At 41.3% G+C, this 121896-nt stretch overlaps 1 protein-coding gene and 1 pseudogene across 9 annotated transcripts; one reads left to right on the plus strand and one right to left on the minus strand.

Moving 5' to 3' along the window:
* Window positions 1–23698: 23698 nt before the first annotated feature.
* Window positions 23699–23833, plus strand: LOC131273585 (small nucleolar RNA SNORA31; annotated as a pseudogene).
* A 29300-nt stretch (window positions 23834–53133) lies between these two features.
* LOC131273453 (thrombospondin type-1 domain-containing protein 1-like) lies at window positions 53134–97805 on the minus strand. 9 transcript variants are annotated; one of them, XR_011645840.1, is made up of 3 exons: window positions 60484–62770; window positions 58191–59289; window positions 53134–53757 (listed from the first exon to the last, which is right to left on the minus strand). XR_011645840.1 is itself a non-coding variant. In XM_058276675.2 (3 exons), the coding sequence occupies exons 2-3, from the start codon at window positions 60563–60565 to the stop codon at window positions 58643–58645; spliced, it is 705 nt and encodes a 234-aa protein (XP_058132658.1). In that variant the 5' UTR covers window positions 60566–60644; window positions 97326–97805; the 3' UTR covers window positions 53134–58642. The 9 variants fall into 9 exon arrangements, 7 of the variants coding, with proteins under 7 accessions (XP_058132658.1, XP_071064383.1, XP_058132660.1 ...); XR_009180675.1 differs by having other exon boundaries at window positions 53134–54549; XM_058276675.2 differs by adding an exon at window positions 97326–97805 and having other exon boundaries at window positions 53134–59289; window positions 60508–60644.
* Window positions 97806–121896: the final 24091 nt, after the last annotated feature.

Genomic DNA, 121896 nt, shown 5'->3' on the forward strand with positions numbered 1-121896 from the left:
AGCTATAGGTTTTTTATTTTTGTACTTTACCATGTTGAGATATCTTCCTTCTTTTCCTATCTTTAGGAGTATATTTATCAAGATAGAGTGCTGCATTTTCTCAAATTTTCTGCACCAATTGAGAGAATCATGTGATTTTTCTTCTCCAGATTATCAATGTGGTTTATTACACTAATTGATTTTCTTGTGTTGAACCACCCTTGCATACCTGGGATAAAACCCACTTAATCATGGTGTATAATTCTTTTAATGTGTTTTTGGGTTCGGTTTGCAAATACTTTATTGAGAATTTTTGCATCTATATTCATTAGAGATATTGGCCTGTAATTTCTTTTCTCATACTATCTTTATTAAGTTTTGGTATTAGGGTGATGTTGGTTTCATAGAATGAGTTTGGTGGTGTCTTTCCTGCTCAGTTTTTTGGAGGAGCTTGAGTAAGATTGGCATTGTATCATCTTTGAATTGTTGGCAGAATTCACTTGTGAGGCCATCTGGTCCTGGGTTTTTCATCTTTGGGAGGTTTTTGTTGACCATTTCAATCTTTTCACTTGTGATTGGTTTGTTGTATGTGGGAAAGAAAGGCATGTTGTTTCCATGGGAGCAAGTTACTTCCTTGACCACTGAGTCATGCTGTCTCCATAGCTATATGTGCAGGTCATAAATCTAGCAAGGTGATGTGTATGGTCAGGTGGATCAAGGACTTGGTAGAACATGACAACAAAATTTATGGGTATGTTTTCTCAACAATATAATAGAACATTGTAATTTTGAACTTTGAATTATAATCATAGCATTTGATCCATGGTGTTACACAAGTTGAGGTAATGTGAATAGTTAGCTAGAATAGTTGCTGGTTCTCACAATTGCTTGGGGTATATAAAGAAGCCCCTGAGATTAATAGACTTGTCTGATGAGCTTGAGGCTTCAATGCTCTCAGATCCCCTGATCCCAATCTCTCTTTGTATTTCATTCCCAATACCCTTCGGGTCCATGACTCCAACATCTGGTGCCCAACGTGGGGCCCAAAGAAGTTAGTGAGTCTTCCAAATCATTATAGGGAACCGTGGAAAAGACCTCTTCAAGGGCCAAGTGAGACATCCAAAGCAGAGTGACTTTAGTCTTCAAGATTAAGTAAGTAACATTTCCGTGAAGTCATCAGGGTAATGGGTAATCAAATGGGACATGTGGAAGCATATTTGCAAGTGTTAAAAACTTTGTTGAAAGCTAGAGGGGTGCCTGTAAAAAGTTGTGAGTGAATAGAATTGTTTGCTTTAATACAAAAGTATTGTGGTTGGTTTCAGCCTCAGGGGCATAATGTTTTAAATTTGAAACAGTGGAAATGTGTAATGAAAGCTTTATGAAGAGCATATCAAAAAAGGGAATTCATTCCATTATCAGTATGGGCCTTATGCCACCAGATAGTGGCAGCCTTAGATCCTTTACAGTCTGAAGAAGGAGAGAAAGATGAAATTACTATATTTTCTAAGCCCAAAAGTAAATTTGAAATAAAAGAAAGCAAATTGGAACAAGAACAGGAACTTGCAGTGAATGGGAACCATCAGGTTTTCCCCCTCATCCTGCTATTAACCCTTTCATCAACAAAAGCTCAGTGAAGTGTCCTAATGAAATACCTTCCATGTATCCAGTACAACCCTCTGCACCTACTGAATTGCCTTCTGTTACTAAGCCTAAATTAGAAATGTTTTCAGATGTTGCTGATGCTTTGCCTTATGTTAAACATGCTTTCCCCATAACATTACATGTGATACCACCAGATACAAATAATCTGCAAGGGGGTTTCGAGTTTCATCCTGAGCCAAAACCTTTTAAAGTATTGAAAGATTTAAAACAGGTAAAAATACTAAATAAAGTCCTTGTTAGTGAAATCAGGCTTGTAAGAAAACTCTCTGATAAAGTGTTAATTAAGATAAGGAAACTATTCTGGCAGCAACTCTGCAAACCCCCTGCTGTCTACATGACAATGTAGCTGTGGGTTAGTGGGGGTTAATAGAATTAAGCCACTGAAAAGAGAGAAAAACATGGCAACATTGGTGTTCTGTTTTATTTCCATCCTAATTTTGATTGGGCTTATTTAACCAAGATAATAAAATTAGTACAAAATTTTTATCAAGGTTTAAAAAGGAATTTTCAGTTTTAAATCAATAGTTTACTCCTGAACTTCAAGTCTCAGTATAGTCTTACAGAGTAATAATCCAAAAATGTGTGTTAGCGGTCTGTCTAAACTGCTAAATAAGAGCTTAACTACATTTATGCTGCTCAAGTTATCTTAATTGATTGCTGATAACTAGCAAAAATGTTTCCAAGTACAAGCTTGCATAATATAGACAACACAGTTTCCAGAAGAAATCTTAAACAGTGAAATCTAAGATGTGATATAACAGAGAACTTAAAAACAGCTATACCAAGAAAATAAGAATTATGAGTTAATTGTAAACTGTATGTTTCTGTTAATGTGTTGTAATTGTTTTGTGCCTGTCTGTTCATTCAATGTCAGTGTATATTTTGATACCTCTGGATGGTAATATAAATTAATAAAAATTCTAAAAAGAGCTCTATTCAAATGGTGAAAAATTAAATAAGTCCTTATATTAATACTTAAGTTTAAATGTTAATAAAATATCTACAATGATAAAAATTGTAAGTCTTGATTAACAAAATTACAATAAGTCTTTTTATAAAAAGTTGTTCTTGCCTAGATTGAAATGAAGTTTATTTTTCTTAACAGAATAAAATGAAGGATGTAAAATTTAAATGAATATTATAGAAGGTTAAAATTTTGTGAAAATGCTGACTGAAATTTAATAAGTTTCTTCTAAAAAGTGTGTTTTGTCCTAAAATAGGATGGCTAATTTTCATAAACTCATGGGACTTAAATGCATATAGCAAGTTTTAGAAGGTATTGTGGTAACTTTAAGTAAGGAAATGTGTTCTGTGAAGGTAAAATTTGTCTTAAAATAATATAATTATAGTCTATATGGTTATAAATAATAAGAAATTTAATGAAGCATTGTTTAAATTTAAGTGTTTAAGTGGCTAATTCCAAAAAGTCACTATTACACAAACCTGAGTTAATAATAATAATAATAATAATAGGTAATTTTATAACAGGAAAACTTGGCAGCAGCCAGCCTCACCTGACACCTTGTTTCTAGGAGACTGTTTTTAATATTGCATGCTACTAAGTATTTGAAGTAAAGAAAAGTTTATTATTTTAACAAGCTTGTTTAGTGTTGATGGTATTATGTTGTAAGAAGTTTGCTTGATAACTTTGTACATAGGCTATATGGACTGTGTTTTTATTATTAAGGAAACAGGAGATGATTTTGTCCTAAGATAAAATGATTGATTATTGGGAAAGAATAGCATGTGGAACAAAACCTAGGTGAATACTAAAGTGTAGAAGGTTTGTAGAAAAGAAATTTTTATGATTAAAGTTAAATAAAATTTGATGGGTCTATATATAAAATTTTAAAAGGTTTAGTATCAAGTAATATATTAATGCAAAGTTAAAATTTTGTTCTTTCTCAAAGTTTCTCAAGTCATTAATCTGTTCTGGTAAAAAAATTTTATCCTCAATAATCAGTATACAAAGAAAGTCTGTTTTATCAAAATAGCTTCTTGTGCTTTAACCTCATCATTTCCTCGGTGTTCCAAGAAGGAAAAGTCTTATCTCTTTTAAAAGAACATAATGTTCAAAACTGCTTTCTCAAAATCAAATCCTGAAAAGTAGCCTTTTATTCCAAATTAATTATAAGAGATTTGTTCTTTTACCTTGAAAGAAAAACTAAAGTAATAGTTAAGTTCATTTAATATGTTATAAGTCAAATAGAAGGTGTTTAAAAGTGTTATAAAATTAACAGGTTTTTTTTTCTTTAACCCTCTATTAAATTTGTATGAGTAAAAGTTTACTATGAATACTTAAGAGGGTATAAATTTACCAATATTTCAGCATAATATTAAACAGAAGTACAATGTGGTTAATTATGGTTTTAATTATTATAAAAGGGCACATGTCACAGAAACAACCTCTTATCATAGATTAAAATAACAACACTGTAGTATGCAGCAGTCCCAAATACTGCTAGTTTGTTGCAAGAAGTTAATGTCCAGCTGTGTTGCTATCATTTTGTTTTAAAACTTACTAAGACTTTCTTTAGTGTCTTCTTAGACAGGTCAAGCCAGCCGGCACTCCTCTATCTGTGGAAAACCCAACAATGGACTTCTACACTGCTTTTCAGGCCTGTGTGCATAGCCCAACCATCTCTCCTGGCATGGTGATAATAATCTGGCTATGTAGAAAAAATCTGTAGCTGAAAACCTACTGATGACGTTAACCAGTAATCCTTTTTTTCATAATTAAAAGAAACATCAGAGACAATAGTATCTTAAAAGCCTAAACTAGGCAAACAATTGGAATAAGCTGCAAAGTCCCTGCTACTCTATCAAATTTTTAAATGTTCAGGTGGGTAAGATAAAACTATACTTTCTGCTGTAACTAATAAAGTACAATGTTTTCTCATGTTAATAGGATTTGTAAATATTGTTAAAATACTAAAAATCTTTCATCCCTCATTTAGCTCAAATATTAAAACCATTGTATGTATTAATTGAGAAAAGTCCTTCACAGAAGTAGGAAAACCTCCAAGAAGCTTCTTTACATAATAATAAAAGGAAAGTAAATTGTGGACATTAACTTAGCCTATGAATTGAATGTGGCGAGCACCAATATTGGCTTTGGGTGGAGTTTGTGGCAAAGGCAAATCCAAACAAGTACCCCTTGGGACTTAATCACAATTCTGGAAGAAGGCCCAAAGTTCAATATAAAAAAGCAACTGTTTGCAGCATAGGAGGTCCTGCTAAAAGTGAAAGATTTAACCCAGTAGTGTTTGGTCACTCTGAAGACTGCCATCCCTATCCAGGGGTGGATTGAAAATACTAAAAGCAAGACAGTAATAATGGACTGTTGTAAATCACCCTCAGATCTATGAAAAAACGTCTGGAATACCTGCTAGTAGTAACAGGTGACTGTCATGTCCCTACCCACCCCACTAGCATCCCTTTTAGGACTGTTGACGCAGATGCCTTTATGAAGATCCAGGGCCCTACCACTAGAACCTGAGAAAAGACAAGGTGGCTCCACTGAAAAGGCAAACATCATGAGTTCCAAACCTTGTGGTGCCTATCCCAGAAGTTCTGGCTGCCTGTTACTTGCCAACAGCTCATAGACATCCCCCATAACTTCCTTCATGCTTACTCCATTGACTGTGACATCATATCCCTTCTGCTTTTGAGAGGAATGAGCCCCCAAATGCACAATTCAAATCCTCTGGGGAGCAATACAACAAAATCCACCTGAACTGTATTCCTTACTTTACTAAAACAAAAAGGGGAAAAGTGGAAATATGGCCAGAGGATAAAATACTTCACTGAGACCTGTGGCAATTGCTGCCATGCATCACATTAACTTTACAAATCCTGGAACTGTGAACTTGCAGCTTGTGTCTGCCTGTGGACTTTGGGCCTCTGTGCCCTCTCCCTATGCTATTGTGGCAGGAACTGTTAACATTACAAAGGAAAATGGATACCGGCCCCTTGGGCTAATGACACTCATAGTCATAACCTACAAAAGAATTTGTGGAAAGATTTTTCTGGGAATAGCACATGCTATAGATGGATTGGGACTAATAGTAAGAATGGTCAATATTTGCATTTAGATCAAACTCATCATTTTCTATCATGTGTAAGAGATCCTCATGTGTTTGTGGTTGGAAAACCAGCTATAACTAAGAATGCTCTATTTTATAAAAGTGGGGCATTGTATAACTGTTTGAGAATATTTTACAGAATGGAGATTTCATTACAATGGCTCGAAGGCAGTGGGGAGTGTGGATCCCAGTGCGACTGAACTGAATTTGGCAATCGTCACCTGAGAGTCAACTGCTGTTCCATATGGCTCAAGAAATCCTGAAGTGCTCAAAGCGATTTGTGGGACTGTTAATAGCTGGCATATTGGAACTGATTGGTGTTATTGCAGCTGCTGCTACAGCTACCATGGCCTTGCATGAGACTGTGCAGACTCAGCAATATGTGCATGATTGGCATAAGAATGCTAGTGACTTATGGCAAAGTCAAGAACATATTGATGAAGAATTAAACAGTAGAGTTAATGATCTAGAATCAGCAGTTTTACATCTTGGAGATCAAGTATATAACTTAAAATTACTTAGAGGATTAAAATGTGATTGGAATGAGAGTAATTTTTCTTTACTCTGCTTGCCTATAATACTTCTATGTTTGACTGGGAAAAGATTAAAAATCATTTGATAGGTCATAAGTGTAATATGTCATTCAAAATAGAAAAATTACAGAAAAAGATATTGGAAATGTCTCATAATCAGATTTATGTAGCCGATGATAAGGATATCTTTAATTATTTGATTTCTCATTTCAATTAGTTTAGTCCAGTAAATTGGTGGAAGTCTCAACATATTTTATCAGCATTAGGAATAGGACTTTGTGTGTTAATCTTGTTGCTCATTGTTGTTGCCTGCCTGGGACGAGGTGTTTGCCGAAGACTGCACCATGTGAATGGTATCGGACAAGCCAATAATTTGGTATTTGCAAGAACCTGGCAATGAGTTCCCTATGGTCACTGCACTTGGCTGGTAGTCAATGATGGGTAAGACTCTCAGATGAGGGCAACCTAAGACAGGCACAGCCATCCTGACTAAAACAAAAAGGGGGAAATGTGGGAAATAAAGGCATGTTATTTCCATGGAAGCAAGTTACTTCCTTGACCACTGAGTCATGCTGTCTCCATAGCTATATGTGCAGGTCATAAATCTAGCAAGGTGATGTGTATGGTCAGGTGGATCAAGGACTTGGTAGAACATGACAACAAGATTTATGGGTATGTTTTCTCAACAATATAATAGAACATTGTAATTTTGAACTTTGAATTATAATCATAGCATTTGATCCATGGTGTTACACAAGTTGAGGTAATGTGAATAGTTAGCTAGAATAGTTGCTGGTTCTCACAATTGCTTGGGGTATATAAAGAAGCCCCTGAGATTAATAGACTTGTCTGATGAGCTTGAGGCTTCAATGCTCTCAGATCCCCTGATCCCAATCTCTCTTTGTATTTCATTCCCAATACCCTTCGGGTCCATGACTCCTACAGTTGTAGTCTTCTATTTCTTCTAGGGTCAATGTAGGTAGTCTGTGTTTCTAGGAATTTTTCCATCTTGTCTACATTGTTTGTTGTTGTTGTTGCCTTTTTTTTTTTTTTTTTTGGCATACAGTTGTCCATAGTATTCTCTGTGATCTCTTTGTTCTGAGTGGTCAGTGGTAATGTCCCACCTTTCATCTGTGATTTTGTTCATTTGCATCTTCCCTCATTTTTTGTTTGTCAGTATAGCTCAGGGTTTGTTGATTTTGTTGATCTTAAAGAATGAGGTTTTTCTTTATCTAAGTTCTTTATCTAACTTTATCCAAGTTCTTTATCTATCCTTTAAACTCATCGCTATATGCCATTCCCTAGTAAGGGACCATGACATTATATTGGGCTTCAAATTTCGGGGAGTTCTGGATCACAGAGTGTTTCAACAATGGCAATGGAGGGATACTGGTATGGGATACCAATGACAGGTGATATATGACTGACAGGGAGCGGTACAGAACATATGTCCAGGGTGCATGGCAATGTTTGGATATACTCATAGTGGCAACAATTAAAAACCACAGTAGGGGGGGTACTGGGTTCCTGGCCAGTGGTGCTCTGTTGTGGTCCCTAGGGGAGCAGCGACAGTCTCCCAGGTACAGTGGTGGGGACCGGGAGGGAGTGAGGGTTCAACAGTGAGCCCCTGATACTAATGACTATGCTTGTGAGCTGATAAACCCAAAATAATAACAAGGCCTAGAGCAACTTTGTGCCTGGGAATTTCCTTCTGTCAGCCTTCATGTTACTCAAATGTGGCCAGTCTCGAAGCCAAACTCAGCATGTAAATGCAATGCCTTCCCCCCAGCGTGGGACATGACACCTGGGGATGAGCCTCCCTGGCAACGAGGGACCACTATCAACTACCAACTGATGATGCAACTGGAAAATGACCTTATACGGAAGGTTCAATGCGGATCAGCAGAATATCCATGTCTACATAAAATACCATGACTTTAAAATGCTGTTTGACCTAAAGTAAGGGGGAAATGGAAAGGAGAAATGAGTTTATATGGCTACGAGTTTCTAAAAAAGAGTCTGGAGGCTGGCAGAAGGTTTGCCCTCATGCACAACTGAGCAGAGTCAGAGAGACAGATAAAGCAGATACAACCCCCAGATATTGGTTCCTTTGAGGGCTAAAGAGACCCATGGGAGTTATGGTCATGGCCGATGGGATTAACTACCAGGGCAGATGGCCCCTCTTTGGAAATGGTGTTTATGTGTGATGAATCTGGACTCAGATGGGATCTCCCTTCATAAGACTTTCATGCTAATGTGCTGGAGGTGCAGTTAATGTTGGGGTTTAAGATATATTTAGGGGATTTGAATCTCTGGACTGACAATGTGATAGCCAGATCCTGAGCCTCAACAGACTCCAGCACCTACAATCTGATTTATTGGACTTACCACACTCAGCTAAGATGGAGGTGAAGAAGGACAACCACCACACCATGGAGCCTAGAGTGATTACAACTGAAAATGGGAGGATTGCATCCAGCATCCAGGTGGAATCTGAGCCTCCTCTTGACATAAAGGTGCAATGGACACAACCAATCCAGTGTCCACATAGAAGAGGTGGCATTGGATTGGGAAAAGTGGACATAATGGACAAAGGGTATGGGGAAAGGCAGGAAGAGATGAGAGGTGGAGGCGTCTTCGGGACATGGAGCTGCCCTGGATGGTGCTTCAGAGGTAATCACCGGACATTGTAAATCCTCACAGGGCCTACATGATGGAATAGAGGAGAGTATGGGCCATGATGTGAACCAATGTATATGAGGTGCAGAGGTGCCCAAAGATGTACTTACCAAATCCAATGGATGTGTCATGATGATGGGAACGAGTGTTGTTGGGGGGGGGGAGAGGGGGGGTGGGGGGGTGGGGTTGAATGGGACCTCACATATATATTTTTAATGTAATATTATTACAAAGTCAATAAAAAATTAAAAAATTAAAAAAAAAAAAAAGAATGAGGTTTTAGTTTTGTTGAATCTATTGTTTTTTTTTGTTTTTTGTTCTCAATTTCATATATTTTTGCTCTGATCTTTACTATTTCTTCCCTATAGCTGGTTTGGAATTAGTTTGCTGTTCTTTTTCTAGTTCCACCAGATGTGCCTTAGAACTTTGATTTTAGCTCTTGTTTTTTAATGTAATTAAGCACTGAGAGCTATAAATTTCCCTCTCAGCATTGCCTTTGTGGAGTCCCATAATTTTATGTGCTCTGTTCTCATTTTCATTCATCTCAGATATTTGCTGAATTCTCTTGCAATTTCTTCTTTGATCCATTCATTATTTAAGAGTGTGTTGTTTAACCTCCATATATTTATGAGTTTTCCCTTTTTATGTCCATTATTGATTTCCAGCTTCATTCCATTATTTTTTTAAAGATTTATTTCTCTCCCCTCCCCCTGCCCCAGTTGTCTGTTCTCTGTGTCTATTTGCTGCATGTTCTTCTTTGTCTGCTTCTGTTGTTAGCAGCACGGGAATCTGTGTTTCTTTTTGTTGTGTCATCTTGTGTCAGCTCTCCATGTGTGCAGTGCCATTCCTGGGCAGGTTGAACTTTCTTTCGTGCTGGGCAGTTCTCCTTACGGGGTGCACTCCTTGTGCATGGGGCTTCCCTATACAGAGGACACCCCTGCGTGGCATGGAACTCCTTGCATGCATCAGCACTGCACATGGGCCAGCTGCACATGAGTCAAGGAGGCTGGGGATTTGAACCACGGACCTCCCATGTGGTAGACGGAGGCCGTAACCACTGGGCCAAGTCTGCTTCCCTCATTCCATTATGATCAGAGAAAGTGTCTGTTTAATTTCAGTCTTTTTAAATTTATTGAGACTTGTCTTGTGACCCAACATATGGTCTATCTTGGAGAAGGCTCCATGAGCACTTGGGAAGATTGTATATCCTGCTGTTTTGGGGTATGTAATGGTTAGCCAAAGCGGTGCTGATAAAAAACACCAGAAATTGGTGGGTTTTTATAAAGGGTATTTATTTGGGTTAGGAGCTTACAGATACTCGGTCATACAGCATAAGTTACTTCCTTCACCAAAGTCTGATTTCATGTGTTGGAGCAAGATGGCTGCTGATGTCTGTGGGGGTTCAGGCTTCCTGGGTTCCTCTCTTCCCAGGGCTTGCTTCTTCCCAGGCTTAGCATTCCTCTCTTCCCAGGGCCCCAACTTAAGGCTTCAGCACTAATCTCCAATGTCAAAACTCCAACATCAAAAACCCCTAACTCTGTCCTTTGCCATGCTCTTTATCTGTGAGTCTCCCTCCCACCAAGGGGTGAGGACTCAGTGCCCTACTGGCAGAAGAGGTTTACCTGATTACTTAATTACTAAATCCAATATAATCTGATATGCCCAGAGGAAAAGATCAATTTACAAACATAATCCAATATATATATATTTAATTCATCAGTAATATCAAATTGCTACAGGGTGCAATGTTCTATAGATGTCTGTTAGGTCTAGTTCATTTACCATATTATTCAACCTCTCTGTTTTTTTACTTATCTCTGTCCAGATGTTTTTTCCAATACTGAGAAAAGGTGTATTGAAGTCTCTAACTATTATTGTAGAGACATTTATTTCTCACTTCACTTTTGCCAGTGTGTGCCTCATGTACCATGCAGCATTTAGGTGCATAAATATTTATTATAGTTATTTTTTCTTGATGAATAGTCCCTTTTATTAGTATATAGTGACCTTATCCATCCCTTATAACAGATTTGCATTTAAAATCTGTTTTGTCTGATATTAGTATCACTACTCCAGGTCTTTTTTGGTTACTATTTTTACTTTCTTTTTCCTACCTTTCAGTTTTAACCTGGTTTTGTCTTTACATCTTAGGTGGGTTTCTTGTAGACAACTTAAAAATGGCTCGTATTTTTTAGTACATTCTATCAGTCTCTGTCTTTTGATTGGGAAATTCAAGCCCTTACCCTTCAATGTTATGAATGTAATGGCCTTACTTACTTCATCCACTTTGTCCTATGACTTTCTGTTGTTATATCATACTGCTGTCTTTCTTTTTACCCCTTAATTTACCATTCCTCATAATCTTCATTTCATTTCTATACTCTTCTCCAAGTCACTCCCCCTTGTTTTTTCCTTTAAGTCTTTTGTAATTCTGGTTTTGGTAATATATTCTATCAGTTTTTGTTTGTCTGTGAAGACTTTGAACTCACTGTCATTTTTGAAGGACAGTTTTGCTGGATACAGACTTCTTGGTTGGCAGTTTTTCTCTTTCAGTACCTTAAATACATCATATCACTTTCTTCTTCATGGTTTCTGATGGGAGGTCAGTACTTAATCTTTTTCTCTTTTTAAGATTTTTTAAAAAATGTATTTCTCTCCCCGCCAGTTGTCTGCTGTCTGTGTCCATTCACTGTGTGTTCTTCTGTGACCACTTCTATCCTTTTCAGTGGCACCGTGAATCTGTGTTTCTTTTTGTTGCATCATCTTGTTGTGTCGGCTCTCCATGTGTGCGGTGCCATTCCTGGGCAGGCTGCACTTTCTTTTGCACTGGGAAACTCTCTTTATGGGGTGCACTCCTTACATGTGGGGCTCCCGTACGTGGGGTACACCCCTGCATGGCAGGACACTCCTTGTGTGCATCAGCACTGTGCGTGGGTAACTCCACACAGGTCAAGGAGGTTTGGGGTTTGAACCGTGGACCTCCCATGTGGTACAAGGATGCTGTAACCACTGGTCCATGTCCACCACCTCATTGTGGCTTCTTTCTCCACCTGCCTTTCACTCTGCTTATAAAGGACTCCAAGAATCCAGATTAAAGCCCAACCTGATTCAGTTGAGCAATACCTTAACCAAAGTAAATCTTGAAGAGATTTATTTCCAATGAGTCCACATGCTCCAGAATGCCCACCAAGACCAAGAACATGTCCAAACTAATTCACTGTGGAGGGCAAGGCTCAGTATCCAAGCACTTTTCAAGCCTCTCCTTGAGTCATTTTTGCTAATGCCCCATTAGCCAAAACAAGTCACTTGACCAAACCTAGAGTTAATATGGGAGCAGACTACATAAAAACAAGAATATAGAGACCACTGAAGAAATAATCTACCCACATTCCACCTTCTGGACAAAATAAGTTAAGTCACTCCTACATGAAAAATACATTTACCTCTTTCCTCCAAGATTCTCAAAGGCACTAATTTCAAAACCTCATAATATACACCAAGGTCATTAGTTGGCATCTTTTTTGGAGTTATGTTTTCTAAGTGGTTGTTGTAGTATATAGGAATGAAATCAAATTGCATATCTTGATCTTGTATACAGAAAATTTTAGCTCTTAATTTTAACCATTTGCCTGCAGATTGCCCTTAAGAAGCAGCACAGTATAGTGGTCAACAGCCTGGAAATAGGATTCTGATAGCCTAAACTTAAATCCAAGCTCTGCCACTTATCAGCTGTGTGATCGTGTACAAGTTCCTCAAACTCTCTATGCCTCAGTTTTGTCATCTGTAAAATGAAGATGATAATAATACCAAGGTCAAATACCAAAAATACCTTGCATATTTTGTGAAGATTAAATTAATTAATATTTCTAAAGCACTCAGGGCAATGGCTCATCTTTTGCAACTACCATTAAAGTGTTCATTAGATTAAATAACTTTTATTTGTTCTTATACTTAATTCTGTTTTTGTTTGCTTGCATTTGAAAGTATAAGCAGTGACAGTGACTATCCTGTATTTGTTCCTTTTTTTAAGATTTATTTTTTTATTTATTTCCCCCCACCTCCCCCACCTCCCAGTTGTCTGCTCTCTGTGTCCATTTGCTGTGTGTTCATCTGTGTCCGCTTCTATTCTTGTCAGCAGCCAGGGAATCTGTGTCTCTTTTTGTTGCATCATCTTGCTGCATCAGCTCTCCGTGTGTGCAGCACCACTCCTGGGTGGGCTGCACTTTCTTTCATGCTGGGCAACTCTCCTTACGGGGTGCACTCCTTGCACATGGGGCTCCCCTACACAGGGGCACCCCTGCATGGCAGGGCACTCCTTGTGCTCACCAGCACTGCATATGGGCCAGCTGCACACGTGTCAAGGAAATCCTGGGTTTGAACCACAGACCTCCCATACGGTAGGTGGATGCTCTATCCGTTGAGTCAAGTCCACTTCCCCTGTATTTGTTCTTGACATTAAAGGGAACAATATGAACATCTGACCACTTAGGAATAAGATTTGCTATAAGTTTTGATAGACACCCTTCATCAAGATAAGGAAGGTCTACTCTAGTTCTGTTTGGCTAGGTATTTTAATCATAAATTGATAATACTAAAACTTTTTATCAAAATTACAGGAACTGAAATTTTAAAATCCATCCATTCCCTGAAAAAATTCAACTTTTTCCTGACACCTTGTTTGTTAATTTGTTCAGTTGGTTGGTTAATAAAGATGGTAGATTCAGTTTGCTTCTATTTATTTAGGGTTTTTGTATGAGTTGAGATATTATATTAACCTAAATTTTCATTTCTCATATGATTTTTTCTGGTTTTAAGATTAAACAGACATCAAAAAATAATTTGAGAAGTGTGTGTGTGTCCCCTCTTCTCTCACTCTTCTCTTCTCCAGAACATTTTGTGTAAGACTGTAAAAAAGTTTTATTCCTGGAATTTATAGTATCAGTTAAATCTGAAAAAAAGTCTAGGTCTTATGGGTCTTTTATGAATAATTTTTAACTACTGATTTAGTTTCCTTCATGGTTATAGGTCTATTCAGGTTTTCTATTTTATCTTGAGTCAATTTAGCAAGAAATATTTTTCTAGAAAATTATGTTTCATCTATACTCTGAAATTTATTAACTAAAGTTGTCAGTATTCTCTTATTTTTATCTGTTGTTCTTTCATTCTTAATATTGCCATTTGTGTTCTCTCTCGCTCTCTCCCTCCCTGCCCCACCCTTTCTCTCTCTCTCTCTTTCTCTCTCTCTCTCTCTCACACACACACACACACACACACACACACACACACAGAGTAACAGCAGCATTCTAGTTCATGGATTTTTTTAAAGAACTAAATTTTGGTTTTGTTGATCTTCAGCATAAAATAAACAAAATATCTTTGTTTATTCTTTCATTAATTTCTGCTCTAGTTATTATTATTTGCTTTCTTCAGGTTTGTTCTGTTCTTTTCCTAACTTCTTAATTATTTTTTGCTCTTTTTTCTTTCTAATGTAAGTATCTAAGGATATAAATTCAAATTTCCCTCTAAGTACCATTTTACCTACATTCTTTGAGTTAGATGTAGAGTATTTTTGTTAACATTCAATCCTAATTTTAAATTATATTTATTTCTGAATCTATAGATGATATATTACAATTTTACATTTTAAAAAAATATAAATTAATAGGATACTATTATTGACACTTTGCTCTTTCTCTCTTGGAGTTGTTCCATATCTGTAAAAAGAAATAATTTTTTTCATTCTTTTTGATGACTGCCTTTTATTAACCATTTCTCTATTGATAGATATTAGGGTTTGTTTTCCATTTTTGCTGTAACAAATAAGGCTGAAATTTAAAACTATTTATATATGTAATTTCATGTATGTTCACTTACAAATATATTTGTAAGAGATAGCCCTAAATGTGAAATTGTTGGATCAATTTATTCAATTCTATGCTTACCTGTAATATTGATTGGTTTTGCCTATAAATATAAACTATCTTCCATAAAGTTTTCATTGATTTTTACTCCCTCTGGCAATGCAAGAAAGTGCCTACTTCCCCATATTCTTGCCCAGCTCTGCGTATTATGAAACATTTTTATATTTGAAAATACCATAAGAATAATATATTTGTAGGATTAGTTTCTATTTTTCTTATCATGACTAAGGTTGAGCACTTTTTCACTAATAAATCACTTTTTCCCCCTTTCAATAAACCATCTGTATATATTTTTGCCCATATAGTGGGTTACTGGTCTTTTTCTTATTGATCTCAAAGAGATTTTTTTATATCAGTGATATCAGCCCTCTAAATGCATTATGAATTGAAAATAGTTTCCCAATTTTTTGTTTGGTTTTTGACTTATGTTGGATTTTAAGTTTTTATCACTTAATTGATCAGTCTTGTGCTTTATGTTTTGGGGTTTTTTTTAGTTAAAACTTATGAACACACCTTCTCATATCTTTTACTAATTTTATCATTTTATTTTAAAAATTTAAATCTTTGTCCATCTGGAATATATGTTGGTACATGGTATAAAGTGGAGTTAAACTAATTTTTGTTCCAAACGGCTACCCAGTTATCCTAACACCATTTATTAAATAATCCATCTACCTGTCACTAATTTGACTCTGTCTTATTGTAAACTCCCATATGTATTAGAGACTATTTACAGACATCCTATTCTTTTTCACTGATTAGTCCTTTTAATCATGTGTCAATATCACACTGGAGGTTTGGGTTTTTTTGACGGGGCAGGTTGAGTGAGGAAGGCTGGTGTTGACTTTTGAGGAGATGGGGTATAACATTTTGGTTGAGGTATAACAAACATCCAGAAAAGTGCCCAAATCATAAGCATAAAGCTTGGCGAACATTTACAGTGTGAACATACCATATTACTGTACTCAGATCAAGAAGCAAAGCATTTCCAGAATCCTCCCAGTCACTACCCTACTGAGGGTAACTGAATCCTAAATTAATCCTGACTTGGAGCATGATAATTAGCTGGACCAGTTTTTTAATTTATTAGCTGAATTACACAGTATCTACCCTTGAATCTGGTTCTTTCATTCAACATTATGTTAGTGATATTCAACCATGTTGTAGTTGTAATTCATGCAATCTAATTGCTATAGAGTATTCCATTGCATAAATATAGTACAATCATCCCTTCTACTGTCAGTGGGCATTTGGGGAACTTCCTGGTTTTTGCTATTACACATAGTGCTCATATGAACATTCTTTTGTACATCATCTGATGAGCATATGTTTGTATTTCTGTTTAATATGTAGCTAGGGTTGGAATTACTGGGTCACAGGTTATGCATATGTTCATCCTAAGTAGCCAAATGGTTTTCCAAAGTGATTGTACCAGTGTATGAAAGTTTCATTGCTCTGCTTCGCTGCCTACCCTTGGTATTTGTAGCAGGAGCTGTTGATGCCCAGCCATTTTCCCTCAAGCCTTTCCATATCATTGCACACCAGCATTTTTAACACTTAACCTGAGGGCCCCCAAGGAATCCCATGCTCCCACTCCTAAGAGGGAAGAAGTGTAGGGGATTAACAAGCCCTGAGCAGAGTCCAGTCAGTGATGGGTGAGAAGTGGTTTATCCATACCCTGAATCTCTTGCCCTCCAGACAGGATAATTAAGCACATGTTCTACACTCGCTCTTGGAGACCCAGTGGAATGAAGCTTCAGTTGGATGACAGTGACAAACAGCTTGATCATTCATCCTGTGTCTGCTGCCTTTCTTGTCTCCCTTGTCCACTCCCCTACTGGTGTTTTAAATTCTTGTCTCAAGATATGCTTTCTATGGAAATCCAAAGTAAGAAAGTCTGTTCTTTTTCATTTTGGTAATGGTGGGGAGTGATTTGGGGAGAAATATGTCTAAAAACACCCCTAAGAGGAGTCACAATGAAAATAGGGTTTCAGAAACATTGACTTAGATATAGAAACCATCTCAAATTTATTTTTGTGTATGTTATAAGGTAGGGTTCCAGTTTCACCTTTTGTGTATGTTTATCTAGTTGTAGCAACACCGCCTGTGGAAGGCTTTTCTTTCCTGCTTGAATTGCCTTTATTGTATAGACAGTATAGGCCTGGCTCTTTTTTGTTCCACTGGCTCCTTTGTCTAGTGTTAAGCAAATCCCACACTATCTTGGTTATTCTTACTCCATAGTAAGCTTTAAGTCCATAGCATAATCCTCCAACCTTTTTCTTCTTTTTTGAGATTGGCTTGGCTATTCTTGGTCGTCTGCATTTCCATGTTATTGCTAGAGTCAGACTTTTGATTTCTGCCATGACTTTTACTGTTATGGGTTGAATTGTGCCTCCCCCACCCCCCCTGAAAAAAAAGACATGTTTACGCCCTAAACCCTGGTCATATGAATGTGACCTTATTTGGAGATGAGTCTTTGAACAAAGATGTTATTAGCTATGATGAGGAGAAACTGGATTAGGATGGGCCCAAATCCAAGATGGCAGTTGTCTGTGAGCCCGTGAACACCATGTGGGCACAGGGGAAACAGACAAGGGCAAAGGGGACTGTCATGTGAAGATGGAGACAAGAAAGAAGCCTGCAAGGAACAGCGGGGATGGCCAGCAAACTCTAGAACCAGGAAGAGGCCAGGAAGGACTCCAGGGGGCGTGGCCCCACCAGCACCTTGACTTCAGGCTTCTGGCCTCTGGGCTGCAAGGCAATACATTTCTCTTGTTCTAAGCCACTGAATAGTGGTGATTTGCTCTAGCAGCCCTGGGAAACTCAGGCAGACAGGAGGGAAAGAGATCAGAACACGGGCCTGTCATTTAAAATGTATAGGACAAAGTAAGGAATTTTAAATGTATCTAGGGAAGCATCTTGGCCCAGTGGTTAGGGCATCTGCCTACCACATGGGAGGTCCGTGGTTCAAACCCCCGGCCTCCTTGACCCACGTGGAGCTGGTCCATGAGCAGTGCTGATGTGCGCAAGGAGTGCGCATGTCCCTGGTGTAGGAGAGCCCCACACGCAAGAAGTGCACCCTGTAAGGAGAGTCACCCAACACATAAAATGTGCAGCCTGCCCAGGAGTGGTGCAACACATATGAAGAACTGACTCAGCAAGATGACGCAACAAAAACGAGACATGGATTCTGGGTGCCACTGACAAGAATACAAGCAGACACAGAAGAACGGACAGTGAATGGACACAGAGAGCAGACAACTGGGGGGGGGAGGAGGAAGGGGAAAGAAATAAAAAATAAATCTAAAAAAATAAAAATAAATAAACAAACAAATGTGTCCTAAGTGCAGTGGGTATCACAAGGAAATATTATTTACCTTGAAGCATACCTTGAAAATTGAGAACCACTCAATAATATTAAATTGAATTGCTGGGATTATTTGCACAGTTTATGAAAATGTTATTCCATAAAATACCTAAATAATATTTGGTGTTAATGAAGATCATTGGCCCTTTGATTAAGAAATGGTGAAAAGCAAGCTAACTATAAATGTTTTCCTTACATCCATATTGTTTTTCAGTGGCAAGACACTGCCCAGAAATTCAGAAATAGATCATTTTGGCAGGGAAAAACTTGCTGAACTCTGGAAAATAGGAGTACTATAAGTAGATACAATCAAAAAGAGTTTGGAACCTAGAGAAGAGAAATTAATTTTCTATAAATATGTTTTCCCAATTGTGCTTCTTATATATTCATACACAGGTCTCTTGATTGCTGTACTATCAATTTGCTTCACTAGATGGAGTTATGAGACATAATATTTACAAATGATTTCCAAAAGGAAAAAATAATCTTTGATATTTTAAGAAAATGATTTATTTGTACAAAAACAAAATAAAATGACTATGCTTGTAAGATGTCATCTTAAAAGAGATGATATTCCATGTAAGAAATTGTAGTCTCCTGGGAGAAATGTTTTCTAGCGATTAATAATGAGTAATTTACTAGTTAATATTTCTATCAATGAACAGCATGCATGGGTTCTTTCACTTACTCTCTCTTTTGTTCATTTCTCATTCATTTACATGTGCCCAACACTGTTAGGCATTAGGGATATAAAAATAAGGAAGACAATGTTGCTTTAATTTGTTCCTGGATATTTTACTCTTCTGATGGCATTGTGATTGTATATTGTCTTAATTTCCTCTTAAGGTTGTCCATTATACTCTGTAGAAACACAAGCACAAACAAAAAATAAGGAAGACACACTCCCAGTCACCGAGGAGCTCACAGCCTCAGTCAAGTAGGGGAGAAAAATATATAAACTAACAATTTGAATACATTTTGGCAGAACTGCGGAATGCTAAATGTAAGGTTCAGTGGTGGCACCAAGAAAGAAATGACTAGCTTTTATTGCATAGGAGGGATGGTTGGGATGAGTTTTAGAGATAAGTACTTCAGAGACAATGAAGAATGGGGAGAAGAGGGTAGCAATAGTCAGAAAAAACCTGGTGATGGCCTGAATCAAATTAGTACCTGCAGGGATAGACAGGAGGAGATACGATGCATATGATGTGGAGGAGGTAGAATAGGCTGACTGAATGGCTAAAGACGTGGGGGGACAAGGAGGAGGGAGACATTTCTTAGGTAGTTTGAAACATGTCCAGTTGAGATCAGGGTAAACATCCCACATGAATCTACTCATATATTAAATTGTAAACTGCTTCCCCACCCTTTCCCTTCTCTTGGGATCTCACCCCATTCTCTGTTTTCTCTGGCAGGTGAACTTGTTCTCTCTGCCAAATGAGTCCGTCTCAGTCTAGATTTGTGCTGACATGTATTACATTTCCTGTGAAAGTAAGGAACTATTACGTCATCTCTCCTTCTTGCTCTCGCTCTTGCTCACTTACACACACACATACATGCCATGGACAAGTCCATAGAGACAAATATAGTGTCATTTGTAAAAAATAACAAAACAAAAATATATGGAATGGATATTAATGCTGCAGAAAAACAACCTTGCACTCATAATTCATTGCAGAGAACTATGCAGTGATTACCATTAGGTGTTCTTGAATCCTGGAATGGGGTGTGGGTCTTACTGCAGGTATTTAAATCATTTTACATAGCCCCCTACTTGTAGTAGTTTTCATAAATTCCTGCCAGCAAATAGTAGTAGAGCTGACTAGATAATTTTCTAAGTTGCTTTTTAATTCTATTATTTTATGCCAAAGCTTAGAAATCTAGAATTTTTGTTTTGTTTTCAGACTTCCCTTTTTTATTGTTCTTTTTTATTTTATTTTTTCTCCCTTTATTTTTTAAAATGTTGCATTAAAAAATTTAAGAGGTCCCCATATACCCACCACCCCCCTCACCCCACTCCTCCCACATCAACAACCTCTTTCATCATCAAGAGACATTCATTGCATTTGGCAAATACATTTTGGAGCACTGCTGCACCACATGGATAATGGTTTACATTGTAGTTTACACTCTCTCCCAGTCCACCCAGTGGGCCATGGCAGGACATACAATATCCAGCATCTGTCCCTGCAGTACCACCCAGGGCAACTCCAAGTCCTGAAAATGCCCCCACATCATATCTCTTCTTCCCTCTCCCTACCCTCAGCAGCTACTGTGGCCACTTTCTCCACATCAGTCCTACAATTTCTTCCATTACTAATCACAATAGTTCTATAGTAGAATATCAGTAAGTGCACTCTAGTCCATACTCTATTCCTCCATTCTGTGGACCCTGGGATGGTTATTTCCACTCCACCTCTATATCGAGAGGGGGCTTAGATTCCACATGGATGCTGGATGCAATTCTCCTGCTTGCACTTGTAGGCACTCTTGGCTCCCTGGTGTGGTGGATGACCTTCTTCACCTCCCTGTTAGCTGGCCAGGGTAAGTCCAATAAACCAGAGGGTAGTAGTTGCAAGTCTGCTGAGGCTCAGAGCCTGGCTGTCACATGGACAGTCCACAATTTCAGATCTCCTGAGTATACACCAACCACAGGTCCAGTAAAAGCGACAGAAGAGGTATGTGTAGAAAGGTCATTTCTGAGTCCAACTCCATCACACTCAGGAACACAAACTCCAAAGTAGGGCCAACTGACATGGCACTGAACTCCAGAGCCATCTGCCAAGACCATAGAACCTGTGGGTCTCTGTAGCTCTCAGGAGAACCAGTACCTGGGGTTGTATCTATGTTGACTGTCTCTGGGACCCTGCTTAGGCATGAGTAAGTGCAACCCCTCTGATGACCTCCCGACTCTTTTTTGGAGACTCATAGCCATATAAACTCATTTTTCCTTTCCATTTCCCCCTTTTATTCAAGGTCAAAAAGCAGTTTTTAACACCTGATATTACATGTAGGCTGAGGTATTCTGCTGGTCTGAGTTGAACCTTGTACTCAAGGTCTCTTTCTAGTTACATCATCAGCTGGTGTTTGTAGGAATTCCGTGGCACCAGAGAGGCTTATCCCCAGGAGTCATGCCTCACACTGGGGGGAAGGTAATGCATTTACATGACTTAGAGACTGGCCACATTTGAGCAACATGGAGGCTCTTAAGAGGTAACTCTTAGGCACCCTGCAGCTCTAGGCCTAGTCCATATTTCAGACTCACAGGCTCATAAGCATAGTCATCAGTATCAAGGGCTCATAATGTATAACATAAGATAACTAAAATTTAGAAAATTGTATCATCTAAAATATAAACCATAATGTAAACCCAAATGGAACCATGTTTGAAAGCTATGTTTCAATATCTGTACATCAGCTGCAGTAAATATAATATGAACATACAAAAAGATCATTGCTGGGGAAGGGACAAAGTGTTTGATGTTGGATATGTGGGAGTACCCTATATTGAATATGTGAATAACTGTGATCTAAAACTTTTGTGAAGACAAACTTAATAATTAGAAAAAAAAGAAAGGATGTAGACACTGAGGAAGAAATGAAAGAAACTGTCTTGCCACTGTACATACAGTGCAACACCAATTGCTGTGAAGTGCAAAATGTCAAAAACAAAGCTTTTTCATTTTTTCATTTTTTGATATGCCAATTTATTTTTTCTTTATTTAATTTGTCTAAATTAGTATGTATTCTATATCTAACCTTTAAACCCATCACTATATCCCATTTTACTATTAATGGAACTTGGTAATATATTAGGCTTCATTTTTGAAGAAGTTTTGGGCCACAGAGAGGTTCAACTATGGTGGGGGCAGAACACTGGTGTGGAGTGTTATTGATGGGGGGGGCACATGGTTGGGAGGGAGTTTTCCAGGGCACATATATAGGGTAATAAAAATGTTTGGATATTTTCATAGTAGTTACAGTTAAAAACAACTGAGGGAGTGCTGAGTTCCTAGCCAGGGGAGCTCTGTCACAGTCCCCAGTGGAACAGCAACAATTCCCCAAGTGCAACGGCAAAGACCAATAAAGAAGGATGTTCCAGATTTCCTTTGATTTCTATTGTGAACTCACTTCTGTTTTCATTTAACATTCACATGTTTCTTTTTATCCATCCCTAATACAAGGAGTGTAATAAAACATACTCTGTAGGTGTTTGAGACCACATATATCAGCCTAGAGAGCTGCCAGAGGCAGGACGAGAGGGAGATATAAAGGGAGGAGAAGCTAAAATCACAAAGCATACCTTCACCAGAGGCAGAATTGATCAAGTGCCAGATAAAACTAAACTTCAAAAGTCCTGACTCAGAGCAGATGTGGCTCAAGCAGTTGAGTGCCCACGTCCCACATGGAAGGCCCCGGGTTCAGTTCCTGGACCTCCTGCAGACAATGAGCAAAAAAGAACAAATGAGCAAATAGATGAGGGAGCCAACTCAGGGGAGCTGAAGTGGCTCAATGGCTGAGTGCCAGCCTTCCACATATGAGGTTCCAGGTTCCAGGTTCAATCCCTGGTCCTGCTACCTCAAGGGAGAAAAAAAAAACAAAAAAGAAGTCCTGACTTACCTCTGACATCTCTGTGCTCTTTGATTTCCATAGTGGCAAAGCAAAATGTTGGGTCTGTATATTTGAATCTCATGCAGGAATTCTTCCAACTTCCTTATCCATATCTTCATCTATATCCACATAATTTCTTTCTGTATCAATACCTATCAATATTCAAATCCACTTCTATATCTTCTCACTTTGCTGTTCTCTCATGCCCAGACCTGTTTCAAACCAGCAGGACAAATCAAGTGGACAGAGGAGAAATGGGGGTGACTGCAAGGCAATTTTTGATGACTACAACAAAGTCAATAAGTGTAAACTCTATTTATTCTTACAGCACATTTCTGAGAAAATTTTAAAGAGTTCAAGTCCAAATTCTTTAAAATGCAACAGGAGCAGGTGGAAGGAGCAAAAGAGTTTTCTATCTAAGGGTCCTTAGTTCATAGGACTCCTCAGAGAAGTGGTTTATTATAGGGCTGGGGCAAGAAAAATCTAAATGAAACATCTTGTGGTGCCAGAAAATAAGAATGTCCTGAAAACAAACAAACAACAGCAAAAAGTCCCACCATAATGATAGGACTATGTCAAAAGGATACAGAAGCCAAGTTGAAGGAGTTCACAATGGTGAAAGTTGGAACAATTTAGCCACAAAATAAATAATCAAAGATTGGATTGTCATCCATAAATCTAAATAAATACTCATGAGTCCATACTTATCAATATAAATAGATGATGATAAATAAATAAAGTAGGGGAGAAGGGACAGCTCTTTCTTAGAGATTACCCAATCAATAAGTGTAGAAAGGAATGAGGGAAATACAAAATCACTATTAGGCAAACACCACTGTTGCAAGCAAGATTCACAGATAAATGCATCTCTTACAGCCCTGGAGCAGTTCATATCTGCTGCTAAAAGGTTTCTACTACAGATGCAAGAAAAAGAAGGTCCTCATGCTTTCTGTCTGTCTGGTTGTGGCAGCTAAGATTGAATGGGGGAATCCAGGAAATTCTAAAAAATGGGGAAGGGAAAATAATCTTTGCAACTCAGAAATAAACTTAAAAACAGAAAAAAAAAATCCACAGGTAGATACTAAAATCCATGGGTGAAAGTTTAAGTGAAAATATGACATTAACATAGAATAAATGTATCTCCTCCAAGAAACGTCATCAATTACAAAGGGAAAAATAGTACCTTTATAGTGGAGAAACCTGACAGATGCCATGTTAACCAAATGATCAAGGTCAACATAACCAAAAATAAGACATTCAACATCATGTATTCTTAACATGCTGCACTGAGACTAGCACTCACCTCTGTGATGTGCTTGCCAAAAATGTACAATCTCAATCAAATCATGAGAAAGCATCATGCAAACCCAAACTGAGGGCCATTCTACAAAATATCTCACTAGTACTCCTTCCAAAATGATAAGGTCATGAAAGACAAAGACTGAAGAACTCTACCAGATTGGAGGAGACCAAGAGAACACAATAACTAAATGGCAATGGGATTCCAGATTGGATACTGGAACAAAAAAAGGACACTGTGGGGGGGAGGGAGGGGAGAGAGAGGGGGAGGGGGGGCTAATGAACTTCAAACAAGGACTGTAGTTTAATAGTATTGATAGTACCAATGTTAATTTTCTGGCCTTGTCCTCAAATTATGGTTATGGAATTGTTAATAGTAGAGGAAGTTGGGTGAAGGGTATACATATACTCTCAGAACAATTTTTACAACTTTCCTATAAGTCTAAAATTATTTAAAATAACAAATTTACTTTTTAAGACCTTGGTTCACGTCTCAGCTCTGGCATTTATTAGCTCTATCACTTTCTGGGCCTCAGTTTCCTTACTAAACATCCTTTCTAGGTGGAATAATCCCTCAGCCTATCGTGGAGAACTATGGATTTGCTTTCTTACTCATAGTGTGTGGCTTCCTTTACTTCAGCCAGTCAAATAACCATAGATCAACAGCCGTTGAAAGGAAGAATCTCAGAAAATAACCACAAAATGATTTTTACAGGTAATTCACCTGCAATTCTACTTTCCAATTTAAGGCAGAAGACAGAGGATTGGAGAATTATTCCTAGCTTGTTGGGGGTCAGAAACTGCTTTACAGATATTAGGCCAAGAGGAAACTTATTGTCCCAAAGGTTTTTCTAAAGAAAGAGCATTTTTAGACCAGAAGAAAACATACAAAAATGCAGTACTATCTGTTAAAGAGTAGTGAAAATATAAGGGGTCATTTTTTCTCAAAGTTTCCTCAATGTTAACATTGTATTTTTAGAATTAAAACTACATGTACCAAAAAAAATTGTATTTATAATGGATAAACATGTTCTTGTAGAACTCACCCCCTCTCTAATCCTAGTAACTAAGGAGAATGTCTACAGAATGCTTTGGCGGTGAAAAGCGAATCTGTCTGGCAGGGTTCGTTTCCCTTGATAGTCTACCACACACCCACATATGCATTTCTCTTGACCCCTAAGGACATCCCATGCTCTCTCCTCCCATCAGTATCTGCCCCCCTGTTCTCGTTCTTCTATGGGCCCTTCATCCCTGCAGCAAATGGGCAAATAGGTCAAACCTTAATCTGAGCTCAAGAATATCTGAGCAAAGAGGGATCTCCTTTCAAATTCAGCAACGTTTTCTGTAGTTGTTGACAATCAGAGGGCCTTGTCCCCCTCACCATTCCACCTTCTTCTCTCATAGGAAGTTATAGGAAGTTGAGGTCTTTTTTTCCCCCTCAAGTTTACTGGCAATTTTCTGTAATCAGACCTCTTTAGAGGGAGCAGATGTGGCTCAAGGTTTGAGCTTCCCACATGGAAGGGCCAGGTTCAGTTCCAATGCCCCATGAAAAAACAAAACAAAAAAACCAACCCAGTGAAGCTGATGTGGCTCAGTGGTCGAGCACTGGCTTCCCACATACAAGGTCCCAGTTTCAATCCCTGGTCTCCAGTGCCTAAAAAAATAAGAAAGAAATCTCTGTAGAATACAAATTACCCAGGACACTTTCTAGGATCCCATCACCAAATGGTTCACTTTTAAAAGAACTAGCAAGATCTTTTCATAGTCCTTATCCTTATGGAGTGTTCACAAACATGTTTCCCAAGGACAGCACATGCTTTCAACATTGCTCAGCATCATTCCACCAGTAGGCAAATTATGTGTTGGTAGTAGTGATGTTAAATCGGTACTTGTCAGGTTACATGGTCCCCTTCAGTTGGCTGGAGCTCGTCTCAGTTGTTTAATGGTAGCCACCTACTCAAAAGTAGTTCCTTTACCACAAGTCCTAGGTTCTACCAGAAATGCCTTTAATCTCTGCCTGGAATTAGTTCCAGATATCTGAAGTTTATCCCTTTCAGCACCAAAACCAAAATGTCATTTGAACTATTCTCTATGAACTTTTTATGTAAGATATTCTTCTGCACATTTAAAATAGGTTCGTTGCATAAAAGTTAATAGTCCTAGGTGAACTCTATTATAAGAAATGTCTCTAAGACAAGGAAATATCATTATTTGATTTTGTCTAAATTCTTCTAGCCCATAGTCCTTTGAATTCTTAGGTCAAATGTTTAGGGGTTTTTTTCCTACTTTTTAAAAATTGAAGCATATACATGAACATACATAAACAATAGTGTAAAGCAAAAGTTGTGAACTTACAAAATAAACATGCTTAACATCCTACAGAGGTTCCATACATCACCCCACCACCACCACCTCGCATGGTTGTGAAACATTTAAAAATTATGCAAAAGTATCATCAAAATTTTACTACTAAGTATAGTCCTTATCTTACATTTGGTCTATTTTCCCCCAAACCCACCATATTATTATTTTAAAATATTTTTATTACAGAGATTATGAACTTAAAAAACAATCATGCACACGTGTAGAATTTCCAAACAACACCCCTTTAGCAACACACCACACTGTGGTGGAATATTTGTTATAGATTATGAGACTATTACCACTCACCAGGGTTCATAGAGTACATTTGGCACACTTTTTCCATACCCCCCATTATCAACACAGTACATCTTTGGCATTGATGCAAGAATATTATGGTATTGCTGTTAACCACAGTCCATAGGTCACTCCAGTTATATTCTCCCCATGTTTCTCCACATTGCCACCACCCTGCAATAGTGATGTACATCTGCTTTAGCTCCCAGAAGGACATTCTTGCATCTGTACCATCATTCACAATTCTTATCCACCTCTGGTTTCACTATTTTATTCAGTCCCTAGATTATTCTGTAGCTTTCTTTCAAATAACATTTACATCCCTAGACTACCCTTTTCAGCCACAATCCCATTTAAAAATCAACTACTACTCCCTATATTGTGTTACCATTCAACTCTATCCATTTCCACCCTTTTACAATCAAGTTAATTAAAACTTGTGTAAATATTAAGCACTAGTAGTCCTTCTTAGCCTTCCTCTTATCTCCTAATAACCTATACTCTAGGTTTTAACTCCATGAGTTTATTCTTCATATTTAGTTCATATTAATGAGACTATGTAATATTTGTTCTTTTGTGTCTGGCCTATTTCACTTAGCATAGTACCTTCAAGATCCATCCATGTTATCATGTGTCCCAATTTCATTTCTTCTTATTGCAGCATAGTATTCCATTGTATGTATTTACCCCATTCTGTTTATTCATTCATTGGCCAATGGCACTTGGGTTGTTTCCATCTTTTGGCAATTGTGAATAACGCTGCTGTGAACATCGGTGTGCAGATGTCTGCTTGTGTCACAGTTTTCAGTTCTTCTGGATACATTCCTAGTAGAGGAATTGCTGGATCATATGGCAGTTCTATATTTAGCTTCCTAAGAAACTGCCAAACTATCTTCCCTAGAGCTACACTATTTTAAAATCCTACCAACAGTGAAGAAGCTTTATGGTTTTTGCTTCTATATTTAGGACTTTGATGCATTTTAAGTTAATTTTTGTATAAGGTGTGAGATAGGTGTCCTCTTTCTCTCTTTTGTCTATGCATATCCAGTTCTTCCAGCACCATTTGTTGAATAGGCTATTCTGCCCCAGCTGGGTGGGTTTAATAGGCTTGTCAAAAATGACTTGATCATAGATGTGAGAGTCTGTTTCTGAACCATTAATTCAGTTCCATTGGTCTATGTGTCTATCTTTATGCCAATACCATGCTGTTTTTCAACCACTTTACCTAGGTAATATGATTTAAAGTCTGGAAGTGAGAGTCTTCCAACATCACTTTTCCTTTTTAAGATGTTTCTAGCTATTTGGGGCCCTTTTCTCTTCCAAATAAATTTGATAATTGTGTTTTCCTTTTGCTTAAGAGATGTTGGTGGAATTTTTATTAGGATTGCACTGAATCTGTACATCAGTTTGAGTAGAATTGACATCTTAATGATATTTAGTCTTCCAATCCATGAGCATGGAATGTTCCAATTATTTAGGTCCTTTAAAATTTCCTTTAACAATGCATTGTAATTTTCTGAATACAAGTGCTTTACATCCTTGGTTAAGTTTATGCCTAAATATTCTATTCTTTTAGTTGCTATTGAAAATGGAATTTTTTCCCTGGCTTCCCCCTCAGATTGCATTTGTATTGAAACACCACTGATTTTTGTGTATTGATCTTGTATCCTGACACTCTTCTGAAATCCTTTATTAGCTCTAGCAGCTTTCTTGTAGATTTTTCAGGACTTTCTAGATATAGGACCATATCACCTGTGAATAGCAAAAGTTTTACTTCTTCCTTTCCAATTTGTATGCCTTTTATTTATTTTTCTTGCCTGATTGCTCTAACTAGAACCTCAAGCACTATATTGAACAACAGTGGTGATAGTGAGCATCCCTTTCTTGTTCCTGATCTCAGTGGGAAAGCTTTCAGTCTTTCACCACTGAGAACAATGTTAGTTGTGGGTTTTTCATAGATGGCATTTATCATGTTGAGAAAGTTTCCTTCAATTCCTATATTCTGAAGTATTCTCATCAAGAAATGATGCTGTATTTTGTCAAATTCCTTGTCTGCATCAATCAATAGGATCATATGATTTTTCTTTGATTTATATATGTGGTAGAGTACACTGATTGATTTTCTTGTGTTAAACCACACTTGCATTCCTGGTATAAAACCCATTTGATCATGATTAATAATTCTTTTAATGTTTGGTTGGATTAGATTAGCAAGTATTTTGTTGAGGATTTTTGCATCCATAGTCATTAAATAAATAGATCTGTAATTTTCTTTTTTCATCATACCTTTAGCTGGCTTTGGTATTAGAATGATAGTGGCTTCATAGAATGAGTTTGGTCGTGTTCCTTTTTGTTCAGTTTTTTTGGGAGAGCTTGAGTAGGATTGGTATTAAATCTTCTTTGAATGCTTGGTGGAATTCACATGTGAAACCATCCAGTCCTGGGCTTTTCATTTAGGGGAGTTGTTTGATTTGTTGTGATTGGTTTGTTGAGGTCTTCTATTCTTCTAGTGTCAGTGTAGGTTGTTTGTAAGTTCCTAGGAGTTTTTCCACTTCATCTACATTGTCTAGTTTTTGGATACAGTTTTTCATTGTATCCTCTTATGCTCTCTTTTATTTCAGTAGGGTCCGTAGTAATGTGCCCACTTTCATTTCTTATTTCAGTTATTTGCATCTTCTCTTCTTTTTCTTTGTCAGTCTTGCTAAGGGTTTGTTGATTTTGTTAATCTTCTGAAGGAACCAACTTCTGGTTTTGTTAATTCTTTCTGTTGTTTTTTTGTTTGTTTTAAATTTCATTTATTTCTGCTCTGATCTTTGTTATTTCATTCCTTCTACTTGCTTTAGGGTTAGTTTGCTGTTCTTTTTCTAGTTCCTCCAACTGTGTAGTTAGGTCATTGGTTTTAGCACTTTCTTCTTTTTTAATATAAGCCTTAAGGGCTATAAATTTCCTTCTCAGCACTGCCTTCACTGCATCCCTTAGGGTTTCATATGTTGCTTTCTCATTTTATTTGTCTCAAGATATTTGTTGATTTCTCAAAATTTCTTCTTTGACCCACTGATTATTTAAGAGTATGTTGTTTAATTTCCATATATTAGTGAATTTTTCCTATTACTGCCTCTTGTTGATTTCCAACTTTATTCCATTAGGATCACAGAAAGTGCTTTGTATAATTTTGAAGTTGTTGAATTTATTAAGATCAGCTTCGGGCCCCAACATACAGTCTATCCTGGAGAAAGATTCATGAGCACTTGAAAATAATGTATATCCTGCTGTTCTGTATATGTCTATTAGGCTTAGTCCTTTTATCATATTATTCAAGCCATCTGTTTCTTTATTGATCTTCTACCAAGATGATCCATCCAATGCTCAGAGTTGTGTATGAAGTCTCCAACTATTATTGTAGAGATATCTATTTCTCTGTTCAGTTTTGCCAGAGTTTGCCTCATGTATCTTGTGGCATTCTGGTTAAGTGCATATACATTTATGATTGTTATTTCTTCCTGATGAATTGCCCCTTTTATTAATATGTAATGTCTTTCCTTATCTCTGATAGCAGTTTTTCTTTTAAAGTCTACTTTGTCTGATATAAGTATAGCCACTCAGCTTTTTTGTTGTTGTTGATGTTGTTACTGCATGTGTGGAATATATTTTTCCGACATTTCACTTTCAATCTATTGGTATCCTTGGGTCTAAGGTGAATCTCTTGCAGACAGCATACAGATGGTTCATGTTTTCTTATCCATTCTGCAAGTCTGTGTCTTTTGAATGGGGAGTTTAATCCATTAACATTCAATGTTATTACTTTAAAGGCAGTTCTTATTTCTTATTTCACATATTTTGACCTTTGGGTTTTGTCATATTTTATTTTCACCACTCTTTTGACACTTTCAGTTGCTTTGATGGATATAATCTTCATTTCTAAACTCTCTTCCAAGACCCTCTCTCCTGTCTTTTCTTTTCAGGCTGTAGCACTTCCTTTAGTATTTCATGCAAAGCCAGTCTCTTTGTTATAAATCCTCTCAGTTTCTGTTTATCTGTGAATATTCAGATAAACTCACCCTCTTTTTTGAAAGATATTCTTGCCAGATATGAGTTTCTTATCTGGCAGTTTTTCTCTTGCAGTATCTTAAATACATCATACTTCTGCCTTATTGCCTCCCTGGTTTCTGATGAGAAATTAGCACTTAATCTTATTCAGTATCCCTTATATGTTATGCATTGCTTTTTCTTGCTGCTTTCAAAATTCTCTATCTTTGGCATTTGACATTCTGATTAGTATGTGTCTCAGATTTGGTCTATTCAGATTTATTCAGATGGGAGTACATTGTGCTTCTTGGACATGGATATCAATGTCCTTTAATAGGGTTGGGAAGTTCTCTACCATTATTTCAAATTCCTTCTGCCCCTTTTCCTTTCTCTTCTCCTTCTGGGACACCCATAACATGTATGTTTGCATGTCACTAACTGTGATTTAGTTCCCTGAGACCCTGTTCAATTTTTTCCAATCTTTTCTTAATTTGTTCTTTTGAATATTCACTTTTGGAGACCATGTCTTCAAGCTTTCTTCTGCCTCCTCAAATCTGCTGTTATATGACAGCTTGAAATTATTTTGTGAACCTCCAAAAAGAGAAATTCTGTTTGTAAACTGATGTTTGTCTGGGTATTATTTTCTTTGATTGAATTAGATTCAGCTGAGATTTCTTTGATTAAATTATATTAAGATTAGGGCATGACTCAGGGTTGAGTCCCCACCTGCTTGGTGGGCTATATAAATGGACATTCTCTCAAGAAAACATAGATAAAAGGCACAGGAAGAAAGAGATCTCATAGATACAGCAGAGGAGACAACTTTGAATCTGTATCCCCAGGAAGAGAGATGAACCATTTGCCTGATAGTTTGCAGCTGAGGAGAACAGAGCAGTTGCACTCAGGAAGCACAGAAAGAAACAAACCCTCTGCTAGCCTGTGCTGAGATTAGAAGAAGCTAGGCCCAGAAGCCTTGAGAGGAAGCAGGAAGGAGAAACTAGGCCCACTATCTTACTTCAACACATGGCAACTGACTTCAATACCTGGCAACTGACTTCAACACATGATCTCCTATAGTACTGTGAGTTGGACTCTGTAGGGTCTTGTAACTCTAAGCTTTTACCCCAAATAAATAACCTTTATAAAACCCAACAGATTTATGGTACTTTGCACCAGCACCTCCTTGGCTGACACATACATATGCCTCCAGGGTATTTTAAAATTTCTTTTATCACACCTTTCATTCCCATAAGATCTGCTGTTTTTCTATGTATGCTTTCAAATTTTTCTTTGTGTTCATCCAATGTCTTCTTAATATCCTTAATCTCTTTAGCCATTTCATTGAATTTATTAAGGAGATTTGTTCAAACATCTATGATTAGTTGTCTCTACTCTTTTATGTCATCTGGAGACTTATCTTTCTCCTTTAACTGGGCCATTTCTTCCTGTTTCTTGGTATGGATTGTAATTTTTTGTTGGTGTCTTGGCATCTGCTTATTAGATGTACTTATTCTGGGTGTAGTTTCTCACTTCAGTTTAGGGCTTCTTGCCTTTTCTCCCTTGCTGGTTGTATAGTAGGAGCCAAGGATGTAGTAGGTGTTGTAAGCTCTGAAACCTCAAGCTGCCCACATTGTCCCAGAAATGGATGAAACTTCTCCCAACTTTCTCCTCTGCCAGGGGTAGCAACAGAGCCACAGGCTTGTGTAATAATCCAAGTTGTGCAGGCCTAAACTGTCTGTAGTTGCCCAGAAAGACTGATGAAGCTTCACTCCCCTTCATACCCTGCCTGGGTTGGGGATGGAGCTGCAGGCGTGGGCAGCTATCTATGCCATTTGGGTCCAAAATGGCCATAGGTGCCTAGGTAGATTGACATAGCACTGCCTCCCCCTCTCTGCCAGGAGTGGGGATGGACCATCTGGAGTAACCAACAATCTAATCCATGTGGGCTGAATACATCCTGGTGGGTGAGGACATACTGTCCCTTCTGCCCTTCAGTGGGTGGGAACGGAACCACCAATGCCCAACACTTTAGTCCATGTAGGGTGAAATTGCCTGCCATTGCCCAGAGAGGCTGAGGAAACACCAGTCCCTTCATCCTATGGTGAAGGGAGCAGAGGTTGAGATGGAATCAAAAGTGCTCAACGAGCCAGTTCATGTGGGCTGAAAGCACCTGCAGTTGCCCAGAGAGGCTGAGGAAACACAGCTGCTCTCCTATCCTATTATTAAGGAGATTTGTTCAAACAACTATGATTAGTTTTCTCTACTCTTTTATGTCATCTGGAGACTTATCTTGCTCCTTTAAGTGGGCCATTTCTTCCTGTTTCTTCCTGGTGCAGGATGGATCCCCAGTTGTCCAACTAATCAGTCTGTGCCAGCCAAAAATGCCTGCAGTTACCCAGAGAAGCTGGTACAGTCCCCCCAGCTTCTTCCCTGCCAGAGGTAGGGCTGGACCTAGGCTAGGGCTGCAATCTGATCTGGGTAGGATCATTCCTTAACTTTACTGCAATTGTTAGTCAGCCCTTCTTCCCCTCATGCCTGGGACACAGTTAAAATGGCAGCTACTGCCTCTTTCCAACTTGGACAGGTTCAAACTTTAGCTGTTCTTAGGATTATACTTTAACCAGTCAAGTTTACTAATCAATAACTGAAGTCAGTGACCAACTGTCTCTTTCTTTCCCTTTTATGGGAAATTGAGCTTCTAACTCCAGCCACAGCATGGAGTACTCTACTCATGAATCTTCTCTGCAGATGGGCAGTCTCCTTCTTCCATACTATCAAGGATATTGCAGGATGCTCTTCTGGTCTCATGGGGCCCCAAAACAGGTGTTTCAGCTAGCTCTGGGTGATTACTGTCTACCATGTAGGATGAGATGACTCTAGGAGCTCCTTACTCTGCTGTCATCTTGCCCCTCCTCCAGTTTTTTCTTTTCTTCCTCACTGTCAAAGTGTCAGCATACTCACTATCACCAATGTGCCCGACTACATACTTTTCAGCTGCTTTTAATATGATGTAGGTTCAGGAAAACTATGTAGGATCATAAAATGATGTAAAATAAGAGTATACAGGGTGGGAGTAAGGCCTGATAACCTCTCACATTATTTAATATACATGAGCTTTGAGCATGATCCAGAAGATGTGAATAATTGAATGAATCATTGGACTTAATTCTTGAAAGAGTTTCCTTTGAACAGCCAAGTTACAAAAACAGAGGATTATATTGTTCTTTAATTGAGGTATTTAATTGCACAGATCTTCAGCATACAACTTAGTTAATTTTGACAAATGTATACACCTGTGTAATCATTATCAAGACACAGGGCATCTTCATCACCTCTGAAAGTTCCACCGTGCCCCTGTCCAGCCAGTGCCTCTCCCTGTATACACCCCATAGCAACCATTTCCTGGTTTCTGTTGTTATGAATTGTATGCCTGCCCTTGAGCTTCACAAAAAGAAATCATACAGTATGGATTCTTCCGTGTCTGGCTTCTTTTGTTTGATATAATGTTTTTGAGATCCAAGTTATTGCATATAGTAATGATTAGTACTTTCTTCCCATTTTCCTTCCTTCTTTCCTCATGCTCCTCACACACACACACCTCCTTCCTTCCTTACTCTTTCTTTCTTTTGGAAAATTTCTCCCTAGAGCTCTCTCTGGCCCTGTTCTCCAACTCAATCAAGACCTTATGCACAGTTATCCCAGTACTTACCTTCTCCCTCTTTTGGGAATTCCTTTTGTTTCTCAATTTTGGCTTTTCTGATTCCTGACTTTTTTGTAATCTTCTATTTTGGTTTACTCCTTCATTTTCATTTTTAAAAATATATCCATTAGCTTCTTAAGAAAGAGAAGTAATATAGAAAGCAAAATTTTTGAGACCTTTGTGTCTGAAAATATCTTGATTAATAGTTTAATTTGGTATTGAATACTTCATTGAAAAACATTTGCTCCTACATTTTAAAAGGGCTGTTTTCTTATCTTACTGACTTTAGAGCTGCAGTGGGGAATCTGACTCTGAGTCTAAATCTGCTCCAACACATATTTTTAGCCAACTTCCTTGTTTTGAGCCCTTATCCCTCATCCTCACTCTTCATGGTGGAATTGCTCAGCCTTCCTGGTATTCTCTGAAACAAATCAGTTTCTTCTAATTGGCATTCATTTCTCAGGCCCTTAGGTTCAGCCTTCTTTACTTTGCTAAGTCAATTCCCATTCCTTCACCCAGGGCATGAGATCTGAATGGCACTGCCTGTAAACAGCAATATGATACTGATGTGATATAGTACCATATCAGTGTGGGCTGATGAGTACCAATTGAATATCTGCCCTGCCTCCATCCAACTTCTATAACCCAAAGCTTTGATGACATCTCTTATTTATTATTGTCTCTCCCATTTTTTTTGTTTTTAGGTGTGAACATTTTTCTTCAATGCCATTTTGGAGGGTTTTCAAGCCTAAGTAGAAATAAACACATTTTGTTCAAAAGCTATGCTTAGCACTGACATAAAGATAGACATATAGTCCAACGGAATAGAACTGAGAGTTCAGAAATAAATCCATTCATTTATGGTCAGCTGATTTTGACAGAAATGCCAATTAGAGTAATTGGGAGAAAGAATGGTCTTTTCAACAAACGGTGCTGGGAAAACTGGATATCCACTTGCAAAATAATGAAGTTAAACACCTCCTCATACCATATGCAAAAATTAATTCTAAATAGATCAAGGACCTAAACATAAGAGCTAAAAACCATAATACTCCTAGAAGAAAATATAGGGGAAAACTTCTTAACCTTGGATTTGGTAGTGATTTCTTGGATATGACACCAAAGCACAAGCAAAAAAGAGAATTTTTTAATGAACTTCATCAAAATTCAAAATTTTTCTACATCAAGGGACATCAAGAAAGTGAAAAGACTGTCTGCAGAATGGAAGAAAAAAATTGCTAACCATACATCTGAGAGGGGTTTAATATCCAGAATATATATAGACCTGCTACAACTCAACAACAAAAAGACAACCCAACTTAAAAATGGGCAAAGGACTTGAATAGATATTTATACAAAGAAAATATGCAAACACCAATAGATATGTGAAAAGATATTCAGTGTCACTAGTCATCAGGGAAATACAAATTACAAGCACACTGAGATACCACCTCATACCCTCTAGTATGGCTATAATTTAAAAACAGAAAATAATAAGCATTGGCACAGATGTAGAGAAATAGGAATCCTTATACATTGTTAGTGGCACTGTAAAATGATGTAGCCACTGTGGAAATCATTATGGGGGTTCCTCAGAAAGTTGAAAATAGAATTACCATATGGCCCAGCAATTCTACTTCTTGGTATATATACAAAAGAACTAAGGGCAGAGACTCAAATGGACATTTGTATACCAATGTCTATAGCAGCATTATTTACAATAGCCAAAAGGTGGAAATGTCCATCCTCAGATGAATGGATAGAATGTGGTATATACATACAATGGAATATTATAGAGCCATAAAAAGGAATGAAGTTTTGATGCATGCTACAACATGGATGAATCTTGGACACAACATGTTGAGTGAAATAAGCCAGACACAAAAGGACAATATTGTATGATCTAGCTTATATGCAATACCCAGAAGAAGCAAATTTCATAGAGAGAGAGAGTAGATTATAGGTTACCATGCATTGAGGGTGGGGGGAAGGGTAAGAGGTAGGGGAATTATTGACTAATGGGTACAGAGTCTCTGTTTGAGGTGATGAAAATTTGGTGATGGTAGCACAATATTGTAAATGTAATTATTGTTACTGAATTGTGCTCTTGAAAGCTGTTAAAATGGGAAATTTTGAGTTGTGTGTTACTACAAGAAAAGTTTTTTTTTTAAAGCTGTGCATAACAAAACATCTACAAGATGCTCTTTATCTGTCATCCATCACATTTAATCCTTACTCTGACTTCATATGAAAGTATTATTGGCCCCATTTAACATAAGTAAACTGAGACACTGTTGAGATACTTGCTCAGATACTATGAAGCAAAGTTCAAATTAGTTGATCTGGTTCCAAATTCCATGTTTTTACCTCCCAAAGAGCAAGCAACCTTCAAAGTCCAGGAGTGTAATTTCTGTAACCCTGTCTTCATGATAATTTGTTTCCCAAACCTGCCAAGAAGCAAGTGCTCTTTAAAATGGCCCAGCTGTCCACGTGTATCAGAATCTCTTGGCAGTGATTGTTTAAAACGTGGTTTCTTGGGCGCCACGCTAGCTCTAACTGAACGGCCATCTCAAGGGGGCTGGGATGGGGCTCTGCGTTTTAAGCCAATTCCCCGATGATTATGGTTCCAGACATTCTGAGAAGCACTGCTCTAGCTAATGTATGCCTCTTCAGAGCAGTAACAACCAGCCTTACTAACCTGCGTCGTTTCTGCTGTTTGCAGGTAAGTGGGCCTCGATGAGTTCCAGTTCTTATATATTAATATTAGAAAAGAGCACTCAGGTCATTGTGGGGAAATACTGAGAACTAAATATTCAGAGTAACAACCTTCCCAGTAGAGAATATCTAAAAATGCTGGGTAAACTACCAAAAGCACATTTTTTTAGGGCTAGACTAACTGAGCAGCATAAAGTAAGGTGATTAATGAGAAGGACTAGAAAACAAATCAGTGTTTGCTGTGAACACCCCAGCCAGAGCTGGTGAAGTCACACTAGACCCCGCATTTAGGCAGGTTATAGTGGTGACCTAGGGAAGGCGGCTGGCCTGGCAGACCACATGGCTGGCAGACCTTGGCCATGAGACCCTGCTGGAACCCTCCTGAGAAGAAGGCTGCCAGAAAGACCCTGGGACAGATCCTGGACCTGAGAACCTCGTTTGGAAAGAGAGGGAAAGCCCCGTATATCCTCAGAAGGCCTCACCATTGGTCCACTGAGAAAGGGCAGGTGGGGCAACCAATCAGAGCAGCAGACAGACTTCGAGGTGCCCTGGCCTGGGGCCATGCCCACACCAGCCTCCCCGCAGGATGCCCGCCAGTCGTCCACGCTTCAGACTGTCAGCATTTCTCATTTTCTTATTTCTTAATAAGTGCTTTACTCCCTTGCCTACCCTATGGCATATCCTTAAATTCTTTAACATGACATAAGCCAAGAGCCTAGAAGCCCAGGACCCAGAGCCATCTGGTGACATGAAGTCAGGCCTGAAAATGTTCGTTCACCCACTACATTATTTATGTCACTTGTGCGCTTGTCACAAAGGGAATATTGTGAGTAAATGTGCTGTGAGCCCCTTGGACAGGTGGCATCCCTTCGGCCACTGTTCTGTGGAAGATATTCTGGGAACCCCCTTGCAGTGCCACACCTCAGAGAGGCCATTAATACACAGTGGTTATGAGCGGGAGCCCTGGAGAAATTGCCTGGGCTACATAAATCTTTTTTTTTCCAGGCACATTTATCTCATTCAATCCTAAAACAAACTCAGTTGTTTCTCCACTGTTCAGAAAGATACAAAAATGAACACAGATTGGTTAAATGACAGGGAGTCCAAGTTCTCCTTGTTAATGAAGAAAATGAAGAAAACAGTGGTTAATCATATCTGTAAGCCATAAAACTAAATCTGCAGAGTGGATGTAGCTGAAGTGGTTGGACACCTCCTTCCCATGTACGAGGTCCTGGGTTAGATCCCTGGTACCTCCTAAAAACAAAACTAACAAATGAAAATCCAGCTCTCATTGGGCAGTGGAAGTAGCCCATTGGTTGAGCACCTGCTTTCCATTGAGACAGGCTAGTAAGAGAGGGAATCAGCAGATGGATTGGAGCCTGGCAGGAAGGCCACGTGGACATCAGGACCTCCAAGAGGGCTGCTGGAAGAACTTGCGAGAACCCCCATTCAGAACGAGATTTCCTCTGGAAGCCAGGAGAAGCCCCAGATATTCTCCAGGGTCCTTATCATTGGACCCTCCCTGGGACCGAAGGGTGGGTAATCAATCAAAACAGCAAACACTTGAGACTCCTCCCCTGCGCTTAGCAAAGGGGTGGAATAATTAATGGTTTAAAAAGTGAGTGCAGGGAAGCAGACTTGGCCCAGTGGATAGGGCATTCACCTACCACATGGGAGGTCCACAGTTCAAACCCCGGGCCTCCTTGACCCATGTGGAGCTGGCCCATGCTCAGTGCTGATGCACACAAGGAGTGCCCTGCCATGCAGGGGTGTCCCCCACATAGGGGAGCCCCACATGCAAGGAGTGTGCCCACTAAGGACAGCTGCCCAGTGCCAAAGAAAGTGCAGCCTGCCCAGGAGTGGTGCCGCACACACAGAGAGTTGACACAAGATGATGCAACAAAAAAAGAAACAGATTCCAGTGCCACTGACAACAACAGAAGCAGACAAAGAAGAACATGCAGCAAATAGGCACAGAGAACAGACAACTGAGGAAGGGGGGGAGGAGAGAGAAAGAAAGAAAGAAATCTTAAAAAAAAAAGAAACCCACCGTTAAAAAAAAAAAAAAAGCGAGCGCAAAGACCGAACCAGCCCGTTCTTGGTTTCTACCCCCTCCTCTTGCCTTCGTTCCCCCTGCCTGGAACACTATGCAAGTAAAACCTGGGCACTTGTAATCTGTGATGGGGAATTGTAGTCTGTAAATCAGCCCTCTTTATCTCTTTTCAGCCCCTTCCTCTCTACCTGGGACCCCGATCTGTTATTGTTTCCCATTTGTCTTCTCTTCATTCCTTAATAAATTACTGACTTAACTAACCTGGCTTGCTCTTGAAATTCATTTCTTGTGGCTTAGCCAAGAACCTAGAAAAAATCCAGCAACACCATGTAAAGGTCCTGGGTTTATTCCCCAGTACCTCCTAAAACGAAACTTAAATCTCATATTCTTTTGGGGTTTTTTGGCCTTTCATATTGATATAGTGCCTTCATTGCCTTTGTGGGCTATAATTTGGGCTCAGCCGTTCACTCACTGTGACATTGGACAAACAATTTAACCTCTCTGGGTCTCAGTGAGGTTACCTACAGAGTTGGTGTAAAGAGTAAATGATTTAATACACGTAAAGTACATGTAATAGTGCCTCACCCCAGCAAGCTCTCCATAAATGTTAGCTGTGATTCCTCAGACTGGAACTCGGATGCCAACCAGACCCATCTCATTTGGGATAGCCTTTTTTTTCTGAGGTACCAGGCCCGGGGATTGAAACAGGGACCTGGTATATGGGAAGCTGGCACTCATCCACTGAGCCACATTGGCTCCCTGGGTTGGTTTTGTCATATGTTTACTCGTTGTTTGCTTTTTTGTTTTTAGGAGGCACCAGGGATTGAGCCCAGGCCCTCCCACATTGAGCAGGTGCTCAACAGCTTGAGCCACGTCCACTCCCCAGGGATAGTCTTTCAATGCCCACATCACATCCCTGGAGCTCTAAGGAGGAAAAACGCAAGCAGTGGCCCTGGTTTCTGGTACAAATGTTGGCAACACATTACCTTAATATCATAATATACTTTATGTATAAATAATACATGGCCTTGCATCTGCTTTGGCATAGATGTTCAATCCACATGTTGATGGCAGGACCAGCTAGATCGAGTCCCCACTTGCTATCCTCTGAGCAGGGTCTGGTCTCCTGTGTTGATCCTTTGCCTCCACCTCCACACATCCAAGTCCATCCCAGACTCACAATCATTCCTTAGGCATGTCGTGACTATTTCTTGCCAACTTTACTTTTCAAAAAATACTTTCAGACATACTGCTTTGCCAAACCTGTAGAACTTCTTCATAAAATCCAAAAACAGCTGTTGGTTTTTATAGCCACTGCACCCTCTCGAACCCTAGAAAATACTCAAATTCCCTGAAAGTGAATTGTACTTAAAACTTGTTTTTAAATGAGAGAAGTGTCCTCCTTTTTCACTTCAATTGGTTTTAATGGGATGGGTCATGAAATTTAAAGCAGGAGAGAGGACTTTGGATAGGTTGTCCTAGTACCTTAAACGTGTCCTACATAGTGCTCATGAATTACTCACGATGTCACAACTAGAAAGGAGCACCTCAAAGTGAAAAGTGGTAGTGCAAATATGGGGCTTCTTTTTTCCTTCTTCTAAAGCTTCCTTTAGTCTTAAACCACATTTTAAATTTATGGAAAATAAGTTAAAATTACTCATTAATGACAATCCTCTTTTTATTCAAATGATTTTCAGCAATCCTTATTTATGAATATCACCTGATGAATATTCTAAATCAATTTGCTTTTAAAAAGTTAGGTCAAACAAAAACATTCTTGTCCTAATGTTATTTTTACAACTGCAAGCAAGGCACCTTTCTGCTTCCTTTTTTATATATTAGGAAGGACTTTTACCTGTAATTTCCTAGATTTGACATTGAAATCATTTTTATGGAATACCAAAATCAAAAGTTTAATTTCAGGTATGATGTTGCCTGTTGCTGGTTGAGAACCCAGTACAAAAGCATCAGCAAAGTGCCTTGTGTGTCCTTGCAGATGACTGGCAACAGCCAAAGTCCAGCCTCCAGAAAACATTGCTTGGCTTTGATTTGCTTGAACAAGAAGTTCCGACTGAAAAACATACACTGTGGGATTTGTGCTGGGAGGAGGAGAACATCTGGACCTAGAAGTGGTGCAGTGGAAACAGATGGCCAGCTCCCTTGGAGCACAGCTGTGGCTCCTCCATGGCTGAGAGCTGTGCACCCCATGGTTTTGCACCTCATTTTCCTACTAAACAAAGACTGTCTCCATCTGATTATCTTGAAAAGATATTTTATACTCCTACAACTTTCCAAAGGAATTATACATACCACAGAATGCCAAAGGAATAATGTCTACTGTTAATAAAAATTTCTATAAGCAAGATACAATTGTCTCTTTTTATCACCTTTATTTTCTTTAGAGTAACTTTATTTTTTTAAAATATTTTAACCAGTTCTACATATAATTCAGGGGCACTGATTACATTTACAGTGTTGCATTACCTTCACCACCTTCCATTATCAAAATGTTTCATCACTACAAACTCTACCCATTAAGCAGTAACTCCCCATTCTCCTTCCCCCAGCCCCTAATCTACTTTTTTTGTCTCTATTTGTATATTCTAGATACTTCCTATAAGTGGACTCACACAATATTTGTCCTTTTGTCTGCTTTATTTAATGAAAACATTAAAGCATAATGTCAATGTCCATCCACGTTGTGGCATGTATCAACACTTGGTTCATTTTTAAGGCTGAGTAGTAGACCATCGTGTGTATGTACCACATTCTGTTTATCCGTTCACCTCTTGATGGACCCTTGGTTGTTCCCCCCTTGTGGCTACTGTGAATAACGCTGCTATGAACACTGGCCTACATGTATCTATTTGAGTCCCTCTTTCCAAATTCTTTTGGGTGTGTAGCTAAGAGAGGAATTGCTGGTACAACTGTCTTTTCAACAGAAATGTTATTGGATTTTGAGTTCAGATTAGTTTTTAATTTACTCAAATAAAAGAGAAAAAGCTACAAAATGCTTTATTGTCTGTCCTATGTGAACTGTGGAGCTGGACTGCTGGGTTAAAATCCTAGCTTCCATGCCCTGAGTGAGTGCTCCTGGGTGAGAAAGTTATTTAACTTCTTTGTGCCTCACTGTCTTCATCTGTAAAATGAGACTATTTTGGGAACCCACCCTATTGAGTTGATGTGAGAATTAATGAGTTGGGTGAATAAACCCTAAAACCAATGTCTGGCACATAGTAGGCACTCAATAAATATTAGCTACTGTTATTTTAACATAAACTTCCAATGGGCTTTTTCATGTTGATCATCACACAGATCATGAAATTATTATCCTTCCTTTCAGTAGCCACAATGAAAGGAAATCATGTGTTGCCTTGTAGTGCAGTGGAAGTGACGTGGTTTTGGAATCTAAAGGTGTGTGAGTACTCCATCTGCTGCCACGGCTTGTGTGTAACCTTGAACAGGCCTTCCTCTCTCAGCCTCCTGTGGCCATGCAAATCAAACGAGTTTTCCATCTACTAGCACTTAGGCTGGCAATTAGAAGGCACACAATAAAGGCATTGGGGGAAGCAGACTTGGCCCAGTGGTTAGGGCATCTGTCTACCACATGGGAGGTCCATGGTTCAAACTCCAGGCCTCCTTGACCTGTGTGGAGCTGGCCCATGTGCAGTGCTGATGCATGCAAGGAGTGCCCTACCATACAGGGGTGTCCCCCACATAGGGAAGCCCCACACACAAGGAGTGCACCCCATAAGGAGAGCCTCCCAGTGCAAAAGAAAGTGCAGCCTGCCCAGGAATGGTGCTGCACACACGGAGAGCTGACACAACAAGATGATGCAATGAAAAGAAACACAGATTCCAGTGCCGGTGACAACAGAAGTGGACAAAGAGGAACATGCAGCAAATGGACACAGAGAACAGAAAACCAGGGCATGCAGGGGGGAGAGGGGAAAGAAATTTAAAAAATAAAGGCATTGGGAAAAAGTGCCTTTCATAAATCATAGCAGGAAACAAAGTTCTTAAGACAACAAAATACAGGAACAATGCCCATCAGTTTGAACTTTTGGTTAAACCAATTTTGGAGACTATTTTGTCTAATTTGAGAACAGTGTGACACCCAAAGGCCTCTGGTTTCTGCTCTCTCTAAAGCAGTTTGAGGCACTTCAGGAGGCACTCAGGCTACAGAAATGCGTGAGACAAGAGGGAGTATTAGAACCTGTGAAAACTGGACTGTACAGGTTTCATCAAAAAAGGATTCAAGCTGGAAAATGTTTCAATCATTGGCCTGCCCAAAGCTCACCTGCAGGCCAAAGTGAGCCCTCAGGCAAGCGGCCCACACTGGTTTTTGAACTGGTGCCCCTGAGTGAGGTTCCTATCACCTGGCATGGGGTCTCCTCTGCTGTGTTCTGCAGCTGTCCGCTCATCTGCCCTTGCTAAATCCCCAGTGTTTACTCGGGTTTGGCCTTCCTCTCCTCTACCATCTACAAAGATGCTAGGCCGCTAGCAGTAAGGCACTACTAAGGAACGCGGCCAGCTGCTCTGAGGACCTCAGGAAGCCACAGCCCACAGAACACCGGGAGGCACTCAACAGGTATTTGTAGAGAGCCTATTCTGAGCACAAGGAAGCGTCTCAGGGCAGGCGTTTCCACTTTTCATCCCTATGTAACCCGAGGGACTTGGCTTTAACAAATCAGGTCATCAGCTTCCTTCCTATTCCCTTGGATAAACTAGTGCCTTCCATTTACAAAAATGTTTTTTCCTTGCTCGTTCTAAGTAAGATCACAGCAAATCTGCTTTGAATGGTGCCATTTCTAAACTTGCCATGAAGTGGCCCTGAGCTGTGTCGAGTCAGCCCAGCCAGGCTATAGGAATTGCCAGGTTCTCTGCACAGCCACTCGCTGGGGTTTGAAAGGATGTCTGCCCACGCTAAGGGTCGACAATGGGGGGTACAAGGGCTATGGATTTTCCCCTTTTGGAGTCATGAAAACGTTCTAAAATTGACTGAGGTGATGCCAGCACAACTCTGTGGTGAAACCAAGAGCCTCTGAGCAAACACGATGGATGGAATATACAAAGCATGGGACTACAAATACAGAGGATCCTGTGGTGGCTGATGGTCTGTAGTTAACAGGACAAATACGAGAACGTTCTCTCATGAACTATAACAAATGCATGGTGCTCATAATAGGGTGCTTTATGGAAAAATACACCAAATATAAGCTATGGACTACAGTTAGCAGTAATATCTGATTATATTCATTGATAATTTGTAATAAAGGTTCCACCGCAATGCAAGGTGTTGGTAGTGGAGTGATGTATGGGAATCCTGTATGTCATGCATGATTGTTTTGTAAGCTCACAATTTTCTTAAAAAAACAAAAAGGCTATCTGCCCTCGTTTACTTTCTAAAATGATCACCTGTGACTCTAGTGGACATAAAATGGGTGCAGAGAATTTTACTGCACTGCAAAAACAAACTATAGAGTACTGATTTGTTTATGGTAAAACTAAACTAATTGTAACTTTAGTTCCACTTCCAGTTTTGTCGTTGTTCCATCTTAGAATGCCGGTTGCTCCTCTTGTCATCTTACAGTTGAGGAAACTGGAGCCTGGGGTTCACCCCCTGGACAAGTCCACTCAGAGGCCATCCCAGGCCTGCCCCAGCCTCCTTCATGCAGTGAACAGGGATCCCCAAACGCTGGGCCACCCAGAAAGTGTTTTAGGAGCTCCTAAAATACAGTCACCTTGTTAAATATGAGATGTTCGTGAAGAACAATACTTTTCTTAGTAAAGTTCATAAATCTGAGTGAGAACTCTGTGCCCAGCACTACTCTAACCTCCCAGGGCACAGAAGTGATTTGAAGGTGGTTCATTCCCTCCTGGGGTTCAGGATCTCCTGAGAGAGACAAAAGTGAAAACAATTACTGCAAAGCAATCGGTGCCATAAGGGACGTCACTAATCATGGGAGGGGACACAGAAGAGCCTCCTCTTCTCTGCTGCCCTATCAGGGAGCCTGAGGAGCTCACCAGATGGACAATGCATGGAAGGGCAAGGGGCATTGGGAACAGCATATGTGAAGTCAAAGAGGTGGGAAAGTGCGTGGCTTGTTTAAGGAACTGAAAGCAGTGCACACAGCATGGGGGATATCTTTGTAAGGGTAGAAAATAGGCTGGATCTTGAAGGGCCTGTGTACCATGCTAGGAAGTCTGATAATTTCTGTGGACAGAGAGAATCAAAAAAGAGTTTCACAGTCAGATAGGCATTTTTGCAAGAATGCTCTGGTGGATTAGGGAAGAGCAAGAGAGAAGCAGAGGACTATTAGGAAGCTAATGAAACCATTTGGGCCATTAATGATCAGGCAGTGCCACAGGGATAGAGCAAGTGATAGAAACTGGAGACTTACTGAATGCAAAGATAATGGGAAAAGAATTTCAAAGTGCCTCCTATGTTCCTGACCTGGGGGACTGGTTGTGTGGAGTGGCTTCACACCTCAATATAGAGCAGTTTGGAGAGAGAAGAGGGTCCAGATTAGAAGACCCATTTTTGAAATACATATTTGAGAATTTTCATCTGAGCTTGGATAAACTTGCCTGGAAGTGTATGTGGCATGACTAGGGAAATGTAGTGACAAGACCAACATGGCCAATACTTGAGAGGCAAGATGAAGTGATGCAGCCAAAGGGAAGCAGAAGCAGACTACAAACAGGAGAGGACGCCAGGAGAGAGCTTGTCACAGAAGCCCGGGAAACAAGTGCCAAATGCCACTGAGAGGCCAAGTGGACCATGATCTGAAAAGGAATCATTTATAGACTCAAGTAGGTGAGTGTATATTAAGCACCTGCTAGGTGCTTAGAGTGTTCAAGGCAGTGAGGATAAATTAGTGAACAAATAGGAAAAAAGAAATCCCTACCCTCTAGGCTTACAATCTGGTGGGGGACACAAATAAATAGTAAAATTACAAAATATTGGATAAGCACTATGGAGAAAAATATAACCGGAAAGGACAACACCAAGTTGGGATAGGGAAAGATGTGGATATGACTGAAAATAGAGTTATCCAAAAAGACTTTAAGTGAGCAAATGCAAAGGCCTTGAAATGAGAGCAAATTTTACTGGGATCAGTTTCAGTCTAGCAAGGGTGAAAGCTAGATTGTAATGAATTGAAGAGTAAGTGTGGGGGGGGGGGATGGAAGAAGAAGAAAAGAGTGATGAAAGTGAAGGAAATGGAACACAGAGAGCAAATAACTCCCCCAAGCAACATGATTCAAAAGGGCAGGGATGAGATCCATAGCCCTGGTTGAAGAGACAGGGAGAAAGTAACAAAAGAGGTATGGGAGCAGGCAGGTTTGTAGGTTGAAGGCCAGGAAGTGAGGTTGCCAAGCTGACGACTCCGGGGGCACCTTCAGTTGCGGGCCTGCTCCTCCCTGGAGTTGTGAAATGAGGTGTCCAAACCCACTCCCTCCATTAACTCCAGTCTTGTTATGAAATAGGAAGAAAGAATATCTATTCAAAGTACAAGGCTATCTGATCATCAATTGCAATGAATGTATCACACTGATGAAAGAAGTTGTTGATGTAGGAGGAGTAGAGGGGGTAGGAAGTGGGGCATATGGGAACCTCCTATATATTTTTTTTAAGATTTATTTTTTAATTTATTTCTCTCCCTTTCCCCCCCTCCCAGTTGTCTGCTCTCTGTGTCCATTCACTGTGTGTTCTTCTGTATCTGCTTCTATTCTTGTCAGCAGCACAGGAATCTGTGTTTCTTTTTGTTGCATCATCTTGCTGTGTCAGCTCTCCGTGCATGCAGCACCATTCCTGGGGAGGCTGCACTTTCTTTCATGCTGGGAGGCTCTCCTTACAGAGGGCATAGGGGCCAGCTCCACATGGGTCAAGGAGGCCCGGGGTTTGAACCGCAGACCTCCCATGTGGTAGGCAGACGCTCTAACTGTTGAGCCAAGTCTGCTTCCCTCCTATATTTTTTTAATGTAGCATTTTGTGTGATTGATGTGTCTTTTAAAAATAAATAAAAAACATATTTTTTAAAAAGTACAAGAATGTCATCAGGCGGGGGTAAGGGTTGGGGTTGACTGGTTGGGACAAAAACAATAAACAAGGGAGTTCTGGGAAGATGGCATAGGAATAGGCAGGCACAGCTAAAATCTCTCACAAAAACAATGGAGAAAGAGCCAAAAGTTGCCTGAGCAACCTGCCTTGGGAATCATCAGAAATCCCAGGAGGGTGAAGGACAGAGAGACAAAGAACTCAAACAACAAACGTGAGTTACAAAACCCTGGCAGCAGCTGGGAAGGCTCCCCTCCTCCACCACAAAGATATTAAGTTTGGTAAAACCCAAGGCTCACTGCAGCTGACTGAGAGGAGAACAGCCATATTCCTTCCTGCCAGCTGTTACAAGGGAAAAGGGAGGGGAAGGCAGGGGGCTTCTCTTTCATGAATTTGGCCAACAGAACCCACTTTGAATCACTTTGAATCAAAGCAGAAAATACAAGAAAACAGAGATACACCTCTGTGAAAAGGTGCATTGAGGAGCGCCATCTGCTGACTGGTCTGGAAATTTCATGGACAAAAATTGACACTGGGTCTCTCTGTACCCTAACCCCTGTTAGAAAATCTGTGCCCCATTCATCAGCCCCTGGCCCAGTTTTGATAACTTAAGCTGGGAAGTATTAAAGACTTAGAATACCAAATATCAAGAGCTGTGAAAAAAAAATAGGCAAGTGAAATTCGCCATCAGAGTAAAATCACCAACAATATTCACATGCTTAGACATCAGCAAACAATTACAAGCCATACTAGGAAACAGGAAGAGATCACCCAGCCAAAGGAACAAACCAAATATTCTGAAGAGATATATGATTTAAGACAATGAATCAATGATTATCACACAACTCTTCTAAATATGTGCAAAGAGTTGAAAGAAATATAACTAAAGAGATAAAGGATATTAAGAAGACACTGGGGAAGAAGTGGCTCAAACAATTGGGCACCTGCCTACCACATGGGAAGTCTTGGATTTGGTTCCTGATGCCTCCAAAAGAAGAAGAAGCAAACTGGCATGGTGATTTGCCACAACAAGATGATGCCGCGAGATGATGCAACTAAGAGACACAGCTAGGAAACACAATAAGAGTCACAACAAGCAGGGAGCAGAGGTGGCTCAAGTGATTGGGTGTCTCCCTCTCACATGGGAAGTCCCAGGTTCAGTTCCCAATACCTCCTAAAAAGAAGATGAACGGAGAGCAGATAGCGAGCATAAACAACGGAGAGGGGGTGAATAATAAATCTTAATTTAAAAAAGAAGATACTGGGTGAGCATAAAGAATACTCTGAAAGCCTACAAAGAAAAGTAACAGACCTTACGAAAATGAAAGACACAAAGACTGATATTAAAAATACAATAGAGGCATGTAAGAGCAGATTTGAGGGAAGTGGCTGTGGCTCAAGCAATTGAGCCCCCTTTTACCATATGGAGGACCCAGGTTCAACCCCCAGGACCTCCTAGTGAAAAAAGAAAACAAAAACTTCCCAGATGTGCATGGAGAGGTGCAGGTCCCTGCATGGCATGCCCTGATGCAGCAAAGCAATGCACCAAAAAGACAATGACACCACCAGATGGAGGGGTAAAAAAGAGCAGACTTGAATTGCATAAAGACAGAATTAATGGTTTCAAAGACAATATCTGAACTAGAATGGACAAGAAAACAGAAAAAGAAGAGAATGGAAAAAATGGAACAGGGTCTCTGGGAACTGAGTGACAACATGAAATGTACGAACATGCACATTATCAGTGTCCCAGTAGGAGAAGAGAATGGGAAAGGAGTAGAAAGAATATCTGAGGAAATAATGACTGAAAACATCCCAACCCCTATGAAAGATATAAATAGCAATATCCAAGAAGGACAATGCACCCCAAACAGAATAAACCCAAAGAGACCTACTCGGAGACATCTACTTTACAGAATGACAAATGTCAGAGATAAAGAGAGGATTCAGGAACCAGAAAGAACAAAGCAAAGCATCACATACAAGGAAACTGCAATAAGATGAAGTACTGGGAAGCGGACTTGGCCCAATGGCTAGGGCAGCCACCTACCACATGGGAGGCCTGTGGTTCAAACCCCAGGCCTCCTTGACCCATGTGCAGCTGGCCCACATGCAGTGCTATTGTGCACAAGGAGTGCCCTGCCATACAGGGGTGTCCCCTGAGTTGGGGAGCCCAAATGCACAAGGATTGTACCCCATAAAAAGAGCTGCCCAGTGCAAAAGAAAGTGCAGCCTTCCCAGGAATGGCACCACACACATGGAGAGCTGACACAACAAGATGATGCAACAAAAGAAACACAGATTCCTGGTGCCACTGATAAAGATAGAAGTGGTCATAGAAGAACACACAGCAAATGGACACAGGCAGCAGACAAGTGGGGGGGGGAGAAATAAATTTTTTTTAAATCTTTAAAAAAAAAAAAAGATTAAGTACTGACCTCCCATCAGAAACCATGGAGGAGAGAATAAAGTGATATGACATATTTAAAGTACTGAAAGAGAAAAACTGCCAACCAAGAAGTCTGTATCCAGCAAAACTGTCCTACAAAAATGACAGTGAGTTCAAAGTCTTCACAGACAAACAAAAACTGATAGAATATATTACCAAAACCAGAATTACAAAAGACTTAAAGGAAAAAACAATGGGGAGTGACTTGGAGAAGAGTATAGAAATGAAATGAAGATTATGAGGAATGGTAAATTAAGGGGTAAAAAGAAAGACAGTAGTATGATATAACAACAGAAAGTCATAGGACAATGCAGATGAAGTAAGTAATGCCTTTACATTCATAACATTGAAGGGTAAGGGCTTGAATTTCCCAATCAAAAGTCATGGACTGATAGAATGGACTAAAAAGTATGAGCCATCTTTTAAGCTGTCCACAAGAAACCCACCTCAGATGTAAAGACAAAACCAGGTTAAAAGTGAAAGGTAGGAAAAAGATAGTAAAAATAGTAACCAAAAAAGAGCTGAAGTAGTGATACTAATATCAGACAAAATACATTTTAAATGCAAATCTGTTATAAGGGATGGATAAGGTCACTATATACTAATAAAAGGGACTATTCATCAAGAAAAAATAACTATAATAAATATTTATGCCCCTAACCTAAGTGTCGCAAGGTACATGAGGCACACACTGGCAAAAGTGAAGTGAGAAATAGATATCTCTACAATAATAGTTAGAGACTTCAATACACCTTTTCTCAGTATTGGAAAAAACATCTGGACAGAGATAAGTAAAAAAACAGAAAGGTTGAATAATATGATAAATGAACTAGACCTAACAGACATGTATAGAACATTGCACCCTGTAGCAGTTTGATATTACTGATGAATTAAAAAAATATATATTGGATCATGTTTGTAAATTGATCTTTTCCTCTGGGCATATCAGATTATATTGGATTTAGTAATTAAGTAAATTTAGTAAGTAAGTAATCAGGTAAACCTCTTCTGCCAGTAGGGCACTGAGTCCTCACCCCTTGGTGGGTGGGAGACTCACAGATAAAGAGCACAACAAAGGACAGAGTTAGGGGTTTTTGATGTTGGAGTTTTGACGTTGGAGTTTAGTGCTGAAACCTTAAGTTGGAAACCTGGGAAGAGAGGGATGCTAAGCCTGGGAAGAAGCAAGCCCTGGGAAGAGAGGAACTCAGGAAGCCTGAACCCCCACAGACATCAGCAGCCATCTTGCTCCAACACGTGAAAACAGACTTTGGTGAAGGAAGTAACTTATGCTGTATGACCTGGTATCTGTAATCTCCTAACCCAAGTAAATACCCTTTATAAAAAACAACCAATTTCTGGTGTTTTTTATCAGCACCGCTTTGGCTAACCATTACATACCCCAAAACAGCAGGATATACAATCTTCCCAAGTGCTCATGGAGCCGTCTCCAAGATAGACCATATGTTGCATTACAAGATGAGTCTCAATAAATTTAAAAAGACTGAAATTAAACAAACACTTTCTCTGATCATAATGGAATGAGGGAAGCAGACTTGGCCCAGTGTTTACAGCGTCCATCTACCACATGGGAGGTCCGTGGTTCAAATCCCCGGCCTCCTTGACTCATGTGCAGCTGGCCCATGTGCAGTGCTGATGTGCACAAGGAGTGCCATGCCACACAGGGGTGTCCTCCACATAGGGGAGCCCCACGCACAAGGAGTACACCCTGTAAGGAGAGCCACCCAGCATGAAAGAAAGTTCAGCCTGCCTAGGAGTGGCACCGCACACATGAAGAGCTGACACAACAAAAAGAAACACAGATTCCCATGCTGCTAACAACAGAAGCAGACAAAGAAGAACATGCAGCAAATAGACACAGAGGACAGATAACTGGGGTCGGGGGAGGGGAGAGAAATAAATAAATCTTTAAAAAAATAATGGAATGATGCTGGAAATCAATAATGGACATATAAAGGAAAAACTCATAAATATATGGAGAATAAACAACACACTCTTAAATAATGAATGGATCTAAGAAGAAATTGCAAGACAAATCAGCAAATATCTTGAGATGAATTAAAATGAGAACACAGCACACAAAATTATGGGATTCCACAAAGGCAATGCTGAGAGGAAAAATTATAGCTCTTGGTGCTTACTTACATTAAAAAAGAAGAGCTAAAATCAAAGTTCTAAGTGCACATCTGGTGGAACTAGAAAAAGAACAGCAAACTAATTCCAAACCAGCTAAAGGGAAGAAATAGTAAAGATCAGAGCAAAAATAAATGAAATTGAGAACAAAAAACAAAACACAAACAAAAACAATAGATTCAACAAAACTAAACCTCATTCTTTAAGAAGATCAACAAAATTGACAAGCCCTTAGCTAGACTGACAAAGAAAAAATGAGAGAAGATGCAAATGAACAAAATCACAGATGAAAGGTGGGACATTACCACTGACCACTCAGAACAAAGAGAACACAGAGAATACTATGGACAACTGTATGCCAAAAAAAAAAAAAAAACAAAGCAAAGACAATGTAGACAAGATGGACAAATTCCTAGAAACACAGACTACCTACATTGACCCTAGAAGAAATAGAAGACTACAACTGTCGGAGTCATGGACCCGAAGGGTATTGGGAATGAAATACAAAGAGAGATTGGGATAAGGGGATCTGAGAGCATTGAAGCCTCAAGCTCATCAGACAAGTCTATTAATCTCAGGGGCTTCTTTATATACCCCAAGCAATTGTGAGAACCAGCAACTATTCTAGCTAACTATTCCCATTACCTCAACCTGTGTAACACAATGGATCAAATGCTATGATTATAATTCAAAGTTCAAAATTACAATGTTCCATTATACTGTTGAGAAAACATACCCATAAATCTTGTTGCCCAGGTTGTCCCATTCTACCAAGTCCTCATTTCACCTGAGCATTCACATCACCTTGCTAGATTTATGACCTGCACATATAGCTATGGAGACAGCATGACTCAGTGGTCAAGGAAGTAACTTGCTTCCATGGAAACAACATGCCTTTGTTTCCCACATGTCCCCCTTTTTGTTTTAGTCAGGGTGACTGTGCCTGTCTTAGATTGCCCTTGTCTGAGAGTACCCATCATTGACTACCAGCCAAGTGCAGTGACCATAGGGAACTCATTGCCAGGTTCGTGCAAATACCAAATTATTGGCTTGTCCCGTACCATTCACATGGTGCAGTCTTCGGGAAACACCTTGTCCCAGGCAGGCAACAACAATGAGCAACAAGATTAACACACAAAGTCCTATTCCTAATGCTGATAAAAAATGTTGAGACTTCCACCAATTTACTAGATTAAATTTATTGAAATGAGAAATCAAATAATTAAAGATATCCTTATCATCAGCTACATATATCTGATTATGAGACATTTTCAATATCTTTTTCTGTAATTTTTCTATTTTGAATGACATATTACGCTTATGACCTATCAAATGATTTTTAATCTTTTCCCAGTCAAACATAGAATTATTATAGGCAAGCAGAGTAAAGAAAAATTACTCTCATTCCAATCACATTTTAATCCTCTAAGTAATTTTAAGTTATATACTTGATCTCCAAGATGTAAAACTGCTGATTCTAGATCATTAACTCTACTGTTTAATTCTTCATCAATATGTTCTTGACTTTGCCATAAGTCACTAGCATTCTTATGCCAATCATGCACATATTGCTGAGTCTGCACAGTCTCATGCAAGGCCATGGTAGCTGTAGCAGCAGCTGCAATAACACCAATCAGTTCCAATATGCCAGCTATTAACAGTCCCACAAATCGCTTTGAGCACTTCAGGATTTCTTGAGCCATATGGAACAGCAGTTGACTCTCAGGTGACGATTGCCAAATTCAGTTCAGTCGCACTGGGATCCACACTCCCCACTGCCTTCGAGCCTTGTAATGAAATCTCCATTCTGTAAAATATTCTCAAACAGTTATACAATGCCCCACTTTTATAAAATAGAGCATTCTTAGTTATAGCTTGTTTTCCAACCACAAACACATGAGGATCTCTTACACACGATAGAAAATGATGAGTTTGATCTAAATGCAAATATTGACCATTCTTACTATTAGTCCCAATCCATCTATAGCATGTGCTATTCCCAGAAAAATCTTTCCACAAATTCTTTTGTAGGTTATGACTATGAGTGTCATTAGCCCAAGGGGCCGGTATCCATTTTCCTTTGTAATGTTAACAGTTCCTGCCACAATAGCATAGGGAGAGGGCACAGAGGCCCAAAGTCCACAGGCAGACACAAGCTGCAAGTTCACAGTTCCAGGATTTGTAAAGTTAATGTGATGCATGGCAGCAATTGCCACAGGTCTCAGTGAAGTATTTTATCCTCTGACCATATTTCCACCTTTCCCCTTTTTGTTTTAGTAAAGTAAGGAATACAGTTCAGGTGGATTTTGTTGTATTGCTCCCCAGAGGATTTGAATTGTGCATTTGGGGGCTCATTCCTCTCAAAAGCAGAAGGGATATGATGTCACAGTCAATGGAGTAAGCATGAAGGAAGTTATGGGGGATGTCTATGAGCTGTTGGCAAGTAACAGGCAGCCAGAACTTCTGGGATAGGCACCACAAGGTTTGGAACTCATGATGTTTGCCTTTTCAGTGGAGCCACCTTGTCTTTTCTCAGGTTCTAGTGGTAGGGCCCTGGATCTTCATAAAGGCATCTGCGTCAACAGTCCTAAAAGGGATGCTAGTGGGGTGGGTAGGGACATGACAGTCACCTGTTACTACTAGCAGGTATTCCAGACGTTTTTTCATAGATCTGAGGATGATTTACAACAGTCCATTATTACTGTCTTGCTTTTAGTATTTGCAATCCACCCCTGGATAGGGATAGCAGTTTTCAGAGTGAACAGACACTATTGGGTTAAATCTTTCACTTTTCACAGGACCTCCTATGCTGCACACAATTGCTTTTTTATATTGTACTTTTGGCCTTCTTCCAGAACTGTGTTTAAGACCCAAGGGGTTCTTGTTTAGACTTGCCTTTGCCACAAACTCCACCCAAAGCCAATATTGGTGCTTGCCACATCCAATTCATAGGCTAAGTTAATGTCCACAATTTACTTTCCTTTTATTATTATTTAAAGCAGCTTGCTGGAGGTTTTCCTAATTCTGTGAAGGACTTTTCTCAATTAATACAAACAATGGTTTTAATATTTGAGCTAAATGAGGGATGAAAGATTTTTAGTATTTTAATAATATTACAAATTCTATTAACATGAGAAAACATTGTACTTTATTAGTTACAGCAGAAAGTATAGTTTTATCTTACCCAACTAAACAACATTTAAAAATTTGATAGAGCAGCAGGGACTTTGCAGCTTCTTCCAATTGTTTGCCTAGTTTAGGCTTTTAAGATACTATTGTCTCTGATGTTTTTTTAATTCTGAAAAAAAAGGATTCCTGATTAACGTCATCAGTAGGGTTTCAGCTACAGATTTTTTTTCTACACAGCCAGATTATTATCACCATGCCAGGAGAGATGGTTGGGCTATGTACACAGGCCTGAAAAGCACTGCAAAAGACCATTGTTGGGTTTTCCACAGATAGGAGAGTGCAGGCTGGTTTGACCTGTCTAAGAAGACACTAAAGAAAGTCTTAGCAAGTTTTAAAACAAAATGATAGCAACACAGCTGGACATTAACTTCTTGCAACAAACTAGCAGTATTTGGGACTGCTGCATACTACAGTGTTGTTATTTTAATCTATGATAAGAGGTTGTTTCTGTGACACATGCCCTTTTATAATAATTAAAACCATAATTAACCACATTGTACTTCTGTTTAATATTATGCTGAAATATTGGTAAATTTATATGCTGAAATATTGGTAAATTTATACCCTTTTACTCATACAACTTTAATAGAGGGTTAAAAAAAACCTGTTAATTTTATAACACTTTTAAACACCTTCTATTCGACTTATAACATGTTAAATCAACTTACCTATTACTTTAATTTTTCTTTCAAGGTAAAAGAACAAATCTCTTATAATTAGTTTGGAATAAAAGGCTACTTTTTGGGATTTGATTTTGAGAAAGCAGGTTTGAACATTATGTTCTTTTAAAAGAGATAAGACTTTTCCTTCTTGGAACACTGAGGAAATGATGAGGTTAAAGCACAAGAAGCTATTTTGATAAAACAGACTTTCTTTGTATACTGATTATTGAGGATAAAAATTTTTTACCAAAACAGATTAATGACTTGAGAAACTTTGAGAAAGAAGAAAATTTTGAATTTGCTTTAGTATATTACTTGATACTAAATCTTTTAAAATTTTATAGATAGACCCATCAAATTTTATTTAACTTTAATCATAAAAATTTCTTTTCTACGAACTTCTACACTTTAGTATTCACCTAGGTTTTATTCCACACTCTACTCTTTCCCAATAATCAATCATTTTATTGTAGGACAAAATCATCTCCTGTTTCCTTAATAATAAAAACACATTCCATATAGCCCACGTACAAAGCTATCAAGCAAACTTCTTACAACATAATACCATCAACACTAAACAAGCTTGTTAAAATAATAAATTTTTCTTTATTTCAAATACTTAATAGCATGCAATATTGAAACAGTCTCCTAGAAACAAGTTGTCAGGGGAGGCTGGCTGCTGCCAAGTTTTCCTGTTGTAAAATTACATTTTATTATTACTAATATTATTATTATTAACTCAGGTTTGTTTAATAATGACTTTTTGGAATTAGCCATTTAAACACTTAAATTTAAACAATGCTTTGCTAAATTTCTTATAATTATTTATAACCATATAGAGTATAATTATATTATTTTAAGACAAATTTTACCTTCACAGAACACATTTCCTTACTTAAAGTTACCACAATACCTTCTAAAACTTTCTATATGCCTTTAGGTCCCATGAATTTATGAAAATTAGCCATCCTATTTTAGGACAAAACACACTTTTTAGAAGAAACTTATTAAATTTCAGTCAGCATTTTCACAAACTTTGAACCTTCTTTAATATTCATTTAAGTTTTACATCCTTCATTTTATCCTGTGAAGAAAAATCAACTATTCATTTCAATCTAGGCAAGAACAACTTTTTATAAAAAGGCTTATAGTAATTTTGTTAATCAAGACTTACAAGTTTTATCATTGTGGAGATTTTATTAACACTTATTAACATTTAAACTTAAGTATTAATATAAGTGCTTATTTAATTTTTGGCCATTTGAATAGAACTCTTTTTAGAATTTTTATTAATATATATTACCATCTGGATGTATTAAAATATACACTGACATTGAATGAACAGACAGACACAAAACAATTACAACACATTAACAGAAACATACAGTTTACAATTAACCCATAATTCTTATTTTCTTCATATAGCTGTTTTTAAGTTCTCCTTTAAATCACATCTTAGACTGTACTTTTTAAAATTTCTTCTGGAATCCATGCTGCCTGTAACATGCAAGCTGGTACTTGGAAACATTGTTATTAGTTTAGTTATGGTTAAACATTGTTCAAAGTATGGGGTGGGACAGCTAGCCTGAACCTTTGGAAGGGTCTATTGCTCCTCCCGTTTCAAAGCGCTTGGGGGAATGACTGTTATTCCGTTAGTAATGTTGTGTACCTACATGTTCAGCTTCATTATAATAGAGAGCTTTCCAGGTAATATAATCTCCGGGGGTTAAAATAGCAAGGGCTAGGTTTTTCCAATCAATAGGTGTATTGTGAGCATGAGAAATGCTGTTTAATAACAAGTGAGCACAGGGGCTATTAAGACTATATTCTTGAACGGCTTTATGAAGGTGAGTCATGGTTTTATGATCCCAAGGATCCTAAAAGGAAGGGGAATCTCATTGTGGTAATTTACTGGAAAGAAGTGAGGAGGAGTGAATGGGTGGTGATTAAGGACAATTGCAGTAAGTGAAGCTGAAAGAGGAGGTGTAGGAGGCGCAGCAATGAAAGAGTTAGTAAGCGGAGCTGAAAAGGGAGGTGTAGTAGGCATGGCAGTGAGAGAGTTAGACTCCGGCAGTTTTAGACAGTGTCTGGCAGGGTGCCTGTAAGGCAGCCGTGAATAGCTAAAAGAGTGGGTATGAGACTAAGAGGGAAGGTTTTGCTTTCGTGGGCCTTAGCAGATTTGACTCACCTGAGCAATTTAGCCCAAGTGGCAGGATACCATATTGCAGCAGTGGAAAGCCATGGGTTAAAATGGACAACAAGGTCCCAATACTGACAGCGCTCTTTTTCAGTGATTTTAACGTGGCAGCTAGCTAATAGGGCATATAACGCCCGTGCTTGTGGTGCTTTCTCACATGAGGCTAGATTGCCCATACTGAGCTTCACTTACCGATAGGAAGAGGATCGATGTGGATCCCGCTGAAGGCTGGTGAATGGGGAGGGGGGGCAAAAAGGTTGGGCTCCAGTTGTTGTCGATCCCCTCCCGGTTGGGGCAGGCTGCCTGTCCGCGAGGTAAGTGACGACGGAGCCCCGGAATCACACAGCTGGGTTGAATACACAGTAACCACTCCGGAGACGCAGGCTTGTGGCGCAGGTCTGGTTTACTGGGGAAGTGATACAGCTTATATAGGAGGGGTAAGGGCTTAGGGTGACGTGGCAATTACAGAGAGGCTAGGGGACTGGGGTAATTTGAAGCGGCTGTTGATTGGAGGAGGCAGGTTTGAAGCTGGCGCCCGTGGGTTTTTCTGGCGGGAAGGTGGTGAGGAAGGAGGGCGGTGCCGTTTGCCATAGCCATTAGCATGCTCAGTGGCCATTTTTGCTAGATGTTACTTGCTGGCAAGCTCACCAACACCCGCGGCGGTAATGACCGAGCTGCGCCCAGGAGCCACAGCACCGCAGTGACCGAGGCTGCCGGGCCCACCGGGGCGCAGCGACCTCCACCCACTGGCTCTGAGCGAGCGCTGTCCTCTGGCTGCACCTCGTCTCCAGCGGCCGGCCCTGCCGAGCGCTCGCCCCAGGAAGGCTGCTGCGGACGGTGACGTCCACCTCGACCCGGGCCTGTCCCCGGGGAACGGGCACAGCAGCTGTGGCATAAAAAGCCCCACCCGCAAGGCGCCTCCCGCGGCCTGGGACGTCCGGCTCAGGTCCACGTGAAAGACGGGCCACTCCACCTGGAGAAAGGCGCTTTTCTCCCCCTGGGGCGTGGGGGGGGGGGCGGCTGGCCGTGGTGTCTGGGGACATGGTGAACCAGTAGTCCTCGGCCTCCTTGAAGTGGAAGCACTCAAACTCAAGCGTCCCCTGCGCCTGGATGGCCAGGAGGTGCTTGGTGGCGACAGTCCGGTTGGTGCTGGCCTCCACCAGCAGGACGGAGACATTCCACAGTGTCCTGTTTGCCCCGTCGACGTACTGGAAGGCCACGGACACCGAGCTGTTGCTGAGCGCGACATGGCCTGGCTCTCCCAGGAGGAGGTACTCGGCGTCTCCGAGAACTGAAACGAGATGGTCAGACCTGGTGTTGAGAAACGAGGAGTGGAACAGTGCCATCGGATAACACTGACGAAGACAGCGTTTCAGACACGAGAGAAGGTGGAGCTGAGCCAAGGTGGGCGTAAAATGGTGGTGAGGGTGGGCCTGGGAGCTGGACCCTGCACTGTCCCCATCTTAAAGGGGCTCTGTTCCTCCATCTTCACCTCTAGCGCTCATGTTTAAAATAATTCATTGTAAACACTTGGGGTTCAAAAGAATCAGAATAACAACTGATACTTCTCAAGACAAAAATCCCACCCCTCACATTTCTCATTTTAATCAGGTTCCAGTCCTTAGGGCTTTGAGAAAAATGGACATACAGGGAAGTGAGAGAAAGCTTGATTCAAGTGACACAATGCACACTTCTCTAGATCACTTAAAAGGTGAGGTGTGACATTTACTTCAAAGCTTTTATTGTCTGACACTCAAGACAAATACTTGGGAAATTTTACACGCAAAGGAACCAGTGCCCCTTGGTTCGTACAGAGCGGCAATTTGTAGACAGGTAAGCAATGTTGGCACTTCATTCTAACAGGCCAGCCGAGGGCTGGAGTGGGCTCTCAGAGACTGACCGGCTCTAAAATAAATAGTTTTGTTCTTGGAAGTTTTAGCCTCGCAAGTATCAGTCCACTGGGATAAATCATATCTTTTTAAAAAGATACCCACCAGAACAGCTGAAGTGAAAAGTGGAAAGAACACAACACACACAAGAATGCTTGTTTCTGCTTTGAACCCTATCCAAAGACACAGCCAAAGAGACAGAATTTGGCACTGTAGTCATTGGCCAGCCCACGGCTGATGTAAGAAACAGCTCTGGATTTAAAGCACTGCAGTGGGAGTGAGGCATTTTATCTTACTTTTTAAAAAGAGCTACAACATTTAAAATGATATCTGAATCACTCATGCTGAACCCCTGAAGCTCCTTAAGAGCACCCGCAGTCGCCAGGAGCATGGCTCTATTTTGTTGTTGTTCTTAAGCAGGCACCGGGGATTGAAGCTGGAACCTGGCAGACACAGGCAGGCGCTCCACACTGAGCTGCACCTGCTCCCAGGCCACAGGTGAAACGGCACTGCCCACAGACCCGCCCCTGCCGCCTTCGTGAAGGGTCGTCAGCATGGGTACATGTAGAAGGCTCACGCTTACGTTCCTTCCGTACCTGCATTAGGTGCGCCACACTCACCGTAGTCACAGAGGACCACCAAGAGGAAGCTTGAAAAGTCTTTCAACGTCTGTTTCATTCTGATCAGCGAAATCCCAGGTCTTTGGTCTCCTCATGTCCTTTCTCACAACCAAATCACGAATGTTTTTCAGGAACACCTGAAATTAGGAACCTCAGGTAACAACGGCTCTGTCCCATGGGAGTCACAGACTAGGAATCATGACAGGACAAAACCGTTTGAAGGAGGTCAGCTTCCTAGGGTATACCAACAGGAAAATGGGAAAGAAACAAACTCTCCCCGGGGAAATAACCTGCAGCCACGGACGACCCCGCACTGCATTACAGCTCACCTGGTAAGGTCACCCGGTGTACTCAGCACCCAAAGACGACCTGTGCACAACACCACGTCTCTTACCTTTCATGCACATCCTTAAGTGTAGAGTTTGCTATTTGTGTCACGTCTGGATAATATATTTTCACATTGTTTATCTGATGAATTTACAAAATTCGGCCAAACATCCGGGTGGCGCTGTGCTGGGTAGACCAGCCCTCCCTGCCCTGCTTCTACAACTGAGTTTTCAAACATTCTCTTGCAAAACCGATGTGCTGCCCGGACTGCGCCATCGCGCGTGTCTAGGCGCCGCATTCAACCCACCCAGCCATTTAAAGGAAAGGCCCGCAGAGCACTGCACCGCGGGGTGAACCAGGGGCCCTGCTGCCCCTTCTCTCCAGGGCCAGCTGAAGAGAAAACACATCAGTCACGACCGTCCCCCAGTACCTGCTGCTGCTGACGGCTGAGGAGGTGGGCTCCAGGCAGCAGTCTTCCCGGGCCCCTTGGCGGGCAGGAGAGGCTGGGGCGGGCGGTTCAGTTACTGTGAGCAGAGGCTCCTGCTCTGTATTACACACTCGTAGACTAGACAAGACGCAAGGACATTTAAGGGGCAGTTTCCTCACACTCAAGTCGTGTAGACTTGGGGCTACCAAACAGTTTACTTAATGTTTACATTCCCCGACTGTCCCCCACTGTCCAAAAGTTATATAGTTTAATACGCAAGTAGAGTGTTTTCCAAATAAATGTATGCCACATCCTCTCAGATAACAGAAAGGAGGAAAGGAAGGCTGACTGAAATAATCCAAAATTCAATGAAAAGGAAACTGGTGCGTTCCCATCAGCTTTCTTTCAGTACGAGTTGATTGAACAAAGGAAATACTGCACTTCCTCAAAGGGAAGCAGAGATTTGAAGTGTAATTATGCTGATCATTAGCATGGCTTTCACCCCACCCCCAACAACAACAAAAAATTCCATTTGCTGGAAGGGGCTGTGGATCTGAGGGAACCCTTCACGGGGCCACAGAGAGGGAAAGCTCTTCAAAGGCGGCTGGTGAGAACTTGGCACAAGGGGCTCTTACCTCTCGGGCACGGGTGGGGCTTTAGGGCTGTTAAAATGCTTCTTTACAGCCACTGATACTCGGCCACCAAAATAGGGAGACACAAGAGGCCCCCTAGATCCCAAAGGGTGGGCTTGCTTTTCCCCACTTACTTGCTCCCTCATGATAGCCACTTTTCAAAGAAGTCCCTAATCACAACTGATTGCGTGATCATCACACATTTTTCTTTCTCATGAAAATGAACGCAGAATTGTGTGATGATCTGTATTTAGGATATTTTATATGCTAAATGGAAATGTAATTATAAAATAAACCAGGATGCCACCTATAAATTATAATATGGATTTTATTAACGTTTTCAGGCTTTCAAAGTTAAATGCGGACGTTTTACTAGTTTAACCCTGAATTGTAAGAAGTTAGAGCATCCCCCAGAACGGGATAGAATGCTGGGTAAATAACATTAGTTTGTTTTTTTTTAAGAAGAGGTCATACCTCTTCGATTTTTTTTTAACCTTGCTTACTTATTTGCTTCCCAAACGTTGTGCCCAATACCACAACGGGCCGTTTATGCTTGGCTTGAGAATCATTTTTAAGAAAACAAGAGCTTAGGTATACTTTGTGCACATTTTAAAATACTCATATATAGCATTCATATACATAAAAACATTTATAAAAAAATTCTAAACGCCATCAGTTGGGGGGCGGGGAGTTGGGAAAATTCTTGACGGCCAAGGGCATCGCGCCAAGCTCGTAACCCTAATTTTGACGGAAACCAGCTAAAATAGATGCTTCTGCAACCCCCGGAGTGTCTTCACAGACGCAGAAAAAGAAGAACGTTTGCGGTCATGTCCGTGGGATCAACAGCTAGTCAGGAATAAACGGGAAATCCTAACCCACGCACCGCTGCTCGTGGGCGCACACGCCGGCATTTGGAGGCGGCCGCTGGCGCGCAGGCGAGGCCGGGAGAGCGCGGCGCCCGGCACCTGGGCAGGCCGCAGTCAAGTTCAGGCTTGGAGCGGGCCCGCCCGCGTCGTCAGCGAGAGCAACGCAAACAGGGGCCGTTCCCAAATGCCTACACGCTGCTCGCACACACCCCCCAAAAAGGAGGTTAGTCTTAGAAAGAAGCAAACCCCCGAAACGCAGAGCAATCCCAGACGCGACTTGTCCAGGGTCCCAGGATCCTGCCCGCGCCCGGCTCGGGACGGCCGGGTCCCCCCAGCCCCGCGCGCGGGAGGCGGCGCCGAGCAGGTCGGCCCTCGGCGGAGGAGAGCCCCGCAACTCGTCCAGGGCGCCCGGGGCGCCGCCGGGGCGCGCTCACGGCTCGGTGCCTCGGGCTGCGGGGCCCACAGCGCCGCCGAGCCCCGCCCGCGCCCGCCGCGGGCTTCTCCTTACGTCGGTGTGCCGGGCGCGGGCGCCGCGCGCGGAGGGCGAGTCTGGGGGGCGGGCAGGCCCAGCATCCCGCGGCGCCCGACGGCGCCCCGCGCCCCGCCTCGCGCCCCGCCCCCCAGCTGGCCCGGCCCACCCCGACGGCGCGGGGAGGGCGGCACGGAGGGCGGGGGCGCCCGGGGCGAGGTCCGCCGCCTGCCCCCCACCCCGGGAGCGCATCCTCTGCTCCCGCCCGCAGCGCGCCCGGCGCTGGACAGGAAGCCCGGCGGGGAGCGGGAGCGGCCGTCCAGGGCCCAGCTGGGAGGGGGCGCAGCCCCGGCAAGCGCGTGCTGCCCCCACCCCAACACACCCCCCTGCCAGGCTGGTGCCGGGCGTTCCCGAGGCCTCGTATGCAATCACTTGTCACCATGTCATTCTTCTTACAGGGCGATCACAAAATTAAGTCTTTGAAATGGCATAATCTCTAGGCTTTCCCCAAAAAACTTGTTTTCCCAAATGTCATTTAAAAGTTTCAAAGCAAAACAGGTAAAGTTCATCCACATTTTTCCTCCCCTGGAACCGGGATATTTAATTTAAATTAAAAATAACTAGACATTTTTAGAACTCTAGTCTGCAAGTGTTAAGGTTGTCTTTTTAAAAGAATACAAGAGGATAGAGGTCCATCTTGTTTAACAGCTGCACGCACTTGTTTTTGGGTACGCTAATGTGTGATAAAATTTGTTTTCTTTTCCACAAAATATAACATTAAACAGACAAAACTATTTTGCTGTGCTGGAAATCAAAGCGCAGTGGGGCGCCTGGGGAGATGTGATTGGAAGAAGCCCAGTGGAACTTTCTAGAGTGACAGATATGTTGTATTGGCTGGAGTGTGAGTTACATGGGTTTACACAGTAGTCAAAATTCATCCTGCTATGATCTGCGCATCTTACTGTATATTTTGTCTCCGTTTTTAAAACTTAAAACATGTCTCCCCCTCATTTTGCATTTGCTGTGCTGGTCTTCCTTCAGAAGGCAGGGAGGACCAAGCCCCAAACCTCCCGCGTGGTAGGCAGGAACCAATCACTCGAGCCACTTCCACTTCCTGTCACTTCATCTTTTTAAACACCAGCACCAGTATTCACTTATATGATAGCAGAGATGCCAGGTTTTCTATCTCGTCAAATGACCCACACCAGTAGTTCTAATTCCATCCAAAGTTTCAAACAAAAGCTTTAAGATTATCATCCAATTTTCCAGAACTTAATTAGGAAAACTGTGTTTTTAGTTTTATAATCTTGAAATTATCTAGTCCAATATGCCATTCATCGAGGGAATTCTTCTTCAAACCCTTGCCCAAGTCCTGGGCATTTTCAGTTTTGCCAGCAAAAACTCAGTGCAAAGAGCAGGCTTCAGAGTTAGGGAAATCTGACTTTAAACTCCAGCCTTGCCTTTGTAACCTTGTGCAAGTTATTTAAATCCCTCCCTCCCTCCACTGAAAAAGGCAAAGAATAATTACATTGAAGTCTGTGGTAAATAAGTGACAACCTATGGAAAGCAGCTTGCTCACCAAGAACCATGTACACGCTCTTCCTGTGGAGAGCCACTCTGGGAAGAAGGACCTATGGCTAGTACAAGTGGCTGCTGCATCGATACGCTTGGTCATTTTTTAAATAGCTGCTTGAGATGCTTGATTGTTCTTGTCTAAATTAGAATCCTTGCCAAACCCTATTATTGTCTTTTCTGAGCAGTTACAATATAGTTTAACCTTCTCTAAAAGAAGGCAAATGAACGGTGAAGGGGGAAAAGGTTTTAAAAGAACAGTGAGTGGTCGTGCCAGCACTGAACTAGCACTAAGATGGCTGTGAAGAAGCCTTCACTCTTTCCGGGCATCTGGTCCAGTGATCTTGTGTGAACGGAGTAAACTTTACACACTCTCTCTCTCAAGAACTCTCTTCACACCAATGGGGAAACCTATTTCCCCAGGTAATATTGTGAGATAAAAGCTGTAACTGATGCATGATGATTAGGACACAAGGAAGAACACAAATGACTTAGTTTTCACACTGCAACACAACACTATCTACAGGTGCATAACCTGACTTTTCTGGGGCTTCCCACATCATGGATATGTTCCAAACCATGGAATTTGAATAAGACAGAGAAGATCTGAGAGTAGACCTCAGACAAGTCTAGGTGAGAAGCATTTTGGGAAAAGGCGAAAGCACACAAACACAGATTTGCCTGGTCAACACAGTATCACCATCTCAAAATCACACAATTCAGTTAATACTTAATAGAAATCTACCATGTACAGTCAATGACCTAGGCCAGTGAGAATTCAAAAGATGTGCTGTATGACGGTCCTTGAACTTACAGGAATCCAATTTTTCTATTTTCTGTATCAAGACAATTAGAGAACAAGACAAAATTGTTCATTCATAGGTATTTGAGTCTTTTTGTTGCTACTGTAAATGGAATTTTCCCTGATTTCCTCCTCAGATGGTTCAGTACTCAAGGGCAAGTACATTACTGATTTTTGCATGCTGATGTTGTATCCCACCACTTTGCTAAACACATTTCTTAGCTCAAGTAGGTTTGTCGTGGGTACTTCACAATTTTCTAAATACAGGATTCATGTCATCCTCCATTCGTATTTGGATTTTTTTCTCTCATCTAATTGTCCTAGCTAGAACTTCTAGTACCAAACTGAATAACAATGGTGACAGTGGGCATCCTTGTCTCGTTCCCAATCTTAGAGGGAAGGCTTTCAACCTTTTCCCATTGAGTATGATGTTGGGTCTGGGTTTTTTGTGTGTGCTTTTTATTATAATGAGGAATTTTTCTTCTCTTCCTATCCTTTGAAGTGTTTTTATCAAAAAAGGACGTTGGATTTTGTCAAATGCCTTTTCTGCATCAGTTAACATGATTGTGTGCTTTTTTCCCTCCAATTTGTTAATGTGGTGTATTACACTGATTGATTTTCTTATGTTGAACCAGCTTTCATACCAGGAATAAATCCTACTTGGTTGTGACTTGTAAATCTTTTGATATGCTGCTGGATTTTCTTTGCATGTATTTTGTTGTGAATCTTTGCATCTATGTTCCTTAGAGATTGGTCTGTAATTTTCTGTTCTTGTAGTAAGTTTATCTGGCTTCCTTATTAGGGTGATGTTGGCTTTGTAAAATGTGTTAGGTAATTTTCCCTCCTCTTCAATTTTTTGGAAGAGTTTAAATGGGATTATTGTTAATGCTATTTGAAGTACTTGGTAGAATTCACCTGTGAAGTCATCTGGTCCTGGACATTTCTTTGCTGGAAGATTTTTGATGACAGATTCAATCTCCTTAAATGTGATTAGTTTGTTAAGTTCTTGTATTTCTTGTAGCGTCAGTGTAGGTTGCATGTGCATTTCTAAGAATGTGTCCATTTCATCTCTGTTGTCTAAAGAGTTTCTCATAATATCCTCTTATGATCCTTTTTACTTCTGTGGGGTCAGTTGTAAATTTCCTCTTTCATTTCTGATTGTACTTATTTGCATCTTCTTCCTTTTTTCCTTTTTAATGTAGCTAAGGGTTTGTCAATTTTATTGATCTCAAAGAACCAGCTTTTGGTTTTGTTGTTCTCTATTGTCTTTTGTTCTCAATTTCATTTATTGCTGCTCTAGTCTTTATTATTTCTTTCCTTCTGCTTGCTTTGGGAATGGTTGTTGCTTTTTTTCTAGTTTCTCCAGTTGTTCAGTTACTCTTTGATTTTAGCTCTTTCTTCTTTTCTAATATAGGCATTTAGGGTTGTAAATTTCCATCTTGGAACTACCTTCACTGTATCTCTTAAGTTTCGATGAGTGTGTTTGTGTTTTCATTCATCTCAATGTATTTACTAATTTCCCTTACAATTTCTTCTTTCACCCACTGATTATTTAGGAGTGTGTTCACCCTCCACACGTTTGTAAATTTACCTCTTTCGCATCTATTCCTGATTTCCAGTTTTATTCCATTATGATCTGAGAAGGTGCTATGTATAATTTCAATTTTTTATATTTATGGAGACCTGTATTGTGACCTAAAATGTGTTCTATACTGGAGAAAGATCCAAGAACACTTGAGAATAATGTATGACCCCTGAGTGTGGGTACATTGTTCTGTATGTCTGTTCTGTCTAACTTCTTTATCATATTGTTCAAGTCCTCTGTTTCCTTGTTGATCTTCTGTCTAGTTCTAGCTAATGATGTGACTGGTGTGTTGAAGTCTCCAACTCCTATTGTAGAAATGTCTGTTTTTCCCTTCACTTTTGCCAGAGTTTGCCTCATACATTTTGGGATTCCAAAATATATGCACAGTATTTATGACTGTTATTTCTTCCTGGTGATTATCCCTTTTATTAATATATATATAATGTTCTTCTGTACCTCTCATAAATTTTTGCATTTAAAGTCCATTTTGTCTGATCTTAGCATTGCTACACTTTCTTTTTTATTATTATTATTATTATTTTTGTGGAGTATCTTTTTCCAACATTTCACTGACAGTTGGTTTGTATCCCTGGTTTAAGATGAGTCTCTTTTTTTTTTTTTTTTTTTTAAAAGATTTATTATTTATTTATTTAATTCCCCTCCCCTCCCCCGGTTGTCTGTTCTCTGTGTCTTTTTGCTGCGTCTTGTTTCTTTTGTCCGCATCTGTTGAGGTCAGCGGCACGGGAAGTGTGGGCGGCGCCATTCCTGGGCAGGCTGCTCTCTCTTTTCACGCTGGGCGGCTCTCCTCACGGGCGCACTCCTTGCGCATGGGGCTCCCCCACGCGGGGGACACCCCTGCGTGGTACTGCACTCCCCGCGCGCATCAGCACTGCGCATGGGCCAGCTCCACACGGGTCAAGGAGGCCCGGGGCTTGAACCGCGGACCTCCCATGTGGTAGACGGACGCCCTAACCACTGGGCCAAAGTCCGTTTCCCTAAGATGAGTCTCTTGTAGTCACCATATGGATGGCTAAGTTTCTTTTACCCATTCTGTCAGCTTATATCTTTTCATTGGGAGTTTATCCATTCATATTCAACCATATTATTGTAAATGCATTATTTGTTTCTACTATTTTATTCTTTGGTTTTCATATGTCATATCTTATTTTTGTCTTTTTATTCTTTTGGTTAACCTTTCTGCTATTCTTTCTTCTATACTCTCCTTCAAGCATCCCTCTCCTTTCTTTTTCTTTCAGTTTGTAAGGCTTAATTTACTATTTCCTGCAAAGGTAGATTCTTCTTTATGAATTCTCTTAGTTTCTGTGTGTGAATATTTTAAACTCCCCTTCATATCTGAAGGACAATTTTACTGGATGAAGAATTCCCCAGCTGGTTCTATTTCTCTTTCAGTGTCCTAATTGTATCATTCCATTGCCTCCTTGCCTCCAAGGTTTCTGATGAGAAATCCATGGTAAGCCTTGCTGGGCAGACATCGTATGTGATGGTTTCCTTCCCCCTTCCTGCTCTGAGAATTTTCTTTATCTCTGACATTTGACATTCTGGGTAGTATGTGCCTTGCAGTAGTTCTATTCACATTTATTTTGATTGGGGTGTGCTTTGCTTCTTGAATATGTATGTTCATTTGTTTCGTGACCATTGGAAAATTTTTAGCTATTATGTCCTCACATATACTTTCTGCCCCCCTTTCCTTGTATTTTCCTTCTGGAACTCCCATACAGATATGTTGTGTTTCATGCTATCAGGGAACTCCCTGAGCCCCTGCTCAATTATTTTCCATTCTTTTCTCTCTTCTTTTTCAGCACTTCTGTCACCTATATCATATATTCTTTCTTTTTTCATTTCAAGTCTGCAGTTATATGCCTCTAATATGCTGTATTTTTAAATTTTACCTATCTTGTCTTTCATTCTCATGAGTTCTGTTACTTTTCTTTTAAAATTTTCAAATTCTTCTTCATGCCAGCTCAGTGTCTTCTTGATGTCCTTAATCTCTCTAGCCATATTGTCTTTCAACTCATTAATTTGATTTAGGAAATTTGGGTACATCTCATTGTTTACTTTTCTCAAATCTTGAATCTCTCCTGGTGCTTTGATATGTTCCTTTTCTTGGAGCCATTTCTTCCATTGTATTAGTATGGCTTGTAGTGTTTTGATGATGTCTAGGCATCTGATTAGGATGGTGAGATTACTCAGATGCTCTCTTTTCCTCTATCGTTTATAGGGAGTTAGCAGAGGGAGGCAGGGTGTTATGGTTCTATCTGTTCTGTGTCTTTAGGGTTGTCCCTGTTAGTTGCTCAGATCTGGGCACTGGACCCATTAATGCAGACTAGCTCCCCAGGTCCTTGAGTGGCGGAGGATGTAAAGAACAGAAAAAGCCTCTCAATTCTTTACTTTTACTTTTCTCATCTGCAAATCCTTGGTCCATCAGAAGATGGTGCTCTGTAATGGTCCTCTCAGGCCAGTGTGTGACTGGAGTGTGTTTTCTGCAACATGGGCCAGATCAGTTTGATAGATAATTCTGCTTGCAGCTAAGTAGCTAGTAATCCAAACATTCTCAGAGGCAGTTCTACAACTTTTGCAATTTATAGCCCTAATTGCCTATATTAAAAAAGTGGAAAGAGGTAAAAATGAAATACTTGATTGAACACCTCAGGAAACTAGAAAAAGCACAGCAAACCATTCCCAAATCAAGAGGTAGAAAATAAATAATACAGATGAAATATAAATAAATGAAATGAAGAACAACAATAACAAAAAACAATGTAGGAAATCAACAAAACCAAGAGCTGATGCATTGAGAAGATCAATAATATTGATGAACCCCTAGGTAGACTAACGAAGAAGAAAAGAGAATATGCAATAAATAAAAAATCAAAGGGAATGTTATGACTGACTCCACGAAATAAAAAGCATCATAAGACAATATGAGAAACTATATGCCAACACTCTAGACAACCTCGATGAAATGGACAACTTTCTAGAAATGCACAAACTACTTACATTGATGTTACAAGATATGCAAGACATAAACCAATCATATTTAAAGAGACTCAATCAATCATCAACAATCTCCCAGCAAAGAAATTCCAAACAAAAGTGCCTTCAAAGAGAGAGTCTACCAAACATTTCAAAAAAAATTAACACCAATCCTTGTTTCAATGTTTAGAAAAAATTGAAAATAAGGAAAAATTACCCAACATATTTTATGAAGTCAACATAATGTAATACCAAAGCCAGGTAAAGATACTACACTAAAAGAAAATTAGAGAACAATATATCTAATGGACAGAGATGCAAAAATTCTCAGCAAAATACTTCCAAATAGAATCCAGAATGATATCAAATTATTTATATATCATGACCAGATAAGATTTATTCTTGGTATGCAAAGGTAGTTCAAAAAAAGAAAATTAATTAACAAAATACTCCACATTAACAAATTGAAGGAAGGAACCACATGATCATCTCAATCAGTGAGAAAACATTAGGCAAAATCTAGCCTCCTTTCTTGATAAAAACATTTCAAAGGTAGATATAGAAGAAAAATTCCTCAATATAATAAAAAGTGTATATGAAAAACCCACAACCAACATTATACTCAATAGGAAAGGTGAAAGTTTTCCCTCTAAGACTAGGGACAAGAGACGGAGGCCCACTGAAACCACTGTTATTCTACATTGTTTTAGAAGTTCTAGCTAGGGTCATTAGAGAGGAAAAAAGGTAATCCAAACAGAAAAGAAGAGGCAATATTCTCACTATTTGCAGATGACATGAACCTATACTTGGAAAATTCTGAAATGTCTGTGACAAAGCTACTTTAGCTAATAAACAAGTTCAGCAACGTGGCAGGATAGAAGACCAACACACAAAAATCAGAATGTTTCTACACTAGTATTGTACAATCTGAGGAAGAAATCAGGGGGGAAATTCCATTTACCATAGCAACAAAAAGACTCAAATACCTAGGAATCAAATACCAAAGACATACAGGACTTAAATGCAGAAATTTACAAAACAATGTTAAATGGAATCAATGAAGACCAAAACAAATGGAAAGACATTCCACATTCACGGATTAGAAGACAAAATATGAGGGTGTCAATTTGACCCACACTGATTTGTAGATTCAGTGTAATACCAATCAAATTCAAACAGCCTACTTTAACAAAATACACAAGGCAATTACCAAGTTCATTTGGAAGGGAAAGTGCACCTGAAAAGACAAAAGCATTCTAAAAAACAAGAATGATGTGAGAGCAATTTTACTGCCAGACCTTGAAACATAATCCAAAGCTATAGTTGTTGAAACAACATTGTACTGGCAAAAAGACAGACTCATCAATCAGTGGAATAGAATTGACAGTCCCAAAACAAGCCCTCACCTCAATCACAAACTGGTTTTCTGAAAACCTACCAAATGCATGTTAACAGGAGAAAAACAGTCTCTTCAACAAACGGTGCTGGGAGAACTGGATATATATAACCAAAAGAATGAAAGAGAATTCATATCTCACTCCCTGTATAAGAATCAATTCAAAATGGATCAAAGACCTAAATGCAAAAGCCAGGACCAAAAAACTATTAGAAGGAAATTTAGAGAAATGACCTTGTGATAGGTGGTAGTTTCTTGGATGTTACACCCAAAGTGTGAGAAAAAGAAAAAATAGATAAATGGGACCTCCTCAAAATTAAACACTCTTGCACATTAAAGGACTTTGTCAAAAGGATGAAAATGTAGCCTAATCAACGGGAGAAAATATATGGCAATCACATACCTGACAAGGGCTAAATATCTGTGATATATAAAGAAATGCTACAGCTCAAAAGAAATAGGCATAAGACTTGAATAGACATTTGCCCAAAGAAATATAAATGGCAAAAAAAACATGAAAATATGTCCAGCTTCACTAGTGATTAGGGAAATGTAAGTCACAGCTACAATCAGATATCATTCCACACCTATTAGAATGGACACTAGTAAAAATACAGAGAACTACAAGGGTTGTGGAAGATGTGGAGAGATAGGAACACTTATTCATAGTTGGTGGCATTAAAGAATGGTATAGCCACTCTGGAGGATTGTTTGGCACTTCCTAAAGAAGTTGAATAGCCCAATGGTACCACTACTGGTTATATACCTAGAAAAACTGAGAGCATTGTTAGGAACAGACATCAGCACACTGATGGTCATTGTGGAATTATTCATGTTTGCCAAAGTTGAAACCATCTGGGTTCCATCAACTGAGGAATGGATAAACAAACTGTGGTCTATTATTATGGTGGAATACTTTGCACCTTTAAGAAGAAATGAAGTCATAAAATATATGAAAACATGAATGAACCTGGAGGATATTATGTTGAATGAAGCAAGCCAGGCACAAAATGAGAAATTCTGTATGATTGTTCTTCTGTGATCTAAATATATTGTGCAATCCCATAGAGTTAAATCACTTGAATATGGGTCAACAGAAAATATGTTAATCTTTGCAAATGAGGAGAAAAGGTAAAAGCCCAAAATCATGTTAATAACTAACTCTGCTATTAGGTGGGTATGAAATTGCTTTAGATGGAATGTCTAACATCATGTATATTACTAAAAGGAAACTAAATCTGTAACACAGGACTGTATAGCACAAGAAATGCACACGTGAACTACAACAATGGGTTAAATTGCATATATAAGAACATCTTTCTTTGAAAGTGAACAAATGTATGTTAGTACTATGAGATGTTAGTATCAGACCAAAAGAAAAAAAAAAACACATGTGAAGTGAAAGAAATCAGATACAAAGTACCACATATTGTATGATTTCATTTATATAAAATGTAGATATAGATCAATTTATAAAGATAAAATTAGAGTAGTGATTATGTAGAGTAGGGGAAGGACTGAAGGGTGGTATGGAATTTTTCTTTTGGAGTAATGTAATTGTCCCAAAATTTTTGGGGTCATGAATGCACAACATTGTGATTATATTAACAGCCACTGATTATACTTTAGGTAGACATTATGGTATGTGAATAAATAAATAATTGTGCAATAAGAGCCAGAAATAACAGCAATGTACAGCAGGGGAATTCACAGAGAGATTGAGAAGTGAAGACTTTTTTTTTTGTTTATTATTATTATTGAAATAATTTAAATGAAAATGCTCTAATAATGACTGAAGCGATACATGCATAACTAGTTGATTTTACCAAATGTCATTGCTAGTACATTCTGGATAAACTGCTTTATTAATATGGATCAATAAAAATGACATGATTTAAAAACATAAAAGAGATAAAAATCTTGATTAGATTTACCTTGATTGGTATCCAAGTTAATCAGGATGCATTCTTTGGATTCTATGACTGAAGAGATTGTCACATGCACAGAAGGAGAATTCAGCATTGAAACTGTTTTATTCTAGCAAAAGAAGCTGGGGTCTCAAGTATTAGTGACAGTATCAATAATGAAGACTTGAAATCTTTGATTTATCCAATCTATTTTGGTTCTTTTGAATACTAGGGTAATTTTCACCAGGGTTTCTTTTATTTTTTAGATGAGTTCTTATCAAAATAAAACTGCTTAATCCAACTACAGTTACCTTGGGTAGTCTTCTGAGGACAGGCTAGGTAGCTGTGAGCATATTGCTCCTCATTTGAATGCATAGGTAGAGAAGCGGACTTGGTGCAGTGGATAGGGCATCCGTCTACCACATGGGAGATCTGTGGTTCAAACCCTGGGCCTCCACGACCTGTGTGGAGCTGGCCTACGTAGAGTGCTGATACGTGCAAGGAGTGCCGTGCCAGTCAGGGGTGCTCCCCTCGTAGGGGAGCCACATGCACAAGGAGTGTACCCTGTAAGGGGAGCCGCCCAGTGCGAAAGAAAGTGCAGCCTGCCCAGGAATGGCACCACACACACGGAGAGCTGACACAACAAGATGACACAACAAAAATAGGCACAGATTCCCATGTCACTGACAACAACAGAAGTGGACAAAAGAACATGCAGCGAATGAACACAGAGAACAGACAAATGGGGTGGGAGGAAGGGGAGAGAAATAAATTAACAAATAATAATATATAAAATAAAATGCACAGGTAATAGTCACAGGGAATCTTGTCTCATCTTAGCATGGGGGTTTGATTTTTCTGTGATCCGATCAGTAAGGGAGGCAGACTATACACAACACCTACAGACAGACAGGAACATTAGAGTTTTAATTAAGTCTAGGGGGAGCAAATGTAAGGGCTATCATTAGTGGAGTTCATTGAAAGGATATCTGAGGAATTCTCATTTCAATTAAGACTGAAAGAAAATGAGTATGGGGGAGGCAGTGTTTGTGGAATGGGGTGGAAATTAATGTAAAAAAGTGATTAGTTTAGACAGAATAGCACTGTTTAGTTGTCTTTTGTAGGTTTGAGAAGGCTTGCAAAGTATCAGTCTCTATGCCTGGTGGAGACCTTAACCAAGAGTAAAGGAGGTGTAGTATTTCTATTTCAGAGGAGAGCTTATGCTCTGAGAAGTATTCCATATTAAGTCCATGTAATTAACCAAGTAGCAATGACAGCTCAGAAAAGGATTCCAATGTTTGGTCACTTTCATCTTAGGAAGAGCAATGGAAGAAATGAAAAGTAAGTGAATAAATTTGGGAAGATGTAAGGATAGTTTATAAAAAAGGAGAAGAGAGGGTGCTAGGATTTAGTCAAACTGTTGTTTGATTTGTTCTTTGCAGTGACCAATGTAGTTTGAAAACAGTCAGAAGAATAGCATTTCAGAGAGAGCAAGGAAAAAGAAGTTCCAAAACCAGGTCATGGTTTAATTCTTCCGTGGTTCCAAGTAAGGATTTATTTACGGAGAGATCCATGTTGACGTTAGCCAGCTCTCCTTTGAGGAAGCATTGTTGGTCTCTGTGAGTCAAAGGGTGGGTGGGGTGAGGAATTGGTAACTGTGCTGGTAGTTTGATTGTGAAGGCAAGGACAGGAGATCAGGAAATTGGGGAGAAATAGGTTAGGAGGAAGTTTTTGTTTAACAATGGAATAGATGGAATGAGCTTAAATGGTGAGACGGATTGTGAGAAGAGGGAGCAGTTTCTGATTTAGGAGATTCAATTTAAAATCAATTCTATAGTCAGCAAAAAATCAGGAGAGGAAGAGTTCACCAGAGACTTTGGTCTCAGCCACAGGTAACAAGACTTCTCAATTTAATAGAAGAGAAGGTGTAGCCAATGTGAATGGTTGCAAGGAATATTTGAAGATGTTATGCTATGGAAGGGAAATCTGAAAATTGATGATCCATCTACTTCTTAAGAGGATATTCTATACATTAAAAGTGAGGTGTTCTGTTAGAATAAGTGTGATCGAAAGCTATGGAGGAGATTTCATGTATTTATAGAGATCAGAGCAGTAATATAATTGTCAAGACATTTGAGGTGCCAGATATATTTGATAGTCACTAGGAGTAGTGACTTTGGGTTTATACCAGGAACAATATCCTAATCTCATGAGGTGTCAGAGGCAATCATGGAGAAATGCAGGTATTTAGGTCTTGATCACTAGCGGTAGCAGTTAGTATGAGGGACATAAGAAATTAAATGTTGGACTTGTAATGCTGAAATGTGTAACTGGATTAACCTAGACATTCAAGACAGAGGTCAGAGACTGATGTTTGGCAAGAGGCATGAAGGCATGAGGAGATTCCTGTGAACAAGCCCAAAGGGAGGTGGTTGTGACCACAGGGTGTGGCCTCTGACACATGATGGGAGATGGGACAGTCCAGGTAAAGCCTGGGTGTGGTGAATAATGTACCAGGAATTTAAGCTTGGCACACAGGCAAAGCGGCATTCAAATCCCAGCTGTGTGATCTTCTAGGCATGTAATTTGGTCATGTTATTAAAGTTTGCTGAACTTCTAATCATAACCTTTGTGAAACTGTTTGAAAAAATAATCTACAGGATTATTGTGACAATAAAATAAGGAAATCTATGTAAATCTTTCCTTTTTCTAGACTTAAGGTAAAAGTGGGTGCTTACTTTGTTTATGACACATTACCATTTTTGTTCTTTGAATACACTTAATTATTAATGAAGTTTAAGGGCCAAATGTATAGTTTATAAATGATTAATGCTTTTACACTTGTGTATATTTATATACAAATTGAAGGACATTGCAGCAATATCGATAAATACAGGACTGGATTTCAGTAAGCCTTTTCTTAAAAGAGCAGATGGGCAACCAGCTACACCCTTACACTCATCCATCCTACATTTTCTGAACATTTGCCCTACAAAGATTGTCTCTTGGCACAACATTATAATCTATGTATTCCTGCTAATTTCTAATGAATGGTATTTTCAGGGCTAGACTTGGAGAATGGGTGACATTGATCTCTCCAAATGAATACATTCTTAAACTTATTAACTCCTTCATGAAATAGATTTTAATTTGCATGAATGATATCCAAATGTACAGGTAAAATATCTAAAAGTCAGGCTTGAGGGAGTGATAATTCTTAAAATCCCAAGTGGGATGACCAAAATGATTTAGGGCAAGTGTATACAAAAGAGCAGAAACTGCACAGATCATGAAGTGGGTGGATTCCAGAGGACTGGGAGGGACACGGGTGAAATAATGAAGCCCCAGTGTATGCAACAACACTGATGAATCTTGAGGACATCATGTTGAATGAAATAAGTCAGATGCAAAAGGACAAATCTCTCATGGCCTCACTAATACAAACTAATAAGTAAACTCATGGAGGTAAGATCTAGAGCATAAGTTACCAGGAGATACAATGAGGACAGATAATAGGGAACTGATGCTTAATGTGTGCAGACATTTTAATGAGGTTGACTGTAAAAGTTTTAAAATTGATACATGTGATGGTAGCAAATTATTGTGAGTGCAGTTAACAGTGTTCATATATGGCAGTGATTGTGGCAGAAAGGGGAAGCTTATGGTTGTATATGTCATTAGAAGGAAACTAGAGAATGAAATTGGTACTATATAACATAATGAATCCTGTTGTGGATGATGAATGTAGTTAATAATACAAATATAAGTGCTCTTTCATGAAGTATAATAAATGTATGCTACTTGTGTAAGGTGCTAATAATAGGGTGTTATATGGGAAAATACTAATAATGCAAATTCTTGCACAGTAAACAGTAATACTGTAATATATTCAACAACTGTAACAAATGTACATTAACAATGCTAAAGAGCATTAATAGTGGGAATAAAGAATATGGTAGCTTTCTTTTTGGAGTAATGAAATTATTCTAAATTCATTGTGGTGATGAATGCAAAACTATGTGATTGCGCTGAGAGCCATGGATTGTACATTATGGATGGAGTGTGTGGAGCTCAAAGAATAAAATTTAAAAAAGAAAAAATCTAGCATGAATGTCACTCAATTCCTGGTTTAGGTGTTAATAATTTGGAAGATTTTCTTGAATATTCAAATCCAACACTGGTGTCTACACTGGGATCACAAAAATTTATTTTTCTAACATCAAAGTATGATCTACTCATTCTTTATAACATATTTTTACTGATATCTACTCTCCCAGTCATTGACTCATGTGAAGTAGAAATCATGTATGTCAGTGTCATCTTTTTTAAATTTCAAAATTCTTTTTCTTTATTAAATTGTCTTTTTTAAAAAAAAGATACATAGATTGCAAAAAATGTTACATAAAAAAATAAGAGGTATCATCTTTTATACCAGTTTTGGCAAAAAGAGTAGTTCAAGAATAGTATTGGCTGAATTATAGATACTTTCCTTCAGGCATTTTGTAATATTTAAGAAAGGAGATATCTTTGAGGTAGTACTTCAAGAGATATAAAGAAGTCAGTGTTGGCATAAAGACAGGCAGATTGACAAATGGAACTGAATAAAAATCTCAGAAATAGACCCTCACAGTTATGGTCAAGTGATTTTTTGACAAGGCTGTCAAGTCCTCCCAGGTGGATCAGAACATTCTATTCAACAAATGGTAATGGGAAAATGATAGACATATACAAAAGAAAGAAAGATGACCCCTATCTCACAAATTATACAAAAATTAACTCAAAAGGTATCAAGGGCCTAACTATAAAGCCAATAAACATAAGAATCCTAGAAGATGTTGTAGAGAAACATCTTCAAGATCTTGTGGAGGATGGTGGTTTCTTAATCATTACACATAAAGCACAATCAATGAAGAAAAATATAGATAAATGGGATCTCTCAAAATTAAACACCTCTGTACCTCAAAGGACTTTGTGAAAAGGGTGAAAAGGCAGGCAAGTCAATGGGAGAAAATATTTGGCAACCACATATCAAATAAGGATTTAATATCCATGATATATACAGATAATATAGCTAAACAATAAAAAGATTAACTATCAAATTTTAAAAATGGGCAAAAGAGTTGAAAAGACAATTGTCCAAAGAGGAAATAGAAATAGAGAAAAAACTCATGAAATATTGCTCAACATCAGTAGCGATTAGGAAAATTCAAATAAAAACTACAATGATAGGGAAATGTGGGAAAATGTATTAGATTAGGCAGGCAAGACTCAATTTTCTCACAGAAACAATGGAGAAAGAGCCAAAAGCTATCTGAGGGAACGGCTTTGGGGTCAGCAAACCAGTACGGTGTTACACAAGTCCCAGGAGGGTAAGGGAAAGAGAGAGGAAGAACCCAAAACAACAAATGTCAGTTACCAAATCCCTGCAGTGTCTGGGCTGGGTCCCCTCCCAACCCCAAATATATTAAGCTGGGGTAAAACCCCTGGCTCACTGCAGCTGACTGAGATCGGAATGGATTTCTTCCTCCCTTTCAGCTATTTCAAGGCAAAATGGAGGGGGAGATGGGGAGACTTTTCATGAGTAAATTTGGCCAGCAGATCCCAATAAGAATCTCAACTCTGGATGACCAAAACACAGGAAAGCGAAGGTTGAAACGTCTCCATGGAAATGTGTGCTCTTGAGCACCATCTGATGATACATCTGAAAATTGTATGGAAAAAACGTTTCTGGTTCTCTCTGTAGCCTATGTATCCTAGCCCCTGGGAGAAAATCTATACCCCATTGGTGAGTTCCTGGTCTGATTTTGACAACCTAAGCTGGGTAATTTTTAAAAAATGGTAGAACACAAATGGAGTTTCCCACTACCACAAATTAGGCAGGAGATTTTCCCATACTCAGAGAAGTCACATATCCAGAATGCAATGGATAGGCCTCACCCTGGGAAAAATCAGCTTCATGTTCTTTCTACCTCTTCTGCTACGTAAGTATGGGGTAATTTTAAGAACTTAGAATAAGCTGAAACAAATACCAGAGAAGACCTGTGGGAAAAAAAAGGAAGAGAGAATTTGGCCATCAGAGTAAATTCACCAACATATTCAGATGGCTAGACATCAGCAAATAATCACAAGCCATACTAGGAAACAGGAAGAGGTGGCCTAAAGAAATAAACCAAATGACCTGATAATCACACAACTCTCCTAAATCAATTCAAAGAATTTAAAGAAAATATGACTAAAGAAATAAAGGATATTAACAAGATACTGCATGAGTATAAAGAACAATTTGAAAGTCTGCAAAGAAAAGTAACAGACCTAATGGGAATGAAGGACATGATGGATGAGATTAAAAATACATTAGTGATACATATAAGCAGATTTTAATTGCTCTAAGACAGAATTAGGGATTTGAAAAGCACAATATCTGAATTGGAAAAGTCAGGAAAACAGAAAGACAAGAGAATGGAAAAAATGAATCCAGGACTCTGAAAATTGAATGGAAATGGCAAATGTTTATACACACTATCAGTGCTCCAGAAGGAGAAGAGACTAGAAATGGGAGAGAAAGAATATTTGAGGAAATAATGATTGAAAACTTCCCTACCCTTATGAAAGACATAAATATCAATATCCAAGAAGGACAATGCACCCCAAACAGATTAAATTCAAACAGACATATGCTGAGACCCACTACACAGAATGACAAATATCAGAGATAGAGGATTCTGAAAGCATCAAGAGAAAAGCAAAGCAACACATACAAAGGATACTTGATAAGATTAACTGCTGCATCCTCATCAGAAACCATGGAGGAGAGAAGAATTCTATATCTGGCAAAACTGTACTTCAAAAATGAGGGTGAGTTCAATGTTTTCACAGACAAATAAAAATTGATGAAATATGTTACCAAAAGACCAGAATTATAAGAGATACTAGAGGCAGTGCTGCAGCCTGCAAGGAAGAAACAAGGATGAGATTTGGAGAAGAGTAAAGAAATGAAGATTACTAAGAAGGGAAAATTAAAGGGTAAAAAGATAGACAATAGAATGATATGATGAGAGAAATGAAGGACAAAATAGATGAAGTAAGTAATGTCTTTATATTAATGACATTAAATGTTAATGACTTAAACTCCCCAATCCAAAGACTTAGACTGATAGAATGAATAAAAAGTATGAGCCATCGATATGTTTTCTGCAAAAGACCAACTTCAGATATAAGGTCACAACCAGGATAAATGTAATAAGTTGGAAAAAGATCATGCAAATAGTAACCAAAACAGACTGGAGTAGTGATATTAGTATTGGACAAACAGATTTCAAGTCAAAACTGATAAAAAAGGATGAAGAAGGCCATTATATATTTTAAAAGAAGCAATTCACCTAGAAGAAATAGCTATAATAAATATTTATGCACCTAACCTGAGTGACCAAAGATACATGAGGAACATGCTGGTAAAACTGCAGGGAGGAACAGGTTCCTCTATAATAATAGTTGGAGACTTCAATACACCCCACTCAGTATTGGATAGAACATCAGGACAGAGGATAAAGAAAGAGAACAAGAATAATATGACAAATGAACTAGACCTAACAAACATCTATGAAGCACTGCATCCCCGAACAGCACAGTGTACTTTACTTTTGAAGAGATAAGATTATTTGTTGGGTCACAGGACAAGTCTCAATTAATTTACAAAGTTTGAAGTTGTGCAAAACACTTTCTCTGATAATAACAGAGTGAAACAAAATCAATAATGGATGGAAAAAGGGAAATTCATAATTATATGGAGATTAAACAACACAGTTTTAAAAAATAAGTTGGTCAAAGAAGAAATTGGAGGAGTATTCAGCAAATATATTGAGGTGAATGAAATAAGAACACAACATATCAAAAGTTATGGGACACTGCAAAAGCAGTGTTAGATTAAAAAAGAAGAAAGATCTAAAACTGAAGTTCTAACTACACACCTGAAGGAAACTGAAAAAGAAAGTAAACTTAGGCCAAACCAACCCAAAGGAAAAAATAGTAAAGATCAGAGCAGTAATAAATGAAATCGAGAACAAAAAAACAATACAGAGAAATAACAAAACCAAAAGTTGTTTTTTTTTAGAAGATCAACAAATGCGGTCACCCCTCGGGCTGAAGCGTGGTTTGCTGGCCTGGCGGGGGAGCGGCCGCGGTAGGCCAAGCCGCTGCCCCCATAATAGGGTGGCTGGTCGGACTCACCGCCACCCCTGAAGGGAGCTCGGCATGGGCGCAGAGTGCCCTCGGGTCTCCCCTTCTCGGCAGCCATGCTTCCGCGGCCACCCCTCCTCCCGGATGGCGCCACACGATGCCTTCTTTCTCCCTGCGCAGGCGCAGGGCAGAAAATTCCAGTCTGCCCTTTTCCCTTCCCCCGACAGCAGCAACAGCCAGGCGTGGGCGGAAAAATCCAGCCCGCCCTTTTCCCTTCCCCCGACAGCAGCAACAGCCAGGCGTGGGCGGGAAACTCAAGTCTGCCCTCCACCCCAGCAACAGCAGCCACCAATCCCTAAACCCTGCCCCTTCCCCCAGCAACAGCGACAGCCAATCTCTAACCACCACCCCTCCCCCGTCCAGTACCGCCCACTGACCTTTCGCCGGCAACCAATCAGAACAGGGCGTGGCTTCGACCAATCAGCCTTCCCCAGCCCCTATAAAACTGTTGCCTCTCCCTCAGTAAAGTGGACTTGCGTGTTTACCTTGTCTCCGCGGTAGTTCTTCTGCCGTGCGCCCTCCAGTCCTGAGAGCCCCCGACAAGGGCCTGGCCTCCCTTGTCCCCAGTTCGTCGCCTGCTTCTCCGGGCGACCCCTTCGTCGCCTGCTTCTCCGGGCGACCCCTTCGTCGCCGGCTTCTCCGGGCGACCCCTTCGTCGCCGGCTTCTCCGGGCGACCCCTTCGTCGCCGGCTTCGCCGGGCGACCCCGTCAGCCGAACCGCGCAACCCCTTGTGAGACCGATCCCTCGTCTGTTGCCGGACCGACCCCTTGTCCCAAGCGGGACCGACCCCTCGTCCAGAGCTGGACCAACCCCTCGTCCGCAGCCAGACCCCACCTCTACCGACCGAGCAAGCCGCCGCAGTTGGCGCCCAACGTGGGGCAAAGCAACCCCACCACAGCACAACGTGGGGCAAGGCAACTCCACCACAGCCTCACTCCATAACCTGGCGCCCCCCCCTCCTCTCTTCTCACCTTGGGACTTCTCTCGTGCAACATTGCTGCTACCTGAGCCTTGGCTACCTCATACGATCCACGGCGGTCTGGGAGAATCGCTGGATGGCTTTCTCCTTCCATGTCGGGGGCTTATACCGACCCGCTATGATTAAGAGGAGCCTTGGATTTCTCGGGAGCACGCGCTTGCACGTCTGAAGTAACCCTACCATAGCCCTACGCTCTCCTCTCTTCTCACCCCTATCTTTTCGCTCTGCATTGCTGCTCCTGAACCTTGGTGACCTCATACGATCCACGGCGGTCTGGGAGAATCGCTGGATGGCTTTCTCCTTCCATGTCGGGGGCTTATACCGACCCGCTATGATTAAGAGGCGCCAATAAAACTCTCAGGAGCGCGTGCCTGAGCACCTCCACCCCTGCCTTCACCTCTGCCTCCTCCCCTCTGTGCTTGCTCCCCTTTGCCTTGCTCCACTGCTCGTCGTCCCGCCCTCCCCTCGTCGGGGCCTTCTCTTGGCCCGCGACCACCGTCGGAGCCCCACCGGCTCCGACCCCTCGTCTCACCGCGCACCTCGGCTCCCATTGCCGCGCTCTCAAGGTAAGGGCCCCTTTTCTTATCGGCTCCAAAAGGCCATTAGCAATGGGTAACATCCTATCTGCTAAGCAAGCCCCGCAAGTTCGGGCTCTCACCGGTCTCCTAGACACTCACCGGTGTAAGATCTCTTTCAAACAGCTTCAAGTATATTGGGACCTTTTTCTCCCCTTTAATCCGTGGCTTACCACGTGTCGGCTCTGGGACCTGGACACCTATACTCGCCTTATAGATAGGGTCACTTTTGCTGTGGAGCAGGAAGGTAAAAGATTCCCTCCTGGCTTATTACAGGCAACATGAAGTCCACAAGAAATCTTGAAGGGTATAATCTATGATATGCTATATAAAAAAAGATTTAAAAGCAGCTATACCAAGAAAGTAAGAATTATGAGTCAACTGTAAATAAATTATATATTTCTGTTAATGTGTTGTAATTGTTCTGTGTTTGTCTGTCTGTTCGTTCAATGTCAACGTATATTGTGATACCTCCGGATGGTAAATATAAATTACTAGAAATCTTTAAAAGAGCTCTATTCAAATGGCCAAAAATTAAATAAGCGCTTATATTAATACTTAAGTTTATTATATTAATACATAAGTTTAAATGTTAATAAGATATCTACAGTTAAAAAAAATTGTAAGTCTTAATTAACAAAATTAACTGTACGTCTTCATAAAAAGTTGTTCTTGCCTAGATTAAAATGAATAACTTATTTTTCTTCACAGGATAATATAAAGAATGTAAAACTTATATGAATATTAAAAAGGTTAAAAGTTTGTAAAAATGCTAACGGAAATGTAATAAGTTTTGCAAAAAGACGTATTTTGTCCTAAAGTAAGATGGCTAATTTTTCATAAACTCTTGAAACTTAATTTGCATGCGGCAAGTGTAAAAGGTATTGTGATAACTTTACATAAGGGAATGTGTTCTGTAAAGATAAAATTTATCTTCAATAGTTTACATTAAGGTATTAAATGGCTAATTCCAAAAGGTCATTCTTAAATATATATATATAAAACTAAATTGATGATAATAATAATAAAAGGTAATTTTATAACAGGAAAGATTAACAGCAACCAAGCTCCCCTGCCAACTTGCTTTTAGGAAACGGTTTCTAATATTGCATGCTACTAAGTATTTAAAGAAAAGTTATTCTTAAGGAAACAGAGGATGATTTTGTCTTTGCAGCCATTGTCTACTTAGCAACACCCCTCGCTATCGGCCTAGCCACTGTTGCGCCGGACGATTGAAACCTTAAACAAAGACTCCTCCTCACTGTCATCTTCCTATCTATCGTTACTATATTTACTGCCCTCATTCTCCTTCGTCTATAAAGCAGTCTCCTACAAACCACAAAGCTTCTGTCTTAAACATACCATTCTCAACCCTATCCTCTAAATGATCTTCTCACTTCCCCCACAGCCTTTAATACTCTATTTCTTTCTCATAACCTTTGCTTTCTTGATAATATTTTCCGCCATCTGTCTAGCCACTACCACCCCAGAAGATTGTAACCACGGCCACCCATGCCGCCATCGCTTTCAAGCAGCTCCAGCCCCGCGAAACGGCCCGCAACCTGCTTTCCCCAGCCTGCGGCCTGCTTTCTAGCATCTAATAACGTTTCTGCTTTTAACAGCTCCCCATACTTTTGCGGAGCTTCCTCCTGTCTCGACCTCACTCCTCTTCTCAGCCATCCAAAGCATCCTTTCTCATCCCCCGCCCCCCTCCTTTTTTCGCTTGAACCCCTACTGCGTTGCAGATTGGGCCGTCCCATGTCGGCCCGCCCCATTAACATCGGCCTCTCTCGCACCCGTGAAGACTTTGGCCTTCTTATTGTCCTCGCCTACGTCTCCACCACTCCCGACGCTGCCGCCACCACCGTCGCTGGTGCCCTGACGCGACTTGTCCTCACCGCTGCGATCCTCCAGACCATCACACAGTCTACCTCTACCGCTCTTGGCCGCCAAGAAGAGATCAACTACCTGTAACGCACTGTCATCCTGGACTTTTAACAAGCAGATGGACCTTATAGCCACTGAGATCAACAAGAATTGGACATTGGCCACCCTTGCTTGCAACGGCAAGATACTGCCCCCCAAATTGTACATTTATCCCCGGCATACTCACCTCCCTCTTCAGCCCCGCTTCCCTCATTGCTTACTGCCTCTTGGGCCTCAGCTACTTGTTGCTGCTGCCATCCTGGTCCTTATTTGAAAAGAAGGGGGAAATGCGGTCACCCCTCGGGCTGAAGCGTGGTTTGCTGGCCTGGCGGGGGAGCGGCCGCGGTAGGCCAAGCCGCTGCCCCCATAATAGGGTGGCTGGTCGGACTCACCGCCACCCCTGAAGGGAGCTCGGCATGGGCGCAGAGTGCCCTCGGGTCTCCCCTTCTCGGCAGCCATGCTTCCGCGGCCACCCCTCCTCCCGGATGGCGCCACACGATGCCTTCTTTCTCCCTGCGCAGGCGCAGGGCAGAAAATTCCAGTCTGCCCTTTTCCCTTCCCCCGACAGCAGCAACAGCCAGGCGTGGGCGGAAAAATCCAGCCCGCCCTTTTCCCTTCCCCCGACAGCAGCAACAGCCAGGCGTGGGCGGGAAACTCAAGTCTGCCCTCCACCCCAGCAACAGCAGCCACCAATCCCTAAACCCTGCCCCTTCCCCCAGCAACAGCGACAGCCAATCTCTAACCACCACCCCTCCCCCGTCCAGTACCGCCCACTGACCTTTCGCCGGCAACCAATCAGAACAGGGCGTGGCTTCGACCAATCAGCCTTCCCCAGCCCCTATAAAACTGTTGCCTCTCCCTCAGTAAAGTGGACTTGCGTGTTTACCTTGTCTCCACGGTAGTTCTTCTGCCGTGCGCCCTCCAGTCCTGAGAGCCCCCGACAAGGGCCTGGCCTCCCTTGTCCCCAGTTCGTCGCCTGCTTCTCCGGGCGACCCCTTCGTCGCCTGCTTCTCCGGGCGACCCCTTCGTCGCCGGCTTCTCCGGGCGACCCCTTCGTCGCCGGCTTCTCCGGGCGACCCCTTCGTCGCCGGCTTCGCCGGGCGACCCCGTCAGCCGAACCGCGCAACCCCTTGTGAGACCGATCCCTCGTCTGCTGCCGGACCGACCCCTCGTCCCAAGCGGGACCGACCCCTCGTCCAGAGCTGGACCAACCCCTCGTCCGCAGCCAGACCCCACCTCTACCGACCGAGCAAGCCGCCGCAAACCAACTCAACAAATCCTTAGCTAGAATGACAAAGAAATAAGAGAGAAGACACAAATAAATATAATCAGAAATGAGAGAGTGGACATTACTACTGATCCTGCAGAAATAAGAGAGATCATAAGAGGATACTATGAACAACTGTATATGAAAAAAACAGACAATGTTAAGGAGATGGATAATTTCTTAGAAACACACGAATTACCTACACTGACCCTGGAAGAAGTAGAAAAGCACAACATATTGTAAGAGATTGAAAGTCATTAAAATCCTCCAAAGGATGAAAAGCCCAGGACCAGATGCTTTCGCAGGTGAAATCTACCACTCATTCAAAGATGGTCTAATACCAATCTTGCTCAAGCTCTCCCCAAACACTTGAGAAGGGAAGAACACCAGCAGACTCACTCCATGAAACCCACATCACCCTAACAGCAAAACTAGATAAAGATACTAAAAAATTTTTAAATTCCAGACCAATTTCTCTAATGCATAGAAATGCAAAAATCCTCAACAAAATACTTGCAAACAGAGTCCAAAAAGTACATTCAAAGAATTATGACCCTCAATCAAGTGGTTTTTATCCCAGGTGTGGAGGGTGGTTCAACAGAATAAAATCAATTGGTGTAATAAGCCATATTGATAAGTTGAGGAAGAAAAATCACATGATCTTCTTGATTGATGCAGAAAAGGTATTTCATAAAGTACAGTACATTTTCCTGATAAAAACACTCCAAAGATAGGAAGAAGGAAACTTTCTCAATATGGTAATGTGTATATATGAAAAACCTGCAGCTACCATTGAATTCAATGGGAAGGACAAAGCTTCCCCACTGAGGTCTAGAACAAGACTACGAGGCCTACTGTCACCACTGTTATTCAATATGTGCTACAAAAAAAAAAAACACAAACTAAACAATTAAAAAATGGGCAAGTGCCTTGAAAAGATCACTGTCTGAAGAAGAAATACAAATGGCAAAGAAACACATGAATAAATGTTCAACATCACTAGGAATTAGGGAAATGCAAATTAAAACTTAAATGAGGTATCAGTTCACACTTATTAGATTGGCCATCATAAAAAGTAAAAAAACTGTAAACGTTGGAGAAGATGTGGAGAGACAGTGATGCTTTTTCACTGTTGGTGTGAATGTAGAATGGTACAGCCCCTGCAGAGGACTGTTTGGCAGTTCCTAAGGAAGAGAATACTTGCCACGTGACCTGACAACATCATTGCCAGCTGTATACCAGAAGAACTGAGGGCAGAGACACAGACACCTGCACACCAGTGTTCACATTGGGATTATTCATGAAAGCCAGAAGTAGGAAACAACCCATGTGTCCATCAACTGATGAATGGATAAACAATTGTGGCTTGTGCACATGAAGGAATGTTACGCAGCTGTGAGAAGAAATGAAGTGGTGAAGCATATGACAACATGGATGAATGTGGAGGATATGATTTTGAGTAAAGCATGCCAGCCATAAAAGGAAAAATACTGTATGATTATGCTAATATGAACTAAATATATTATGTAAACTCAAGGAATTAATAATTGGAAAACAGGTCACAAGAAAATAGAATGAAGATAGAGAATGGAAAGCTGAGGGTTAATCTCTGCAGAATTGGTATAAAGGTTATTCATAGACCTTAGGAAATAAATAGAAACAGTGAGAGCACATCTTAGTGTTTGTAACTAGCAGAGCTATTCTATGGCTTTGACAGTGGTTGAAAAGGGTAAGTCCAAGGTCATGTACATTACGAGAAGGAAAGCTAAAAACTGTAATCTGGGACTGTGTAAGATAGTAAAACCTCACATAAAACACAAATATGGGTGATACTGCTTATATAAAACTGTTTTTACAAAATATAAATAAAAATAACTTAGAACAAATGAAAAAGAATAGGAGCTACATATGGCAGGGGAAGCATAGAGAGACTGAGAGATGCTGAGATTCTTTGTTTTCTTTTTATTATTATTATTACTATTATTAGAATAATGAAACTGCTCTAAAAAGGACTGAAGTGATGAATGCACAACTATGTGTTTCTACCAAGTACCACTGATGAAAACTTTGGCTTGATTTATGCTTTAGTAATATGTATCAATAAAATTGATTTTTTAAATAAACAACAATGAGATATCATTTCACACCTATTAGAATGGATACTATTAAAAAGTCAGAAATCTCTAAGTGTTGGAGAAGATGTGGAGAGACAGGAACCTTATTCACTGTTGGTGGAGTGTAGAATGGTACTACAACTGTGGGGGACTGCCTTGTCTGTTCCCAAGAAAGTTGAACATAGACTTGCCTTGTGACCTGGCAATACCATTACTAGCTATGTACCCAGAAGAACTGAGAGCAGTGACACAGAGACATCCACCTGCTGATGTTTTTAGTGGCTTTATTCATGATTGCCAAAAGTTGGAAACAATCTAAGTGTCAATCAACTGATGAATGGACAAACTGTGGTATATATACACGATGGAATATTTTACAGCAGTAAGAAAAAATGAAGTCATGAAGCATATGACAACGTGGATAAACCTATAAGACATTACATTTTTTTAAAGATTTTTTAAATTTATTTCTCTCCTCCCCCCAGTTGTCTGTTCTCTGTGTATAAGACATTACTTTGAGTGAAGCAAGCCAGACACAAAAGGACAAATAGTGTATGATTGTGCTATTAAGAACTAAATATAAGGTCCTCAAGATTCATCTATGTTATCCCATGTGTTAGTACTGTATTCCTTCTTATAAATGAGTGATATTCATTGTATGAATATTCAAGAATTTGTTTATCCATTCATCTGTTGATGGGTATTTGTGTTGATTCCAGCTTTTGGTGATAGTGAGCAATGCTGCTATGTACATTGGTGTGCATTTATCTGTTCATGTCCTTGCTTTCAATTTTTCTGGGTATATACCCACTGTGGAATTGCTGGATCATAGTCCAGATCTATAGTTAGTTTTTCAAGCAAATGCCAAACTGTCCTCCACAATCACTGCACCATTCTACATTCCCGCCAGCAGTGCCCCAGGTTTCCCATTCTTCCCCACCTACTTACCACTGGTAGTCTCCTGCTTTCTAATAGCTTCCAGTCTAACGGGTGTAAGATGATATCTCATTGCAGTTTTGATTTGCATTTTCCTAATAGCTAGTGCTGTTAAGCATCTTTTCATGTGCTTTTCAGCCATTTCTATTTCTTCTTTGGAGAAGTGTCTATACAAATCACTTGCCCATTTATTAAATGGGTTGTCTTTTTATTTTCAAGGTGTAGGATTTCTTTACATATGCTTGATATTAGACTCCTTTCAGATATATGGTTACCAAATATTTTCTCCCATTGGGGAGGCTGCCTGTGTTGATTGAAGCAAGCCAGGTATTGAAGGACCTCACTGATAAGAAATAAGCAAATTGAGCAACTCACAGAGCTAGAGTTTGTAAGATAGGTTTACCAGAAATAGAAAGGGAGAAGGTTGTTAGCCAATGCCCATAAGGGTAAAACCTATAAGATGGAAATGTGTACTTGTGCAGTGAAGGGATGTGACAGGTGTGGAGTGATACTAATGTGTTGGATGGTGCAGGTTTGATGGAGGTAGGGTAGGGTGAGTGTGTTGAATGGTCCATGGAACTGGGGAGAGGGTTGGGGGAGGGAGCAGGTGAACACTGGGGATCTGTGGGTACCTAGTTGAAACTACCATGCTGGGAAAGCTCTTTTGGTGATATGGCAAGGAAGGGTTACTGGTTTAGGGTCCTCGATGGGGAGGCATTTGTGCCAGGGTGTGCGGCTGGGGCGGCTTGCACCCCGATGCTGATGGGGGGGGTTTGGATGGGTCAGACTAGACCGCAGTGGCATCTGATGCTATGGCAGACAGCATCAGAGGGGCTCTCAGGCGTGGAGGACGCACGGCGAGGGGAGGAAGAATGCCGCGGAGACCAGGTCTGTGCGCAAGTCCAGTTTATTGCGGAAGGGGACATAGCTTTATAGGGTTAGGGACTGTGTGGAGGGATTTGATAGGTGTGGGTGGGTACTGCTTCCTGATAGGTGATTGTAAGCGGTTGCTAGGCAGAGGGCTGGCTGAGAGGTTTGGAATAGGGGAGGGGAAAGGGGGAGTGAGAGCTGGCCGGATGTTGGGCTAGGCGGGAGATAAAAAGGGGGAGGGCAGCGCCGGCCAGCCTTTAGCAGCAAAGGCCTATTCAGGCGTGGTCACCCTATCTAGGCCCAGTGGGCAGAGGCGGTATCACTTCTTGCCGCACCGTTTGCTACTGTGGCAAGCCGGGTGCCCTTCCTCCCACATTTCCCCCTTTGTTTTTATTAAGCTCCTCCAAAAAGCTTGATTTGAGGAGGGAGGGGGACTGTGCCTGTCTTAGGTCGGGATTGCGCCCAGCTGGGCAATGCCCGTGCCACACAGGTGGCCAGTCTTACCCGTCATGGGGAAGCGCGGCAGCAAAAGGCCATGTCCCTGCCTTAGGTTGACTGGCAGGCCGATCCCGTTGCCTGTCATTGGCTAACCAGTCCAGCGCCTCGATGGAATGTTGGCGGCCTTAGATAAACAGGGCGGGGCAGGGGAAAGGGTAAGGGTAAGAAGTTAGGATGGGCGGTGAGAAGGGGTAGGGGCAGGGGAGCTGGGGCTCGGGTGCGTTGAGAGGCGGCTGGCCATTTGGGGAGGATGGCAATTAATGGAGACTCTTGGTGCGTCTTCGTCGGTGGTGCAGATTCGCTGGTACCAGACCTGGATGGGCTTACTAAGGACAGAGTTAACTTGATTTTTGACAAGCCGGACAATTCGCCTGATGATCCAGGGTCCTAGGGCTAATAGGAGGACAAGGGTGAGGAGCAGGCCTAGAAAGGGGAGAAAGTAAGAAAGGATTTCATTGGGCAGCCCCCAAGAGAAAGACCATCCGGCTTCACGTTCCTGCTTTCTCTTGCGGAGGCCCTCCCTAACTTGTGCGAGGTTATCTCGAATGAGGCCAGAGTGGTTAGCATAGAAGCAGCATTTTTCTCCTAACGCTGCGCAGAGCCCCCCTCTTTTAGGAGGAGGAGGTCTAGGCCCCTGTGGTTTTGGAGAACGACCTCGGACAGGGAGTTGAGAGATGTTTCAAGGTGGGCCATGGAAGTCTCAAGGCGGGCGATGTCTGCATCGACAGCTTGCCTAAGGGTTGAAAAGGAATTATCTTGGAGGCTGAGAGCTGCAGCTCCAGTGGCTGCGCCGGCAAGACCTAGAAGGGTGGCAATTGTGATGGCGGTGAAGACTTCCTGTTTCTGCTCATGCTGCGGGGAGCTGAAGTGCTGCCAGGAGTCAAAGAATTGGTTATCAGTATAAAAGAGAACGTGGGGGGGGGGGCAATGAGTATGAGCACACAGGTGTCGCTGGTGGAGTTAAGGGTTTGAACATTGAGACATGGAGTGAGGCTGGAGGAAGAACATAGCCATTTGGTATTATTAGGGGGAATTAGGAACTTAGCGGCTGCATTAGGGGTGTGAGTTAGGCTGCAGAGGGACTGCATGGAGGGGAGAACTTTGCCGCCGATTTTTATTATACAGAGTCCAGTCTGGGAAACTGATCGGAGGGTGAGTCCTCTCTTTGTTTGGTTCCAATTGCAAGAGGTACCAGTGGAGTCTGGGGAGGCGCGATAGGCGCTGTTGGTAGCTATGGCTTCATAGAAGGGAGCTGTGGTGGAGAAGCAGAGCCAGCAACGTTGTGTAAAGTTTGGCTGGGATAAGTTTAAAGAGATAAATGATGCATTGAGGAGGGCTACAAGAGGGTTGGGGGTGGCAGGGTTTGGCGGTGGGGAGGATACCTAGTGATGGAAGGATTTAAGGTGGTAGCGGGAGGAGAAGGAGAAACAGAGGGAGGAGGGGGAGGCTGTGTGTGGGGAGGATTGAGAACTTGATTTGGGCCCACGGCGGCGGATTGCGTGCAGATTGAATTTTTCTTTATAATGAAAAAGGCACCATAATTATAGTTGCTCATGTAAAGTCGGGCTCCCCAGGTGCGGCCCTGTAGCCAGCCTGCATTTTTAGGGTTTTTGACAGTGAGCGTAATGCTGCTCCAGTAGGGCTTAATGCTGCTCCTGTGACTTTTATCCTTAAAAGAAAGGGAGAGGTAGGGGTCCCTATTGGGAGCTCCCGACCATTCGTGGGCCATGGTTTTGCACCCCCAGGAGGGGCAGTAATAGTGCGCTGGGTCATAGCAGCCTCTGGCCGTGGAAGGACAAATATAGAAGCCTGAGACTTCATGATTATAGGGGCCATCAAGGCCTGTAAGTGAGCTGTATCAACACCGGTGAGTCTTGTGTGTAACGTTTACGAGGGAACTGATGACAGGAAGGTTGGCGAGATTACATATGTGCACTGTGAAGGAGGGAGCACCCGCAGTAATGTTATTAGCGAGGAGCTTTTCCTGCTGCCAAAGAGAGAGTGTCCAGTTAAAGGGCCAATGGCTTATACTAGCCTGGTCCGTAGTGGAGGGGAGCAGAACTAACATGAAAAGCAGAAGAGAGTGTAGATTTTTAGGTTTTTTGTTTGAAGCTAAGGCGCGGACAGCAAGCTGTACTAGCTGTCCAAGGAGGAGGGTGTCATGAGCTAGATCTGCGGCCATATTTAGCCTCTCCATCCGATGGGCGAGTGCTCTCATCATCTGTCGTTGGAACCTGCTGCTGGCCGGTGGCGGGTTTGACGTTTTTTTTCGGGGATCCAGAGCGGCTGGGAGGCATTTTCTGGAAAGACACAAGCAAACCCTCTGCCTTGGGTGAGAAGGGGACTGGGTCCTTGCCAATTGTTTGTTTCTGGGTCCTTCCAAAACACCATCGGGGCAACTGTTGGTGCGTAGGAGGGGCCCCAATGCTTATGGAGGGGGGAAAGACCGTTTTTATCAAAGGAGAGGAGGTTTATGTGAATGAGGCAGGCAGTGATAATGTCGCGTGGTTGACTATGTGGGCGTAGATCCTTCTCTTATTGAATTTGCACTTTGAGCTGGCGGTGGATGCATTCTACTATAGCCTGCCCCTGGGGGTTGTATGGAATGCCGAAGTGGTGAGTAATGTTGTAGAGCTGGAGAAATGCAGCGAATGAGGAGCTGCGATACCTAGGCCTATTATTGGTTTTAACATCCCAAGGAACCCCCATGAATAAGATGGCTTGCCGCAATGCTTTAATGCAATGCTTGGCTGTTTCTCCCGGTAAGGGGACAGCGTAGCAAAGGTGAGAAAAGGTGTCGACTGTGACATGGACATACTTGAGGCGCCCAAATGATGGCACATGGGTGACATCTATTTGCCATTGGGAGTTTGGCTTGAGGCCGCGGGGGTTGACCCCTTGTGGCTGCAACGGTCCAAGCGGCAAGAAGGGGGTACATGTTTTACAGGTGCACACCAAATGCTTGCAAGTTTCCTTGGGGAGGCCCGGCAAAAGACGTTGAAGTGAGGCCACTGAAAAGTGGAACTTAGAATGGAGAAGTTTGGCTTGATTGACTAAGTCTCCGACAGTGGCTATTGTATGGGTGAAGACAGCTTGGTCGGCAGCAGAGTTACCCGCGGCTAGAGGCCCGGGCAGCTTTGAATGGCTGCAAATATGAGAAATGTACCATGGCTATGTGCGGAGCTCGAGCTCTTGCTGCAAGGCATGGAGTGCTTGATCAATGGGCGTGTCACGTGGAAAGAAAACAGCGTGGGCAATAACTGAACAAACTTGCAGGGCGTACTATCAGTGAAGATGTTGACAGGCTCATTGCCGTGGTGTTGGAAGGCAGTGAGGATGGCTAGTAGCTCGCCCACCTGAACCAATCCGGGATGGGTTTGGCAGTAAATGGTTGGCAAGTCACGGCTGGGAGAGTAGGCAATATAAGCAAACTTGGTCTTAGAGGCATCCGTGAAGACAGTAGTGGAGTTGGAGAGAGGCTTGGAGCCAGGGAAAGGGTGGTATAGTGGGGAGAGGGGGTGCCTTGTGAGGCCCTGGAGCAACTTGTGTGGGGGGGTAATGGCAGTCAAAGGTCCCGTGGAAGATTTCTAGAAGAATTTGAGCATGGGGGTTTTCGGAGAAAAGGGCAGTGGTGTGCTTGTCAGTAAGGCATACATATTCAGAATCAGAGACAATATTCAAGGGCTTTTAAAACATTTGTAAAACTTTAATGATGGCTCAAAGCTCTGTGCATTGAGCAGATGAATAAGGAGTTGGCTAAACCTGTTCTTTTTGGAAAGTAACACATGCTGGTTTTTTTTTACGCTGCTTTTTCATTACTATTACTATCAGTAAATACTGTACAAGATGGTTGGGCTATGCACATAGCCTTGAAAAGCACTGCAAAGTTTATTGTTGGGTTCTTTACAGATAAAGGAATGCAGTTGGCTTGATTTGTGTAAGACACTAAAGAGAGTCTCAGCAAGTTTTAAAACAAAGTGATAGCAATACAGCTGGACTTTAACTTTTTGTAACAAACTAGCAGTATTTGGGATTGCTGCATACTAGTGTTGTTACTTTAATTTATGGTAAGGGGTTGTTTTTGTGACATATACTCTTTTATAATAATTAAAACTATAATTAACCATATTGTACTTTTCTTTAATATTATGCTGAAATATTGGTAACTTTATACACTTTTAAGCATTCATAGAAACTTTTTATCCATAGGACTTTAATTAATAGAGGGTTTAAGGGAAGAAAAAGTTGTTAATTTTATAACACTGTAAAACACCTTTATTTAGCTTATAACATATTAAATGAACTTAATTATTACTTTAATTTTTCTTTCAAGGTAAAAGAACAAATCTCTTATAATTAGTTTGGAACAAAAGGCCACTGTTCAGGATTAGGTCTTGAGAAAGCAGTTTTGAACGTTATGTTCCTTTAAGAGATAAAGCTTTCTTTCTTGGAACACGGAGGAAACGATAAGCACAAGAAACATAAGACAGACTCTCTTTGTATACTGACTGAGGATAAGAACTTTTACTAAAACAGATTAATGGTGAGAGGCCTTGAGAAAGAACAAAAATTTTCAACTTTGCATCAGCATACTACCCGACACCAAAGCTTGTAAAATTTTATAGATAGACCCATTAAATTTTATTTAACTTTAAATGTAAAAATTCTTTGTCCATTAATCTTCTGCAGTTTTAGCATTCACTCAGGTTTCGTCCTATACTCTACTTTTTCCAATAGTCAATTATTTTATTTCAGGACAAAATTATTTTCTGTTTCCTTAATAATAAAAACACATTTCATATAGCCTACATCAAAGTTATCAAGCAAACCTCTTATAACAATACTGTGAACATTAAACAAGCTTGTTAAAATAATGAACTTTTCTTTAAATACTTAGTAGCATGCAATATTAGAAACAGTTTTCTAGAAGCAAGTTGGCAGGGGAGGCTGGTTGCTGCCAATCTTTCCTGTTATAAAATTACCTTTTATTATTATCATCATCAATTCAGTTTTATATATATTTAAGAATGACCTTTTGGAATTAGCCATTTAATACTTTAATGTAAACAATGCTTTATTAAACCTTTTATTTATAACCATATAGACTATTGAAGACAAATTTTATGTTTATAGAACACATTCCCTTACTTAAAGTTATCACAATACCTTTTACAGCTTGCCATTTGCAAATTAAGTTTCAAGAGTTCATGAAAAATTAGCTATTTTACTTTAGGACAAAATACGCCTTTTTGCAAAACTTATTACATTTCAGTTAGCATTTTCACAAACTTTTAACCTTTTTTAATATTCATTTAAGCTTTACATTCTTTATATTATCCTGTGAAGAAAAATAAGTTATTCATTTTAATCTGGGCAAGAACAACCTTTTATGAAGACGTACAGTTAATCTTGTCAATTAAGACTTACGATTTCTATTATTGTAGATATTTTATTAACATTTAAGCTCATGTATTGATATAATAAACTTAAGTATTAATATAAGTGCTTATTTAATTTTTGGCCATTTGGATAGAGCTCTTTTATAAATTTTTATTAATTTATATTTACCATCCGGAGGTATTAAAATATACACTGACATTGAACGAACAGACAAACACAGAACAATCACAACACAGTAACAGAAACATACAGTTTACAATTAATTCATAATTCTTAGTTTCTTAGTATAGCTGCTTTTAAATCCTCTGTTATATAGCACATTTTAGATTGTACCTTTCAAGATTTTCTCTGGAATCCATGCTGCCTGCAACATGAAAGCCTGTGCTCGGAAACATTCCTATCAGTTATCAGCAATCAGCTAAAATAACTTGAGCAGCAGTTAGGCAGACCATTAGCACACATTTTTGGATAATTACTGTAAGACTATAGTAGACTTGAAGTTCTGGAGATAATTATTGATTTAAAACTGAAAATTTCTTTTTAAACCTTGATAAAATTTTTGTACTAATTTTAATATCTTGGTTAAAGAAGTCCAATTAGAATTAGCATGGAAATAAAACAGAACACCAATGTTGCCATGTTTTTCTCTCATACCAGTGGATTAATTATTATTAGCCTTTACTAGCCCAGAGCTACATTGTCATGTAGATAGTAGGGAGCTTGAGGAGTTGTGAAAAGGGGTGGGCGTTTGCTGGAACAGAGTTGATTGCCTTATAAGCTTGTGTGGATTTTCGGGCTTGTGGCTGGCCTTGTTGATAGGCGGGGCTAATTTCAGATAGGTATCAGGGTCCGAGAGATTGGCAGTGGAAACCTAGGGGTTGAAGGGGACCAGTAGATCCCAGCAAGCCTGGAGTTGCCTGCCCAAAACTTCACATTGGTGGCAGGCTAGTAGGCCAGCAAGTGCTCTGACTTGCGGCGCTTGGTGGGAAGATAGACGCCCGCCCATTTTTCTGCCGGGGGCCGATAACGGGGGTCCTTACCTTGAGAACGCGGCGAAGGGGTGGGAGCGAGGTCCCACGGGGGTGAGGCAGCGGTCACATCGGACCGGCCCCGGTCCCTGTTCAGGGGCCAGTTGCGGCTGAGGCGGCTTGCACCCCGATGCTGACGGGGGGGTTTGGAGGGGTCAGACTAGACCGCAGTGGCATCTGATGCTATGGCAGACAGCATCAGAGGGGCTCTCAGGCATGGAGGATGCACGGCGAGGGGAGGAAGAATGCCGCGGAGACCAGGTCTGTGCGCAAGTCCGGTTTATTGCGGAAGGGGACATAGCTTTATAGGGTTAGGGACTGCGTGGAGGGATTTGATAGGTGCAGGCGGGTACTGCTTCCTGATAGGTGATTGTAAGCGGTTGCTAGGCAGAGGGCTGGCTGAGAGGTTTGGAATAGGGGAGGGGAAAGGGGGAGTGAGAGCTGGCCGGATGTTGGGCTAGGCGGGAGATAAAAAGGGGGAGGGCAGCGCTGGCCAGCCTTTAGCAGCAAAGGCCTAGTCAGGCATGGTCACCTTATCTAGGCCCAGTGGGCAGAGGCGGTATCACTTCTTGCCACACCGTTTGCTACTGTGGCAAGCCGGGCGCCGTTCCTCCCACAAGGGTGCACCTGGGGCAGGCTTCTAGGTAGTGTATGAGTGATCATTTTGCCATAGTGTTTTGTATCAGTGGGTGGAAACTCACATAAAGAGCAGGAAGGAGTTGGACTCTCATCCTGGGGCGGCCCATTATGTTCTCAAATAGAGGGACAGGAGTCTCCCAAGAGCATGGGCAATATCTAATAGGGAAGGACAGACAGTGTGTCAAGCCCTCAGTGTTGCTGCAAACAACTATGAATCTTGTCCTTCAAGGAGTGAAGCCTCATGGTTGCTGTGTGCCACAGGGGAGGTGGAGGCAGGAATAGAATAGATGAAACAGGCGATATTTTGGGGGCAATAGAAGTTTTCTAAATGATCTTGCAATGATGGATACAGGCTATGTTAAACTTCATCAAAATGTATAAAAGTGTACACTCAAAAATGTAAACCATAACGTAAACTATTGACCATGGTTAGTAGCTATGTACATCACTTGTGAGAAATGTATCATCCATATATAAAAAGGTTATTTATATGGGAAGGGGGAAAATGGGCAGGACGTTGGGTAAATGGGATCCCCTGTATTTTTTGTGTGACCTTACTGTGACCTGACAAAATGAAAAAAAGCAAGACACCATGGGAACAAATGGAAGAAAATGTCAGTGTACATGTAGGACAACAGATCTCACAGTGATGAAAGGCAAAATATGTCAAAAATTTTTTTCTTAAGTATTTTTTATTTTATAAATCCCCAAATTCACTATGTTTTTAATTTTAAAACATTTTCTGAATTTTATTATGTTTAAAACTATCATTATTATTTCATTTTCTTATTAATTGTATTTGGCTACTTTATTGGGTTCATTTTGGAGAAGTTTTGGATCACAGAAGGGTTACAACTGTGGCAGGGGAGGATCAGTGGGGCAGGGTGTCAGTGATGGGGATACATGGGAGGAGGTTCACTGGACATAAATATAAGGCATATAAATGTGTTCAAAGTTCATGGGGCATGGCCATAGTGGCTGGAGATTCACACAATAACCAAACGAATATCAAATGCCCATCCTGGGGATCTCTGCTGCATTCTCCACTGGAGCCCCAAATACAGGGGCAATGACTAGTGGAGGAGAATAGTCCATTGATGGGCCATTGATACTGATGACTATGATTATGAACCTTTGCTCTTGAAATTGAAACTTGGTATAATATTGCAGGATGCCCAAGAGTTACCTACTGGAAGCCTCCCTGTTGCTCAAATGAGGCCTCTTCTAAGACAAAACTCAGCATATAAATGCAATAAATTCCCCCAAGGAAATGACTCCCAGGGATGAGACTCCCTGGCACCAAGGGATTGCTACCAAGTACCAACAATGCAACTGGAGAAAATAAAGGCCTTGACCAAATGGGGGAAAAGGTGGAGACAAATGAGTTTACATGGTTCAGAGACTTCAAAGTAAGTTGGGAGGGAATTCCAGAGGTAACCTTTATGCACATCTCAGCATGATCACATAGACTGTCAAAGTAGATACTATCCCAAATAGTGGGGCTCCTGAGGGCTCTGGAGACATCCAGACACTACAGTCAGGGCAGATAGCTCAGGAGTTTGGTCCCTTGCCAGTGGGCCCTACTTTGGGATTTATGCTCTCCAGTGTGACAGAGTCAGACTCCCTTGTGGTTTCCCTACACATGGCTCCTCTGTCCTTCTGTTTGAACTTATAATTTGTACTGAAGTTGGTAGGTATACCTCTAAGAGACATAAATCTCTGGGCTGTCCTTGTGCCAGCCTAGCCCTGAGTCTTAAAGGAGTTGTGACACCTCCTCTCCAGTTCATTGGACTGACCCAGGACAAGTAACAAGGAGGAGATGAAGGAGAACCAATATACCAAGGAATCAAGAGTGCCTACAACTGCTAGCAAGAGAGTTCCATGCACTGGCTGTATGGGATTGAAGCATCCCCCTCAAATAAAGGTGGAGTGGGCATCACCATCCCAGAATCCTCAGGATTGGGGAATGTACTATGGACTACAGTACACTTACTAGTATTCTACTCTAGACCTTTTGTAATTCTAGCAATGGAGGAAATAGTGATGTGCAGGCAGTGGCCACTGGAGCTTCTGAGGGTAGGGAGAGGGAGAAAGAGGTGTAATATGAGGGCATCTTCAAGACTTGGGAATCAGCCTGAATGACATTACAGCAACAGACACAGGTCAATATATATACTGCCCTAAGTTACAGAATTGAGCACGAGAAAGTGTAAACTGCAATTCAAACTATAAACCATAATGAGTGGCAATGCTACAAAATGTGTTTCCAATGCAATGAATGTACCCCGCTAATCAAAGATGTTGCTAATGTGAGAAAATGTGGGAGGTGTGGGGAGCAGGGCATATGAGAATCCCCTATATGTTCTCTGTAACATTTATGTAGTCTAAGTATCTTTTAAAAAGTAAAAAAAAAAAAAAAAAAAAGAAAGAAAAGAACTGGATAAATTTTCTAAAATCTTGGAGTTAACAATTAGTCTATAGGTCACCAGAAAATAGAAAGAGGGTAGAGGAAATAAAAGTTAAGGATTAAACTGTGCAGAATTGGTATAAAGGTTGTAAATCTTTAGAAGTGAATAGAAATTGTGAAAGCACATTGTAGGGTTTATAAGTAGCAGAGCTATTATATAGGTATCACACTGGTTGAAAGGATAAGTCCAAGGTCATGTATATTACTAGAAGGAAAGCTAAAAAATGTAACATGGGACTGTACAACATAGTGAAACCTTATGTGAAATATGAAAATGGGGGATATTGCATATTTTAAACTAACACAATATAAATACAAATAATTAGAGAGACGTAAACAGAATAGCAGCTACGTGTGTTCAGGGAAGCATAGAGATTGGGAGGTGTTTTTTGTTTGTTTATTTTTTGGGTTATTATCGGAGTAATGAAAATGCTCTTTAATGATTGAAGTGATAAATGGACAACTATGTGATTACCCTGACTACCACTGATAATAAACTTTGAATGGATTTATGCTTCATTATTACCAATAAAATTGATTTGTTAAAGAAAGCTAATCTTAACCAATCATTTAATCAAAAGACATCTCAGTTGAATTGTAGAAAATCAAAAGGTATCACACCCAGAGGAATAGATTAGTTTACAAACACAATCTTGCCCTTTTGGGGATTGATAAATACACTTAAATAGCCACATACTGACTGTAGCAGTTTGATATGGTTATGAATTCCAAAAGTAGATATTGGATTATGTTTGTAGTCTGGTCTGAACAAGGGCATGATTAAGTTATGATTAGAGATTTTATTGGGCCATGTCATTAGGGCACTGGGTCCCCACTGCCTGGTGGGTGGGGCCTCACAGATAAAAGGCATGGCAAAGGACAGAGTTGAGGGCTTCTGAAGTTGGAGTGTTGATGTTGGAGTTTGATGCTGAAGCCTTAAGCTGGAGCCCTGGGACGTAAGGTCACAGAGGAAACAGAAGCAAGCCCCAGGAAGAGAGGAACCCTGAGCCCAGGAAGAAGCAAGACCCTGGAAGGGAGGAACCCAGGAAACCTGAATCTTCACAGCTGTCAGCAGCCATCTTGCGCCAACATGTGAAAACAGACTGGTGAGGGATGTAGCTTATGCTTTATGGCCTAGAATCTGTAAGTTCCTACCCCAAATAAATACCTAAATACCCTGAATAGAAACCAAGCAATTTCTGGTATTTTGCATCAGCACCACCTTGGCTGAAAACTCACTGACTTAAGAATTTCTTTCCCATAACTATCAAGGTCATTATAATATGGTGAATGAGACTGTTCATGAATTCCAGGGAAGAAGAGGTTAAACAGCTGTTTTAGTATCTAGCTGTGCGGGCAAGTCAGCGACATCCTCGGGGGCCATTTCTCAGCCTTGCCTCCCCCCCTCACCTTGGTGTGCAGAGGCTTCATGTCTCCATTCTAGAACCCTGGGAGGCGTAGGTCTAATGGAACAGCCTGAGCACACCTTGTGACCCAAACACAGAACAGAGGCCCCAGCTGCTTCTCAGGGTGGGAACTGCACAGAGGTTGTGTGGTACCTGCTTCATCCTCAGGGGAAGGCCCGCTCCCCACTGGACGTCCTGCCTCTCCAAAGCAAAGCTGTGTGTGGGGAGCTGCCGTCCCACAGCCTGACCTGAGCCGTGGACCTCCTCGGGGGACCGGCAAGGAGGGCGTCTCTTCCCGGGCCCTTTGGGTGCTCTGTGCTGAAGAAGTCATAAAGCGGTCAGTGCTGGAAAAAAATAAGAGTCAGTGTTAAACCAGGCAATGCTGGGCAGTTACTTGGGTGCAGATTTAGCTTAATGAGTCAGTATCAAAGCCGACGCACTCACAGCCATCAGGCTGACTGAGCCAAACCATTTCAGAGATCACTGAGCAAAGACTGCTGAGGACTGGACAGTGAGAGGGAAAGGCTGACCACAAAGGTGCAAATCTGTGAGTACTGAAAGGTTTCTTTTCTCAAGTCAAATAGCTCTCCTAACAGAACTTAACAAACACCAATCACAGGGAGTTCTCATCAAGAGGGCATTTGCTCTAGAGAAGTGCATATATTGTATTTTTTTTTTCCATGCTCTTTCATGGGCCATTACATTTATTTTGAGCATTCCTTTTTACGTTTTATCAAAATTATTTTCATGCTTTAAATCTAAATCATGAAAACACTTCATGGAGCATCTATCTTAAAGGATGGCATCTATTCTTTTGAGAATTATCTTCTAAATATTTTAATGACATTCAGATTTTTGAAGATTGAAATTTATCAATTAACTATTAGCAATTCCTTAATTTATCTTGTTAGGCTATTGCTCTTAATTGCTCTTATTAGGATTTTTCTTTCTGGTAATAATGAACTTGCAAAACTTTGGCACTCTTTATAAAATTTAAATATTTTCAGCAATTCTCCTCAGTCTTTCCAGGATTGTGCCATTATCTGTGTTTCATGAAATTTTATTTTTCATAAAATTTAAAGTAATACATCCTGATCAATTTTTATATGGACTTTTCTATTATATCGAATACTGAATCTTCCTATTTCTCACACTGGGGACAAGAATTTTCACATCCAGGACTTAGAAAGAACTTCTTGACCTGAAGACATAATAGTAATAAAACGAAATCAACAGTTTGCCAAGCTTAGTTCAAAGCCCTCTCTAAGCATCAACTTGGTTTATCCTTCAAAACCTGCATGAGGTTAACGGGGGAGGGGTGGTGTGGGCGAGAGGGGAAGGTCTGTGGGAGCCGATCCCGTCGCGGTCGCAGCCCCCGTGGTCGGGGCACTGGGAGACGCCTGGGGCCCAGCTGGAGCCCGGGACCCACGGAGCCCGCAGCCTGGCCGTGGGACCAGGCTCAAGCGCCCAGGCCGACTCCAGGGCCCCGCCCACTGCGCCTGGGGCCGGGTGCGGGGGAGCCCGAAGCGAGCCCAGCTGAGCTGAGCCGAGGCGAGCGCAGCCGAGCAGGGTCCTGCCGAATCCAGCTGAGCCGAGCCCCTTGCAGGTGAGCCCTGCCGAGTCGCTACCAGTGTGGCCGAGACCAGTAGGGCAGAGCCCCGCCCAGGAGAGCCTACCCCAGCCCAACCGAGCAAAGCCAAACCCGGACTCGCCGAGCCGAGGCCATCCGAGCCGAGCCGAACCCGTCTGAGCCGAACCCTACTGAGCCCAGCCTAGCCCAGCCCCTGCCCAGCCCAACCGATCCAGCCGGGACGAGCCTAGTCGAATCCTAGCACCGCCGAGTCCAGCCCACTGAGCGCAGCCGAGCCCAGCCCCGCCGAGCCGAGACCAGCTCAATCGAGCCAGACGAACCCAACCGTGCCCAGCACACCCGAGCCCAGCCGAGTCCAAACGAGCCTTGACCAGCCGAACCCTGCCCAGTGCAGCCGAACTCAGTCCTGCCGAGTCCAGCCAAGCATGAGCCCACCAGCCGAGCCCAGCCGAGCCCAGCCCGCTGAGCCCAGCTGAGCCCAGCCTGGGTGAGCCCAGCGCTGCCGAGCCGAGACCAGCTCAGTCGAGCCAGACGAGCCCAACGGAATCCAGCACACACGAGCCCGGCTGAGTCCAAAGGAGCCGTGGCCAGCCGGCCCAGCCCAACTGAGCCAAGTCGAGCCGAGCCCAACCGAGCCAGGTGCAGCTCAGTGGATCCGAGCCCAGCCCAACCGAACCCTGCTGAGTGCAGCCAAGCTGAGTCCTGCCAAATCCAGCCCAGCCGAGTCCAGTGGAGATGAGCCCAGCGGAGAAGATACCAACAGGGCCAAGACCAATAGGGCAGAGCGCATCAGAGCCAGCCCAGCCCAGCCCAGCCGAGCAGAGCCCATGCCAGCCCAGCCCAGCCCAGCCCGAAGAGCCTGGCCCACCCAAGCCGAGCCAGAGCCCAGCCAAGACTCGCCAAGCTGAGGCCAGCCGAGCTGAGCCGAGCTCGACTGAGCCGAACCCAACTGAGCCGAGCCGAGCCCAGCGGGGCGCGCTGCGGTCACCCCTCGGGCTGAAGTGTGGTTTGCTGGCCTGGCGAGGGGCGGCGGCCACGGTAGGCCTATTCCAAACTGCTGCCCCCATAATAGGGTGGTTGGTCGGGCCCACCGCCACCCCTGAAGGAAGCTCGGCATGGGCGCAGAGTGCCCTCGGGTCTCCCCTTCTCAGCAGCCATGCTTCCGCGGCCGCCCCTCCTCCCGGATGGCGCCACACGATGCCTTGTGGGGCGGCACCCTTCTTCTTTCTCCCTGCGCAGGCGCAGGGTGGAAAAATCAAGTCTGCCCTTTTCCCTCCCCCCGACAGCAGCAACAGCCAGGCATGGGCGGAAAAATCCAGTCTGCCCTTTCCCCCCCCCCCCCCCCACAGCAGCAACAGCCAGGCATGGGCGGGAAACTCCAGTCTGCCCTCTACCCCAGCAACAGCAGCCACCAATCACTAAACCCTGCCACTTCCCCCAGCAACAGCGACAGCCAATCCCTAATCACCACCCCTCCCCCATCCAGTACCGCCCACTGACCTTTCTCCGGCAACCAATCAGAACAGGGCATGGCTTTGACCAATCAGCCTTCCCCAGCCCCTATAAAACTGTTGCCTCTCCCTCAGAAAAGGGACCTGTGTGTTTACCTCGTCTCCGCGGTAGTTCTTCTGCTGTGCGCCCTCCAGTCCTGAGAGCCCCCGACAAGGGCCTGGCCTCCCTTGTCCCCAGTTCGTTGCCTGCTTCTCCAGGCGACCCCTTCGTCGCCAGCTTTGCCGGGCGACCCCGTCAGCCGAACCGCGCAACCCCTGTGAGACCGACCCCTGGTCTGCTGCCGGACCGACTGCTCGTCCCAAGTGGGACCGACCCCTCGTCCTAAGCTGGACCGACCCCTCGTCTGCAGCCAGACCCCACCTCTACCGATGGAGCAAACTGTCGCAGCGCGCATGCCGAGCTTGGACTTCCTGCCAAAGAAAGGAACCCTGGAAAATTCACAACTAAGAGAAAATTACAAACTACACTCAAGCTACAGACTTTAGAGGAATAAAAGGTTGGTAAAAGAATATCATGAACAATAGTACAACAAACTAGATAACTTAGGTAGAACAGACAACTTCCTACAAGCATACAAAGTACCAAAACGGACTGAAGAATAAATAGAAAGTAAGATCAGAGCTCTAACAAGAGATGGAACAATCATCAAAAATTTCCCCACCCATGCTTCACGGACAACTACGGGACATTGTAGATCCCCCCAGGGCCCACTGGATGGAATGTGGGAGAGTGTGGGCTATGATGTGGACCATTGACTATGGGGTGCAGCGATGCCCAGAGATGTACTTACCAGGTGCAATGGATGTGTCATGATGATGGGAGAGAGTGTTGCTGTGGGGGGAGTGGGGGGTGGGGGTGAATGGGACTTCATATGTTTTGAATGTAATATATTTTTAAAAATGAATAGAAAATTAAAAAAAAAAATTTCCCCACCCAGAAGAGTCCAGGACCAGATGGCTTCCTTGGTCAATTTTACTAAAAATATACAGAATAACTAACACTAATAGTTTTCAAACTCTTCCAAATATAAAAAGAGGCGAGAAATTTCCTAGCTTGTTGCATGAGGCATTAGCATTCTGATATTGAAGATTCCGCAGGACCCTACAGGCCAGGAGTCACTTGAACTCCTCTGAAAACTCCTGAAGCTGCCGCACAGCACCCCCCGCGGCTTGTCTGCAGGGTCGTGAGCGGGAGGAGCAGGAGTCTCCCAGGAACTCAGCAGCGTCCGCGCAGGAAGATCAAGCACTGAGCAGCACCTTGGGCTCCTCAGCTCGGCCCACAAGCGGCTGGGGGTACAGGGGCAGAGCTGGCTAAGTCGGGGGTCGCGGGGCTGCCAGGGCTGGGGGCGCTCGGCCCTGCTGCCCAGGATGTTCTGCCGCCCCCCGGGACCACCAGGCAGGACCTGCAGAGGAGCTCGGCGGCGCAGGCGCAGTAGAGCAAGGTGCCGGAGCCGCGGGTGGACTGCGAGAGAGGGGCCTCCTGCGGGACCCGGGTTACTGGAGACCCTGGTGCCCGTGAAAGAGACGTCGAGGAGTGAGCTGAACCCCAAGGTGAGCCTCCCGGGGAGCGGCGCAGACAGGTGCAGGTGAGCTCCACCTGCAGCCTCCCTGCACACCTGGCCGCGCTCCTGCTGGCGCCAGCAGCAGCCACAGGGCTAGCCCTTCCCGGCCTGGCTGGGGCAGCCGCTGTGGGACTAAGCGGACCCACCTTGCCAGGAAAGCACAAAGAAAACTGATGAACCCAGATGAGAAGATGAAGATGATCCAGCTGTCACAGAGCAACTCTGAAATATGGAGTGGATCCTGCCCCTGTTGTAGGAACAACCCAGAACTTGGTCACTTCTCTAAGAAATCTCTACATTTCTTTCCGTGAACTCTGCAAAATCAACTGAATGCTATATCTTCGGCACACTGAACTTGGTCTCCTAATTTTAACTGTATGAAAACATTTGTGTACACTTGTTGGCTCAAGAACTAAAACAATGTGATTATTTTACAGTATTCCTTTGAAAAAAAAACAAAAATGGACTTCATTGAAATGTTTTGGACTTTAAACTAGAGGTCACTTTGTGGCCATATGAATAAACTTTTTTAGCTGTGGAACTTTTTGTAGGTTTATTTGTTTTCACGTGGACATCTTATTTCATTTTTTGAGAAAAACTATACTGTTTCTGTGTTTTCGGGAAACAAGAAGGGCGAAACATGGTAGTATAATGCGAACCTACACATTTCAAAATCTTGAATTCTTACAGAACACATCTTAGGATTCCTTCTCTGTGAAACATAATTCAGCAAGAGGAAACATGAATAAGTTGGGGTTGCACAATTTAAACAAAGTTTGATAGTGGTTACGGGGAAAAGTACAGCAGCAATCTCTCCTGTAATTTTTATTTGTGTCAATGTTATTGTAGCCCTATTGGATTAGTATCGTGAACATCTTACTTCTGTTAAGATCTGTTTAAATACAGTTGATTTCTAGCAGGGATATTTTACTGCAAAATATAGTGTTTTAGAAAACTGACAGCTGCCTTTCAAGCAATATTGGAAATGTGTCTTTATTTATAGTCAAACATTAATTCCATACAATTTGGCACCAAAATATTTTTTAGATAGTTAAGTGTGTGTTTAGAAGTTAGAAACTTTAAATACTGTTCTTAGGTTCCATTTGGACTTTTCTTGGATACACAGTAGTAAAAGTTGTACACTCAGAACTTGAGTGGGGCTTTATGATTTTGCATGTACTAGAACCAGTTAGTTTTATCTTTGTGGTGGAATTTTTGTTAGTTGAAACTTACCTCATGTATAAGTCAGTTAAATAAAGTAGTAGGTAATTGAAATGTCAATAGAATCAAGTGAAATATAAAATTTTAAACTCATTCATTTGAGTTTCAAACTTAGCATATTACACTTAGAAAAGGTAACTTACTTTTAAGTACAATCTGCAATAAAAAAGGAAAAAGCTGAAGATATATATTTAGACTGGCATAGAATTTTGATTTTAATTAGCCCTGTTCTGATTTTTTACTTATACATGTTTTGCAGACATTTTCACTTACTTTGTAATTGAGACCAGAAACACTTGAAGATCTGGTCCTGCAGAGAAAGTGGGAAACTTACTCCCAGATCACAAATACTTGCCTCTGAGTAAATGTGCTTCCTTGAGACTAGCCATAGATGGGCCATGTTTCACTCAACCTTTCCTCTACAGGATAACAGCAGATTTACTTTGTTTTTAAACCATTTCCCTTTTGTTTATAACTTAGAAATTGTGAGAAGCTGTATTTAATTTTTAAAATGTGGAAAGATAAATCAGATTTAACATAAATGTGTTAGTTCTCTAGGAAGAAAAGTGCAGTCCAAAATAGCAAAAGTGGGACCTGGTAAAACACGTAGTCTTTATTTTTAAAAACACGTACTTGGTCTTTTGTCTATGTCTCTTTTATGCCACTACAGTAAATGTGTCGATGTAAATGCAAAACTTTGTCTTGATTAAATTGTAGACATACTACTGAAGCCTTTACAACATAACTCAATAATAAGAAAGTAACTAACCACTACACAAACCTCATGCTAATTTCCTGAGGGACACGAGTTTCAATATGTCAGACTGAGCCAAGTTGCCTGCCCAAGGACTGCCTCATGAGTGCCAGAGAATGTGATGGAAGGTGTTGCTCATGGGAGCTTGCTGTAGTGCTGGTGTCCCATGCGCAGTTTTTCTTCCTTGTAGAATCACCCAGATTCCTCATGTAAGGAAAATGGGTGGAAACAGCATGCTGACAGTGAGTGATCCTCTCTGCAAGCACATAGTGTTCATTTTACCTTCTTTCCCACCCTCTCTCTCCCTCCCCCTTCCCTCACTGCCCCAGCTGCCCTCCATGGCAAAGACGTTTAAGCCAGGGAGCCTCCCAGATGACTTTTCCATCCAGACGCCAGTCTTCCTCTGACTCCCACAGTGGGCACAGGAAGGGTTTCATACTTTGGCAAGAGTAGAGAGTTCATATTCCTCTTTTGGAGCTTCAGAAAGCCCGCAAGATTAGTAGCCAAGCTCTTACACGTGCCAGAGCTGCTTGCTGGATTCCTAACAGCTCAACTTTCTAGAAGTGCACTTTGAAGGAAGTAGAGTTTCCCCAAATCACAGCTACAGCACCCTTGGGCAAATGCAGTTTCTGTTTTCAGCTTCTTAAATCTGAATTTCCAAAGGTTTCTTGCCTCTATAATGTATACACATTCCGGGTAAACACTATCACATATTGCTCTCAAGAGGGTAAAAAGACTGCGAATGTTGACATGACCTGGTAAATCTTAAGCTCTATTAACTTGTCAAGTTAACTGCCAGGTGGCTTTCACTGTGTTTAAAAATAGCCTGCATTCCAAACAAAACAAAACTATAAAGCTATTGTGATTACAACAGTGTGGTCATGGTGAAACGATAGACAGGTAGATAATTGAAACAGAATAGAGAGAAAAAAGGTATATCCTGCACATATATATAGTGAACAGTCAACTAATCTATGACAAAAGAACAAAGGCTATTAAAGATGTAAGGACAGTTTCCAAGAAATGGTGCTGGAAAAACTGGACTACCAAATGCAAAAAGAATATGGACATATACTATGTAAATTTCTCTAAAACAAACTCAAAATGCATCATTAATCAAAGAATGCAAAAATATGCAATTTTTTAAAGTAATTATAGGTGGCATTGGGTTTAGCAATGACTTTTTATGCAGAATCCTAAAAGCATTATATATTGAAAGAAAAAAATGTTAGGTTGGACTTCATTAAAAAATTTAAAACCTGTATTCTGCAAAAGACACTATTGAGAAAATGAAAAGATAAACTACAGAGTGGGGGGAAGCATATGCAATCCACATGTCTCATAAAGTATTTATATCCAAAATATACAAGGAACACTTAAAACTCAACAATAAAGAAACAACCCAATTAAAATGGACAAAAGATCTGCACAAACACCTGACCAAAAAAGATATACAAATGGCATAGAAGCATATGAAAGGATTTGCATTATCTTTAGGATGTGGGTATTTAGGGAAACACAAAATTTTAAAAGTTAGATGCCACTACACAACTGTTTGCATGGTTAGAAACCCAAAAGCTGACAGCTGCAAGTGCTGGTGAGGATGTGGAGCAAGAGTAATTCCCACTCATTGCTCGTGATAAAACAAAACAGAGCAGTCATGTTCAAAGAGATTCTGCCAGTTTTGTAAAAAGCTAAGCATAGGCTTACCACACAATCCAGCACTAATATGGCTAAGTATTGATACAAATTACTTGAAAATGTACATCCACACAAAAACCTGCACAAACTGTTTATAGCAGAGTACTCATAATTGCCAAAAATTGGACATAATCAATGTGCCATTCAATAGGTACACGGATAAAAAATGTGTGATTTGTCCATTGAATGAGTATTTCCCAGTGTTCAAAACAAATTAGTAGGAAGCTAATGTGGCTCAAGCGATTGGGCTCCCATCTACCATATAGGAGGTGCAGGGTTTGATCTCAGAGACTCCTGGTGAAGGGATGCTGGCCTGAGTGGAAAGCTGGCCCCCATGGCAGGCTGGCCCACATGGAGTGCTGGCCTGCATGGAGTCCTGGCCTGTACAGTAGTGCTGGCCCAGGCAGACTGCTGGCCCTTGGGGAGTGCTGGCCTGTGCAGTAGTGCTAACCCATGTGGAGTGCTGGTCCACACAGAGTGCTGTCCCAAGCAATAGTGCTGGCCCACATGGAGTGCTGGCCCAAGCAATAGTGCTGGCCCCCATGGAGTGCTGGCCCACATGGAGTGCTGGCCCACACAGAGTGCTGGCCCAAGCAATAGTGCTTGCCCACATGGAGTACTGGCCCACATGGAGTACTAGACTACATGGAGTGCTGGCCCGTGCAATAGTGTTGGTCCACACAGAGTGCTGGCCCACATGGAGTGCTGGCCCACATGGAGTACTGGTATAGCAAGATGACAAAATAAAAAGAGACACACAGGAGAGACAATAAGAGACACAGAAGACCAGGGAGTTGAGGTGTGCAAGAGAGTGATCATCTTTCTCCCACTCTAGGAGGACCCAGGATCGGTTCCCAGTGCTGCCTAAAGAGAAGAGAAGAGAAGAACAGAAGAACACACAGCAAATGGTAAGAGAAGGCAGACAGTGGGTGCAAACAATGGGGTGATTAAATAGATCTTTAAAAACAACAACAACAAATTAGTTATCAAGGCATGAAAAAGCATAGAGAAATCTTGAATGCATATGACTATGTGAGAGAAGCCAGTCTAGAAAAGCCTACATACCATCTAATTCCAACTATATGATATTCTGGAAAAGGCAATACTATAGAATCAATAAAATGTTCAAGGTAGCCAGGGTTTCTGGCGGAGGGAGGGTAGGGTGAGTTGGTGGAGCACTGGCATTTTTAGGTGAGTGAACTGTTCATATGGTACTATAATGAACACATGACCTTACGCATTTTCAAAACCCATAGAACTACACAATACAGAGTAAGCTCTAACCTAACCTATGGACTTTCATTGACAAAAATGGATCAATATTGATCCATCAACTGTAGAAAATGTACCTCAGTAATGCAAGATGTGAAAATAAAAGACAACTGGGCAGAGGATGAAGAGGGGAGTATTGGAAGTAACTATACCTTCTGCATACTTTTTCCAGAGACCTAAAAGTGCTCTGAAAAATGAATTTTATCGTAGGAAATTAAAATCCAGGTTACCTGTGTCATGGTGGGTATAGGGATTGGGGTCATTCTAAATTGGTATAGGGAAAACGGACTTTGGCCCAGTGGTTAGGGCTACCGTCTACCATATGGGAGGTCCGCGGTTCAAACCCCGGGCCTCCTTGACCCGTGTGGAGCTGGCCATGCGCAGCGCTGACGCGCAAGGAGAGCCGTGCCACGCAAGGGTGTCCCCCGCGTGGGGGAGCCCCACGCGCAAGGAGTGTGCCTGTGAGGAAAGCCGCCCAGCGTGAAAAGAAAGAGCAGCCTGCCCAGGAATGGCGCCGCCCACACTTTCCGTGCCACTGACGACAACAGAAGCGGACAAAGAAACAGGACAAAGAAACAATAAGCAGCAAATAGACACCAAGAACAGACAACCGGGGGGGGGGGAATTAAATAAATAAATAAAAAATAAAATAAATTGGTATAAATTTTCTGTTTGGGGTGATGGGAAAATTTGGGTGGCAGATGTAGTGACAATATTGTGACTGTAAATAACATCATTGAATTGTATATTGGAAAGTGGTTAAAATGGAACATGTTAGGTTGTATATATGCTACCAGAAGAAAAGGATTAAAAAATCATAGAACTGTACAACAAAAATGGTGAATCCTAACATAAACTATGAATTATAATCTTGTCACAGGGTTTCATCAATTTTAACTAAATTACCACATTAATGCAGTGTTAACTCTAGGGAAATCTGTGTGTCTATGAGAGAGACCTGGGAATTCTGTACTTCATGCATGATTTCTCTGTAAAAACTTCTCACAAAATAATTGAATGCTATTAAAATACAAAATAACACATACCATTAATTCAAAGAAAAAAAACAAAACAAAAAATTTGATCTTGTCTATTGCCACAGAAAAACTACTTGACAAAATCCAATATGCATTTGTGCTCAAAAACAAACAAATAAGCAAATGAAATCAGGAATACATATTTAGCTTTCTAGTCATTGGGAAATACTAAAAGGTTTCCCAATGGAATAAGAAACAAACCAAAGATATTTGCCTTACTGTTATTAATCATTGTCCTGGATATAACAACTACAGCAATTAGGCAAGAAAAATAGAATAGGCATCCAAACAGGAAAGGAAGAAGTGAAACTACTGCTACTTGCAGATGATATGATTAATAAATAAAAAATGCTCTAGAATCACAAAAATACTTTTACAGCTAATAAGTATTTTCAGCAAAGTTGCACAAAAGTTCTTGTATATCTAAACCACAGCAACAAATAACATGAAAAGGAAATTTAAAAAGCCATTAATTTAACAACAGCATCAAAAGAACAAAATATTTAGGAAGAAATTTAACCAAGGAAGTGGAAGATTTGTAACTTGATAATGACAAACCATTGCTGAAATATATGAAAGAAGGGGAAGCTGGGGAAGACATTTTAGGAAAGTGTATTAGTCAGGGTTCTTTAGGGAAACAGAATCAGCAAGAGATATCTGTCAATAGTATGTGATTTTATGAGTCTTTCGTGCAGCCATGGGGAGGCACAAGTCCAGGTTCCACAGACAGACTCAACCAGGGGCTGCAATGAAAGTCCAGTGAAGGTTCTTGATGAGTTCTGGGAGAGGTTGACTGTCCAAAGACAAACTGGGAAATTCTCTCTCAATGCTGCAATCACTCCCCCTTTAAGGCATTCCACTGATTGGGTAAAGCATCACTCATTGCTGATGGCAATCTCCCTGATTGATGTAATTATAACCAGCTATCTATGACTTACCACTGCAGTAAAGTCAATGGTGACTGAAGTCCATAAATGCCCTTGTATTACAGTTAGCCCAGTGCTTGCTTGACCAAACAACTGGGTGCAAACACCTGACTGAGTTGACACATAGCCTAACAATCACAGAAGGTAACATGAACGAAAACTTATTAATACATAAATATGTGTTCGAAGTAAAAATAAAAGCGTATTTAACACCATTACTGGTTCACGAGACACTGTTAAATGCTGCAATTATGCCAATTGAAAATGACATGAACATATAGTAAAATTAGAAAATGCTTTTGAAATGTCCATTTTCCTAAATTCAAGAAATAAATATTAAAATAAATCCTGGATTGGTTATATATAAAATTTCATACTTAAAATATTGTTTTATTTTAAATTTCACATACTTCTCAATTTTAAATACTTTTCACTACATTAATGATGGCGGAATTTTTTCACATTAAAAATGGATGAAAACATGTAAACAGGGCCACCCACGGTCCTTTTCTCCTTGGGCTTCAATACGGCTCATCTGGCTTCAGCCTGTCCCCAACTTAACTGGAAAATCCCGACCTTTTGTATATTCATGTTCCAATTGTATATGCTTGCCCACTCTCTCTGAAGCTATCAGAATTTTACATGAAAACAGCCCTGAATCAGAAAAGAAACTACAGCATGCCTTGGTTGGAAAGTTGCTTAAGTCTTGCTAGAACATTCCATGAGAAAGCTAAACCCCAGGGGAACAGCGCAGAAAGTGAAATGTTTGTGCTCCCTAAGAACAATCTTCTCAGAGAACACATGGCAAAGCCCCCTCCTCAGGACAGACGCAAACAGAAAACCTTTTACTCACTGAGGAAATATCTAAGAATAAATTTAACCAAGGAATAAAGGACTTGTACACAGAAAAATACAAAACATTGCTAAAAGGAAATCAAAGAAGACCTAAATGAATAAACATTCTGTGGTCATGTATTAGAAGACAAAATATTGTTAAGATGTCAGTCATACCCAGAGCAATTTATAGAATCAACAATCCCAATCAACACCAAGAACCTTCTTTTAAAATTGGGAAGTTTTTCTTTTTGGAGTAATGAAACACTTCTAAAAATTTTTGGGGTGGTGAATACACAACCTTCTGATTATACTAAAAGTCATTGAATATATAGTTTGGATAGATCATATCATATATGAATATCTCAGTAAAACTGCTTAATAAAGAATTGTGCAAGAATAGCCAGAAACAGCAGTTATGTACAGCAGAAGAAGCATAGAGAGATCGAGAGGTGAAGAATTTTCTTCTTTATCTGGTGTTTCTTTGTTATTACTATCATTGAAATAATGACAATGTTCTAATGATGATTGAGGTGATGAATGAATAACTATGCACTTATACCGAATACCACTGATTATACACTTTCAGTGAATTATATGCTTTATTAATGTGTCAATAAAACTGACTTATTTATTAAAAAAACAACAAGCAGAAAAGAGCATGGTATTCCCAAAGACTGACATACAGATCAAGAGACTCAAATTGAGATGTCAGAAACAAAGCCTGCCATTTATGGCCAACCTATTTGACAAGAGGGCAAAGAGCACTCACTGACTCAATTACGAAAGAATAGTTTCTTCAACAGATGGGGCAGGGAAAATTGGATCTCCATTTGCAAAAAAATAGGATGACTGCTATCTCACACCTTATACAAAACTCAACTCAAAATGGATGAAAGACCTAATTGTAAGACTCAGATATATCAAACTCCTGAAAGAAAATGTAGAGAAGTATCTTCAAGACCTTGTGTTAAGTGATGGTTTCTTAGACTTTATATGTAAAGCACAAGCAACAAAGGAAAAAAACAAATAAATGCGGTCTCATAAAAATTTAAATTTTCAGCCCTTAAAGGATTTGCTCATGGAAACGAAATGACAACTGACAAAATGGGGAAGTAAATTTGGAAACCACATTGTTAGAGGTTTGCAATATTAACAAGGTAATACTAACAGCTCAGTTTCCCCTGACACGCATTGGGGAAAAGGCACCCCCTCCCCCATGTCTGAGGGCACTTCCCCAAGGTTAAACAAAGGAACCTCATAGAGACAGGAGTAGAGGGACATAGAGACCTTCACCCCTGCCTGTCAGAGGCAGATGGAGATCTTCACTACTCTACCTGCATATCAGAGGGAGACAGAAACCTTCAGTGTTTACATATCAGAGGGAAACAAAGAAGCCCTTTAAAACCCTACAGATGAAAAGAAACGTGTGCTCCTGCAGCATTCCAAGAGACCCTGACCTCCCTACTCATTATCAGGAAAATTTTCACCTCTAAGGCCCCTATTGGCCCCTGCACCTCGCTCAGACCCTCAGGCCCCCACCCCCACTAACTATCACCTCCTCACCTAGGAAAGTTCTGTATAACTTCAAGTCCCCCCCTTCCAGGAGTGGCTGAAGTCTCTCTTCAGACCTCACCGTGCTGGTGGGGTCTTTCCTCACACCCCTCCATTGGGAGAGCTTCTCAATAAATTATTTTTATGCCTGTGGTCAGTCTCCATGTCCTTGTGAATGCCATCTTTCTCCAACACACATATTTGATAAAGTTTTAATATTTAGAATTTATGAAACAAACCTTTGACTTAACAACAAAGGACACCCACAAAATTATAAAACAGGGAAAAGAATTGACATCTTTCTAAAGAACATATAAAAATGGCTACAATGCACATAAAAAGATGCTCAACATCATTAAATACAGGGAAATGCAAATCAAAACTACAGTGACATACATCATCTCACACCTATTAGAGTGACTGCTATTAAAAACAAAATTACCCGTCTTTGGGAAGTTGCAGAGCAGTAGGAATACTCATCCAGTGCTGATGGGATAATAAAATGGTTCAGCCACTGTGGGAGTCAGTTTGACAGTTCCACATAAAGTTAAGTATAGAATTACCATATGACCCCTCAATCTCCCTTGTGGGGAGCCCAGCAAAGCAGGCTCCAAAGTTCACAGGAAGGGTGTAGACAAAGAAGGAGGTGCCCCTGGCAAGATTATGTGCTGAACAAAATATGCTGCATGTGGATGAGAATTCTAGGAGAACAGTTATCAGAGGGCTATTGAGAAGAAGAATAACTGTTGTATTTGTAGTGACCTAGAAACAAGAGCTTCCCATGAGAACTGGTGAATGTGCCCATGTCGCTTAAGGTATAAAATAGCATGCCTGATTGAACTCGGTGCCTGAGGTCGCTGTAAGCTCCTGCAATCTCCTCACAGTCCACCTGGTCCCTGCTACTTTGTGTCTTTCATTTCTTCTCCCTCTCATCCCCTCCTTGCAATGCACAGACCCTGTTCAGCTACGACTGCACTGTGCGGGTCATGGCACTCACTAAGGAAATACCCAAAATATTTGAAAGTATGGACCCGAAGAGGTATTTACACACGGCTATTCATAACACATTATTCCCAATTGCAAAAGTGCCCATCAACTGATGGATGGATAAACAAAATATATACACACAATGAAATATTTTCTCAAGATTTAATATCATTATTTTTATACCCCCCTTACCACTTGCACTTGCTGTCAGCTCTCTGTGTCCATTTGTTACACATTCTGCTATGTCTGTCTTCTCAGCTTGTCCTCTCTTCTCATCTTTCCTTTAGAAAGCACCAGGAACCAATCCCAGGACCTCTGATGTGGGAGAGAGACATTCAATTTCTGGAGCCACCCCAGCTTCCTGGTTTTGTCTCTCATTGTCTTTTCCTCTGTGTCTCCTTTTTTTGCTGTTGTTGTTGTTGTTGTTGTTGTGTCATCTTGTTGTGTCATCTCCACATTGGCCAGCTCCACCACACAGGGCAACTCACCTTCACTAGGAGGCCCTGAGAACTGAGCCCAGGACCTCCCATATGGCAGATGGGAGCCTAATCACTTGAGCCACATCCACTTCCCTACAATGGAATAGATTTAAGTTGTAAAAATAAATGAAGTTCCGACACATGCAATCGCATGGATGAAACTTGAACACATCTTGTTGAGTGAAATAGCCAGACACAAATGGACAAATATTGTAGGTTCTCACTGATATGAAATAATCAGAACAAGCAAACTTACAGAGTCAGAATCTAGAATAGCAGACAGGGCAGTGATAGGGATTGGGAAGTCAAGATGAAAAATGTACAGAGTTCCTAATTGGAATGGTAGAAACATTTGGTAAGATATGGTGCTGATGGGAGCACTACCTTGTGGTCATAATTAAAAGCACTGAAGTATATATATCTAATTGTGGCTAAAGGGGAATTGTTCGATTATATCTGTGGTAACAAATTTAAAAAACAAACATGGAACTGCACTACACAGAAAGTGAAGCTTAAGGTAAACCATGGGCTATAGTTAACAGTACAATTACAAATCTGTTTTCCTCAGCTAGAACAAATGCTGCATATCCATGCAAGCTGTTAACAATAGGGTGGTACAAGGGAATCCTCTATGTCATGCAAGATTGGTCTGTAAACACACACTTTCTCTAATAAAGTAAAAAAAATGGTATTGATATGTGATAGAAGAAAGAATTCATTCAAAATCAAGTAATTAATTTTTTTAGATTTATTTTTATTTATTTATTTCTCTCCCCTTCCCCCCCCCCTTTCTCCAGTTGTCTGTTCTGTGTCCATTTACTACGTGTTCTTTTTGTCTGCTTCTGTTGTTGTCAGCTGCATGGGAATCTGTGTCTCTTTTCATTGCATCATCTTGCTGTGTCAGCTCTCTGAGTGTGTGGCACCATTCCTGGGCAGGCTGCACTTTCTTTTGCATTGGGTGGCTCTCCTTATGGGGTGCACTCCTTGTGTGGGGGGCTCCCCTATGCAAAGGAACACCTGCATGGCAGGGCACTCCTTGCAGGCATCAGCACTGTACTTGGCCAGCTCCACACGGGTCAAGGAGGCCCGGGGTCTGAACCGCGGACCTCCCATGTGGTAGATGGATGCCCTATTCACTGGGCCAAGTCTGCTTCCCAAGTAATTAATTTTAAAAAGTAGCCACAATATGATTGTCAGTCTTAAATCATTAATAATATGAGCAATTGCAGCTGTGCACAACTACCACAAGCTGCCTCAGCAAGCAGCGAGAGCCCCCTCGGGTTACGATGTGCATGAGTCCTACAGTGTTCCAGGCGCAGATGCTGTCCTCCCGCAGGCAGACAACGTCGCTATTTCACGGGGAACTGGTCCACATTAAAGCTTCTGGATTCTTGTTTAGTGGTAGGTTTTCCTTTATATGATCCAATTGCATATTTATTTCTTAAAATATTTATATGAACTAGAAAAAGCACAAAATTATCCCAAAGAAAAAAGAAAGTAGGAAATAACAAAGATTAGAGCAGAACAAAATGAAATTGAGAATTAATAGCAAAAAAAAAAAAAAAAAAACCACTAGGAAAATTAGCCAATAGCTGGTTCTTTTAGAAGATTAATAAAATTGATCTTCTAGATGAACCAAAGAAAATTGAGAGGGGATGCAAATAAATAAAATAAAAACCAAGAGAGGGACTACCACCACTGAACCCACCAATGAAACAGTATCATTAAAGAGGATATTTTGAAAACCTGTATGCCAATAAGATGGATAACTTAGATGAAATGGATACATTTCTAGAAACACACAAGCATCCTACACTAATGAAAGAATAAGTAAAAGAAATGAAGAGGCCATAACTGAATTAGTCATAAAAAATCACACCAAATCAGAAAAGCCCAGCACCAGTGATTTCATGGGTAAATTGTACCATCATTCCAGGAAAATCTAAAACCTATTCTGCTTAAACCCTTCCCAAAACATTACCTAGCTCGTTCTTTGATGCCAAAATCACCCTAATACCAAAGCAACATAAAGACACCACAAGGGAAGACAACTACAGATCAATCCCTCTAATGAACTAAAATCCTCAAAAAGACATTAATAATCCTATTTGACAACACATCAAACAAACTACACACCATATTAAGTGGATTTTTAAAAATATTTATTTATTTACTTATTTTTCCCGTTCCCTCCTCTCACCCTGCTGGAGTTTTTTTTGTTGTTGTTTTTGTTTTGTTTTGTTTTGTTTTGTTTTCCTGTCTCTGTTGTCTTCTCTTCTTGTCTTTCTCCTCTAGGATTCTATCCTGGAGATCTCTGATGGGTAGAGGGGTTCCCTGTCAATTGCACCACCTCAGTTCCTGGTTTGTGTTGCATTTCTCCTTGACTCTCCCCTTGTCTCTCTTTTGATCCATCATCATCTTGCTGCATGACTCATGTGTGCTGGGCACTGGCTCACCATGTGGGCACGCCTGGGGACACTTGTGTGGGCACTGGCTCACCACGCAGGCACTTGCTCTGGCACTGGCTTGCCATGAGAGCGTGCTTTCTCTTCTTTTTCACCAGGAGGCCCCAGGGATCTACCTGAGGTCCTCCCATACAGTATGTGGAAACTCTATCACTTGAGCCACATCCACTTCCCATGATCAAGTCGAATTATCCCTAGTATGCAAGGGTGGTTTAATATAAAAAAATTAATCAAATTAATAGACCATAAGAACAGATCCATAGAAAAAGCTACATGATCATCTTTACTGTCACAGAAAAAGCATTTGACAAGGTACAGCATCCTTTTTGGATAAAAAACACTTGGAATTATAAGAATAGAAGGAAACTTCTTAGACATGATGAAGGCTGTATATGAAAAACCCACAATTAACATCATACTCAAAGGTGAAATGAAAAAGACTTGTCCTCTAAGATTGGAACAAAACTAGGACACCCACTGTCACTGCTCCCATTTAACATTTTTATTAGAAGTATTTGCAAGCATTTAGCCAAGAAAAAGAAATAAAAGTCATCCAAATTGGAAAAGAAAGAAAGCTTTCACTATTTGCTGATGACATGATACTGCATGTACAAAGCCAAAAAAAATAAACTGCAACAAAGCTGTTAAGAGCTGGTAAACAAGTTTACTAAAGTGGCAAGATAGAAGACCAAAACATAAAAATCAGTAGATTTTGTACATAAAAATGTGCAATCTGAGGTACCAGTCAAGAAAGAAAAATCCACTTACAATAGCAACTTAAAAGAATCAAGTAGCCACCAGTAAGCTTATAAATGCAAAGGCCTCGTACACAGCAATCTCCATGACAGCATGAAAGGAAGTCGGGGTGCACTGGGGGATGTGCTCAGGAGGGCTGGGAAAACCCCTTCCTCCAGGGTGGGGCTTTGGGCCTTCCCCCTGCAGGACAGGTGGGGAGGAGAGGACTTGGTGGGGCCCTGGCTCCCTGGGGAGAAGGGGCAAAAGGGGTCTCAAGGCCAGCCCTTGAGAGCCCATCCCCCCCACAGCCCATTCCCAGCTCTGTTTGCCCACCCAGTCCTCTCCACCCCACGATCATGGTCCCAAAAGGGAAGTGTGGGGAGCGGCCCACTCACCAGTCCAGCCAGGGGACTCAGCTACATTAGGGCTGAGCAAGGCTTTCTCCCCCCCATCGGGAGATTATCATCAGTGGGTGAGGACACCCACACACGGTTGTCAGAATAACACAGCACGAGGGAGCTGGGCAGGGGATGGGGAGACTGGGGGGCAGGACCCAGGAAGAGCCTTGGAAGCTGCTGTTGTCCAGGAGCTAAGAGAGAGGGAGCTCAGACCACGCCTCCAGGGGCTGCAGCCTGGGGCAGTTCCTGGGGGTATTTGGGCTGCTCAAGGCTGTGGTGTGTTCTGTGCTTTGAAAGGCAGAGGGATGGCTGTCGTGGGGGTGAACGTTTCTCCTCTTCCAGCTCCAGCACCAGGTCCAGAGTCAGACCTACAGCCAGACCTGGAGCTGGACTTCCCTGCAGCACCACCACTGGCACCAGCTCCAGCTCCAGGGGCAGCTTCTGGGTTGAAGGTACCTCAGATTTCAGAGGCAGCTCCAGCAGCTGCTCAAGAGCTCGAGACTGAGGGAGGTTGGCCCCCTCTAAACCAAGCCCTCCCTGGAGAGACGAGAGGGAGACCCTCTTCCAGTGAGGGAGCAGGGCCCAGCATGGACCTATCGGTAAGCTCAGGCCCTGCAAGCACCAAGGACACTGCTTCCTGGGATTTAGGAGAGAAGACACAGGAACTAGTGGGGATGGAGGATTTGGGGGAGAAGTGGGAGGGCAACTGATTTCTGTATAAAAGTCCAAAGAAATACTAACCACGTGGGTAGGGACATGATGAGTGTTTTAAACAGCAAGTTCTTGACCAGAATATTACATTAAATTTCTATTTCTAGGACAGCCTGGAGTTGCAGTTTGGTTCTTCATTTCCTGTGTTAATTAAAGTGAGGTACAGACTCTTTCCTCCTTCAATCAAGTCTGAGGGTCATCAGTTTTTTAACGTGTGGCAAGTTCAAGGGCCATCCGTCCTTCTCTGGTGCTGGAGGACACACATGAGTCCCCCTGCAGCAGAGCGAGGTGCATTTCACTACCATCAAACTGGGCGAGGAGCAAGACAGCCCA

The sequence above is a fragment of the Dasypus novemcinctus genome, chromosome 15, assembly GCF_030445035.2.
Source record: "Dasypus novemcinctus isolate mDasNov1 chromosome 15, mDasNov1.1.hap2, whole genome shotgun sequence".
Taxonomy (NCBI): Eukaryota; Metazoa; Chordata; class Mammalia; order Cingulata; family Dasypodidae; genus Dasypus; species Dasypus novemcinctus.

Coding starts and splice junctions, on each gene's coding strand:
- LOC131273453 (XM_071208282.1), bottom strand. CDS start 60,565: ATGAAACAGACGTTGAAAGACTTTTCAAGCTTCCTCTTGGTGGTCCTC. Junction 59,290..60,483: donor GTGTGGCGCACCTAATGCAG/GTACGGAAGGAA, acceptor ATCTCGTTTCAG/TTCTCGGAGACGCCGAGTAC.